At 40.8% G+C, this 123,216-nt stretch overlaps 1 protein-coding gene across 2 annotated transcripts; it reads left to right on the top strand.

Annotated features, from left to right (window-relative positions):
* The first annotated feature begins 44,802 nt into the window (after nucleotides 1–44,802).
* Nucleotides 44,803–119,808, top strand: SNAP25 (synaptosome associated protein 25). Of its 2 annotated transcripts, none has more exons than XM_072140468.1 (8): nucleotides 44,803–44,962; nucleotides 77,391–77,520; nucleotides 78,680–78,721; nucleotides 92,237–92,285; nucleotides 105,879–105,996; nucleotides 111,507–111,632; nucleotides 113,631–113,775; nucleotides 118,540–119,808. In XM_072140468.1, exons 2-8 carry the CDS (start codon nucleotides 77,449–77,451, stop codon nucleotides 118,606–118,608), a joined length of 621 nt encoding a protein of 206 aa, XP_071996569.1. In that variant the 5' UTR covers nucleotides 44,803–44,962; nucleotides 77,391–77,448; the 3' UTR covers nucleotides 118,609–119,808. The 2 variants fall into 2 exon arrangements, with proteins under 2 accessions (XP_071996569.1, XP_071996570.1); XM_072140469.1 differs by lacking the exon at nucleotides 105,879–105,996 and adding an exon at nucleotides 105,628–105,745.
* The last annotated feature ends 3,408 nt before the right edge of the window (nucleotides 119,809–123,216 follow it).

Raw genomic sequence — 123,216 nt, 5'->3', positions numbered from 1 at the left:
ACACTCCAGCTTCATAGTACATGCCGTGTACCTACAGCACTTGTTCATTGAAGCTAGGGTGTACTATTCCGGCTTCATAGTACATGCTGTGTACCTACAGGACTTGTGCAGTGAAGCCAGGGTGTACTACTCCAGCTTCATAGTACATGCTGTGTACCTACAATGCGGTCATGAACAGTAATCATACAGGGCAATTTGCAACTCTATACTACTAGTCTATGAGGACCTGTAGTGTCCCAAATCCACCTGACTGGTTCCTTTTTTAAGTTTACAACTTGTGTATACTCTTTATATATATTCTTTACACTTTCATCTTACAGTACTGTCCATGATGACAGATATGTAAACTCTTCAATTTATATCCATCAACCTGGCTTTATCATAACTAGTACTAAGCTGAATATATATATACAGGATAGGGGTAGTAGTACTAATCTGTGCCCTTATATACAGGATAGGGGAAGTAGTACTAATCTGTGCTTATGTATACAGGATAGGTGTAGTAATACTTTGATGTGGCCATATATATAGGATAGGAATAGTAGAATTACTGAGCTGTGCCCATATATACGGGGTAGAAGTAATTATTGTAGTAATGTTCTAGGCCAATATGTATAGAATAAGAATAGTACTGTGATGTATCCATATGTACATAATAGGAGTAGCAGTGCAGTAGTGTTCCCAGACGTATACAGACTAAGAGAAGTAGTACTTTGTGGTGTCCATACATACAGGATAGGAGTAATAGTACTCAAAGATGACCCAGTGAGTAGCCAGTAGTCACAGAGATGCCGCACATAGTAACCATTATCCACATAGATGCCTCGGAGTACCCAGCAGTCACAGAGATGCACCCCAGAGTGGTCAGTAGTCACTCTGAGATGGCTCCCAGAGAAGTCAGTAGTCAAAGAGATCCCTTCCTAAGTAGCCATCAGTCGCCGAGATGACTCATTGAGTAGCCAGTAGTCACAGGGATGCCCCAAAGAGTAGCCAGTAGTCACAGAGATGCTACCAGAGTAGCCAGCAGTGAAGGAGACGTGCCCCAGAGTAGTCAGCAGTCACAGAGATGCCCCACAGACCAGCCAGCATTCGCACTTATGCCTCTGAGAGTAGCCAATAGTCACAGAGATGCCCCCCCATAATAGCCAGCAGTCGCAGAGATAACTCCTAGAGTAGCCAGTAGTCACAGGGATGTTACCAGAGTAGCCAGCAGTCACAGAGATGCCCCCAGAGTAGCCAGTAGTCACAGAGATGCCCCCAGAGCAGACAGTAGTCACAGAGATGCCCCCACAGTACCCAGCCATCACATAGATCCTCCCCAGAGTAACCAGCAACCACAGGGATGTCCAGCAGAGAAGCCAGCTAAAGGGTAATGCTTAGAATTTCTTCTTCTCCTACTTCCATGCTTCACCAGTTTTTTCATACCATGAAGAAGGCTAATATTAGATCATACATTTACTGGAACATGCAATTCTGTATAAAGGGATTGGGCAGGAATTATATTGATGAATTATCTGAATCAATGTCTCATCAATGTGGTCTCAAACCTAAATTTGATACCAGTCAGCTGTTTGGCAGGGGGCAATTAACTATGTGCAATTAGGCCATGGGCTGTGTTTCCATAGCACCGACAAGCTGACCAGTGCAGGGCCCTAGATGTCTGCCTCCCACCAATCAACTATTGATCAACTATTCGAAGTACAACCATTAATAGTAATTCTTGGCAGTGGAATAAAAAGCCTCCAGTGGACCCCAGTGCAAACGTAAATTCAGAGCCCCATATACCTAAACCCTCTCTGCTGTTCCTATCTGGCACATTATACTTCAGAATATATTTAAACAAAAATACAATACAGACATACACTCATAGGGGTGCATTCATCATGCTCCATGCGCTCGATGTATGATAAAGGCCTGCACACCCGCCATGGCATATATATTAAGAGGCTTAGGCCGGCGCCACACGCCTTGTCTAACCTACATCCCTTTCCACAAACGCTACCTTGTACTTCTTTCCCCCACCATTACATTACTTTGTATCATGCCAGTGTTACCTATGATATTGATCTGAGTACCTACATACCCATATGTTTGAAAATCCCTTACAAAGGACGTCTGCACTGTACCCTCCCCCCTCCCCCCTAGACAACATGATTTAGCCTTGTCTTTAACTACATATTTTTCCACCCTAGGTCAGATCCTACTTGACAAAGGTCGTGATGACCGAAACGTCGTACTAAATATTTATGATCTGTGAAAAAATACTCTTGAAATTGCTTTATACTATGGTGATAGTATAGAATCACTGAAATAAAAATCATTAGAAAAATTCAGAATTGGTGTGTGCCATGTTCTCCGTATAAGTGCAAACGCAGACAAAGTCGCGCCCACCGGGGCGGGCCACGGCCCGATCGCAGGCGTTTCTATGGAAACGCCTGCGAACGGGAACGAGCCGCCGGTGTTTCGCGTTCCCAGGCGTTTCCCGGTCGGCGCGACTTTGCTTGCGTTTGCAAGCGCAGACAAAGCGCCACGTGTGGCGCCGGCCTTAGACCTCTTAATGTTTCCATCAGGTGACAACCGGATCATTTTAATGTGTTTGCATTTCCCTTTTACACAGTATTATACAAATTGTCATCTAAAGCTCCACCCCCTTACATTTTCCCTGATTGTCGGCATCACATCCCTCTTTTTTGCCATGTGGTCCTGACAATTTAGCTACTTTTATGTTGCATTAAAGACTTGACAAATGAATATAATTATCAGCTTATCAGCAGCACATACATGGTGAAATTTAGGGAAGAGAATTGTCAACTTTTCTTCCTGATGATTGGGTCATGTAATAGGGGCTCTAGTTATCTTAAGGTGGTCTCAGTTATCATTTATAGGCTATCCAGTGTTTTTGATGATTTACAGGTGTAAATATTAATTGGAAATAGATTTACTGTACTGACTGATGTTTATTTTGCCATTACCTGAGTAGTGAGTATTACTATTCTGTACATTATTTATATTACACAATGTATGGAGCTGTATGTATAAGAGGACTATTAAAAACTGCAAATCTGCTGTTACCCAGTGATGCATCTTATTAAACATACAATATTTATAAAGAATAAAATATAAGTGACAGGAGAGATTAGTCATGTAGTTAAAAGTGAAGACATTATCTAGGATTTACTTATGTATTGTATACATTTTTAATGTTTCAGAAATTTGGCAGTATATTTCATCCTAGGGTCAATATATACGTTTAACTATTCAATGGAGTGTGCTCCAGTCTTAGGGAAAAGATAACGGGACTCCAGTCTTCATTTCATACCATTGACAATGCTATCGGTAGCAGGTTACTCCAACTATAAATGGATTGTAAAATGTAAGAAATAAGGGCTCTATCACATTGGCATTGATGTTCAGCTTTAGTTGCGCATCCGTTCCGTTGTGTCTCAGTTTTTCTTTCGTTGTGTCTCCGGGCTGCATCCGTTTTGTCTCCGTGTCCGCAAAAACAACGGAACATGCTATGCATATCTATGGCTTTGCGGCTAGCTCGTGGCTGCCATGATGCGGACGCGTACATGGGGCCAGACTTCTACTGCCTTCCATGATCCGCATCAGTGAAATAATAGGGAATGTTTTATCATTTTTTCCACGGACAACGGATCAGTGAAAATACAAGCCAATGTGAAAACACTCATAGAAATCAAGTGTGGGAGTGTGAGATAAGGGGCTAGAGTAGCCCATGAGGCTCAATAAAAGTGGATTTTAGAAGGGACAAGCCCATGGATAATATATATATATATATATATATATATATATATATATATATATATATATGTATAAGAATAGGCACTGTCTCTGGATCTATGAGTAAGTATCCCTGGTTTATCATATTTGATTTTGATTTTGTACTTAGGGACTGTCTGCTAATATTCAACTACAGACATATAAACCTCTATTTGCTTGTAGGAAATACATTTGTCCATTTTTGTACATGGTGCCTTGTGTTATATTCAGGACTTGTCACCAGATTGACATCACCGCAGGTCCTTTATCCTTCTAACAATAACAAACTGTACACCATGTATGTGATCACAGGAGAACACAGCAGCCTCGATGGAGAGGAATAGAAGTCTATAGAGGCTTCTGTGACTTCATGTGGTCAGATACATGGATGGGGTACAGTTTGCTATTGTTAAGAGGACCTGAGATGATGTCACCCTGGTCACATGACATGAAACGCTAAATAATAAGAAGGTATAAGGCATGGGAAGGAGTAGATGGGAATGGCTGGTCCAACATGACACAGCCCCCCTGATGCCAGGTAATAAAAGCTAAAAAGGTGATTTATGTGGATGTGAGGGAAACAATTTTTAGCTAAACGAAGGGTATCTGTTAGTTAATAGGATTCTATAGGAACCTGTCACTAGCTGTATATGTGAAAATGTGGTGACAGGTTCCGTTTAAGGGCACCTTTTGTACTATGTGTCTGGTACGTTATATAGGAGATGGGATAAAGGAAGAAACGTACCGGCTATGTGATGCACCTTATCTAAACACATTTTAATTAAAATTCAGAATGAGGCTATTGACAGATAAAATATGAATTCTTAAAAAGAAATAAAGCTTGAAAGACTTGTTTGATTAATTATGTCTAGCAGAGAGGAGTGATGGGAGTTGTATGCTGCACATGGTCCTGGCTTCCCGCCAGCAATGATCTGCAAGCAAGCAAAGAACAGGACCGAACATCCCCAAAGATCTGCCTTGTTATAAATGATCACCACAGTCATAGAACAGCAGTCTCAGGGATGTTTAATAATAGTAATAAACAATAGTAATAGTTAATAAACGTATAGTACTGGAACATAACAGACATATAAGATGCCAGTGTGAACAGAGCAGAATAGTCAGGTCTCAAATTATGGGAACTATAAAAAGAACTGCTTTAAAAAAATGTTTTTGGGAGGGAATAGGAAAAAAAAGGCAGTTCCACCATTGTCCTTTTAGGATATAAATTTAACTTTTGTGTGTCTTGGGTTGATAAATTATTCATACTCCTTGAAGTTTGCTTCATTTTTAAAGGAAACCTACCTCCACGGATCTACCTATGGGGCATGGAGTAGCCAGAGCTGAGGCTACACGGCGTAGCTACTTCGCGCACCAGTAGCCTCTTTGGTCCTCCTACCAGATAGCTTCAGTGGGCAGCTACGAGGAGCTGCGCGCACTTGTTCACGAAACCGGTGTTCTGCGCATGTACAGAACGCAGGCTGGCTGCTGCACAATCTTCGCTCCGAAGCCTGAGTTACGCCGCATGTGCAGAACTCCAATTTCGCGGATGGGGATCTGAAGCTATCTGGTAGGAGGATCGAAGAGGCTACCGGGGCGTGGAGTAGCCATGCTGTGTAGCCTCAGCTCCGGCTACTCCACGCCCCAGTAGCCAGGGGCGTAACTTGAAGGGGTGCAGAGGGAGCGGTCGCAACCGGGTCCAAAGGTTTTGGGGGCCCATAAGGTGTCTGTAAGCTCTTGCGAGCAGGGCCCTTACTCGTATTGTTCCATATGACTAGGATTGTAATGTTTTATCACATGTGTATATGTCCCCTATGATTTGTAAAGCGCTAGGGAATATAATGGCACAATATAAATAAAGATTATTATTATGCATTTTATTTATATTTTATATTTAAAAATAAACGGAGTACTCACCATTCCGACACCCCAAGCAGCTCCTCTTCTATCGCCAGCTTTAGGTCCGCAACATCTCAATGGGCACGCCTCTTCTTTCTTCACGCCAGTCCGCAACAGGTCTGTGCGCATCCCGCGGCCAGCGCACAACTGTGATGTCAGTCACTGCTGGGGGTTGACGAGCTATATACTGTGGACGCTGTGACCGAATGCATTTCCCACCCTCGGCTTATACAATAGGTTTGCACTTGATTTTGCTCTGTACATCTCCCTATTATCTCTGACCCTATTCACAATGCTGCCACCACCATGCTTCACTGTGAGGATGGTGTGCTCAGTGCAATGCCTCATTTCATCCATACATAGGCAACCATTTATCACAAGTAGTGCATTCTGTACTATGTGCAGAGTGTGTCAGATTATTAGTGGTGCATGGTCCTTATTAATATGGTGTACTCTGCACTGCTCGGGAAGTGGGCACCAACTTTTTTTTTTGGTGCACCTTTAACATAGAGCATGTGATACAATTCTGTTGAGCCGCTGTAGTAAATGTGGTGCATGGTCCGAATCAGCACCACAACGCCCCTTTAGGTGCAAAATTTGGTAGCGCAATATTGGCCCAATACTGACACAAACACTTCATACATACATGTGAAAGCAGTTTGCATGTTCTTTTCAGTGCAAAATCAGACAAAAAACTGGCGCAAACACTTTAATAAATGTGGGCCTTAGAGTTTGGTATATTATTAAAATGTAGTTGCCACCTTCTTCCGTATGCTTGCTATGGCTCCTACATAGCTTTTTGAAACACTGGACTTTTGGCTCGCTTTAAAAATGCCAAATGCTTTGTGAGGAGGAGTTAAAATGATACAAAAAAAAATAGTGTGGAAAACTACAGTGCATGCAGTATAAATACATAATAGTATAGTAGCAGGACTTGTACAGGTAAAGAGCACTACAGTACAGGTAGTAAAAGTAGATAGTAACACATTGGGGCTTATTTACAATATACGATTTTGGCGCAGTACCGCCGGTTTTCACGCTTCATAAAGCGGGGGTTGGGCCGTTGGACGATCTGACCGATTCGGACTAAGAGCAGGATTTAACATTTAAATTTGTGTCGTAAGCCAAGCACTTACAAGAAGAAGGTGAATTCCAGCGGACCTGAGCGGGGAAACGACACATGCAGGATATCGGATGCAAGATCTTCTTAAATCGCTGCAGATGTGCATTCTGGCAGACCGGTAAGTAAATGTGACCCATTATATGTAGTACATGTAGAGAGTAGTAAAGTACGTGCAAAACAGGTAGAGAGCAGTACAGTACATATAGTACAGGTAGAGAGCAGTACAGTACATATAGTACAGGTAGAGAGTAGTAGAATACATTTGATAGCGCTATAAAGATATTTTATTAATACATGTTGGACAGGCACAGAGCAGTAGTACATGTAGAGTGCAGTGCTGTACATGTAGTACAGGTCAAGAGTAGTATAATACATGTACAACAGGTAGAGGGCAGTACAGTACCTGTAGTACAGGTAGAGGGCAGTACAGTATATGTAGTACAGGTAGAGAGTAGTATAGTACATGTAATATTGATAGATGACAACGCATGTAGTGCAGGTAGAGAACAGTGTAAATAATGCAGTACAAGTAGAGGGCAGTATAGTACATGTGGCACAGGTAGAGGGCAGTATAATACATGTGGCACAGGTAGAGGGCAGTATAGTACATGTTGTACAGGTAGAGAGCAGCATAATTCATGTACTACTGGTAGAAGGCAATAAAGTTCATGTGGTACAGGTAGATGACAGCATAGTACATGCAGTATAGGTAAATAGTAGTAAAATACATGTTCTATAGGTAGAGGGCAGTACAGTACATGTAGTACAGGTAGTTAGCAGTATAATACGTGTAGTACAGGTAGAGAGCAGTGTAATACATGTACAACAGGTAGAGGGCAGTACAGTACGTGTAGTAGATGTTGAGACTAGTACAGTATATGTAGTATAGATTTATGGCAGTACAGTACATGAAGTACAGGTAGAGAGCAGTGTAAAACATGTAGTTCAAGTAGAGGGCAGTATAGTACATGTAGTACAGGTAGAGACCAATATTATTCATGTACTACAGGAAGAGGGCAATAAAGTACATATGGTAAAAGTAGAGGGCAGCACAGTACGTGTAGTACAGGTAGAGACCAGTTCAGTACTTGTAGTACAGGTAGAGACCAGTACAGTACATGTAGTACAGGTAGAGACCAGTTCAGTACATGTAGTACAGGCAGAGAGCAGTACAGTACATGTAATGAAGGTAGAGGGCAGTACAGTACATGTAGAACAGGTAGAGAGCATTACAGTACATGTAGTACAGGTAGAGAGCAGTACAGTACATGTAGTACAGGTAAAGACCAGTAGAGTACATGTAGTACAGGTAGAGAGCAGTACAATACATGTAATGAAGGTAGAGGGCAGTACAGTACATGTAGTACAGGTAGAGAGCAGTACAGTACATGTAGTACAGGTAGAGACCAGAACAGTGCATGTAGTACAGGTAGAGAGCAGTACAATACATGTAATGAAGGTAGAGGACAGTACAGTACATGTAGTACAGGTAGAGTGCAGTACAGGACATCTAGTGCAGGTAGGGGGCAGTACAATACATGTAATGAAGGTAGAGGGCAGTACAGTACATGTAGTACAGGTAGAGTGCAGTACAGGACATCTAGTGCAGGTAGGGGGCAGTACAAGACGTGTAGAACAGGTAGAGAGCAGTACAGGACGTGTAGTACAGGTACAGAGCAGTACAATACTTATAGTACAGGGAGAGGGCAGTACAGTACACCTAGAACAGGTAGAGAGTAGTACAGTTCATGTAGTGAAGGTAGAGGGCAGTACAGTCCATGTAGTACAGTTATACATCAGTACAAAATGCAGTATGTAATATAAAAGCAATACATTAGGGATCAGGACAGCATAATATAGTCGTATAACTAAATATATATATTTGTGTGTCTTTCTGGCATGATACTCTATACCACGACACAGTCCATTTATCTCATCCCTAGGGCTTCAGAACACATCCCCTCATAAAACTACGTTAAATCCAGGCTGTGATATTTCCTTTTTTCATATTGATCTATTTCCAAGCTGCCATAACGTCCTTTGCTTCCATGACTGAACATCACATTATGTGAACGACCCAGTACAAAAGATTGGACTATGCCGAATAATCTTCAGGGTGGTGATGCAAGGAAGAGCAGAACTGTTCCCATGTAATGTATTCCTTCCTCTATCGCAGATAAAAGCCATTACAACCAGAAACACATTTTATTTTATCATCACTGAAATCTCATTTCCATTTTTCCACCTTTCTGGCTATTGGTCGTCTTTGTTTTTGCTCTGCTCACGCCATTATTTTCACTCAACTTTATTTGCTCAACAACAAGAGGATTTGGTTCAAAATGTGACGTTAACCGTGACCGCTGCTTCCTGACCTGACTCTGATAAACAGAATTTATGTAGAACAATGAGTCAAGTTCTTCTGGCTGAACACTGCAGCAGAGGAAAAAAATGTCCCTTACTGTGCCAAGCGAATGCTGCAATGAATCGATTCTGCCACACAGCAGTGATTTGTTAAATCCTCGGCTCTGTAGGTTACAGTTTCATTGCAGTAGAGATCAGGTCCTATTTCTAGCCTCACATCATAGGCCTTACAGTTTGCAGCAAACATTTCCTTGCTTTATGGCCGAGTGTTACGCCGCTCACTAAGGATACGACGCAAAAACCCAAATAAAAATAATATAATTGTCATGGTATATCAGTTGTACTAGAAAAGGAGAAGGCATAGTGTATTGATGTACTGTTGTGTGATTTACTGGGTCTGTTTGCTTATACTCTGCGCTGATGTAAGGAAAGAGTTAAAGAAAATTTCAAGAAAATAAGTCATTAAAGGATGTGTAATAATAAACCCTGAGTCCCTGCTGTAGAGCAGTAAAAATCATCAATACAACTGAGAACTGAAAGCAAATGCAATGAAGGGGTCATCCATTTTTCTTCCAGGGGGACTGTAATATCAATGCTCGGTTTTCCTATATCAGGCTACAAGTAAAGCAAAGCATGATGGGAGCCTTAATAAGTGGGAATGCACTAGGCATCGTTCCAAAGTCTTATACTGGATGCAATTCTTGGCCTAAGCTAACAGGAGGGAACGCTCTTATATATGCAATGTCCACCCACCAGGGACAGACCTTGGGCAGCTGGATTGCCTTGAACCTAAGTGGCTTATAGTGCCATAGAGTTGTGTCATGGGTGGCTTGGTCCAGGTGAAAAGGCCTTATCCACGCTAGGCAAGGCCAGTGAGGGGATGCATTGTTTGTGTGTAATGGACCCCTGGGCAAATGGTGAAGGGGAGGCTTGAGATGTTAGTGGCAGCAGCCAGGGATCACACGTGGAGACAGGGATGATGAACAGAAACTCAAAGTCTCTTTATTCAGCAGACAATCCAACACAGCAGTATATGGTGATGTAGAGGTTCCTTTTTGCAGGCTTTCACAAGGCAGTGGTTGGATCTGTAGTCTGGGAGAATGTCTCAGCCCTAGTCCTGGTTCCTGGGGCTGGATAGTAGCTTAGGCTGATAGGCAGCAATATGGTGCACACTGTGAAGTGTAGCATACTGAGAGACTGACTACCCCAGAGCCTTGCAATGAAGTCACTTTTATAAACTCTAGCAGGAGTTCACTCCAACGTAGTCTTGGTTTACCAACCAATGGACAATGGGTTGCAGGAAAGAATAACATAAGTAAACATTAAAACATAAACACAAAGAATATTAACCCTTCTAACACAGGCATGACACACATAATTGAGATGTGGACTAGTTTCCTTTCTATTCGCTGGAGAGAGTTTAGGATGATCATATTGGTGAAGACTCCAGCTGTTGTAATTTGTTGGACATAGAATAACAAACCCTTATCTATATTAGGTCTCACTGCTTGGTACTATATAAAGTCCCCCACATCCTCAGTAAGTAATGTGCCCCATAGCCCCAGGTATTGTCCCTACAGCCGCTTATAAGCATTGTTACCCACAGCCCCAAGAAGTGATATCCCCCAGTAAGTTATGTCTTCACAGCCCCTAGTAACGTCCTCCACGGTCTGCAAGTAATGTCCTCCACAGCCCTCTCAGTAATGTCCTCACAGTCTACCACCCATGCTATGGACTCACAGCCACCCCAATAATGTCCTCACAGCCCCTCAGCAATGTCCTCACAGCCACCGCAGTAATGTCCCCTCAGCCCCCAAAGTATTGTCCCCACAGTCCCCTATAGTTATGTCCTCACAGCCTCCCCACCCCATTAATGTCCACCACAGCTTCTTGTTCAGAATGTATAATAAAATAAACAGTCATTTTCATACTTTTTCTGCTCCCACCTTCTTACCTTCATACCACACCTCCTGCTCCCGACACTGTAGTCAGGTGCTGGTAGCAGGAGGCTATATTCCCATATTTGCACCTTGGGCAGTGGTCTTCTATTGTCATCGGCAGATGAATGGAGCTCACCACCCAATGACATGGGCGCAAAGATCGGACCATAGGACTGTTGTTTGCACCTGTTCATATGCAGAGAGCAAAACACTGAATATGCTACTGCTCTGGTAATAAGAAAAACAATACATTTTGCAATTACTCATTTGACTGTTCTTCATAGTCAGATGAGTCATTCACATGTACTGCCAAAAAGCACAGAGGCGATATGAGGCAAGAAAACCCTGAATTATTTCATAAAAGGTACATTGCTCCAGATTAACAGATTAATTCTATGTCTATTTATTCTATGCGTCTTAAAGTCATTCTTCATCCATTTATTATGTTGATCTCCTCAAGTATTCCGGTACTTCTGCTGTAATTGGCCAGGATTGGCTGAAGTGAGTCCTGTACCAAAAGTACTGGCACAATTTGGAAAGCAGCAGCTAGAGCAGCGTACAGTAGGACCAAATTCTATTGTTGCCACTGTTCCCTCAGCCCTCAAGAGGTATCTCAAAATTCCTGGAAAACACTTTGGGACTCATTTACTAAGGGGGCGATACGCCGGGTTTCCCGAATATTACCGATTTTTTCCCTGAATTGCCCCGGGTTCTTGGCGCACGCAATCGGACTGTGTCGCATCCACGCCGGCTTGCACGCAACGGAAATCGGGGGGTGTGGCCGTGGGAAAACCTGAAGGATTCAGAAAAAAACGGGGTATTAAAATAATTTGTGTCGCTTGACACGCACTTACATGCACCGAAGAGAAGAAGGTGAACTCCGGCGGACCTCGGCGCAGCAGCGACACCTGGTGGACATCGGGTGCACGACCTTAGTGAATCCCGACAGAACCCGAATCCTCATCGGAGAACACACCGCTGGATCGCGACTGGACTGGGTAAGTAAATGAGCCCCGTTGGGTCAATACGATACTGTAACAGCAAAGTCAAATTTTGTGCATTTGGAGCAACATATTTTGAGAGCCGGAAAGGATTTCGGCACATCCTGAAACAATAATGGAGAAAATCAACTGCACATTCTGATTCTTGGGGTATTCTGCTACCGTATTTCCAGTCTTCGTCGGTTGCACCGCCCCATCCAACTATAATACAATAATAAAAATAATATAACAGTAAGAAGACCTTACAGCAATGCAGAACCATTAACTGAATGTAACACTGAGACCAATCGAATAAACAGTGAGTCATCTACAATATCCAATGTTTCCAACCTGCAGGATCAGATATAATCTATAGTCCACCGGGGACTACCGGCAGCTGAGGACTGACTGCGCTTAATTATCCTTACACTACAAGTCCTTGATGAGGATGATTTCTTCCTACAATAATGACTCAATCTTCAAGGAATAAGGATTTACAACTTTTAAGGAAAGGATTTCTCATACTTCTATAAAATTGAGCCATACTGTATCTTCAGCCCCCGCAGCAGAGTTTCTCTTCATTCTGCTTAGTATTCAGCACCTCACATAGTTATTTATTACTTGGCAGGCCCGGAGTATGGGAAACACACGGGTGCAGCATTGTAATGATAGGCACTGAGGAGGTATACAAGATTGTCTGATGTCTTGTAACCGTCTCAGTATCCATACTCTTCATGCTTTTCCTATTATACAACCCGTACTGAATTAATGGATGCTGCAATTTGGTATTTTCAGGCATGTTTCTCCAAGGTGACTTCTTCTACATTTAATCTTCGATCGTGAACAATTTTTAATAAGACAACACGTCTCCACCGATACCATCAAAGGAAGGAAAGTGACAAAACCTGGGAACAAATCCAAACGTTTGTAGCATTATGATATATATAAATGACAACCATAAGAGATTCAACCCAGAGGTGGCTTCCAATCCAAATATTATATTTCATTGAAGACTCAAGACCCATTAAATAAATTCAAATTAGTGCTCCACTCCTCATTTTCCAAATTTTTAAGTGAAAAGATTCAGTAGTTTCTAAAAATTTTAACTGTGTGATCTGCATCATGTGTTTGCCCAATTTTTAAATCCACTTGAAAAATTACAGGATCTACAAACGTAGTATGGAAGCCGGAAGATTGGTCCCAAGTCTCCCTCTCAGGGGCGTAACTACAGGGGTAGCAGCCATAGCAGCTGCCACATGTCCTGCAGTGTCAGGGGGCCCCGTCATCCAACCTGACACACTAAACAATGGAGGATGTGCACCACTAGATACATATGAATATAACATATAAGTGATGTATACTTGTATATGCTGTATGTGTGAGTATATCTGTGATGTGTGTATGCTGTATGTGTACATGGTGTATGGTGTGTATGTACTGTGTGTATTTACATAAGCTGTATGTATGGCAATGTATATGTGCATATGTGATGTGTATAGGCTCTATATGTGTGCACATAAGTGTATAAATGTGTGAATATACAGTATATTCATGTATAAATGTGTGTGATTGTAACCAACATGTGTGACTATACAAATATGTATATTTTTTAAGGGGGAAGGGGGGCCCCATTCAGAAGCCTGCAATGGGGTCCTGTCTCTCCTAGTTACGACCCTGCTTTCTCTATTTCCAAAAAAGAAGGTGAGGTGTTTTCCTCCATCTTTTCACTTGGGAATCTAGAACTTAAAGGCGTTGACCAGTTTACCTAATGGTTTTTGTAATGTTTGCATTACAAATGAGGCAGGATATCTGTTAATTTACCAATATACATCTATTAATAGTTCTGCAACACTTTCTTGAGTGAAGCCTCCTGTCTTTTACCTCATTAGCCAGAGATGCCTGTCCATAAAACGGCCGCAGATGGAGGGTCATGTGATCTCTAACTAGCTATTGTTCATGGACAGTCAGAGATCACATGACCCTCCATCTGCAGCCATTTTAGGGACAGGAAAGTTTGACCTTAACCCTATACTGCATGAACTATGCTGTGACTGGTCAACTATATTTCTACAGGCTACTCTGAGACAGCTCGGCAGATGCATCATGGGAAATTTCAAATAAAAAAGTTGTAAGTCCTACAAACCCCAATAACCAGAGTTGCTGTCGCCAAGTCCTACTATTAGAATCATCCAAGCCGACTGTCACAGTTGCCCTTTGTAGTGGACCTCTTGTATCAAGTTCAAATAAGCTATTTATTGGAAATTGTGTATATAACCTTCTACATAACACAGATATAGTATCAATATCTTGTATAAAGGAATGCTGGGTGAGGGACCACAGTAATGCATCCCAGTATTGCTGCTCACTGTCTCACCAGACATTTTACACAACTATTCTACCACTTGAGTCCTAAGTTCAATCACAAAGTCCCTGAAAGAGTCTGTAATTCCCCCAGAAACATATACAAATTTAATAACACAGCTTGACTATATCTGATAAACCACAGTCTTCAGGGTGACGATGTAAGTGTACATGACTAGGAGCAGGGGTGCACTACCACTGAGCGATCTCAGAAAATAACCTTGAGCAGCGCCCCCTGCTGGATAAAGGTGTCTGCCATTATAGGGGCCACTCCTTCCACCGGTTTCATTGCATTTTTGCCACAAACCTCAATGCTATGCTATATGCTGTTATCGATATGTTATTAGGCTGAGTCCTGTCCCCAGTCCTCTTGATGTATCTGTCGGGCAGTCCTACCTGGCATAGATTTGTGCAAAAACCTGCAAGGTTTTTACAAATAATGCAGGCATGGGCAGAGCAGACACCAGCACTCGGCATACCCGGGCAATGCCAAAGCCCAGGGCTCCTAGGGGGCCCACATAAGGCTGTACATAAAGTGTGGGGGGGCTGCATATAAAATAACCATGAGGGGGCTGTTTGGGTTGATAAACTAAAGAATATTTTAGGGAACAGGAGACTGTTTTAGTTTCTGAATTTTAATGCCACCATGTAAGTTCACTGTAAAGGGGCCTACAGAGGCTCTGTCACCCAGGGGCCTACTGAAACCCGGAGCCGGCCCTGGGCACAGGACAGGAATGCCTCTTGCTGGCCCACTGTATACCCTCCCCCTCGGCGCCCATTTGACGTGGAAGTGGCGTAGGTGCAAAAATAATCTAGATTTCTTGCAGTGTGCATGAAATTGTGATTATTTCAGTGCTTCTTCACCAGAAAACTGCTGTGGAGGTACTGATAAATCCCCCTCTATAAGTCTTAAAATACTTTGTATGTTAAACACATAAACCCACTAAACTGCTTAAGAGGCTTACATAAAAATAAAAATAATTAGCCAACACCCCCCATGTTTTCACAATGGCCCCAGTTTACAGTTTTCTCTGTAATATTTGATGTTAACTCTATCACGGTGAAGCATCTCCAAACATTTTTTACACAAAAAATACGGGAACCCACAGTAATTTCTATGTTTTGGTTTATAATGACTTATTTTGACTTGGGGGAAAAACTTAATTATATTAATATGTAATATGCGGCATGCTACAGACCGCAGCTGTGAATGCACAATTACATGTTATTAAATATGAGCAATATACTGTATGAAATATTTGCCGGAACCAAATATTTACTGCGTACGGAGCTTCTTCTTTCACTTTCTGATAAATCCAGTCTGAAAATAATGAGTCACGGCTTCCTTACTCACACAGTCTGATCACTTAATAGGACAGCAATGGCACCCATATATTATTCATGAAATTATAGACTTGCGGGTGCATATACAGGGAAAGAAACGAGAAGCTTCTTCAGATCCTGCAGCACAGCGTTGTCTTCTATAGCACTTTATAGACTTACGACTTTGACAATCATCTTCCAAACGCAATTTCCAGAATTGCATAAATTGTTCTTCTAAATACAGATCAGCAGCGCCGAGTGTAGTCGTGTTGGCATCGTGTGGGTGATCTGCCTCCTCACCGTATGCTCTGTTTGATAGATACTTCTCATCTTTTAAAAGAAAATTTAGCTGTGACACAAGCTGTCTCTTCGATGCACAACATGCACAGGCGCTCACTACTAATATTATTTTATCAGATTTGAAGACTTTAGGATTCCCCCTTTCTTGAAGACAGAAAATTAAAGGGATTGTTAAACTATAGGGGGGGGGGGGTTCTATAAAATATGAAAATAACTAATACCTATTTTATTGCCTCATGGATCTCATCACTCACAGTCTATACAGAGACTGCAGTAGTATTGTCATATACATTATCTTTCAGAAGTCCGAATATGGTGACAAGATGATCACAGAAGAACTTAAAGGGACTCCAAAGAATATATGGCCACTACCTTCTGTTGTTAAAGGGGTTGGCCACTTTACCTCATGTTTTTTGTAACTTGTGTGTAAATGTAGGAGGTAAGATATTAGGTAATTTACCAATATACATCTATTAAAAGTTCTGTACTGCTTTCTCGATATGTTAAGTGAAGCCTCCTGTCTGTTACCTCATTAGCCAGACGTTCCTGACCATAAAATGGCTACAGATGGAGAGCTTTGTGGTCTATGACTATGAACAATTGCCCTTCCAGGACCTTATGATAGTATTTATGAAGATAAGACTGAGGTCCTGGCAGGGCAATTGTTCAAGGACAGATAAGATCACATGACCCTCCATCTGCGGCCATTTTATGGACAGGAATGTCTGGCCGATGAGGTAAAAGACATTCACTTTATATATCAAGAAAGCGAAGCAGAACTATTAATAGATGTACAGTCATGGCCATAAGTTTTGAGAATGATACAAATTTTAATTTGTATCAGGTTTTATAATGGCAATTTGCATATACTCCAGAATGTTATAAAGAGTGAACAGCAATTAATTGCAAAGTCAATATTTGCCTAGAAAATGAACTTTTTTCCCCAATACACATTTCAACTTCATTGCAGGCCTGCCTTAAAAGGAGCAGCTAACATGGTTTCAGTGATTGCTCCAGTAACACAGGTGTGGGTGTTAATGAGGAAAGGGCTGGAGATCAATCTGTCATGATTAAGTAAGAATCACACCACTGGACACTTTAAAAGGAGGCTGGTGCTTGCCATCATTGTTTCTCTTCTGTTAACCATGGTTATCTCTAAAGAAACATGTGCAGTCATCATTGCACTGCACAAAACTGGTCTAACAGGGAAGAGTATCGCAGCTAGAAAGATTGCACCTCAGTCACAATCTATCGCATCATCAAGGAATTCAAGAAGAGAGATTCCATTGTTGCCAAAAAGACTCAAAGGCACCCAAGGCACCAGGACCATCTCTTAAAAGTGTTTTAGCTTCGGGATCGGGCTACCAGCAGTGCAGGAATGGCAGCAGGCAGGTGTGAGTGCATCTGCACGCACTGTGAGACTGCGGAGACTCTTGGAGCAAGGCCTGGTGTCAAGGAGGGCAGCAAAGAAGCCACTTCTTTCCGAAAAAAAACATCAGGGACAGACTGATATTCTGCAAAAGATACAGGGAGTGGACTGCTGAGGACTGGGGTAAAGTCATTTTCTCTGTTGAATCCCCTTTCCGATTGTTTGGAACATCTGGAAAACAGCTTGTTATGGGAAGACAAGGTGAGCGATACCACCAGTCTTGTCTCGTGCCAACTGTAAAGCCTCCTGCAACCATTCATGTGTGGGGCGGCTTCTCAGCCAAGGGAATCGGCTCTCTCACAGTCTTGCCTAAAAACACATCCATGAATAAAGAATTGTACCAGAATGTCCTCCAAGTGCAACTTCTCCCAACCGTCCAAGATTGTGATCAACAATGCCTTTTCCAGCATGATGGAGCACCTTGCCATAAAGAAAAGGCAATAACTAAATGGCTCAGGGAACAAAACATAGAGATTTTGGGTCCATCGTCTAGAAACTCCCCAGATCTTAATCCCATTGAAAACTTGTGGTCAGTCATCAAGAGACGGTTGGACAAACAAAAACCAACAAAATGTGACAAAATGCAAACATTGATTGTGCAGGAATGGACGGCTATCAGTCAGGATTTGGTCCAGAAGTTGAGAGCTGCCAGGGAGAATTGCAGAGGTCCTGAAGAAGAAGTCAACATTGCAAATACTGACTTGCTGCAGTAACTCCTTCTAACTGTCAATAAAAGCTTTTGTTCCTCATAATATGATTGCACTTGTGTATTGGTAAATTACCTATTATCCTGCCCCCACACTTACACACAGAACAAAAAAATGAGTGGCCAACCCCTTTAACCGGTTCGCGACCGCCCGCCGTGTATTCACGGCGGCGGTCGCGTTCCGATGCATGGAGAGGGCTCACGGGCTGAGCCCTCTCCATAGCCGGTAAGTCTCTGCTGCATATTGTAGCAAAGGCTTACCGGAAACACCCGCGATCGGTGCCGGCACCGATCGCGGGTGTATTCTTGCTGATCGCCGCCGGCAAAGCTGGCCGCGGCTTCAAACTGATGGCGGCGCATGAGCGCCGCCATCTTTCCGAGGATCGCCGCTCCCCGTGACGTCATCGGGGAGCGGCGATCCATCTTCGTGAGACCCGAAGCTACTTCGGGTTAACCCATTCATTACAATGTGCTATCAGCACATTGTAATGTATGAGGAGTAAAATCCCCATATACTGCCATACTGTAGTATGGCAGTATATGGTAGGATCGATCAGACAACCTAGGGTTAAAGTAAAAAAAGTTAAAATAAAAAAACCTAAAAATTCTAATCACCCCCCTTTCCCTAGAACTGATATAAATATAAATAAACAGTAAAAATCATAAACACATTAGGTATCGCCGCGTCCAAAAATGCCCGATCTATCAAAATATAATAACGGTTTTTCACTGCGTTTAACCCCGTAACGGAAAATCGCGTCCAGAGTCAAAACTGGCACTTTTTTGCCATTTAAAAAAAAATTAAAAATTCTATAAAAAGTGATCAAAAGGTCGTACAGTCCTAAAAATAATATCATTGAAAACAACATCAAAAGACGCATAAGATGACACCACCCTCAACTCCATACAACAAAGTTTGGAAAAGTTATAAGCACAAGAAGACGGCAAAATAAAAAAAAAATTTTGTTCATGAGGTTTTAATTTTTGTAAATGTATGAAAACATTATAAAACCTATACAAATTTGGTATCCCTGTAATCGTACTGACCCAAAGAATAAATTAGATGCGTCATTTGTGGCGTGAAGTGAAAGCCGTAATATCCAAGCCCACAAGAATACGACACAAATGAGTTTTTTCACCATTTTCACTGCATTTGGAATTTTTTTCACGCTTCCCAGTACATGGCATGGAATATTCAATGCGATCACTATGAAGTGCAATTTGTTATGCAAAAAATGAGCCATCCCATAGCTTTTTACGTGTAAAAATAAAAAAGTTATAGATTTTTGAAGGTGGGGAGTGAAAAATGGAAATGAAAAAACGGGAAAGGGCCCGGTCCTTAACCGGTTAAATTAAGGTTGTCATTTCATACTAAACTAGCAGAGAAATAGCATCAGTCTTGTCCATAGTCTGGTAGTAGTGTTACACCCCATTCAGGTAAATATGTTTGGGCTTCAATATTAGAAAATGATAATTGACGGGCGAGCTGCTGTATATTGGAATAATATTAACCCTTTTTTTAGGGCCCAAAGGTCAACCATAAGGACTGCCGGCCAAAAAAGTCCGCCACCTCATTATATGTGGCTTAAAAAGTTTGCTCATGTAAAAATCTGATTAGTTTTTTTATGTGACACCAAAACAGCCACCCCTAGATCCTTATTGGAACTCCGTGCAGTGGTCGCAGTATATAAATGCAGTCATTAGATCTTAACCAGACTTGCTGAACACTTTTCAAAAGTTACTGGCAGTGGTGGTAGATATTGGTTAGGTGGACAGGTGCAGGCTATAGGCGGTGCACAAGTGCAGGAAAGCCACGCCCCGCACTGATCCACTGTGCTGCGTGACACCGCCCCCTCCAGGCCCAACCGGCGAATTGGGAGGAGAATTCAAAATTCCCAGCCTCTGTGCCGGGAATTGCAACTAAATCATGGCTTGTAAGCCCCATACATGCAGTAATCAATGTGGTTCTATAGGTCTTAAAATACTTTGTATGCTAAACGCATAAACCGACTAAACTGCTAAAGAGGCTTATAAAAATCTTTAACATAGCTATTAGTACAATTTCCCCTCATTTGTTCACAATGGCACCAGTTTACAGTTTTCTTTTGATGTTAACTCTTTCACAGTGAGGCATCTCCAAAAATTTTGCAAAAAAAAAAATAGCAATCCATAGTAATTTCTATGTTTTGGTTTATAATGACTTATTTTGACTTGGGGAAAACTTAATTATATTAATTTGTAATATGCGGCATGCTACAGACCGCAGCTGTGTTCATTACTAGAATGCACAATTACATGTTATTAAATATGAGCAATATACTGTATGAAATATTTGTCGTAACCAAATATTTACCGTACTGCGTACCAGACAGTAATTGCTGAACACTTTGTGAAAGTTACTGTCAGTGGTGGTAGAGGTTGGTTGGGTGTTAGGTGTACTAGGCACGGCGGGAGGGCGTTGCATCCAGGTAAGAGAATAATATTACATTTATTCAGTCTAAGGCCTCATACACATGAACGTATGGGGCCCATGATCTGGGTGGAATTTGTCACTGCCCCATAGAGGTCTGTGACAACCTGTCATGGTGCGGTGAGTACACAATGGGGCACATTTACTTACCTGGTCCCTTGGAGTTCCCGAAAGTGCATTGTCCGAACGGAGTGCACATCTGCCGCGATTCACTTAGATTGTGCACCCGATTGTGCAGGTGTCGCTTCCCCGCTGAGGTCCACCGGAGTTCACCATCTTCTTCCCGGTGCATGTAAGTGCATGTCTTGCGACACAATTTAAATGTTAAATCCTGGGCTTAGTCCGGATCAGTTGGATCGTCCGACGGCCCCCTGCTAAATGCGGCACAAAACGGAAATCATCGGATTATCCGACGATAGTGCGGTCCACGGACCCTTAGTAAATGAGCCCCATAGACAACTGCTCAAAATCCTGCCTATTGATAAATCTCCCCCATATCTTTGAAATAGGAAAGCCATGGAGAAAGGAACCAGGCTAGCATGTACGATTTCACAGATAGGGAGCCAGATGTATTGCGTGGTGTGCCTTTGGGGATCAGGAGAGATATTTATAAATTTTCTAAAATCATCATAGTATATGAAAATCCTAGCAAAATCCTTATAATACTAACACAAGTGTGGACGCACCCTTAACAGATGTCACACAGGTGCACGGCTTATTTCACAGTGAGTAATAAGAGCTGTGTGTTATAACGACTAGTGCACCTGTGTGACATCACACAACCACGCACAGATTTCAGTTCACAGAAAGCAAACATTGAAGCTTCCTGATCAATAACAGCAAGCAGAGATCTAGAAACTTGTGATTAATTGATACAGACAGTATTTTAGAAAATTGCAAAACTTTTTATTATACACACCCCCTTTTAATTGATCTAAGAAAGAGCGTTAGCTATTATGTAGAATTAAATAGTGGTATGCTGGTGCATCATGTCCTAGCATATGACCAAACCCCACCCTGGCACCCACCGCATCTCTCAGGAGGCTCCGTCCCCCTTGATAGGTGTCCTGCGGCGTTGTAGCAATTCCTGGGCACATAGTGCGGCTGGCTCACTTCTACCCTAGGTCCGGCCTGGCGTAGAACTGCAGAGCCTGGCACTTCCCTGTCTCCACCCAATGGCTGTAGAAGGTGGAATAGGCGCAATTCCCACCTCTGCGCCAGGAATTCCAACAAAATCACATCTTCTGGTATTCAGGTGTACCCCCACCCCCATAATATATTGTGTAGACATCATTCACATATCTTTGATTTGCAGAGGTTACACCAGTATCATAGTGTGCCAGTTTCTTAGATGTTTTCTGCTTTTGTTCTTGTGAGATACTTTGAACTTCATTTTACATTCACCTTGACTTACAGCTTACTCAAGAATCAAATAATGATCCTTCCTTGTCTTTCCTCTTATCCTCCTGACACAAAGGTCTACAGCTTATCCTGAAAGAGCGACACTTCAGTCCTCATCTAGCAAACTGGAATGTCCTTTATTGATTTGCTCTCCTGTAATTGCAGCCTCATTTATGTCTTCCTCTCAAGCCTAGCCCTTTTCTCAGTAGTGCCATAAATCCGGGGCACAGCATAACAGATGACCAACTTTCCTTTTCTTATCTATGTTTGGGGGGAGGGAGTATATTTTGAAGTCCCTTTTTGTATGTGTTTAGTGAATTCCACATGGCACCCAAAAATAATCTACTACGGTCAAAGAAAAATGTGCATTGTGGTTTAGGTGTAAAAGGAATTATTTTAGTATTGACTTTCTCTTCTATAAAAAGGAATAAAATGGCTGTAAATTGCAAGATCCGTTAAAGGAGTTATTCTACAAACACTTATTACAGGATCAGGGATAGTTTTTGCTGTAAAACAAATTGCTAGAACCCCTACTGGTCATGAGAAGACGTTTTCCCAAGTCTTGTAGGCAAATGTAGCTGCAGTGCATATGTACACTATGATAAACTATGTAAAATTTTAGGGAACAGGAGACTGTATTGGTTTCTGAATTTTTAATCCCGCCACATGAGTTCACTGCAAAGAGGCCCACTGAGGCTGTGTAGATCAGGGGCCTACTGATACCTGAAGCCAACCCTGCGTACACTCTACTTATTTCTATGGGACTGGTGAAGAAAACTAAGTGCAGGCAGTCCCTGGGCTACATACAAGATAGGGTCTGGAGGTTAGTTCTTAAGTTGAATTTGTATGTAAGTCAAAACTGTATATTTCATAATTGTAGATCCAGACAAAAAAAATGTTGGCCCTAGTGACAATTGGAGTTTAAACATTTTTGCTGTAATGGTACCAAGGATTATCAATAAAGCTTCATTACAGAAACCTTACAGCCGATCATTACAGCCTGGGAATATAGCAAAGCTTCCAGAGAGCTTCACTAAAGGTCCGAGGGGGTCTTTTTGTAACTATGGGTTGTCTGTAAGTCAGGTGTCCTTAAGTAGAGGACCGCCTGTACAATACTTTTCCAGTCCCACAGATGTCCTGGGGAAGGTGATCACACATGCAAACACTAGGTTCTCGGGGACTCATATTTTCATGACCCAGTGGTAGGACCCCTACAAAGTTGACAACTATACGTCCTTTCTTATATATTTTTAAGTTCTCAACATCATAGTATAAGAGTATAATTTTTACAAAATGTTTATGATACTATGTCCATCCTATATGTTTACAAATGTTGTCAACCAAACTGGTGGGGGAAGTGTTTATACGCTGTAACAGCCTGTGCAGGTGCGACACAAATGGGCTCTGTTTACGTCCCCCAGATTCTGGCTTATTAGCATAATTTTAAAAGTTGATTATAGAAGGATGGAGGCCATGGATAACAAATATAAACTGATTACCACACTCACAGTGCCTGGATCTATGAGTATGTGCCCCTGGTTTATCATGCCTGTTTTGATGGTAGATTTCCTTTAAGTCAAACCTGCTACCATATTGCTCCCATATGTCTTAAATGAAAAATGTTTTTTCGCACGTTCTGGAAGAAGTCCGTTGTTATTCCTCTGCTCCCAGATTAACAACATCTGCTATAAGGAGTAGCTGACAACCAAGATTTATGATACCTAAACCCTATGGTCCCCATGGGGCTTGTACTGGACTTCTTTGTTTCTCTGCTATTATTGTACCTTTGTGTTTTACCTTGCAAATCCAGTATACAAAATACACTTAAATTTCTTCTCAACCATTTACTTTTTTTACTAAACTATGGTGTTTTAACAGTTGTCTTGGCTTTTTGTGGTTTTTTTTGTTGTTTTACAGGTGATCAAGGTATGTGAAGGTGACCTCTCATGTCACTAGATGTGGTAGCCAGTTACTAACAGCCAAGGGCAGTATTGTCTTTTGGTAATGGTTTTACTGACTAATATATTGTACCTGTAATGAGGATGTATGGGATCAGAAAAACAGGATTGCGTTCAAATACAGTGCTACTATTGTGCTTTACTTTACAGATTAGCAGCCCCATACCACACGCAACCAGAGTGTGGCACTGTTTCTAGGGGAATAAAACAGCTATTTTTATTTTATCCAATCCATTTAAGAATCCTTAAAGATAACCTTTTCCAGGATTTTACACCACTAAACTACCTGCACCCTCAGGCAGGGTATGAAATGAACTTTCCAAAAGTGCCTCTTTTATGTGAAATCTCACCCATTTACCTACAAAACAGTCACCTTCAAATCTTTCCTATCCACATGAGCTTAGAAGAGTCTTTCTCACTTGAGATGAGTCACATTTAGAGGCTGTAAGAAGGACATTACTTTAGATGGCTCTATTTTATGCTCTGTAGAACCTAGAAACACGTTTTGGTGTCATTTTAAAGTAAAGCAACTCATCTTTGAGACCACCAGGCTTGTGATCTACAGAACCAGAGAATACAGGCTATTTAAGACATACACAGGAATTAGATCTTTTCCTGTAGCTCACATTGCTAACTATGTTTTAAACTGACTGTTTATCCAGTTCTTTAACACAATGAACCACATGATGTGATTGAAAAGGTTAGATTATTTTTTAATATGATACCTATGATGTAATCTTAGAGCCCAAGATAGGGGAATGATAATTGACCCTCCAACTTCAAGCTCTTATGCTGACTCATCTCAGCCAAAAAGTGACTCTATTAGCACATTGGCACCTGGTTTAGGAGGCGATAGGCAAGATCTAACCTAAATGAGGCATTACTAGAAAGGATATTTAACAAGCCATCTGATGGAGCTAGTAGTTTGGTTGGGTAAAAATTTTTGACAGTGACCCTTTAAGATTTTGGGGATATACCTCACCTCCGACAAAATGCATATCTAAAAAAATATGTAATTTCTAATATAATATATCACGAGTAATGGAGTTTATATGGCAATGTCAACGTGTTTGCAAAGAATAAGTCCTCCCGAGCGAAAGACGCTCTTTATAGTCGTCAACCACTCAGCAAGGACCTCTATTAATGTAGAAGACCCTAAAATGGCTTTTGTAAACTAAATAATCCCTTTAAGGTGCCCGTTTTTTAATATGTGTTCTAATTGGCATAAGAAACCTTAGCGCAGACCTTAAAGTTCAACAGTATTTGAGAAACACAATTATGAATGAGGCCTAAGCCCCGGGGAAGGCGTCCAGACCTGTAATTACCTGCAGCTCTTTAATAGATTAACGTACAAAAATTTGCGCATGTTCCTTATTTACCTCATTTTGCACAATTACATCTAAGGTTTGTCTATTAGCTGTGAATAGACCTGGAACAATATGAGAGGTAAAGCTTTCAAGCCCAGCCAAATGTCACTATGTAATTGTGCATTCTTCTCCTCCTTACTGAAACCTGTGGCCACCGCTGTGTGACTGTGTACAGCCGCACTCCCTCTTTATTCCCTGACAGGCAGCATTTACATCTCTTCAGTACATCCTCCTACGACCAAACATTGCTCTGCTGGAAACTGGGAACTTGACTGCTGCTTTTTTTTTCTGCCCACGACTTGCAGTCTCTGCTACTGTTGTCCTGATTAAGTGGTTTCTTACTCCTACACAATGACATGCATGTTAGGCCATGTCCCCCCACCCCCCACTTATCTCTATACTCCTTATATACTATCACATGGCAGAGGAAAAACTAGTGAAGACAATAGGGCTCATTTACTAAGGGTCGGCTGCTCACTGTTCCCCTTTTTCGGGATTATACGGCTTGAACAGGTATTTAACAGGTGTCTGCACTGGGATTTTGGCGCACACAATCGTTTTTTGGCACAGCTGCACTGGCACGACACGAATTGGGGGGCGTGGTGTCAGACGATCCGAATTATTCATACTGAGCGCGGAATTTAACTTTTAAATTGTGTCGCAAGCCCTAGCACTTACATGCACCACTTAAAAGATGCTGAACTCTGTCGGACTTTAGCGGGGAAGCGACACATGCAGGATATCGGGGGCACAATCTTAGTGAATCGTAGGACAATGCACTTTCTGTGAACTGAGGTCCTACAGAGTTCACCATTTTTTTTGTGGTGCATCTACGTGCTTGGACTTGAGACACAATTTGAAAGTTAAATCCTGCGCCCAGTCCAAATCAGTTGGATCATCCGACGGCACACCCCTCAATTTGTGTCTCATGGAAGCCAGCGCAGCCGCGCCAGAAACTTATCCCGTGCACCAAAATCCCTGCGCAGACACTTGCTAAATACCTGTGCAGGCCGAGAAAATCCCAGAAAAAGGTGAGCAGGCCGACAAAAGTGAGCAGCGCAATTCTTAGTAAATGAGCCCCATTATGTGTGGTATTGCAGGTAAAACCAATTTAGGAAAGCTACCATCAAAATCAAGCCCTGATGAACAAGGGGGACTTACTCATAGATCCAGGCTCTGTGACTGTGGTAATCTTCTTATATTTGTTATCCATGGCCTCCTTCCTTCTAGAATTAACTTTTCAAATTATGGTAATGAGTCTGAAGGGCTCTTGTGTTTTTACCAGAGCCCTTGCATAGGCTGTTACACTGTCTCACCCTCCCCCTGCGACCCTCAGCACTTCCCTGCTCCCTCTGTCTGCTGTCACACAATAGGGGGTGTGCTCCTTTCACACTGTAACAGCCTGTGCAACATGGAGGGGCTCAGGTAACGCCCCCAGAAACCTTCTGGCTCATTACTGTTATTTTAAAAGTTGACATTAGAAGGACGGAGGCCATGGATAAAAAATATAAGAAGATAACCACAGGCACTTTGCCTGGATCTAAGTGTATCTGGTTTATCATGATGGATTTTGATGTAGATTTTCTTTAAAGCATATCTAAAGATATTTTATTTGGAAATTAATAGTGCAGGCTTTTCCTTTTTACCTTTCCCGCTTTCAAAAGACCATAACTTTTTAAAATTTTCTGTGTACATAGCAGCATGCGTAATACATTGCACTTCTAATGATGGTTTGTAATATTCCATACCGTGTTCTGGGAAACTGCAAAAAATTCCAAATCCGATGAAAGCATTGTATTTACGGCTTTCATTGTGCGCTCCAAATGACACCTCCCCTTTATTCTTTGGGTCAGTATGATCAAAGAGATACTAAATATATATAGGTTTTATTATGATGTCAGAAAATGACACTAAAAGATGGAGCCGGAGCTATTTACAAAGGGGGCTGCTGGCTATATACAAGGGGGCTGCTGGCTATATACTAGGGGGCTGCTGGCTATAACCTGGGGACATGGGCCACTGGCTATATACTATGGGGCAGACACTGGCCTTATATTAGGGGGCAAGGTCTGGCTATATACTGGAGGGCTGCTGGCTATATACTGGGGGGAACGTGCTTGCTGGCTATATACTGGGGAGGCTGTGACCAATGCCTTTCCCATCCAAGGTTTATACTGGAGTCTATAGGTTTTTACAGTTTTTTTATGTTAAAATTAGGTGCCTCGGCTTTTACTTCAAATAGACTCCACCAAAAAGTTCAACTTGACCCATAAAAAACAAGCCCTAAGCAACATAAAAAAAATAGAAAAATAAAAAAGTTACAGATTTTAGACAAAAAAGTAAAAAAGTCACTTCCTAAAGGCCAAAAAACTAGCTGCGCCCTCTGTGGTTCTGCGCCCTCTGTGGTTTGATAAAGTATATGGCAAAGTTAAGTATAATCACAAGGAGTACTGATTTCTGAAATGTGAAACATTGAATGTTACCACCCCCTTGGCTAGTAAATGCTTAGAATTTCACATATAAACTTATGTTATGAACAGATAGATAGGTTACCAAAAAACAAACACCAAATAGAACAGGAGGGTCTGTACTACATGACTGTATATGTGGTCACCCGTCTCTGCGGTATACGTGAGGCCTTACATTGTGAACTAATGCAGACGTGACGCTCTACACATAATCTACTGATGCATCTTCTGTGCTTTGCAGTACTATGAGTTTTTATGTCTCAGGGACAATTGTAGTTGGTGCATATGTCAAATCGCTGACTAATTCAAGAACACTTGAGTCACCCAGGCACAAGCTGCAGGCGAGGAAGCTGGCGGGATGTAAAACAAAAGACAGCCATTGCAGCAGAGGTATCTGTTCTCTCTCCCCTTCCCCCTACAGTGAATTAATACTTGGCCCAAACCACATTTTTCATTATGGCGAAGCACTTAGAACCATTTATTTTCTTCTGCACACAGAATAGAGCCTCAGGAAGTAAAGCGGACCCTTTCACATTGCATTTATTGGCTTATTCTAAGTCAATCCAAACAGTCGTTATCCTAACAATAACAATTTGCGCAGTAACCGTATGCAAATGAGGCTGAAAGAAACATCAAAATCAATGGATTTGCATAAAGTTGAGTAGTGGTCACTACAAATTTCTTTACTTGTCTTTAGTGAGATCCTTTTAATCCAGCATTCATAAAATCCAACGTGCCAGATTACCAAAGATCCCCTTTTATAAAAATACAGCCAAAAATTAGGAAGCACAGGAAGAAAACAGGAAGCACAAACAAATTTACAGCCCAAGAAGTGGCCATTTATATTGTGAGTCATAATGCTATTAAGTTCAGCATAAAATAAATTAAATTTAACCGGTGAACTCGGTCCTTCCCTTTCATGATTTAATATACAGAGGATAGGGATGTCCTGATAAGTTTAATAAGGTATGGGGACAATAGTGTGATTCTCTGGTCACGTTTTAGTCAGTGAACACATTCAAATCTCAATTACTAGCTAACAATTGGAGACTAAGTGAGTTGGAGAGGGTTGGATATTTTGGAAGGTAAAACACTGTGGGCATGTTCTTTTGGTGATTATGTTATGTATTCTGGTACATAATGACTATTTATGTATTGATGCGGCCAGGGTCGGCTCCAGGTTACAGTAGGCCCCTGGGCGACAGAGCCTCAGTGGGCCCCTTTGCAGTAATCTCACATGGCGATATTAAAAATTCAGACACTAACAGTCTCCTATTCCCCAAACTATTCCCTAGTTTATAATCCATAACAGCCCCCTCATGATTATTTTATATAAAGCCACCCTCACCAACTATGGATTGATTAGATACAGCCCCCCTTATTCCCATGGATTCCTTATGTACAGCCTTACATGGGCCCCCCTCAGCAGCTCTGGGCCCGGCACTTGGCCAGACTTCATTCTCGTTGGACAACGCACCTCGGGGATCGCGGCAGGACCGGGTAAGTAAATGTGCCCCTATGTGTTTTTATGTTTTAGTTGGTTTTGGTACCCTGTCTTCTGTAACACTGTGTACACGGATGATAACAAGATACCATGTTTGTTACAAAATGTTATTATAATAGTTGATGTACACTTTCAATAAAGCGGGTTTAACAAAAAATTTAAATAATTTAAATTAGCTTTTTCAGTAATTTATAATAACAAATAAATGAAAAGTTTTAACATTTTTCAATATACTTTCTGCATCAATTCCTTGCCATTCTCTAGATCTCTGCTTGCGGTCATTAAACAGGAAGCATCAATGTTTACTTCCTGTGGAAAAAAAATCGGTCATGTGATGTAAAACAGGTACGCAGCTTATTAGTATCACAGTAAGTAGCCAGAGCTGTGTGCTGTAAAGAGTAGGCCCCTGTGTGACATCACATGACTAGGGACCGTTTTTTTTCCCACAGCAAGTAAACAGAGAAGCTTCCTACAGAGTGACAGCAAGCAGAGATCTAGAAACAGTGGGGAATTGACACTGAAAGTATATAGGAAAATTATCTAACTTGTCATTACACATGCAATACCACTTATTTGATGAAAGTGGACAACCCCTTCAACGGTAAAGATGAATAGGAAGATTCCTAAGAAGGGCTTGGAAATAATACAGTAAATTGATCTCCCGTAGAACATGTTTTCAATAATGACATTCTGTTGGTTTCTTTTTATCTATGCAGCTTAGGGATGACACGTAGGACTAGAAGCGGTGTATGGCTGACTGCATACACAGAATACTGTCTAGTCTCCTGGCACATGATCAGCTACAGTACACATGTCATTCATTCCAGGCCAGCAGCATCATTACCGACACAGAAGCCAGAGTATTTAGAGAAAATTGATCTAGTAAGTCAGAATTCCTGAGGGATCGCACCCGCACTCTGCATCCTCTATTCAACCTCTAAGAGAAATTCTGAGATTCTGTGATATAAGATGAACATCAGGATCAAAATGTGATTTTTTTTTTAGGTTCAGACCTAACAAAAAATATCAAAAAACCCTTTATTGTTTAGATTTGTAAGTTAGGATGAGGCATGGATGGAATTAGGGATTCATGAAATATTTATGACCAATCTTCCTGAACCCTGTTCCCTGTAGTGTAATTGGTCACCACTGTCACTCCTTTTATTGAGGATGGTAGATAAAGTGCAATAAAAAATAGCATTATAGTAAAGGAGCTACCACCCGAAAATGGTGGGATGAGAAAATGTCAAGGTTGGATGATACAATGAAGTATAGAGGAAGAACCTCAAAAACCTGACTCACAAAAAAAAATTATAACAGCGGTTTAACAGAACTGTATCAGTCTCCCAAAGATACCCATAAAATACACTATGGGGAGATTTTAAAATTCTGGCTTCATTTGCACAAAAAAGTAGCCTATATGTTATGTATCCTATTATATAATATCTATCTATCTATCTATCTATCTATCTATCTATATACATACATACACATACAGGGTTGGCTACAGGTTTGAGTAGGCCCGTGGGCGACAGAGCCTCAGTGGGCCCCTTTACAGTTAACTCACTTGGCAGCATTAAAATTTTAGAAATTAAAAAAAAGTCTCCTGTTCCCTAAAATATTCCCTGGTTTATCATACCAAACACCACCATCATGGTTATTTTATATACAGCCCCATCATGGATATTTTATATAAAGCCCCCCTCACCCCCATGGATTCTTTATCTACAGCCTTATGTGGCCACCTTGCCGAGGCATGTCCAGTGTTGGTGCCAGCCATATATATATATATATATATATATATATATATATATATATATATATATATGGGATTTTTCTAAAAGGGGCACTCTACATGTGCCCCAAATGTACCATCCAACACTGTCACACATTGTAAGACAATCCAGTGCACACTGTCCTCATCTTAAAGGAAATCTAGCATCGCATTTTGACATGAAAACCCAGCGATACTCACATGTCCATTTGAGCAACGAAATTATTGAAATGTCTTTATCTTCCTTCTTTATGTGCTCTTTGGATTAAGTTTTAAAATATGTAAATGAGACAGAAGTGCTTCAGGAGGCATCAACAGAGCCTCTCCGGGCTTTGCTGGCTAATGCACGCTCCTGCAGCACTTCTTACTCCTTCAGAGCTTCTCCAACAGCTGGTGATGTCAGACTCTGATGCCTGTAATTCTCATGCATTTGATATAGTTGGTCTACATTGTGCAGCCAGACTGAGTAGCAGGCAGATACATTGTGAGGATCTCATAGGACATGCCCAAGATTTCAAGACAAGAGGTTGATGTGGGGGAGGTATATTGTCCAATGAAGAAGGAGCCCAGTGGGGCTCTGGTGATTCTTCCAAAGTACTTTGGCCAATTCACATATTTTTTAGACTTTTTTTTTCTTAATTCCTTCCTTACCAAGGGTCTACTGTACATTGGACACAATAGCAGCCTTAGCTGCAGAAAATACCACAGAGAGGATTGACATGCTGTATATTTTAAAAGTTTTTTCTGCAGCATGTGAATGGGAACTTAGAGGGATCTTATCCACTATCCGGGGATTGTAAATAGCTGTAGGGTAGCCTAATAAGAAAGCAGTGAAGGTTTTGCATTTCTTATGTCCAGGACTGCCTGCAGGGCTCAGTGGAGATTGTCCATAGGGAAAGACTGACTGAGAAATTAAAGAAGTAAACTGGATATTTTATATTTGGGGCAGTAAAAGGCAGATAAATAACTACCGAAAAGATTGTGGCTTAGGAGGGCAACATAATATTACAGCTTATATAGACCAGAGAAAGGTAAGTTACAGAAATCAATGACCCATGTAAAAATCCTACTAAAATGTTTTTTTCATGTTCACTTTAAATCATGTAATGGATTTGTTTTTTTTTATCTTTATATAATTCTACAAAAAGTAACAAATAAGTGATCATAAGGCCTGTTATAAGCAATGAGCAGGTAAGTAGTGTGTAAATGGATCATAAATATAGTGGGTTTACTATCACCTCATACAATTTTTTCAGACTTAGGTCGAGGGTAAGTTATTTCTGGTGGGAGGCAGTGGATCTGGAATGTATGAAAGAACAAATTTAGGCCTCTTGTAGATGAGTGTGTCCTCGCCAAGCCTGGATCCTGGGCGTAGCACATGGCCAGCTAAAAAAGGGAGGGGGCGTTAGCACCCCTTGCCCCTCCTTCCTCATATGGGAGCAGGGGCGTAACTTGAGGGGGTGCAGAGGTTGCGATCGCACCCGGGCCCAAAATGTTTAGGGGGCCGTTGTGGTGTCACTTTCCCATATGAGAAGACTATTACTATAAACCATATATTATAGTCGGGGCCTGGCACAGACTTTACACTGGGGCCCATCAGCTTCTAGTCACAACACTGTAAGGGAGCCCGGCTTATGGTCACCTGGCTCTGTCCCAATGCAGTGGGTGTATAAGTCGACTGATATGCAAAACTTTCCAAAGTTGTCACGTGAAGTTGAGGCTTTGACAATGTACATGAGCCTTTTCCACGTACTTAGCAGTGGGCGCCCACTACAGGCCCTAAAGCAGGCTGTAGGAGGAGTATGATTAATGATATACATGTTGCACATAACTAACATGAATGGTACATAACACGTTAATATTTACGATATCTGTAAAAGTGAACTGGCGCACAATTAAAAGGGGTTGTCCCACAAACCAAGTTAGGCCCTTTCCACAGGATAGGGCCTAACTTGATGATTGGTGGGGTTCTCAGGGATGAGACCCCCACAAATCACAAGAGTGAGGGGTCCGATGGGGTCCTAGGTACCTCATCGGACCCCTTGTGATCTGTGTGGGTCCCATCGCTGAGACCCCCACCGATCAGAGAGTTATGCCCTATCCCTTACATAGGGCCTAACTTGGTTTGTGGGACAACCCCTTTAACCCTTTCAGGACCTGGCCCTTTTTTGTTTTTTCATTTTCATTTTTCACTCCACATGATCAAAAATCCATAACTTTTTTATTTTTCCATGTCCAGAGCTGTGTGATGGCTTGTTTTCTGCGTAATAAATTACACTTCATAGAGATGGTATTTATTATTCCATGCCGTGTACTGGGAAGCGGGAAAAAAATTCCAAATGCAGTGAAATTGGTAAAAAAACACATTTGTGCCGTTTTCTTGTGGGCTTGGATCTTACGGATTTCACTGTGCGCCCCAAATGACATGTCTACTTTATTCTTTGGGTCGGTACAGTCACGGGTATACCAAATTTGTATAGGTTTTATAATGTTATCATACATTTAAAAAAATTAAAATGTACAAAAATTTTATGGGGGATTTTGCCATCTTCTGGCGCTAATAACTTTTTTATACTTTGGTGTACTGAGCTGTGGGTGGTGTCGTTTTTTGCGGATTTTGATGACGTTTACAATGTTACCGATTTTAGGACTGTACGACCTTTGGGTGCGATTTTCCATTACGAGATTAAACGCAGTGAAAAACCGTTATCATTTTTTTATAGATCGGGCATTTTTGGACGTGGCGATACCTAATGTGTTTATGATTTTCACTGTTTATTTATATCAGTTCTAGGGAAAGGGGGGTGATTTGAGTTTTTAGGGTTTTTTATTATAATTTTTTTTTTAAATTTTTTTTTATTTTTACTATTTTTTAGACTCCCTGCTGGCACCGATCGCGGGTGTTACCGGTAAGCCTTTGCTGCAATATGCAGCAAAGACTTACCGGCTATGGAGAGGGCTCAGCACGTGAGCCCTCTCCATGCACCCGCAGCCGACCCGTGACGTGCTATTACGTCACGGGTCGTGAACGGGTTAAAAGGCCTTTACACTTCCCAATACAAACTGGAAAGAGAACTAGTGATTTGGCCGCTGCTGGACATTTTACTGAGTGGAAGCCACTTCTGGACACTTTATTGAGTGAAGGCTACATGTTAGCTCTTCTCATATGCATCTGCCAATAAAAGCATTGTACCTTATTTCAGCATTATATCTTTCCTCTGTTATTCCTCCTAGAAATGTGTGAATAAATTGATAGCTGGGTGCTGCCATTCCTCCTCTGAATAAATGCGTCAGCAATGACCGTGCAATGTGAGACAGTGACACTTGATAGGGAAGAACCTCCAATTCTTAATCAAAAAATTTAATGTACAATATAGAGTAAATATTTCCATGGAGCTGATGAAGAGATTTAGGATTACTTCTCCCTTCTTTTACATGAGTCTAGCAACTACACGGTGAGTGAAAATTCCCAGGATAGCCTTTTATTCAGTAATAAAAGGGATTATGATATATAAATACCCCAGCAAGTAGTGGGTAAAAAGCTCTACATTATAGCCTATATCCCTCATATGGCGCCATCTTGAAAGCCCCCATATTGGATCAAGAGATAATAATAGTCACAACGCTATTAATAGGCCCAAAAATAGGTATTTCTATTGGGACTGTCAGGTCCCCTTGTTGGTAAGCTGCAGCGTCCACTGGTGTCCGGATCCATCCTGGCCCGGAAAGTAGAATGAATAATATAACAGAGAAAAAAACTGAAATATAAGGTCATGCTGCTAGATTTGCATCAAGGATCGTTTTATTTCCAGACTTCAGAGATTTTCCATAGATTCTCATGCGGGTACATAATGATTGGATCCAGCTCCTTCACCTCTGTGTTCAGCACCATGGACAACACATCCAATAGCCGTTCATCACGGAGAATGTTTCTGAATGTTGTTGCAAATTTCTTTATTAAAAACTTTTAAACCACAAGGGTTATTGCCGGCCATGTTCTAAAGATAGGCCCCCTTACCCATTACTTGCTGGGGTAGCCAGCTATGTAATTTTTTTGGAAATAAAAGTGTGTGCTGGGACGTTTAACTCCCTGTTCATTCCAGTGTAAACCTTTGCCAAATAGTTTATGCGACCAAAAAAATCAATTGTTAATTATCTTGACAGCATAAACTGCATAAAGATCCTCCTCATCCTCTTAAGGTTACTCTGCAGGATTTACTAACCAAATACTTATACAGTATGGAGTCTAAAATGTAGTGAAGTAAAAATGGATAAACCCTTTTACAAGAAGTTTTGAACACGTTGGGGAAGGGGGGGGGGGGGGTCCCAGCTTTTCCAAACATTGCATGGCACAGAAGTATCCTGCCTTTTTCGGCCAGATCTGATGTATAGTGGTTAGATGGAGGCAACAACTGTGCCTCCATCTGCCACTATGGGGCACATTTACTAAGGGTCCGAACGCCGCATTTTCGTCAGGTTTTGCAATTTTTTTCCGTTTTGCCCTGAATTTCCCCAGGTTTTTGGAACACAAGATCCGATTTGCATGTGACACAAATTGGGGGGTGTGGCCTTGGACAATCCTACTAATTCGGACAAACCGCGGAATTTAAAAGGCAAATTGTGTCGCAAGATCAGCACTCACATGCACCAGGAAGAAGAAGGTGAACTCCGGCGGACCTCAGCGGGGAAGCAACACATGCAGGAAATTGGACGCACGACCTTAGTGAATCGCGGCAGACCCGAATCCTCGTTGGACAACGCATGACGGGGATCGCGACGGGATGGGTAAGTAAATGTGCCCCTCTATGTCAATGTATTTGCTCAGCGGATAGGTCGGGATATACATAAAACTTGATGTAAACTCCACCTTATACTAATTCTCCATCAGTAGGGTCCCACCACCTCCACAATAATCCCATTCATTGCAGACTCCATATACAAAGTTGAGTGAGCCAGAACATAATAGCACCATCTCCTGTGTAGAGGCTGTTCTGATGTACTGCAGCTCAGCCCTCATTAAATGGGTTGTAACAATTTTGCAAGTTATTCTCTATACATAGGATAGAGGTTCTCAAGTTGTTTGTGAAGGTCTGACTGTGGGGATCCCGACTGATCCCGAGAATGGAAGTTCAAGCAATCTGGACAATGGGGGTCCCATTTTCACTAATGGGTCAAGCAGCAGAACGAGCATGCGTCCCGCCACAAAATTCAATACTATGAAAGTGTCAGAAAGTGTAGAGCGCAGCAGTCTCCTATCTCTGCCCTCTGATAGACAGGGAAGTTGAATGCCAGAGATATCTACAACACTACCAAACTAAGACATCTTTGGCATGCTGCCCCACTTAATAATGACTATAGGATCCCCATTCTCCAGATTGCTGGGGATCCCATTCTCATGATCAGTGGAGAGTCCCATCTACATTTGGCTTTCCACGCTGTGTAGGTGCAGTCCAGAGACTGCCCTGCACATCTAGTCATTGGGGGCACCAGGTTTTGTTCTGTTCAAAAGACTGGTCAGAAATATGTCTGAGTACCTCTAGAACAAATTCAAAAGCAGACCAATACAAAAATGTGCACATTCTGATTCCCATACCTTTTTTTATACTTTGGTCTATACATCGGACTTCAGTCTAAAAACGTCACTTTTTGCGGGAGAAGATGAAGCAGTAACTCCGGCCAAGATGCGCGATCTCGGGAACGAGGCCGGAGTTACTGCGCATGCGCAGAACTCCGGCTTCTCCGACGAGGGCGCGCAGCTGCCAGGAGCTGCGCGCCGAAGATCACAGGGTAGGCGGGGGAAAGCAGCTACTGGGGCGTGGAGTAGCCGCGCCATGTAGCCTCGTGTCCGGCTACTCCACGCCCCGGTAGCCGCTTAATTAAATTAACATATTAGGGCATTAAAGTTTATGCTAGGCTAGCGGGGACGTGAGGATTAGCTCTAAAAAGGGCTATCCTCACGTCCCTTACATCCACCTACCACCCGATCTACCTTTATAGGTAGATTCGTGGTGGTAGGTTCCCTTTAAGGGCAGTGTCGGACTGGCCCACTAGAGTACCAGAGGATCCTCCGGTGGGCCCTGCTTCAATCCAATACTGAACCCCAGAGGTCCATCAGAAAACAACACAATTTGGTGGCTGCTAGAGTATATTTCCTAGGGAATCATGAAGAGTGGGTCCCCAGATTGATTGGGCCTAAGGAAACCCAGTCTGACACTGTTTAATGGTCACAAAATGGTGAAAAAGCAGAGGGTTGGACATTGGGCATTTTGAAGGGTTTTTTTTTAATGAAGTTTAACACATGGAGGTAATCCAGAAGTCCTCCAGTTTGCTGGCCTCGAAAGGGTGGAAAAAGACCCTAGGGGAGGCAATAAGGAAAAAGAATTGTTACGCCGTGAGGCAAAACACATTATTCGGTTTGATGCCATGGGGAGGCTGGGCCTTAATGATAGGAACGACCTCAGTGCCTTCCTGGGTACAGTTTGAGCATAAGAATAACATAAATAAAAGAATATCTTCTATCTTAAATATCACAATTAAAGGGTTCTAAGACGATTAGGAGCAAAAAATAGATACATAAGGTTATATAAAAGAGAACTCCAAATGAGACTTTTGCGACAAGAAGCATAAAACAAAAAAACAAAAAAATTAAAAAATTAAAAGAGATCATTGCGTTATGTAGCTCCCCATCTGTCCCATTATCAACTATTATGTGTCTTATTACTAAGATAGACCAATATATGCTCGCACAACCAAAAGGATAAATAGAGAGAGAGAGAGAGAGAAGAAAAGAATTATAATATTACATATTTGTATACTATATCTGTGCATCTGGTTTGATTGTCTCCTGGGATTGCCAATTGTCTACTGAGATCGCCTTTCCACTATTTTTCTTTATATTATTTCTTCTTTTTCACTATTTCAGGTGGTTTTCTATTTACTTAACTATGCTAGAATATATATACTATACAGGCAAAAAATTTCTCTATGTTCACTCTTTGAACATGCCCTTAATTAGTTATTGGTCCGGTCTTGCTTGACAGACCTAGCATAATCACGGCGTTCTCATTATTGCAATGGCATCCCCATGAACACTGTTTTATGTTTTCTATGTTGTTGTGTTGCCGAGCAACGTGGCGTCACCGGGGGCGTTCACCTCTTCTCGACTCCCGGAAGTGCTGTGTCACATGACCGGCACAACACCGGAAGTCGACCATAAGAGGGGCAGCTCCGGAGACGCAACCTTGTAGGCTTGAGAAAGCGCCACACAGGCGCGAAACGGCCCGTCGCTTGCCGCGGTCTGCACTATGTCCAACGTCTGAACTCTGTGTTTCTGAATAAAGGTCCTGCACGAGACTGGTGAGTGCCGCTTCTTGTCCTCTCGATTATAGTGATATCATTGGTGTATCCCATCGCTCAGCTGAGCACCATCACAGTGCATGCTTGTTTTCCGAACTGGGGAAGGACGCTGAAGGAGAGAGTTGTCCCCAAGGGGTAGTGCAGGGTACCTACCATACTGTATATATAGACTATTTCTTCTATCTCTACCCTAGCACACCCGAAGTACTGAGGGAACTATACCTTCCATAGCGCCAAGATGACAGACCCCAGCATGGATACAGGCACCACAGAGTTGACGTTTAATACGGACAGAGAAAATGCAGCCGCGTTTTTTGAACAATGCAACAAAGGAGACACTCTCCAGATGCTCAGTACTAAGGCACTAGAAAACCGTGTCATGACCTTAGCAGATAAGGAAATACGCCTTTTTTGGACAAATCATTCGCTTCGATCCTACGAAGAATGTGGGCGAGTACCCAGAGGCCTCAGAACATATAAGGACCCAGTACAATATAGAGAAGATAAAATATTTATGGAAGAATGGAAAACTTTACACCTACAACATTCCCTTAAAGTTATGAAACTTGTGTTGAAACGCAACATCGCGGAGTATGAGTCTGTAACCACAGAGCTCTGCAGAGCGAAAACTGAGCTACGTACACGTCTATCGGAAAACCAGAGCAGTATCTTCTTCAAAAAATTGGAGAAGAAGTCAACTGTGACACAAATCGAAGTTAAAGAGAAAAAAAGAGACAAATTTCTAAGAGATAAAATGGACTTTGAGTCAGGCTCGGTGTTTGAGTGGAATTACCAAAAAAGACAAGTTAATCGGAGAAAACAGAACCGGAAAAAGACCAAGACCACGGAGTTCTGGACGACAGAATCAGAATCCAGTGGGTCAGATGATGTCAATCCAACCATCAGACAACAGACATCAACAGTCCAAAATTCGGAGGTGCCCAGCACCCACAACCTGAACACACCGGCTGTCCCTTTAGACGGAGAACACGGAGGGGAGGACAGAGGAAGAAGGCGAGCAAGATCTCAAAGCCAGAAGAGAAAAAAAGTATCTTGGCGTTAGGACCCCAGAGGCACAGGACTATCCGGTATGATGACGATGACTGTCCTAATCCTTCTAACCTTCTTTCTAATGCCCCGAATTTCCCCGAAGAGACTAACACCATTAAGGTCAAAAATGCTGTCTCTACTAATGAGCCTAATATCATTAACCTGACTGATGTAGTCCTAGATAAGGATTGTACCTCCCTTCTCTCTAAAGGACTTAACTTTGCACTGGTAAATGTTTTTGACCCAATTGAATTTGAGATTGACCTATTTAAAGCTACACGAAAATTATGTTTGAAAAAATTTTTCTGTGACAAAAACATCATAGGGGATGAGAAAATAAGAGAGGGGGAAGTACCAACACAGATAAGCCCTCTGGGATTCATAGCACCCGGCCTTGAACCCCAGATAGATGAGGCGGATATACAGCTTCTACTAGAGATTAATGATGATTATAGACACCCATGCCCAGAAAACACCCCTGAACAACAAAAAACCCGCTTTAGAGGCGGCCTTGAATCGACTTTTTGCCCCCCCTTGTCTGCCGGCTCACCGATTGAGCTATTTTCCATTAGAGTAAAAGAAGATGTGAAAGCCCTTCTCTACCCTCAGGCCAAGGACAATTTAACTGGCGCTGAGAGAAGAGCTCTCTCTTGGCTTCAATCACGTCAAGACCTTGTGGTGAAGCCGGCAGACAAGGGGGGCAACGTCGTGGTCATGACCAGAAATTATTATGTGCAGGAAGCATCTAGACAACTGGGAGATACGGATACATATAGCCAGTTAAGCTCCAATCCGACTATGAAGTTCCAGACACAACTACGTTCTTTTTTTAGATGGTGTGTCGAAAATGAGATACTTTCTGAAAAAACAGCAAAAAAACTCCTCCCCACATTTCCGAAATACCCCAATTGGTATTTCTTACCTAAGGTACACAAGACACTCCTCAACCCCCCTGGGCGCCCCATCGTGGCGGGTATTGGGTCACTCACTGAACCTATTTCTCAATATCTCGATTGGCTCCTGCGACCCATTTTGGAGAGTATTCCTTCATATTTGAAGGATACGGGCGAATTTTTGAAGGCCATACGAGATATTGAATGGCAAGACACCTTTCATCTGGCCTCTATTGATGTAGAGAATTTATATACGCGTATCCCACACAAGGTGGGAGTGGAGAGTGTCCGCACAGTATTAGAGAATGCAAAAAAAGAGGAGAAATATATTAGGTTTGTCTGTGAAGGCCTACTCTTCGTGCTCACACACAATGCCTTTATATTTGATGAGAAATGGTATATTCAAAAGACCGGTACGGCCATGGGCACGCCCGTGGCCTGCACATTCGCCAACATTTTTTTGGCAGTTTTCGAGAGCAGATTCGTGTTCTCCCTTGACAACCCATTCACAAAGTATATCAAAACCTACTTGCGATTTGTAGATGATGTGTTTCTGGTCTGGGATGGCCCAGAGGATGAATTTTCACGGTTCGTAGAATATTTGAATGCTGTTAACGATATGAACATGAGATTCACTTCTGTTTTCGGGGGAAAGAGGCTAGATTTTTTAGACGTACGAGTTAACATAGAAAGGGAAACCCTCATTACCACCACCTTCAGAAAACCCACAGCTACTAACTCCCTATTACGATATGACAGCTTCCACCCAAAGCATACCCGCGACAGTTTACCTTATAGCCAGTTCTTACGAATAAAGAGACTTAACAACACCGAGACAGGCTTCAGATTGCAAGCACAGGATCTGAAGACCAGATTATTAGAACGGGGGTACCCCGCACAGGTCATTGAGACGGCCCCAAAAAAAGCCATAGACTCTCCCCAAAGACCAGAGACAGTTAGAACCCGAGAAAATTCAAAAGGGTCATGCCCAAGGAAGAGCGATAGATTCGTGTTCTCCTTTGGTTATAGCCCACACGGGGATGCTATTCGTAGGGCCATACATAAAAATTGGGATCTTCTAAAAAGTGACCCTCAATTAAATGAAGTTACCATGCAGAGACCTGTTATCTCCTTTAGAAGAAGCAAAACTATCAGGAACCATCTAGTGAGTAGCCAATTCTCTTCTCAAAAAGACACAAAAAAGACATGGCTAGAGCGCAGCACCCCTATTGGGAATTTTAGGTGTGGATCCTGCAGTTTTTGCAAATTTAACAGTCAGGCAAAATTCATTGATATGGGGGGCATCAAATGGAAAGTCAACTCTTTCATAACGTGTCGAACCACGCATGTGGTATATATCATCTGGTGTCCGTGTAGACGTTTTTATATAGGAAAAACTATCCGTAGTCTCTTTGTACGCTTTAGGGAACACCGTAGATCCATAGAGACGGGCAATGGCTGCCCCAGAATTATTGAACATATTAGGGAACACCATGGAGGTAATCCAGAAGTCCTCCAGTTTGCTGGCCTCGAAAGGGTGGAAAAAGACCCTAGGGGAGGCAATAAGGAAAAAGAATTGTTACGCCGTGAGGCAAAACACATTATTCGGTTTGATGCCATGGGGAGGCTGGGCCTTAATGATAGGAACGACCTCAGTGCCTTCCTGGGTACAGTTTGAGCATAAGAATAACATAAATAAAAGAATATCTTCTATCTTAAATATCACAATTAAAGGGTTCTAAGACGATTAGGAGCAAAAAATAGATACATAAGGTTATATAAAAGAGAACTCCAAATGAGACTTTTGCGACAAGAAGCATAAAACAAAAAAACAAAAAAATTAAAAAATTAAAAGAGATCATTGCGTTATGTAGCTCCCCATCTGTCCCATTATCAACTATTATGTGTCTTATTACTAAGATAGACCAATATATGCTCGCACAACCAAAAGGATAAATAGAGAGAGAGAGAGAGAGAAGAAAAGAATTATAATATTACATATTTGTATACTATATCTGTGCATCTGGTTTGATTGTCTCCTGGGATTGCCAATTGTCTACTGAGATCGCCTTTCCACTATTTTTCTTTATATTATTTCTTCTTTTTCACTATTTCAGGTGTATTTCTATTTACTTAACTATGCTAGAATATATATACTATACAGGCAAAAAATTTCTCTATGTTCACTCTTTGAACATGCCCTTAATTAGTTATTGGTCCGGTCTTGCTTGACAGACCTAGCATAATCACGGCGTTCTCATTATTGCAATGGCATCCCCATGAACACTGTTTTATGTTTTCTATGTTGTTGTGTTGCCGAGCAACGTGGCGTCACCGGGGGCGTTCACCTCTTCTCGACTCCCGGAAGTGCTGTGTCACATGACCGGCACAACACCGGAAGTCGACCATAAGAGGGGCAGCTCCGGAGACGCAACCTTGTAGGCTTGAGAAAGCGCCACACAGGCGCGAAACGGCCCGTCGCTTGCCGCGGTCTGCACTATGTCCAACGTCTGAACTCTGTGTTTCTGAATAAAGGTCCTGCACGAGACTGGTGAGTGCCGCTTCTTGTCCTCTCGATTATAGTAATTATTTTTATATTTTGATAGTTGAGACATTTTGGGACAGGTGAATACCCAACATTTTATGATTAGTTTATGTTTTTTTTTTTTTTTTACTTTTCATATGCCATTTAGGGGAAAGGGGGTGATTACAATTTTTACTTTTTTAAAAGCTTTAGAAAAGTTTTTTTTCACTTTTTATTTACTACTTTTTTAGATCCTCCAGAGTGTTTTAATCGTGTGGGACTGATCACAGTATATAGCTCTTTCATTACAGCTGGCCTCTGGCATACTGAGATGGGAGTGTTGCTTGACAGCCATAGGAGTCTCCCATAGGCTCCCCATCTACCATGGATCAATGACCTGTAAATAAAATGTCACAGGGGGTGCCAATCGGCAGAAATGTGGTTGCATACATGTTAAGCTACTATTTAGGTGAAATGGTTGTTTTTGATCACAGCAGCTAACAGGTTAAATACCGTGATTATCGCTAACGCCGATTGCAGCAGTTATCTGCAGGTGTCTGATGTATTATACAGTCCTGAGGACATACATGTACTATAGCCAGTCCCTAAGAGGTAAGAGACCGAAGATTATCCCATAGCTGCAGCCCATAATCTATCCATGAAGATCAATGCTGACTATGGAATGTAAATTAAGCTGTGACACTCTATACTATACTGCTTCTATTTTAATACAGTATTAAAGGGGTTGCCCCTTTTCAAACACGACTTGTTAATACATCCCTCCCCCGCCCCCAGCATCAAGCCGGTTCTGCTGCTAGGAAACCCCAGCAATCCTCTTCTCCAGCAAAGGGAATCACATTGTGATGCAGGAGTCCCTGCAGCAAAAATGATGCATTATCCATAATCAATGGGCATGCATCCATTTCTAAGGAGGGGACCTCCAGAAATGACACCTAGGGGGTCCAGGGGGGGAGTGGGTATCCTTATCTCTCTGTATATCCTAATTGGGTAGAAGGAGCCCTATTTTTATAAGTATATAAATGTCTTTACCAGCACTACATTGTAGTGTAAAGATGTAGCAGTGCTCAGTGTAGTAATGCTGTATTGTAGAGTATAGATGTAGCAGTGCTCAGTGTGTTAATGCTATATTGTGGAGTATAGATGTAGTAGTGCTCAGTGTGTTAATGCTATATTGTGGAGTATAGATGTAGCAGTGCTCAGTGTGTTAATGCTGTATTGTAGAGTATAGATGTAGCAATGCTCAGTGTGTTAATGCTATATTGTGGAGTATAGATGTAGCAGTACTCAGTGTGTTAATGCTATATTGTGGAGTATAGATGTAGCAGTACTAAGTGTGTTAATGGTATATTGTGGAGTATAGGTGCAGTGATGCAGTGCTGGTCTGCAGATGAAGCTGAAGCAGCTCTGCTGCATCCACACTATGACACTTTGTAGCACATTAACCCCATACTCCCTGATGGTGTAGTGCCAGATCAGGGATGCCCACTGCATCCTTCTATGAATGGGTTTAGCCCTATTGGGAAGCAGAAATCTACAGTAAATGAGCTGCCCGCGTAGGCTATCCTTATAAGGAGCACTCACAGGAGAGGGATATCCCTTTGGACCACCCCTCTGGTGAGAAGAAATCAGTGCTGCATTGGCCCAGTGTAAGGCATTGTAGCTGCCATCACCTGGCCGGGTCATAGTGGTAATAAAGAGCACCTAGATGTAAAACGCCCTGTATTGTAGCAGCCCAGAGCAGACGATGACTCAAGTCTCCCCCTCCAGCAGCAGCAGCCGGTCCCCTCCCTACATCCTCCTGTCTATTAAAAGCTGCTGACGTCAACTGTGACGGCCATCTTTGATAAGGGCAGAGCTCTTTTTTCCCCCCATTGAAGAAGAAGACTCGAGGAGGTCAGGAACGCTGGTTCTTGCCTCCCTACAGCTACAGCCTCTTTCTTTAAGGTTTATTCCTAGCTTGGACCTGACTACAAGGTAAGACAATGCAGCCCCCTTGGAAGGATGCATAGGATTAGCTGGATTCCCTAAAGATGCAGATAACAAATCTCTTACTGCTGGATCTGCATAGCAGTGGCAGGTGATGTTAGGGAGGTGATTGGTGCTGGGGGTCTCTCTGCAGCAGGACAGATTGATGATGGTGAAGTGCTGGGAGCTGTAGACTGGGCGGATTCAGCACCACTGCTTGCTGGACAGCTCCACTGCAGAGGAAGCAGATGACATAGCAGAGCTGAGTGTGTTATTAGCACTCATTACCTATCTATACGGTGAATATTATCATTGATACAGCACAGCCCTCCAAATAGGCATGCATAGGTGATATTACCATATACGCACCCTATGCATGGATATAGGATGGGAGGGAGGGTATTCCCGCACGTCCAGACAGTATTCTGCGTAGTTGCGTCAAATAAAAAAAAGGAAACTGACAGATTTACGTGCTGGAGCATTAGTAATTACTGCTGGTTTTGTTACCCGCTAGTAAGAAAGCAAAGGGGGAGGGGATCTGCATTACAGCTCATGTGAGGAGGGGCGCCTCCAGAGGGAGCGACGGCTGAGATGCGGATTTGTTTATAATAAAGATATGGGAAAGAGCTATGTATTCCAATATTTTGTAGGAAATCGCATCCCTGGACACTCCTTGTGGTACGCGTTAGTAAAAAACGAAGAAAAAAAGAGGGTAGAGATTAGAACCGTGCCAGGTTTTTGTTGGCTTTACGTAGTGAATGAAAGATGAGTGATCATCAATGAAAAATTAAAACAATCATTAACCTGTAGGTGCGAAGTAAAGAAGGGAGAGGGAAAAAAACAAAAAAAAACCCCAATCCTGGCTAGGGGATTTTTCTGGGATGACTAACGGAGGACCCCACCCCATCATTGCGCCTGTGGAATAAGATGGGATGTAAATGAGGCAGGGAGAGGAATGCAGAAGGAAGGAAAATGTTGGAAAATGATGGATGAATATAGATCCTATAGAACGTGACAGATCCATCTAGGGAACATGAACAGATTTATAAGACAATGAAATGGGGTCCAGGTGTGATGAATGCTATTATGTCATAATCCATGTCCTATGTAATGATAAGATAGATGCAAACATGTTATTCTGTATAAAAGCTACGATGACAAAAATACGTGATCGGTGTTGTAAGGGTTAATTCGAATCCGGCAGATTCGTATGTCGTATGGAGCGGGTACGATGAGCAAGGTATGATCAGACATAGACGTGACATGGAAAGGAGGACGTTACTGCTTATTAGAATGGAGGACACGTTAAAGGGAAGGGTTCCTCCAATGCATCATATGGTGCAACACTGCAGATGTGCCAAGTTTTAAAGTGCACGGCGCACAATGCTGGAGGATGAGGATGGGGGATATTAGAATATAGGCTTTATTGTCTTGTTGTTGAGATCAATAGGTCATCAACGCACAAGAAATTACTCCCATTGGGATACGCAATGAATTAACATTGCTCAATGTCAAGGAATATTCACCGTTTCTAGAGTATGAATATGAGTATTATGCTTACAATGTGTGTATATATGTGTTCATGTATGTGGATATATATATATATATATATATATATATATATATATATATGTATGTGCATGTGTGTGTTTATATGTGTACGTATGCATGTGTCTATACATAATGTGAATATGAATGTATATGTATTTCCCTGTGTGTGCATACATGTCTGTCTATAGATGTGTACATGTCTGTACATGTATAATATATACATTTATGTATAATATATACAGAATATATGTGTGTTCATGAATATATATATGTTATATAGATGAGTGCTATGTGTGTACATATTTGTCTATAGAAAATGTGAATATGAGTCTAAGTATCTGCAAATATTTATATATATATATATATATATATATATATATATATATATGTGTCTATGCAGGATGTAAACATGAGTGTGTGTTTCTTTATGTGTTCATGAATGTGTGTATAGATGTGTGCAAACCTGTACATGTATGAAATATATACATATTTATATACATTCTGTGTATGTAAATATATACAGTATGTAGGTCTGTTAAAGATTATGTTTATATCTGTGTGTACATATGTGTCTATACAGAACAAAATATGTGTATGTGTAAGTATGTACGTACATGTGTATGTGTGTGTGTATATATATATATATATATATATATATATATATATATATATATATATATACATAAAACCATTTATGGCTTGCATCACAGTGAAATGCATTAGTGAAATGTAATTACAATATTGTATAGTCATCTTACAGACAGAATATATTATATGAAGTCAGATGTATTTGCATAGTCAGCAGATCAATATCCCCTCAATCAAGATAGACATTTTCCTAATGTATATGTATTACTTTCGTGTAACAGTATCGGTGTCATACAAGAATAGCAGATGCAGTCATTATTGCTGATTTATGCACAGTACAAAAATGCCACATAGCAATGTCGTCCATATTTAATAGCAGAAATGAAGGTCAGGAGATGAAAATCCAGAGGTGATGAAAAGCTGCAGATGCGGACGATGGTTGATCTGTGTGTAGATACCATAATTCCTCTTTATATGAAACCTATGTATACGTACATCTAGGCACCCATAGCAAATGCTGACTCACAGGCCTGGTCTGTCACGATGTGTATCATAGTGTTACAGGGACTCATAGGACTTGTATTTCTGTAAGATGTGGACAAAATCTTTATAAAAGTGGTGAATATTGAATACATTTCACACACTCAGTAATTATACCAATAGCACACCCTACATATAGCGACCGATACTGCAGATATTGGGCCCAACTGCTCCCCAATGACTGCCGATTCTGGTATGAAGGACGCTTTCGATGATTTCCACCTGATGTCCTTATTAGACAACCCTTGCGTGGCTGTCAGCACATCTCATGGATGCCATACCAGAACCTTTTCTCTGAGTTGAGAGATATCATCTCTGATCATTGTCTATCTTGAGTAGGGAGATGTCCCGTACTATGATTTCACATTGGATGTTACTATAGACTCATATTCCTTTAAGGCTACGGGTGGTATATTTCCCTCTTTTGTTTTATCTAACATGTATTTAGCTATTTGGATCTTAGTCATTCTTATAGAGACTTTTCATAGGGGATGTTGTTTTTACCTCATGTTAAAAGAGCCCAGGCAGCCATTTTGTTGCCAAGTTCCCTGTGTGTATATAAGTTACCATAAAGCATTTGCTGACTCTGAGATGTCATGTGTTTTTGTGTTTTACCCACACACACATATACATATATATATGTCTGTCATCAAATAATTATCCCTTCAGGGAGGGCAAAGGTAGACATGCCTGTCCTGAGCTTATAGAGGGACCATAATGGTCTTATTCTTAACAAAACCTCCTTGATTCCTGCTTATTTCACACCCTTTCACATCTACATTATCACCTCTGTAAATTACATCATTATCGTCACTTATTGGTATAAAATAGTCCAAAAATAGCTTGTAACCCCCACACTTTTCTTAAAATCTTGATTTCTTTTAAAAGGTGCAGAAACGCTTTGGTGTGACTGTCACTGTTTTTAACCAAGTACTGACTTCTTTTTATTAAAATTAACAATGTACAGCCATCCTCTAGATGAAGCGGGCGGTGTACATGGGTCACAATATGGATCCCTCTGTGAAAGGAAACGTAATAAAATAAAAGATAAAAGAGATGTAATGAAAGATGTTCTTTCTAGATTGTGGGGTTAACATCGATCAATAAGTGTTTACTTATTGACGAAAGATTTTTTAACAAAGCACTTAATTATTCACATGGATGTTTAGGTCTTAACCCAAGCACACTGAGGCCTTAATTAATTGAAACAAACATGCCACATTGAAGATGAAGTGTGTGGGCAGCATGTTATATAGCAAGAAGAGATGAGTAGATTGTACATAGTGTCCTATCTACAGACAGCATGTTATAGAGCAGGAAGCGCTGATCAGATTGTACATAGTATCCTATCTGCAGATAGCATGTTTTAGAGCAGGAGGAGCTGAATTTATTGTCCACTATGTTCAATATGCTGGTAGCATGTTATAGAGCAGGAGAAGCTAAGTGGTGCCAGTATTGTGTCGTGGCTGCACTTGGTTTCTGCATCACAATACCGTGCACCTAAAGGGGTGTTCCGGTGCACATTCACACAGCCACCACACTTATTTTGGCAAGTCCGACATAATTGCGGCGCACGGCCATTAAACTGAGTGTACCTGAAAAAAACAGGTGCACTCTCCTTATGCTTGTTTTGCGCATGAATGCGCCAGATTATGGTTAGTGAGGCAAACTGCTCATAGTATAGTGTCCTATTTGCAGGCAGCAAGTTATAGAGCAGCAGGAGCTAAGCGGATTGTCTTATGTGCGGGCAGAATGTAATAGAGCAGGAAGCACTGAGCAGGTTGTACATAATGGGGGTCATTTACTAAGGGCCCGATTCACGTTTTTTCCGGCGGGTTACACAACTTTTTCTGTTTTGCGCCGATTTTCCCTGTATTGCCCCGGGATTTTGGAGCACGCGATCGGATTGTAGGGCATCGGTGCCGGCATGCACGCGACGGAAATCGGGGGGCGTGGCCGTAAAAAAGCCAGACGGATTCGGAAAAACCGCCGCATTTAAAAAAAAAAAAAAAGGGTCGCTGGACACGCACTTACCTTCACTCGGCCCAGCTTGGTGAACTCCAGTGCATTCAGCGCAGCAGCGACACCTGGTGGACGTCGGAGGAACTGCCTTAGTGAATCCCGGCAGAACCCGAATCCTCCGCAGAGAACGCGCCGCTGGATCGCGAACGGACCAGGTAAGTAAATCTGCCCCAATGTCCTATCTGCAGGCAGCATATTACAGAGCAGGAGGCACTGAGCAGGTTGTACATAGATAGTGACCTATCTGCAGGCAGTATATCACAGAGCAGGGGGAGCTGGGCAGATTTGTACATGGTTTAATTGGAGATGCAGTAGAACATGTCATATTCTTTTTAAAACATCATGCATGCACCTCTTACTGTAATTATCCTGATGTAAAGGGACACTTTTGTACTCTTCATATCACTATTGTCTTTTCCCGTATGGTATTGGTGCTCTTAGGAAGCCGCACCATCAGGACAGCTTGGGATAGCAGATCCTTGGGTTTTTGAATGTTTAATCCTGAAGCAGCAGAATATCTATACATCAACTTCTCTTTGATTCCCCCCCAACACAAGAACTCCATTAAATGAATTTCTCTCTGAGACCAGCACTATTTTCTGCTTCCTGGGATGTCTCAACAAGCAGAAAATCACTGCTCAGCCAATCACTGGCTAGTAGGTGGGGAGGATTTGGGGAGGTCATAAAACATTGGAAAGGTATCTTTAAGGGATTGCTAAAATAAGTACATTTTCCCTTATCTAATTTTTTTTAGCCCAAACTTTTCTTATTATGTTTTTGGGATATAGAATCTTATAAATATCACAATAGCAGCAATTTCTATAGATGATTTTCTGAGTCCTTTAAATTTGTTCAAATATTTGTTGATAATTAACAAGGCCCATAAAACACCACAAAAATGTGTGTATGTGCCCCTTATCATCTGTTATTCCTCTGGGTAATAACAGTCAGAGTGCATTATTGAGCAAAAAAAAATAATTTTTTTGATCTTACCAATTGGCTGCAATGAAACCAATAGTGAATAAGTTAAAGGGGTCTGAATACTTTCTGTAATCACCTTATATAATTACAGTTGACCTTAAAGGGGTATTCACATCTTGGAATTCAATTTTAATTGAATTCATCTGGCATAAACATATACTTCTGAAATTAATGATGTTATTAAAATAAATGTCCCTCTGTGAAGAGAATTTCCCATAAATTTAGTAATGTTGTCCCTTAGAAAAGAGATAGCTGTAATTGGATACGACCACCCCCCACACTCTGACAGTTGGCCACACATGCACACATGTACTATTAAGCCCTAACTGAACACCTGGATTCTGCATTCAGTACCATAGGATTACTGTAGGACATGCAGTAACTCCCAGCCATTTTATAAGGACAAACAATTTTGCACTCCAGCAGATGTGGTTGTATCCAAGGACAACAGTCTTGTTTCTAAGGTACAACAAGGCTTCATGGCTTCATTCAGGGGAAATTTTCTTCACATGGGTAAATTTTTTTAAAATAACATCCAATTGAAGAAATGTTTCTATATTGCAGGTGAATTACATTAAATGTGAATGCCAAGGTGAGAATACCCCTTTAAGTCATCCTGATACTAATATATGCTTTCATATGTAAAATAGTTAGGACACCCGCCATCAGGTCTCTGTAACTAATTCTGTCACCACTACATGTAAGAGCAGCTCACAAGGATTCTAGCCCATCCTTTATCTAGTTAATTAATACATTAATCATTCTAAAATAATATTTTCTTTATTATGTAAATGAGATTGGGCACATGGAGAGAGAGGGTGATGTCGCCCCTGTAACCACTCCCCTCTCCTCCCCCTGCTCATGTCTGTGTGTAATGTATAGTAAAGCATTGCAAGTGCTTTATCTGCTACACAAGTACCTGACGTGTCATGCAAACACGGGCTGCAGGGGCACCAGCACCAGGAAGCACATAGAGAAGCCAGCACCAGGAGTGTCACATCACTATACAGGCTGTCAGGCATGTGTATATGAGTATCTCATACACACACAGGCTGCATGGGGCAGCAGCACCAGGAAGCACATAGAGGAGCCAGCACCAGGAGTGTCACATCATTATACAGGCTGTCAGGCATGTGTAGATGAGTATCTCATACACACACAGGCTGCAGGGGGCGCCAGCACCAGGAGTGTCACATCATTATACAGGCTGTCAGTCATGTTTATGTGAGTATTTTATTCACACTCAGGCTGCAGGGGGCGCCAGCAGAAGGAAGCACATAGAGGAGCCAGCATCAGGAGTGTCACATCATTATACAGGCTGTCATTCATGTTTATAGGAGTATCTCTTACACACACAGGCTGCAGGGGGCGCCAGCATCAGGAAGCACATAAAGGAGCCAAGCACTGGGGGTACTCATGAATAAGCAGGATAGCTGAATATGATAATGGCTCATTGGGCGTACAACTTAAAGTCCTGATTGTTTAAGTTTACAAGCATGTAGAGGGACAATGTAGGGATAGGGGCAATGCTTTGTAATAGCAATTTATGAAAATATAGTTGTGGGGGTTAATTTGCCTGATAGGTTCTATGTAAAGATAAGATTGTTTTTTTACCAGTGGCTGTAGAGCTAACAAACTCCCAGCACTAACATCTCTCTGACGCTTGGTTCCGCGCAGCCTCCATACCGTTACCCCTACTTTCTGTTTGTATACAGAGGCTGGTTTGGTTTACTATAACACCAGAGAGAGGTGAACATAGGATATTTGTTATTTTTAGGACCCCTGGTGCCCATATGAAGTAAAACCTTATCCCGGACAATCCCTTAAAATAAAGATACATAGTAGAGGAGAGGATAACCTTGGGTTTTCATAGCAAACTTCACATGCAGCAGGCGGAGGTAAAGGTTAAGATTATTATGGGCTGTCATGTTTTCAGACTTGAACACTGGAAGACAGAGAAATCATGATCTCTGTCCTTCTGTCATTCACAGTAATCCCTAGTTATCCCTCACCCCGGGACCTTCTCTAACAGCTGAGACAGTCCCTTCAGCTGCCGGGCTCCATAGCAGACATTGTGCTTCCCTCCCTGATCACCAGTGCTTGGGAGAGAGACACAAGGCATAATCCACTGGGAGGACACATGTGAGGCACAGAACAAAGACAGGGGCCAGACAGGTATGAGGCACATCCCCTTGGGAGGACAGACACAGATGTGAGGCACAAGCCGAAGGAGTAGACAAGCTGAAGACATCACCCGGAAGGAGGATGTAGCTGTAAGGCTGTATTCACACTGGGCCTGTGGCCACCCCTAACCCAACACTGGTAAACATCATGCTAAAACGTAAACCACAAGGTACGAGCCTGCATAGGTGACACATAATTAGGCAATACATAGATAGATGTGTGTCCATTTGAGGCATTTATTGTCCACAGACTACCAGGTCTACCACTTGATTAATATGGTTTTGATTCCCATGTTATAACTGTTTACGCTTATATTTGCTATAACGCCCCAATCTGATATGTGTTACACTGGTTTAACGCAGAGTGTTATATATTCTGGTAATATGTTGGGGAATGAGTCAGTCTAACGTTTGAGAAATCGCATGTTCATTTTTTGTACACTAAGGCTTTAATATACATCTATTAAAAGTTCTGCAGTTCTATCCAACTCTCCTGGAACAATCGCCCTGTCAGGACCTTATAATGATATTCATGATGAATATAAGATTAAGGTCCTGGCAGGGCCATTGTTCATGGACAGATAAACTTCAATTTATGGACAGGAATGTCTGGCTGATGAGTTAAAATACAGGAGGCATTGCTTTACATATCAAGGAAGCAGAGCAGAACTTATAATGTATATTTGTAAAATAAATACAGGCGCCTACTTAAGGACACCCGACTTACAGACAACCCATAGTTACAGACAGACCCCTCTGACCTCTGGTGAAGCTCTCTGGATGTTACTATAGCCCCAGACTGCAATAATCAGCTGTAAGGTGTCTGTAATGAAGCTTTATCGATAAACCTTGGTCCCATTACAGCAAAAAATGTTTAAACTCCAATTGTCACTGGGGCCAAAAAAATTTTTTTGTCTGGATCTACAATTATTAAATATACAGTTTCGACTTACATACAAAATCAACTTAAGAACAAACCTCCGGACCCTATCTTGTACGTAACCCCGGGACTGCCTGTAATGTCCTGCCTAAAAAAATTAGGTAAAGTTGCCAACCTCTTTAAAGCATAGGCAGCAGTGTTTGGGATAGGTTGGAGGTACATATACTGACATGTTCTAGGCATAATATAAGGGGCTGCCTAAGTGATGGTGGTAGTAGTAGAAGTAGTAGATTCAAGTTGAGGGCAGGTGTAGTACTCACAGATTGACTCACCACTCTGGGAATAGTAGGGATCGCAAATATGTGAACCTTATAAGAAAGTGGGAGGTTGGATTTCAGAAAGGACGCAAAAAAAGTTGCACATGCTGACATATCAGAGAAACTATTCGCTCTTCCTACCAGCAACCGCTGAGTAAAGTTCCCTCCACATGACTGTGTTCTGCTAAGCCATACTGTAAGTACTTTGTCTCTGCAAAGACAGTTACTTTAAAAACTTTCTCTTCTTTAAAAGACTGCCAGTAACCACCAAGCAGGATGCCTATTGTAGTGGGATGTAACTGCAAAACAAGTTGCCTTTCGTACCATATTTGTAACCACAAATCCAGATGCTTAATGCAACATAGATTCTACTGATCTCCAGTAATTTGCAGCTTTATTGCACCCTTATTGGGTCTCTTGAACGTACATACCATCCACCTACCAACGATCCCCTTACAGATGGATATAATAGGTGACTGCTATGCCCGCAGAACCTTACCTTACAGTAAAATTTACGTTGGAGTGGGAGGAAGTAAAAACAGCCAAAATAAAGTATTAAATAGAAGATCTTTCTGAATATAAAATTCCAACAGCTTCCGAAGCAGTAGGATATTTTCTAGCGACAGTACAGTATTTCATATGCTGGATGAACGTAAGGGTACAATGTACTCATAACTAATGAATTATGATCACTTCTAGGGGTATGTTCGCCGCCAGGCTTCCATTTCCGTACGTCATGCTGCCTACTAATCCAATTGATATCAATCTGCTCATTTTAGAATAGTAATGTAGCTGTGGTTGCTCATAGATGCATCATAATCTGACTTCCAGAATGTCATTTAAGGTTTTTTTTTCCTGAAAATGACCCTATAATGGATTTTCATTAAATATATATTCCTACTGTGAATCACATTGATCCTCTGTACATTGCACAAACAATGCAGAACATCTGGTGTCATATTGCATCCTCTAATGGAGTCCACATACGCCGTGTCATATTTTTAGTACCTTTAAGACTCTAGTGTCTTTCCCATGGTAGGGCTGTATCTATTTTTAGATATTTTGACTTAATTACACTTTAAGCAAAAATTGCAGAGTATAGAAAAACGCACATTATGCGGAGATTTGCCGGAGGGAAATTGCTTGCAGAGTTACTGCTGTGGTAGCACCTTCGTGGTTCAGTTTTATTAGGAAGGAAACTTCAGGATTGGGAGAACGTAGTACATTTAATATTATCAGAACAGCAGGTTTTTTAAACATATTGATTTTTTGTCTGGGAGGAATATAACAGGAATAAAAGTATCTTCATAAAAGACAAAGAATATATATATATATATATATATATATATATATATATATATATATACACTCACCGGCCACTTTATTAGGTACACCATGCTAGTAATGGGTTGGACCCCCTTTTGCCTTCAGAACTGCCTCAATTCTTCGTGGCATAGATTCAACAAGGTGCTGGAAGGCATCACACAGTTGCCGCAGATTTGTCGGCTGCACATCCATGATGCGAATCTCCCGTTCCACCACATCCCAAAGATGCTCTATTGGATTGAGATCTGGTGACTGTGGAGGCCATTTGACCACAGTGACCTCATTGTCATGTTCAAGAAACCAGTCTGAGATGATTCCAGCTTTATGACATGGCGCATTATCCTGCTGAAAGTAGCCATCAGATGTTGGGTACATTGTGGTCATAAAGGGATGGACATGGTCAGCAACAATACTCAGGTAGGCTGTGGTGTTGCAACGATGCTCAATTGGTACCAAGGGGCCAAGAAAATATTCCCCACACCATGACACCACCAGCCTGAACCGTTGATACAAGGCAGGATGGATCCATGCTTTCATGTTGTTGATGCCAAATTCTGACCCTACCATCCGAATGTCGCAGCAGAAATCGAGACTCATCAGACCAGGCAACGTTTTTCCAATCTTCTACTGTCCAATTTCGATGAGCTTGTGCAAATTGTAGCCTCAGTTTCCTGTTCTTAGCTGAAAGGAGTGGCACCCGGTGTGGTCTTCTGCTGCTGTAGCCCATCTGCCTCAAAGTTTGACGTACTGTGCGTTCAGAGATGCTCTTCTGCCTACCTTGGTTGTAACGGGTGGCGATTTGAGTCACTGTTGCCTTTCTATCAGCTCGAACCAGTCTGCCCATTCTCCTCTGACCTCTGGCATCAACAAGGCATTTCCGCCCACAGAACTGCCGCTCACTGGATGTTTTTTCTTTTTCGGACCATTCTCTGTAAACCCTAGAGATGGTTGTGCGTGAAAATCCCAGTAGATCAGCAGTTTCTGAAATACTCAGACCAGCCCTTCTGGCACCAACAACCATGCCACGTTCAAAGGCACTCAAATCACCTTTCTTCCCATACTGATGCTCGGTTTGAACTGCAGGAGATTGTCTTGACCATGTCTACATGCCTAAATGCACTGAGTTGCCGCCATGTGATTGGCTGATTAGAAATTAAGTGTTAACGAGCAGTTGGACAGGTGTACCTAATAAAGTGGCCGGTGAGTGTATGTATATATATATATATATATATATGTATATATGGGGAACGGTGTTGGCTCCGTGCTCTGTGTGGTGGTCAAAATCTGTAACTGCAACAGAAGCTCCCATTCAATTCTACTGGAGTTGCTGCTGTAGAGATACAACTCGTTCCGGCTCTGTAGCCTTTGTTTAGAGAGCAACTGATTCGACTGTAGGTCCCCCTACTGATCCAAAATTCATGGCTTACCCTGAGGAGAGTCCATCAGTGTTAGTTTCCTAAGCTGCAAACTACTGTGGTTGGTCCATGAAAAACAGAACTCTATGACTATGATCAGGGGTTATAATACAGCAGACACCCACCGTGCATGAAAACAGCACACACTTAATCAGTACACTGGCCGTCCTAAAGATGTGCCGTCTCCATACAGCAGAAGTCTGCTGTACTATAACCCCCGAGGTAAGGTGTAATAGAGAATGGAAAAGTCAATGTTAAAGTTATAAAATGTTTAAAAAAATATTTAATATTTTAAGCAATTCAAATCCCTACCCGTTTTCTACCCGTTTGTTACATAATACATAATTTTGTACATAATACATAAACTGAAATGCATTAGGTATCTACAGTTTAAAATATAAAGCGTCGAAGGATAAAAATATGTATCTATGTAGCGAACAACGTAACAAAAAAATTGGATTTGCTGCTTTTTCACCTTTTCAGCACAGAAGGTTGCCCTATGGCCTAATGATATTAATGCCTTCACGCCGATGCCCTTTTTCAATTTTTGAGTTTCCACTTTTTGTCCCCCCCCCCCCCTTAAAGGGGTTTTCCTATGAATGCAAGTTAGGCCCTATCCACAGGATTGCTGATCAGTGGGGGTCTCAGTGATGAGACCCCCACAGATGATGAAAACAAGGGTGCCAATGAGGGCCCAAGTACCTCGGTCAGACCCCTTGTCTCTCCATGAGAGTAATGGAGCAGACGGCCGCGCATGATCGTTCTGCTCTATACATCACAATGGAGCTGAAGGAAAATGCAGAGCACCGCGCTCAGGTATCTGTACCCAAAAAAATCTGTATATTTCTGCTACTGTAGTGTTCGCAAATTTATAAAACCTGCTGTGAGAAAAATAATGAAATGCAAATATCATGCAAATTGCTTGTCCTGACGACTCTCCTAAAGCCTATTTATAGATTTAATTATGACAGTAAGTAATGGAAATATAGGCAGCCCAGAAGGAAATTTGGGAGATTAGTCTTTAAACAGTTTTTATATAACCAAAATGTTCAGTAAACAATCTGTGCTGATATACTTGATTATGCAGCGCTGCGGCATATGCTGACGCTATATAAGCAGCAACTACAATAATTAATATATAAGTAACTGTCAGGTCCCCACTCTCATCTAAGTTCCATTTTAGACCCAGATATGAGAACACTCATAATTTTCCTTGACCACTATTTATGTGAATAAAGAGATGACCAGATGGGAGGTCATCTCTTTATTTAAGGGGTTTTCAGGAGTTTGAATACTGATAGTTGATTATAAGGATAGGTCATCAATATGAGTTTGGGGGAGACAATGTCGGACTGGCGTTCCTTGTTCACAACAGATGAAAATGATCCTGGAGACTAACCCCTCTACCAGCAGCTGAGAACCTAGTGTGCTGTATTTTGAGTTACCTTTACTGTGCTTCTGGGGTTCAGCTTTGAATTAAAGCCCATCGGGGCATCCTCTGGTGCTCTGGTGGGACAGTCCGACACTAGCTTGGGATCTATTACCAGTATTGAATTGGGGTTCCTTGGATATACCAGATAAAATTATTCAGGGGCCCACCTTCCATTATCCCCCAGTCTTCAAATTAGGTTGTCTTCTGCTGTCTCTATAGGGTGCAGTATTAGGTTAAAGCCTGGGCCTATCGGATGATCCTCTGTGGTGGGCCAGTCCAACAATCACTATCACCTATCCACAGGGTTGGTTGAACAATTTCCATGATTCATGGGTATCTCCGTACGTGGATAGGTGTTAATCATTACTAAAGGGACAGTCCTTTAAAAGTAGTTGTGCCTCTCTAAACACTTATATCCTATCCACAGAACAAATAATATCTGATCATTTGGGGGTTCGACCTCTAGGGCATCCAACAATGAGGAGAATGGAAGTAATAGGTAATAGATGTCTATTATGGCCCAACCCCTTCAAGTTAAAGGGTTTCTCAGGAATTAGAACCAAAGGTCTGCTTCCGCCAATATATATATATTGTAGTAAAACTTAAAGGGAACCTTTCATCAGCAATTGGCCTAATAAACTGATAACAGAATATCGTCAAGCTGCGTAATACCTTCTAGGTTTGGTTTCTTTCATGGTCCAGTGTGGTGGTTTTATCCAGAAAATCAACTTTGAAGTGAAATTGATTGTATAAAGTCAAGGAGGAGGAGACTATAACACTGAAGTCAAGGTGGGGAACGCTGAACACCTCCTCCTCTGTGATTGAAATCATGCAACCGACTTAGGGAGATCTGGTTAGTGATGTTTCTGGATGCAAGAGCATCAGTTACAGAGAAGGAGACTTTGGGAGGAAGAGAGACTTGTCTTTATACAATGACTCAATGACCCCACTTAAATGTAGATTTTCTTGATGATACCACCACACTGGGTCATGAAAGTTACATGATCTGGAAGGTATTCAGCTGCTTGACAACATACTGGTAGTTTCTTATTACGTCAATTTCTGATGATCGGTTCCCTTTAAAATCTAAATACAATTTTATATACAATTATATAAGTAAATTAGAGTAATTTGTTGTTTCATCTCCCACATAATTTTGCTTGGATTGGATTTAGCTTTATTATTTGCTGAAGAAATTAACGGCCACAGTAAGCCGGGTAGTGTGAGCTTTGCTGGAGAACATTATTATTACCATAGTAGCCAAAAGTAAATCCTGCCTAAGCCCAGAGATGTCATTGCAGATCATGTGCATCGCGATCAGCAAATGTCTCGGAGGGGTGAAAAGTTTAGAGCTACATCTAATATAAGATGTGTTGTTCAGTCTCTTCATATATTTGCAAACCACAGTAAAAATAAGACATTTTATCTTCTTTGCTGCAGTAATTAGCGGTACATCGCTGCCATGCTTCATCTGACTTATAGGACTATAAGCAGAGAACTAATATCCCAATGTGCTGCTATTTTAAATTGGTCATTTTTAGTCATTTTTAGATAGTGGCCATTAATGGAAGGTTATTATGTCACATATTACCGTGTGGGTTATATAACTCCTATGATTTTCTGTTTGGTAAATCTGGAATTATCATCTGGAGAATTCCATGGATGTAGCATGACTCTTATGGATAATCCACTACCAGACAATTCCATGGTGGAACGAGGTGATGACACAAAGAACCCTTTTTATAGCTTCAGTATAATTTGTATAATGTATACCATCCATTTCTTGTAAAGAAATAAAATTTGGATGGTGAATTTATGTGAGCAAGTTCCAACATCTGAAGGGTTGACCTTCAGGTCCCCTTTGCCATGTCTTCCTATTACAGGACACCTCCTTTGCCACGCCTTCCTATTTCTCGACACCTCCTACTATTGCCATTAGGTTTGGCGCATGTTTAGTAAAGGCAATATCGTCCTTTCACTGAAACAGTACCACTGCAAGTTGGACCTTATGACCATGGCAGAAGTAGAGTGGTGAAAGGGAGCCTAGAGGGAGTGCTGTCAAGACATAGAAGAAGTGTGAGTCCTTTGCTTTTCACAGCTACAGTCCCTGCCTATTTGCCAGCCCTTGCACTAAATGGGGTCGACAACTGGGCTACGGTGCCGACCTGGGCATAGTACATAGCACAGAAAGACAAACAGACACAAGACAACAAAGCGAAGTCAGACAAACTGTGTCAAAACCAAGATGGCAGCAAAGTACAAAACCATTAGAAATCATGGTTCAGGCAAAATGTCAGAATCACAGAAAATAACAACAAAAAAACTGAGAATAACAACAAGGAGCCAGAAAGACAGTTAGTGGCAAGCACCTGTATAATAGACAGACAGGTATATATGAAGTGTCCAGACACCACCCCAAAAACTGGTTGGTGCAGTGTTTCAGCACATATGACTGTGTTCAGACACATTTCCTACTGAGAAAGGCTGCTGACCTGTCAATCAACCACCCTCTTGCAGAACATCACATCTGGGTGTAATCCTGAGCCATGAGAACTAGTTCTCACCTGGTGTGGAGGTGGCATAAAGGGGAAAGTTATTGCACTTCCTGGTGGTAAACTGCCGTACAAGCCCTGATAAATATCCCCCATAGAGGAGGAGGGGAAAAAAAACAATCTCTTCCAACCATTGTGATGAGTCTTCCATATATGTAATGGAAAGTCTCAGAATCAACATGGACTTAGTAGTAATCTTTTTCTTCTTGATCCTCGATAAGGATGTGACCATTCAGGAATCCCTGTTGTCAATGACAAAGCGGGACACTCAAGATCCCAAAATTGTGACGCTATATATTTAGAGTTTTTCCCACAATTCCAGGTTTGTTCTGACTTTTCTACTACATTTAAGTTCTCCTATCCTAAGTTATCCTTACGTCCGTGATTTTTATTTGTTCCACACAAAAAGGAAACGATAGTGAATTAGTTATTAATTATTTAGCACCTGATACCCCCTAAATACCTAGATAATAGTCTGGAGGAAATATGGAGCCTGCATATCCATGAGGTGATTTGATTATTGTAGTACTGTAGATGTATAGAACAGGTGAGGCTACAGGTGGTCCCCTACTTAAGAACACTCGACTTACATACGACCCCTAGTTACAAACTGACCTCTGGATATTGGTAATTTATTGTACTTTAGTCCTAGGCTCCAATGATCAGCTGTAACTGTTATCACAGGCGTCTATAATGAAGCTTTAGTGTTAATATTCATTCTTATGACAACCCAACATTTTTAAAAATCCAATTGTCACAGAGACCAAAAAAGTTCTGGCTGGGATTACAATGATAAAATATACAGTTCCGACTTACATACAAATTCAACTTAAGAACAAACCTACAGACCCTATCTTGTATGTAACCCAGGGACTGCCTGTATTTTCATGAACAGTGGCCTCGAAATTACTAATGCAGAGCTTAATAGAATACTTGCACATAGTCCTCCATCCCCAGTGTGACAGCTTTTAGTCTGTAGCTTAATGATAAGATTAAGGACGTGACATGGGCTCCATACATAATAAAACCAAATCTTTGAACATCTTGACATGGGCACTGAAAGGTCAATTCTTTGATCCTTATTTTATAAAAGATTGAGGTGGACATAGCTTTTGACCAGTAGGGGAGAAAGGAGCCATCTAATCATCTGATGGTGAAACTATTAGAGTCCAAGTGCCCAAAATACGACCAAAATTACACAGTGCCAACGTGAAAACTTAAGAGGTAGCTTATCACTCTCTGCTCTGACACAGCTTTAAGTCATATTGGCATCCTGAAGACACCAACACAGTAGAAAAAAGGAGGGCAAATTCAGTTATCATAGCTTCCCTCCAGGCCCCTGAACACAAAAAATATGTGGCCTTAAGTAGGGGTTCCAATGATAATCAAGCCATGTTCACACCTCCTTGCTCCTCTTGCAGTCTGAGGCAGCTCCGGATGCGTCCCGTTAAAATAGCGCTGCCTGTGCAATTCCTGGGCTGCCTGGGTCTGCAGAAAGAGGCCTTCAGTCCTGTCTGTGTGATGATGTCTGTGCTGGGGCAATGATCTGGGTGCCCACAAAGATGGTTTTGAGGGACAACTCCGGCATCCATGCTATAGGTTCGCCACCACTTATCTAGGGAATGTTGTCTATTGTTTCAATTTGAGGAAGATATTTTTTACCCTATCCTATTTTTACCAATGAGAATGATCTCCAATAAACTGTTCACTTACAAAACCATGGCATAAAACCACGTTCAATGTTTGACATTTTTGCCACATTTTTAGGTAGAAAACTGAACCTACACTTACAATATCATAATTTTTTATAAATAACAGAAGTAGAAATGACAGATGGATGAGCATATGTTCTACCTAGGTGAAGCATGGGTCTTATTTACCTTAGAAACCCCTCTGTACCCCAGTCAGCTCTACTGGTGAGGAGAGGACTCTATGGTCTCATATTACTTGTGGCCCCCAATCTTCCAAGATCTGGAAATTCATGAATTTTATGAAGTTTGGTCCATATCCATATTGTATCACTATGTAGAATTCTATTATCTTGTAGCTTTGTTTTATGCCTTACCTATATCTTTCTGTTTTCATATCGTCATTCATGGCTTTGATATGGTACTTTACACTTCTACAATAGGAGTATTCATGTCATTTATACCTTACATTACTATTTTATGTTATTGTAATATTCACTACTTCCAAATCTGTCATTGCGACGCGTATCACTCCGTTACAGTTTGGCCGTTGTTGCGATTGAATAGCACTTACAGCTGAATATAAAGGTGAGAGACATCAGATGTGCCAACTGAAAAGGCTTCTTCTCCATGTGAAGTAAGAAACCTCTATAGATCTTCACATTAAAGTGTTGATGGGGTTTACAAATAATACTGATCATGGATTACAGTTGTATGTCTGTAATAATCAACTTTTTAAATGATGCTAATGAGCCTGGAGGGCTCTGAGGGTGTTAACAAAAGCCCTTCAGCCTTCATAGGCTGTTATAATGTTTCCCTATATCCCCTGCTGCCTCAGCACATCCATTCTCCCTCTGCCTCATTAGCATAATTTAAATAGTTGATTTTAGAAGGAAGGAAGCCACGGATAACAAATATAAGAAGATTACCACAGTCACCAGGGGTGTAACTACAGCAGTAGCAGCCATAGCAGCAGCGGCGTCCGACCTGACACAGTAAAGAATGGAGGAAGTGCATTATTTACATATTAGTACGGCCATGACAGTCACGTTGCCTGGATCTATCAGTAAGTGTCCCTGGTTTATCATGCTTGGTTTTGATGCTAAATTTTCTTGTTTCTGCCAGTTTGTAAACATAGCTAAATGCCGTCCATAAGCATAAATTATTATTATATGTATTGATGGGGAATGGGCAGAACTATTATAGAGAATAGGGCATGGACAAATAACACCTTCTTTCTGTCATAGTTCACCTATTCAGTAAACGTTTTTGGATCCTATAATTAAAACTTGCAAAATGCATGGTGGTCATATAACGTTATTTCTATTTCTGTAATTTAGCAATTAAGGGCACAATTAAGATTTACCACCTTCACTGCACACATTTTATATGGAAACTGCCATATCTTCATTGAATTACTCATGTAAGTGTCCAAATAAGAACTTTGCCGACTACACTATGGGGCACATTTACTTACCCCTTCCATTGCATCCGCCGATCTGGAATTTCCGATGAGGATTTGGAGTAAATCTGCCCCTATATCTTCTAACAAGACAAATTAAATAGGTACAGCCCAGTTTTCACAACTTCACAGCGGTCTTACTTAGGGTTAGGTTTAGAGGGTACCCTCAAGGTACAGTCACAACTGGGGTCTGTATGTTCCTTCCCAATATGGGGAGACTAGTACTACTACTACTACATATACATTACAGTTAGGGGGCCTGGAAAAGATTTAGCATTTGAACTCAGCAACTTTGAAGTTACCCCTCTTCTGCATACTACCCCTTTAACCCTTTAACTCAGGCCACTACTATTGCATCCTTTGACTGTAGATAAAATGTAATACTTTGTTAGAGAAACAGTAAGGGGGGGGGGCATGTTGGTTTTGTATGGAGCGCTTTTTACATAGGGAATTGTAGGGGTTGTCCACTTTCAGCAAATAATCAAATGATACAATTATACAACTTTGTGTATAAATTCCTCATTGTTTTCTAGATCTCTGCTTGCTGTCATTCTACAGGAAGTTTCATTGTTTACTTCTTGTGGATAAAACTGCTCCATTGTCATGTGATGTCACGTAGGTATATAGCTTGTAAAATCTTACAGCTCAGGTTACTCTTTATTACAGAACGAGTCGTGCACCTGCATGACATCACATGACCTGGGACCAGATAGATTTTTTCCACAGGAAGTAAACAGTGAAGCTTCCTATTTTATGACAGCAAGCAGAGATCTAGAAAACAGTGAGGAATTGATATAGAAAAATTGTAGATCTTTTTATTACACAGGAAATATGTATTATTTGCTGAATGTGGACAACCACCTTTCAGGGGACACATAAGGGGGCCTAAACTAGTGCATAAGCGCAACTACACTTGTCATTGTATCAGTTGGATCTTGTGCTTTAGACCTTATTGGATCTCATCAACACTCCTGGTTTGGAACATCACTATGACCATCACTATTGACCATGCACCATGTCTACCAGTCAGTAAATCGAGAGCGAATGGGGGCTCTTGGGATCTCTATGTGGGATTCCCCAGCTGTAACATGCAAATAATTATAGTTGGGATTAGATATAAAGAGGGCAAGAGTCAAAGTACTGAACATGATGTGGAGTTCAAAGAAGAGAAATCTCCAGCTGGACACAGGAAGTCAGGTGGAAGATAAAAATAATCCAAAATGTATTTGGGGTTGTCCGAGTTTAAAAAAAAAAAAATATGTGGCCGGGAGCAGGCTGCCTAAAACAATAAAGCTGTACTTACCTTCCGGTGCCCTCCCGTATCCAGCGCTGCTGATGCTCTGGTGCGGGTGCCATGAAAACAAACATGGCCGCCGGAGCAGCGCTGCATGCAGCTTCCGGCCGGCCGTGGCCGGGTACGCCTATCCGTCCCTATACACAGCATTGTGTATGGGGGCCGGAAGGTTGTCGGGTCCGGCCGGAAGCTGAATGCAGCGCTGCTCCGGCGGCCATGTTTGTTTACATGGCGCCCGGACCGGAGCGACAGCAGCGCTGGATACCGGAGGGCACCGGAAGGTAAGTACAGCGTTATTGTTTTAGGCAGCCCGCTCCCGGCCACATATATTTTTTTTTCAAAACTCGGACAACCCCTTTAATTTTAAAAATGGTATGGAGCACATCCTATAGGAAGGACAAGTGAACATGATGTTCAAAAAGTATTTTTTTGCTGTCATGTTCACTTCTCCTTCTTATATGCTGTGCTCTATACCATTTTTAAAATGAACTACGGTAAATAAATTTTGGATCTACAAACCGACTTCCTATGTTCAGCTGGAGATTTCTCTTCTTTGAACTCTACTTTGTTAGCACCTGTGGCCGAGGTTGTCCGTACCGGAGTGTCCAGGGTCGGAAAAATGAGGACTGTTTGAACAAGTATGGTGAGCTGATCTTACGAAACAGTTGTGTACAGAAAATGATAGAAATTGGTAGATAGATGGTAGATAGATAGGATAGATAGAAGGATAGATGATAGATAGATAATTCCTCAAACTTGGCACATGGTTGAGGACCATTTGGCAGGCACTTGGCATTGTGGTTCACAATAAAGAATAGTAATTTGTGCTGGCACGTTGTCGTTGGCATTATGTACCTCACATTTTTTGTTTGTTTTGATTGTTCTTATTAGTCATTAGTTGTTCTTTGTTTTTTGTCATTTAATATCTTTATAATATAGGTCATTACTGTACAACAAGAAATTTGATAGTTAATGTATTGTTAACAATGGATCGTTGAAGTGTTTGCCAATATGTTTTATAGCCTTTTTCTTGCGGCTATGTAGTTTGGCTTTAAACAACCTTTTTATGTTTGATGTGACTTTTCAGCTAAAAAATAAGAATAAATATGAAAACAAAAGCAATTGTAATAATTACGATATAAAATAGATTGGCCTTGCCTTGTAATGTAATAGAGCAATTCCATTATATATACACATATATACTGGATATAAAGGATTGATGGTTGTTTATTATAAGCTTAGGTAAGTTAACAATGGTTGATTAGTATTAAAAGGCTGATCTTGATGGACTATGTATAAAAGGGGGTCAAGTAGAGGTACAACCCTTCCCCGGCTCCCTACCATAATACTTAAAATATACATGTTATTAATAAGAATAAGAAATGTCAAAGTATTATAGTATCATAATAGATAAGGTTAAATAAATATTAAGGTCCATAAAAAATAGTTTGTACGTGCATTCACTTGGGCCATGACTGACCCAGCATGCAGGAGACAATCTTGATATATGTACCTGTACTAGTACCTACAGATCAGACAACACAATAGGTGGTATTTATCATATGCTTGCACTTGTGTGCCGTCGTATGATAGCCCCGTTGCCCCCTGATCGCAGCCAGATACATCATGAGGCTTCGGCCTCTTTATGTATGTAGCGGGGGCCTGTGCAGTGTTTATTTCTATACTGTACTAGGTCCTACCTGGCATGAAAATAAGAGTAACCGGCGTGGGGACAGGAACGTCCCGCATCGGCCCACTCCAAATCCGTCAGCAACCACTCCCTTCACCAACCTTAACAAAAAAACTAGACATTACCCTGGGTCCAGGCTCTGATGTGAGAATGGACCACAAAGGTCTAGCAGAAGACAACCCTGGGCCCCTCAAATCTTTTTGTAAGGTGTGGATTTACAGAATTATTACAGAGATATAACTTGAGGGATTGTAGAGGGCCTAGCTGCACCCTCACCCAGGAACATTAAGTGACCCAAAAGAAGTCTCTTTCCCATATGAGGAACTGTAACTAATAAACTTTATTTGGGGGCCTATAGATGAGGGTTTTTGCCATAATGTCCAACAGCAAATTGCGCCTCAAGTGGACTAAATGTTTATGTGCGCAGTGGCTGCTATGATGCATTTACGGGTGACAAATATACCTCTCTCTCATTAATATCGTCTTCTCTAAAATTGTATTCTTTTTAGTGATAGCAGTTTGGTTTTTAAAGGTGGGGACGCCATTGATAAGAAACTCACCCAAGGTTAAAGTAATGTAATATGGTCCGCTCCATCATTCCGTTTAAGTGGCATCTGTTATGCCATATGGCGTGTTACTTAACTACTTAAACAAGAAGATGTGTTAACAAAGGATGAATGTTATGTACATTTGTCAGGCCATTACCCAGTACTAAAATATTAAACACTATTTATTGCAAAGGTCACGACCTATAGAGTCACTCCAGTAATTGGACAAGTTCCATTAAAAAAAAAAACTCAAAGGGGGTTGTTTACTGTAAAATATTGCTAAAATTAGGGACCACTCCTTCTCCTTCTGTGGTTCCATTTCTGTCTCCCCAAAACCACAAGAAAGTCCAGAAAACATTGTATGGAGTGGAGACCTGCCTAGTATTTTTCTATGGTGTCGGGAGAAATATATGAAATGGAACACAGTGGGGACCAGGAACTAGTGTAACAGAGCAATGAGTAGTAGAGGGCTGTAGGTCATATTTTTTACTGCCCCCCTGTAGTCCCCATGTAAAAAAAAATAATTCTAACCCCTTTCATATGTTGAAGTAACACATAAAGGTATTTGCCAGCTCCGGCTAAAAGAACATTTAAAACAGATAATGCACATTTACACAAATGTATGGCCACCCGGCCGTAGCCATAGTTCGGCGCGATGGAGAGGAGGAGACCCCTCACCTCTCCATAGTGATCCACGGATCACTCCATAGCGATCCACAGAGCACAGTGCTGTATCACGGGGAAAGATAGGAGATGTACTATCTTTTCCCTGTGTACGGAGCTGTACAGTGCCGCACGCTCCGTGCACCCAATGCTGGCTATGGGGGACTTATGTACGGCTGCAAGTTTGCGGCTGTACATACATCCCCCTATGGTCGTGTGAATGGAGATATAAGAAGAAAGCTTTACTGTTTTCCTTGGAAGCTTAGCTTGTCTCTGTCCCAGACTGAAAGACAACTGGCTGCCGCAGCTGCCTTCCCCTCTGACATGTATAATGTATCCCTCCTATTTTGTGCCTTGCCCTCACTTCCACCAGCACAAGACTATGGTGATCAGCGGGATATTAAGTCCTCCAGTCATGGCCGAGTTTCCACAACTCTGTAGAGATGAGCAAATCTATTCATTGGCTGATGGGTCTGGTTCAAATCTGACATTTTTCAGGCTCTGAATCGAATTTGAATCTTTGAAAATGTTGGCCAGCTACTGCAGTAATTCGTCCCGGAGGTTGGGGTGGGTTTTTTTATTTAAAAAAAATTTGCAAAAAATGTTTGTGAATTAGACTAGAGCAGTGATGGCTAACCTATGGCACTGGTGCCAGAGGTGGCACTCAGAGCCCTTTCTGTGGGCACTCAGGCCATCACCAGAGAGGACTCCAGGTATCTTCCTGCAGTCCCAGACAGCCCAGGACTTGCTATGCACAGAGCTATTTTAAAGTGACAGCTCTACCTGGGACTATTTTCTGCTTTATAGGTGTCCTCAGGGGCTGGTATCAATGAAAGCTGTGATAGAGAAGGGAGTATAAATCACAAATTAAATTTCTGTGTTGGCACTTTGCGATAAATAAGCAGGGCTTTGTTGTAGTTTGGGCACTCGGTCTCTAAAAGGTTCGCCATCACTGGACTAGAGCATGTTATATACCAATTTCTAGGACAGTCGGTGAATCGATTTGATTCAGACCCGAACTAAATCTTTTGAAAGATTTTACTAAGCTTCTTTGGATTGAATCTTGGATGATTTGCTCATCTCTAGTTAGAGGCTTTCTGAACATACAACAAGGGCAAATATATTTCTTGTTTACATAAGAATTGTGAAATTTGTAGGACTTTTCCTATTTTATCCTTCCTTTCTTACCCTATGGAGACACCAAACTTTGGCACATGGAGTATCCATAGCCTTGAAGTATGGAACCAAAGAGTCTTTGTGCTCCCATACAGCTTCTATGCACATCCCTCTACTATGTGTACGAGGCCCTATAGCAGTGATGACGAACCTATGGCACTGGTGCCAGAGGTGGCACTCGGAGCCCTTTCTGTGAGCACTCAGGCCATCGCCCCAATTTCACCAAACAGGACCACATCCACCAAATCTTTCTGCAGTCCCAAGCAACTTAAGAGATGCTACTCTCAGTGCTATTTTAAAGCGGCACTTTACTGACTGTTTGAAACTGCAGGAAAAGTGAGAAGGTGTTGACTGATCTGCATTGTCTTTGGAGGTCATCCTGCTGGACCCACCATTCTTCCTGGAGAGAAGCTACAATGATGGTCTGAATTTGCCCACCTTCTTTCAACTCTATTGATGGCTTTAGCAGAGCCAATACAATTGAATGATGTTGAAGAACAGGCAGCAATAAGTTACTGCTTGAAATGCCATGTTGGCACTTCGGTCTCGAAAAGGTTCACCATCACTGCCCTATAGCATAGCCTTATAATATTTGATTAAAAAATTATTACAACGTAAAATCCTCTTGATCAATGTTCAGACACTCTGGGGCAGATTTACTTACCCGGTCCATTCGCGATCCAGCGGCGCGTTCTCTGTGCTGGATTCGGGTCCGGACAGGATTTAATAAGGTAGTTCCTCCACCGCCCACCAGGTGGCGCTGCTGCGCTGAAAAGCATCTGAATTTACCGAGGCCGGGTGAGTGAAGGTAAGCGCGTCCCGAGCTACACATTTTCCGTTTTTAAATGCGGTTTTTCCGAATAAGTCGGTTTACGTTCGGCCACGCCCCCCCCATTTCCGTCGCGCGCATGCCGGCCCCAATGCGCCACAATCCGATCGCGTGCGCCAAAATCCCGGGGCAATTCAGGTACAATCGTCGCAAATCGGAAATATTCGGGTAACACGACGGGAAAACGCGAATCGGGCCCTTAGTAAATGACCCCCTCTATCTTTGTTGGGTCTTTATGGATGACCAGGAATAGATTCCAAGGAAAATAAAAGGTTTCCTACCCCTCTAACTCCCACCGCACAAAAAAGCGCACTTCAAAACCCACCTAATCATTATATTTATAATATAATATATTCAAGCATAATAATTAAGTAAAAAAAAAACAGCTTGCCTCTGTACTCCCATATCTTTTTTAGAGCCTGTAAATAAAAATTCCGGCTCTAGTGTCAATATATTCCGTGGATCCATCTGTCAAGAAATGTAAAATTAAAATCCGCCCAGGGAGAGAGATGTTGTTTGCTTCGTTCTGAATCCGAGGCCTTGAGGATGTTGTACCCCCGGCAAATGTCTGTTCCATCGAATCCTTATTTTACATCACAATAATATCATTACACTATAATTTCATATGATATTTTTATCATAAAGCATCCTTTAAGCAGTTTTTTTACGGTGGCTGCACAAAACCTTCATGATGCTTCCAATCACCACTAATTATAGATTTCCGAGACGCTGTGTTATGCCAAGCTGGTAGAATTTCTTTGTGGCTAGATAGGTGTCTGGTTTTGCTAATATGCCCAGACACTTTTCATGGAACTTTTATGGGTCACTTACTACCGTATTTACTTATAGACATGGACATATTTTCTTTTGTTTCTGAGAGCTAATTTGCATAATTATTTCCCACGGAGCATTGCCTTTACCTGTTGCTGGATAGGGCAAGGCACAGGTGCCAGGAGCACCAGAGATGTGTCCAGTGCAGCACACCAAACCCATCTCTAGGTAAGTTTTTATTACTGACAGTCGTGGATATGTTTGACATAGGGCACTTTGGAACACTAAAGCCTAAGTCCACATTTAACTTCTTGGCTTGATAGGGTCACCACAATGTCATAGGATCCCAGTTTACCAAAGAGATGGAGTTCCCAGAGCCAGGGATGCAAGTTCCAATAGATGATAGATATATACAAACATACATTTTCTATATTGATGTGATATACATATATATTTATAAGGAGAGAGAGAGAGATAATAAATTGATAAATGGATTGAAAAACATAGAAATATAGGGGCTAGATTAATTATAGATTTATCAGGGCTTATGAGCCAGTTTCTTTGGTGTACGATCCCTGATATAGGTGCAATTTCTGATGAACATTCAGGAATTGTACGTTTTCCCCCCTTACGCCGCCTTTGCGTCAAGTGGGCGTGGAGGGGTATGAAGTGGGACTACCTATAACCTCCATCAAGAACTATAGCGCAATTATCTGCCATGTAGGACTTGGTATAGAAATGTCTTAGTAGCCACTGGATTTATCAGGAGGCCAGAATCTCCTAAAAGATCCATAGCGGTCTAGTGTGTGGGGAGAACAATCATACATGGGCGGACCATTCACCAGCGTATAATATATACCGTAGTTAATAAATCAATAGATGGATAGATAATAAATCAATTAGCTTAATAGATAGATAATCCCATAAATATGAGATAGATACAGGAGTTGGATAGTAGATCGCTAGACAGATCAATGGATAGAAAGATAATAGATAGATAATAAGTTGTTAAATACATAATAAATCAATAGATTAATATATAGAAAATAGATGGCCAGATTCATATGAGAGAGATAGTAAAGCGATAGACAGACAGATGAATAGAAAGATAATACTGTATTTTTCGGACTATAAGGCGCACCGGACTATAAGGCGCACCATCAATAAATGCCTGCTAAAACATCTAGGTTCATATATAAGGCGCACCGGATTATAAGGTGCACCTGATTATAAGATGAATGACCAGCAGGTGGCAGACCTGTGCACAGTTCATGGCGGCTGTTGTCTGTAAGTATGATTCATATATAAGGAGCACTGGACTATAAGTCCGAAAAATACGGTAATAAACGGATAGATAGAGGTTTGATTTCCAAGTCTGTCCTTTGCCGGCTCCGTCACAGAAAGCTTAAGTAAAGTGAATAAATCAGGGTCACGACCCAATTTACATTTAGAAATAGGTTAATTGAGAGCAGTAATCCGCAGTCACTATCATCTCTGAGCAGTGTGAGCCCCAGCCTCTCCTCGCTTCAAAGTCTGTCAAGCAGGAAGGATTTCACAGTGTTTGCTGTAATCTACAGATCATGTGACTATCCAAGCGTAATGCTTAGAATATCATCCAAGGGGTCACGTGCAGCACGGAGTCATTTAGCGGATTGGTCACTACATACTCTGCTTCTATATTAGTGTTCGGATAAATCCTCCGCTTTCATTCCTGTTTAATCTTTGCCATGCTCTATAGTACTCCGAACTACACGGATCAAATAAATCATGAATGGCAGCTTATCCCTGTATCCACTGCGGATCTCCTGCCTCCATATATCAGAAGTACTGGGTGTGTGCTAAGGAAGTAATGTATGCAGATAAAACCTTTATACTATGGAATAAATTCCTCATTATGTATATGTGTTATACTTAATATAGACAAAAGGCAATACTTATATTGTTAATCTTTAATATAAACTGCCAGACTAATTTTTTTAATTATTCTAGCTTTAAAAAATTTCCCAAAAAATCCAAGACTAAAGCATGCTACCAATATCATGTGGATGTTGTGTGAACTATGGATTTGGCCATAATACTGGACACACAAAGGTGGATTCGGCATTTTTGGATCCACAGTGTAACCAATCCTGTGACATACCACAGCATGGGGTCACAAAGATAAGTGGAGGCCCACCTCTGTTTAGGGTGCCCTTCTTAGACATATATGTAGCTAATGGCACCATGGGTCCTGGTTCTGGTCAACTTTACACCTCGCATCGTTCTCAGTGATGGAACTGCAAGTTATGGGAAAAGTAGGACAATCAAGTAAGAGGGTCTCCATCACTGAGACTAAACCCTCTAAGGCCCCTTTCAGACGAATGTTTTAATACGGCCATGTGGTACCTATATTATCATACAGGTAACAGGCGGCCACATTCACTTGAGAATTATGACTCCGGAGCAGATAGTTTTTTCTATCCGCTAGGGCGTCATAATTTTTGATCTTATAAATTAAACAGTGTTTTTAACTACGATATTCCTTCAAGGATTTGGCTATGCACCGGACACACCTACTTCCTTTACCAATTGTGCTGACTCCGACAGCTGAGTAGGTGAGCTGAACGGACTCTGATGTTTTCTTTTCTTCTTATGATGGCTTCCAGTTTTGCAGCTTTAGGACCTTTAAACAACCCTCAAAGGTCCTGAAAGCGCTCATGTATACATGTGTATTAGAGCAAGCACACATGCATGAGCATTTCCGGTCCCTCTCTTTATTATCTGTGTAGAACAGTATGAAACTTGGTGGGTGGTTTGGGAGGCCCCAGGCTACTGCCCTAATCACCCATCGCTTTACACACTGTTGATGGGGCTCCTGTGGCTGACCTGCTCTGTATGTAGGCCCAATATATGCAATATATAGCAACATGGCGGCGATGGAGAGGTGGGAGACCCATCATGTAGAACGTGCTAATGTTCTGCCATTACGCCTTGGTGTAACCCTGAATTCAGCACAGCAGAGATGGGTCTGTGTGACCATTGCACAGCTCTGGAATGACTCTTGTTCACCTTCTTTTCTCATGTGACTCAAGCTCTTAAAGGGGTTTTCCCACAAAGGAAAGTAAGGCCCTATGCACAGGATAGGCCCTAACTTGCTGATCATTGGGAGCCTCAGTGCTGATACCCCCGCAGTTCGCCGAAAACGAGGCGTCCATCAGTCCATGTAACAAATTAAGTTTTCTTTCAAATCTTTAAACCTGCTTTAAATGTTTTCTACTTTTGTAATACATGTATGGGTTTATATAAGATCTTGTGCATAAATATAGCTATGTGGAAACTGCTAGGATTAACGTGCTAGGATAAACCTCCTTATGGACGGATAAGAATATGAATTTTTGGGTTTTTTTTTCAATCAAAAGGATAAAGTGCATAGAGAAAGGAATTGAAGTTGCCGTTTTCAATCTTGATACATTACATGTCCTTTACATAATGACATTTTGAGGCTATAATCTAATGGAGTGTGTGGGGCCCACAACTACTTGGAGAATGGGGGTCCACTGACCCCATTCCTGCGTCCGGGAAAAACGCTTGTATATTTTCATTGATCCTATAGATTTGCTGCTGGAAAGGGGTGAGCAAACCTCTGTTCTCCAGATAGGTGAAGTACTTATATCGATCATGTATTTATGACATATCCAGTGGAAATGTCATAGATATAAAACATAAGAATAGCCCTTTAATAAACCATTAAGACTATTTTATCATATTCCTGTTACAGACCTGCAAGGTGGAAAAAAACGGAAAATAAATTGTGGTTAAAAATTCATATAAAGTCATTGAGCGCTGAAGTCAAGCTCTCCTAGTTTCAGATCAAACCATCATTTGACGACCTTGTGTCCTACAGAAGAGGCAGAGGTCGTTCACAGCAGAGGGGGTGATCTGAGGTAAAGAGAGCTTGACTTCAGCAATGAGCTCTCTGCCTATGTGACTTTATACAACTCACATATCATTTCAAAGTTGATCATCTGGATGATGCCAGCATGCTGTCACATAATCTGGAAGATATTCGCTCTGCTCGATAAGACACTGTTAGAGGTTTATTTATTTTACATAAATACCAAATAAAACGTTTTAAATGTGGTTCTTATCAGCCTAGGGGCGGTACAGCTATCAGTACATGTGAGGGCTGCATTATTTATAGAGCAGGTCAGCCAACATAAACATAGTGTGCACCCATCTCTCTGGCCTCGGGGCCTGCTATTAGAGATGCATACATTGTTCAGCCATGTTTACCTATGCACAGCTGTCAGGCGCACACCTTGCTCCGCGCATTATTTCCTGCTCAAGTATTTACAGAGGATTCCATATTTGTCCTTCCCATTGTGTCTATTTAGGTAACATATAAAAGTTGGAAACAAATCTGACAATGGGAAACATCTGCCTAAATCTTTTTGTATGTCTTTAATACCCCGAAAACATACCGAGAGGTTAATATGAAATTGGTCAAAATGTGTTTGTTTCTGATACATGGAATTTGACTTCACCCTCTTTTGACTATTCCTCTGTATAGTGCTATGTATTTGTGTACCATAGGAAGTACTATTGGGGGATTAGCCACCACAAACTTACTGTACACTGTTAGTAGGATGGCCGAAATGTTTACTTTCACTAACAATATACAGAATATTATGTTAATAGACAGATTAGGTACCCTGGTACAGGGGTGAACCCAAATTCTCTGCTGCCTGAGGCGCGCTATAAAATTTCTTCCCCACTCTACCCCATACAGTACAATTTTATGAGTAGGTGAGTAGTGCTATCATGTTTTAGCCGTAGAAGTGCATTGGGCACGGCACAGTATGGTGCTGTATGCCACGCTCGGGCATAGCATACATTTGTGAGCCTGAGGCTTTAGTGGATTTGCTTTTATTTTTTGCAGATTACATGCAACACATAGAAAATACAGTTATCCATGTTTTACTTGTATCCTTAGGATTAGTGGAAATTAACCATGTGCCATCATTTTTTTTGAGAAGATAGCATATGTGGCATATGGGAGTCTTAGTCCCATAAAGGCTCCTTTCACAATGACCTGCTCGCCAGCCATAGCGCATGTGTGCTGGAGAGGAGCGGAGCTCACCCCTCCCCTCTCCAAAGGAGACTAAGGGGGGTATATCAGGACTGCTCTGGCACAAAATTGGCATAGAAGCGTGGAAATAATTGCAAATGCAAGCATATGGATAGCTCTTGCAATTATTTGCCCTTTTCCTCCTGGTGTGGAGGGGCGTCAAGGGGGGTGCTGGCAATGGCGGGATTGCGACAGCGTGGAATGGTCCTGTCACTGCACCGGGGCACTCGCTGCCGTCAGCCACACATGAAAAGTCACTGTCTGCACTTATTTCTACTCCAAGTAGGACGTAGAGCCTTGATGTATTCGGCTGTACAAGTGCCAGCGTGTGATAAATGACCCTCTAACTCTACACTGGTTTATTAACTGAGACTTTGTTATAAAGTATATATTCTATATTTCTTTTTAACAATTGCACAAAAACTCTTTGATATATGCATTTGGATATCTCAAGACCAAAGGTGGGAATCCATCTTCTTTGTGGCACCCAATTTTTGCCTGTGATTTTACATTGTGGTGAATGGCCTTAATGTACGTGGTGCATCGCAAGAAGGAAAAAGGCTGCAGAAATTGCACTCCACATTCAGGAAGGGGATTAGAAGTTGATAGACTTGCTTTTTGGTGATCTAAATGTGCGCCAAAAGTAGATTGTCCAAAAACTAGAAGTGCAGAAAAAGTGTCATAAACAAAAGCTGCACCCAAAAAAACCAAAAAATAAAATGGCATGAGGGTCAGAACACCGAAGTTTTTGTGGAGCTGACAATCTCTGTAAATTGGAATAAGTTGGAATAGACACAAAAGCATTAATAAATTCCCCACATTATATATGCTGGTGACTCAATATTTACCTGCAGCAAATTCTGTTTGTCTGCATGAGGAATAGTATTATCGTGTGTTACTATATGACTTGTTTGCACTTTTCAGCAGTTTTCCCCAAGGCCGTTTCAGAGCTGTTCGCTAGGGACCAGCTGCTATGATGTCACCCAAACTGTGCAGCCGGATATTGGTCCCTCACACGTTAGCATAAAAGTAGCCAAAGGCTGTATCGAAAGGATGATATAAGATATTATAGTGACACACTGACCTGTATTAATATAAATAAAACACTGTGGGTGAGATAGAAACCTCCCGGTTTAGCTCCAGCAGCCTGTGTTTTTCCTCTATGACTACCATATTCTCTATCCAAAATATCTGTAAACCTCTCAGTATGAATCTCAGTTTTGGAGGTAGAGAAGGAATCTGAGAAAATGAACATTGGTTTTTATTAAGTGTATTAGTTCCTTGTATTTACTTGCTATTGATTTATGCTACAGTTAATGAACATCTACTTTTCTGTGGTCTATTTGTCCACTATTCCGTCATCTCATGTTGATGGACAATGAGATGTTATTTTTTCATCAATTTTTTTTTTTTTACTTTAAGGGTCTGAGGCTGTTCCCTGTTTCCAGCCCCCCAATCCCAAAGCACACACCAGATCACAATGGCAGACGACGCTGATATGCGCAATGAGCTGGAGGAGATGCAGAGGCGTGCCGACCAGCTCGCCGATGAGGTGAGTGCACGAAAATGAGATGTTCTTCATACTTATCTGTCTTACTCAGTCTAATACTCTGATACAGATGAAGAAATATTCTAAATAAAAGAAATTATTATGGTATTAAAGTGGCAACACACGCAGAAGTTCCAATTGAATTGTGAATGCTGGGAAATCTTCATCTTAGTTGTTATGCAAATGAAAATTTAGTGCATGATGGGAATAGTCATGAGCTGTGAATTGCACATGTAACATCTCAGCTGAACTTGGCTGTACTGGAGGATTTCCCATGATTTCCTAAATTCCTTTCCAAATATTTAGTGCATAATGTTTTGCTTCTTTACTTTTGTTACTTCTATGCTCAGTTTTTTTGGAAAACCAGAAGCAGGTGTGATTCATAACGGATGAGAACCTATAAAGGATGATACAGTCTCCTCCTTTTTTTAAAATTCACCTCTGGTTTTAGCTTTAAAAACTTTTATCAAACGCCCTAAACACATGTCCTTACCGGAAAGCTGCCAAATATGGGGGGAGATTTATCAGTAGTGTCTGAGAGCAGAATTGTTCCATTAGCCCATGGCATCCAATCAGAGCTCAGCATTAATTTTTACAAACAGCTGTGCTAAAATGAAAGCTGAACTTTGATTGATTTCCATGGGCAACTAGAACAGTTCTGCTCTCTGAGACTTCTGATAAATCTTCCCCATGCATGACCTTATGTCTCTTTTTGTGCCACAGATGGACCTGTCAGTGTGATTTTGGACATTAAACCACCCATGGATCCTATATTATCTCTGTCTGGTGCCATAATAAAAAATTCTCATACTTTGCTTAGGAAAGAGTCTGATGAGACGCAATGGACCCATCCTTGTTGCTCCTTAACCCTGCTTTATTGCGTGTGTGCCAAACCTATACAGTACATGCGCAGTGAAGCTGGGGTGAACTACTACTAATTTTATTTTATGGTGGCCATGGACAGAGATGATATATAACTATTAAGGGCTTTTTGGTGGTTTATTGCCCTAAATTGCTTCTGACAGGTTCCCCTTTAATAAAGCATTAAAGAATTTCAAAATACTAAAAGAATGAACATAAGTTACATAATTGTGCAAAGCTAATAAATATAGTAAATATACAAATTTACTATACAAAAATGATTTTTCTTTTCTCTTTTCAGTCACTGGAGAGCACCCGCCGAATGCTTCAGTATGTGGAAGGGGTAAGAATCGTTTTATCTCGAATCCTGTGTCTAACTGTCCTCATTGTTTAGTGAAACTTAATAGGTCTTTTCGCTCTGGAAACAGAATGTGCCATAAATGTCAGATACATTGAGGTTCCTCTTAATGGTCTCCCCATTTGTCAAGAGAACTGAAAAAATGAAGCCTCTGAAGAGTTTACATCCAGCCAAATATTTCCCAAAGTTTTTTTTTGTCTGTAGACCCAGAAACGACACATTTAAATCAAGGTCCTCTCACGTAGGCCTGTGGTGGGGCAAAGGGTTTAAGTTGAAAGGCAAAATAGTTTAGTTTGCAAACCGGTCACCAGTTTCCAAAAATCATTTAGTTTCCAGATCAAATTCTTTAAAATTAGACACCCAAAATGAATGCAAACCTCAGATCCTGTAAAATATCCATTTGGAATCACATAAGATAGTCCGGTACTGGAGAACCTCATGGGCCCTGTGTTTTCTGCTTAGTGATTGGTAACCCATGTTGTTTAAATCAGATTGGGCAGAGAATATATTTCAGCGTGGACTGCTGACTGGTGTATTACATTTTATCTGTGTTACCTCTGCATTACCTCTTTAATGTGGATATGAAATTGTATTACCTAACAGAACAGATTAGTATTCGGCCATGTGTTGTGCTGTTCCATGGTAATCCCATTATCTTAGAAATTGTTGGACCCAAGATTGTCCTTACACATTACTACATTTTCAATAATCTCTTGAACACCAGGCATTCTAGTTTTTTAAAGGTATTTTTCCATTCCAGTAATTTCGTTTTTTACTTTTTAATGTTTAGAAAATTCATGTCACCTTAAAGGAAACCTACCACCACGGGATCTATCTATTAAGGTAGATCCGGTGGTAGGTGCATCTAATGTATGTAAAGATAGCCCTTTTTAGGGCTAATCCTTTAGTCCCCACAATCTTTTAGAAATAGCTCTTGTGTATTGAGAGCAGAAACAGGTTGAGGATTTCATCGGTGAAGGTCCTTCTTGGTATAAAATTTGGTGAGTGGTTTGGGTGGTCATAGGTCCCCTAAAAGGCTTGGGCCCCAGGCTACTGCCCAAACTGCCTATCCACTATGTAATCCACTACTTGTAGTTGTCCCTGAGCACAGGATGTCTTAGGGAAGCTGTAAGGTTTATTGTACTCATATGAGGAACCCACTTCTATGATGCAATTATGTTTTCAGTTTTCATCAATCCATGATAAGATTATTACAGAATTACTGTTTATTAAGAAAAAACTTAATAGGTATAATTAGTAAATGATCTCATTACAAAGTGTAACAAGAAAGAATAAATGAGGAGGTCCTTTGAATAGAAGTTCTTTTATGGTAGAGCCATTATCTAGAAAGTAAGAACTAGCCTTCATAAAGGGGCACGGACCATAACACGTGCAGGTTGAAAGCCGCCTAATAGCCCCTTTATGGTAGTGAATTGGTCCACATTTGTGCGTCAATTCTTGAATAGACTCTTCTGTCATACAAAATGATCAAGTAATCGGTACCACGAGGATTGTGACACTTTCATCTTTTCAGAACAGGATATAATGCGGATTTAAATAATACATTAGGGAAGGATTCAAGTCATATCATCTTAAATGTTACACTATGGAGCTAGATAAGGCCTTCCTATTCTCGCACAAGATGCCGCTGCCCTGCAGCGCTCAAGAGAAGAATTATAAAATATTGTCCAGATGGTATAGATGCCCCTCTCGGCTCCACAGAATTTTCCCTGAAGTCTCCGATGTGTGCTGGCGCTGCGGTGCGGAGGTGGGTACCTTACTCCATATTTGGTGGAGCTGTACGGCTCTTCAACCATTCTGGAACAAAATCTTTGACACCTATCATCAGGTCACCGGCAAGACGGCCACCCCTTCTCCTCAGATAGCTTTACTCTCGATTATTCCTGGTACTATCTCCTCTATTAAGAAGGGTCTCCTTCGTCACTTTTTGACTGCAGCCCGTACAGTAATCCCCAGGCATTGGAAAAGTCCACAACCTCCTACGATAGTTGAGTGGGTTCAGGAGCTCGGTTTTATCCGGAGGATGGAAGAGCTGGTGGCCAACGATTCAGTAGACCCTAATAAGACGAACACAGCTTGGGCCTCATGGGATGTATTTCTGGACTCTCAGGGATTTCATGATCTCCTCCTGTCATAGATAAAACGTGTAGTAGCTCTCCCAACCTTCAAAAACCTATCCCTTTTCTCCTCCCCTTTGTTACCCCTCCCCCCAATTTCCCTTTTCTTTATATTCATGTGAGTGTTTTTTTTTTTTTTTATGTTTATCTTTTATTAACTTGTTCATGTTATAGTTGTTACTTATCCTTCAACTCTCCTCCCCATATGAGCATATGATCTTTGTTGCGTCTGACCCTGCGTGGTCAGGTTTATCATGCCATCTCCTGTTTGTACTGATTCTTGTAACGTTTTCCCAATAAATGTTGATTATACCTAAATGTTACACTATACAAAATACACAAGCCAAAAACAAAACCTTTCAAATTGTCCGATAATTTATGCAAAATATAGCTTATAACGTACCATGTTGATTCAGAGGTAGGCAGAAAAAAACCATGTAGTAGGCAATTTCCTAATCTATCATATAGAATAAATCCCTGGCACAACAACCCATCTACAGAATCATTTTAATCCATTTTCACTTGGGAGAGGAAGGATATCCTTAGGATAGGCCATTATTAGATTATTGGTAGCAATGTGAGACCTGACATCGCTGCTGATCGCCTCCATCCATATTGTATTGGCCATATGGCTAGACTCCTGGAATCTATCCCATTTACATGGGGGCTTTGTCTACAATAAAGTCATATAGTCATTGTCCCACATTGACTAAGGCCCTTGCTCCAGTTTTCTGTCGGACTTTGACGTTCTTTCTAGTGCAAACTGCTTGCACACGTATTTAGCAAGTGTCCGTCGCCACATATGCGTCGTACGCAACCCTTTTGTGTTGCGGCTGCGCTAATCTTCATGCAACACAAATTTCTGCACTGAAAGGGGTGTTCCGATGCTCAATCGGATCGTGCGCAAGATTTATCATGCAAAGTCCTACAGATTTGTGCTGCACACCCCATGGTAAATGTGCACCACAAAAAGTTGGGGCAGTGCAGGGGACACCAGATTCATGAAGAACGTGCAACACAATTACAGAATCTGGCGCCCCCTGCACACTACACAGGCAAACTGCACATAGTACTCACTGCACTGTTATTAGTAAATGTTGGCCAGTGTCTTTTTTGGACACCTAATGACTATTGTATTGTCTACAGCTCCAGCTCATTACCCACATAGATCAGATATTTTAGTAAGTTTTTTGTACATTAAAGGGAAACTGTCAATAGGTATGACGCCCCAAAAACTCCAGCATCCCTTCATACAGCTGGCTCCTAAACTTTTCTACCTTAGTTGTGTCTGTAATTATGTCCCAGAGATTGAAGCTTTTAAAGGTGGTGCGGTCCAGTGACTTGAGTCTGCTTCAGACCCCCATCACATGCACACTAGTGAACTTCACTGTGCATGTTCTGAATAGTGGTGAAGCGAGGTGTGTTAACCTGGACTTTACCACATGCATTGTGCTTGCGCTGGGAACCGAAGTGGACTGAAGTCACCGAACCCAGCTATAGTGCCACCTATATAGTTAAGGTCAAAAGTTTTGGGATCCTAGACCCCAGTTGCATGAAGGGATGATAGTGGTTAAGTGGCCCCAAACCTACTGACAGGTTCCCTTTAAATTGCTTTTCTATTTTGGACAAGGCTCTGTTGTAATATGCTCATCTGAGAGCATTGGTGTATAAGGAAATGTGGTAGTGAGTATACAGTACACCTTGCTCGTATAACTAGTTGTCTAGTTGTCATACAACTGATAGCTTGTCTGCAGGTTAAAGGACATCTACCGCCAGGATCAGGGATTGTAAACCAAACCCACTGATGTACAGGTGTGTGCTCCATCTGGCAGGATCTGCTGTTATGCTCTGGGCTCCATAGGTATTAATAGAGCCTGGAGACCCTTGGGCTCATTTGCATAATTTTTAAAGCCTTTTTAAACACAAGGGCATAGGAAACTAAAAGAAGAGCAGATCTTGTCAGATGGAGCACACACAGGTATGACAGTGTGTTTGGTTTACAGTCTTGGATCTTGGTCGTAGATGTCCTTTAAGACGAAACCAAAATGAGTATCCTGGAAAAAGTGATTTGCAATTTGAAGAGAGAGTATTAAATTGATCTAAAACAGGGTACAATCCTATAGAAGAAATGATCCCGGCACTTCGAGGTAGATCAATTATATATTGGTTTTTAATTATCAAATTTTCAAAATGATACAAAGCATATCGCGGTAAACGCGTTTTTCGGCTCTGACCGAGCCTTCATCAGCTGATTTGCTAATGTTAATCTCAGTCCTTATAAAGAGTATCAATATCCAATGAAACAATGACTCGTCATAGACCGCGTCACTCGTCATGTGACTCCCGGGTCAGGTGATTAGTCCAGCATATGCGTCATCATTCACATGATTCAGTCATGTGATCTATCTATCGTGATGTGTTAGTCCGGTACATCTTCGTGGGCATGCCGAACAAGTGCACAACAGAACTCAAGTGGGTAAGTAAACAACAAGAATATTGTCATCTAGGACTCATAATTCAAAACATTAATTACATTTAGTCATAAAGTTCTCAATGAAATTAGAACATAAAAAGAAGGAAAAAATACATGTACATATTTCACGATGGATCAAAAAAAAAACAAATGTTAAAGTTAGTCACTCTGACAAATAATGCAGTGGCATATTGGTTAGTATTTAGATAAGGCTCTATAGGGACACAATATATTTATATGGGATTCATACCATTTCTTCTTCCTAAAATCAAGGAAGTTCAAGTGTTCTGTGTCTGGAAGAGAATAATAAAGGGTCAGACTAGAAATTGCAAATTTCATAATCCCTATTGAGACCAAATGGTTCCAAAGTTTTAAGTTCGTGTATCCAAAATGCCTCTTTCTGTAGAAGCAATTTGGTGATATCTCCGCCTCTTCTCGGAGGATTGATTTTATCAATGACCTGGTATTTCAGTTGTGGTAGTGTATGGTTACATTTTTTAAAATGTGCAGGTACTGGTAATAATAGGTTTTCTCGTCTAATGGTAGATTTATGTTGTCCAATGCGGTCGCCCACACGCTGGCGTGTCTCACCAACGTATAGGAGACCGCACGGACATTTAATGATGTAGATAACATCTTTGGAGTGGCAGGTAAAGAAGCCTTTTATTTTGTATGCTCGTCCTGAATGAGGATGAAAAAATGTGTCACTTTTATTTACGTTGCTGCATTGTTGGCAGCTTAAGCAGGGAAACGTACCATTCTTCTTTGGTGCCAACAAGGTTTGTTTAATCGACTTCTTGTCACTGCCTAAGTCCGCTCTCACTAATTTGTTTTGTAGCGTAGGGAGTTTTTTATTGCAAATTAAAGGGGGTTCTTGGAATTCTGAAATGTTATGATATGCGTCCTTAAGTAGATGCCAGTGTCTTCTAATGATGCCATCAATCTTATACATTAAGGGATGATATTGTCTTACAAATGGGAGGCGTGAAATGGTAGTGGATCTAATTCTGGTGGATAACGTTTGTTTTGACTCTTCTAATAATTTCTGTGGATATCCCCTTTGTATAAATCTTTTTTCCATCTCTTCTAACCTGATTGTTTTAAGAGTGGGGTCCGAAACTATGCGGTCTACTCGTTGGAATTGAGATCTCGGAATCGATTTTTTAACTGAAAGGGGGTGGGCACTATCAAAATGTAAAAGGCTATTACGATCTGTATCCTTTCTAAAAATATCTGAAAGTAAGGTGCCATTTTCTTGTTTAAAGATTCTGGTGTCGAGAAAGGTTATGTCATGTTGACTGTAAGTCATGGTAAACTTCAACTCCTCCCATACCGAATTTAGGTCTTCTAAGAAGTTCAAAAGGGTGTCGAGTGGCCCCTCCCATATGCAAAATATATCGTCTATGAAACGCTTCCATGTTTTGGCATGGTTTACAAATAGCAAATTTTGATAGACGTATTGATTCTCGAAATGGGCCATAAACGAATTTGCATATGGGGGGGCCACATTCGACCCCATGGCCGTACCTCGTTTCTGTAAATAAAATTCATCTTGAAACATAAAGAAGTTATTATACAGAATTAATTCCAAGCTCTCTAAAATAAACATTTTACGTTCATTGTTATAGACACTATCTTGGAGTATCCATTCAATCGCTTGAACACCTCTATCATGATTGATGGAGGTGTATAGACTTGTTACGTCAATGGTGACTAGCCAACTCTCAGGTGTAATATTGGAAATTCCTCGTATGATTTCTAGAAAGGCACCTGTGTCAAGAAGAAAAGAAGGTGTTTGTTTAGTCAAAGGGGTCAACAATTTTTCCAGTACCTTTGCCAATGGAGAAAGAAGAGAATCCATGGAAGATACTATCGGTCTCCCCGGTGGGTTCTGTAGGGATTTATGTATTTTTGGCAGTACATAAAAAATTGGAATAATTGGTGACTCCTTTTGTAAATATTTAGCAAGTTTATCATCTATAATATTTCCATGTTTATATCTAGCTATTAACTCATCAATTTTCTTCTTAATTTCTATGGTCGGATTTCTTGGTAATATTTCATATGTGTCACCATCAGAGAGTTGGCGGTTGATCTCGTTTTTGTAAGTGGATTTGTCCATAATTACAATGGAGCCGCCCTTATCTGCAGGCTTAATTATGATATTTTCTTTGTGAAGTAGATCATTAAGTGCCCGCTTCTCTGATGTGGAAAGATTTTGACTGACACGATAGGTGCCTTTCTTAATTTCAGTCGTTACCTTTTCTATATCTCTGTTGACTAGTAAAACAAAAGTTTCCACTGGGTGGTGTGATCTGGGCGGGTTATATCTGCTCTTCACAGAGAGACCCAACTCAGATAAAGTAAGAGTTTCATCAATGTCAGTCATGTCCCCAGATCGTTGGGGAGTTGGTTCCATCGAAAAATGAGTTTTCAATCTGATATTTCGAAAAAATCTTTGAAGATCTACATCTAGATTGAATGTGTCCATGGTTCCTATTGGACTAAAGGACAAGCCTTTCTGTAATACTCTGATTTCCTCTAGCGAGAGGCTTTCAGAGGAAATGTTTATTACTAAGGAGGGGGGTTGTAATTCCGTACCTGTGATCTCGTCAATACCGGATTTTCTCGAATGATGTCGCCCCGCTCTCCTCGTCCTCTTGTACGTCCTGGTGGTCGGCCCCTCCTGGAAAAAGGGCGGCCATCCTTTCTCAAGTATTGTCGATCGCTGCCGGAGCTGGATGACTCGTAGCCGCTCCTTGTAGGTCTCCATATTGGGTAAGAGGAACCTGGTGATTCCTGCCATTTATAAATTCTTTTCAATAAGTAGTCCTCGGAGTCTCGAATGAACTTTTTCTTCTTTTTTTCTTGGGTTTCCGTCTTAAAGTCTTCCAAGTATTTATTTACTGATGTTTTCAAGGTTTCAAATTCCTCTTTAGGGAGGGAATCCTCTAACTGTTGTTCAGTAGTCTTGATTTCCTCCTTTAATTTTGTTATCGATTGTTGCAAATGATCGACTGTTAATAAGATAATGTCCATAGAACACTTGTTGAGTATGCCCTCGAACTTCTTTATGTAATCCGGGTCTTCAGCAAAGAATGTAGGGCGGAGATGTACCCTCAGGCCTCTAGGAATTCTGCCTACCCGGAAGTATTCCGCCAAAGTAGTGGCGTGAAGTTCATAGGCTGTCAATCTCCTAGCTTCTCGTTCCCAATCTCTTCTTTTATATTCACTCGTCGGGACTTGTAAGAAGTCAGTTGACGCTGTCGCTTGTGAAATAATTCGCTCCGCTTCCTCATCGTTGAAGCTCAGAGTGTTGGATGACATTAAATCCGGTGCACGTACCTGAATGTAGTCAAATTGTTGTCTGGTTTGGTCGGCACTCGGAGATTCTTACCTCGTGCTCGTGGATAGGGGTAAAGGTATCCAATAGAAGAAATGATCCCGGCACTTCGAGGTAGATCAATTATATATTGGTTTTTAATTATCAAATTTTCAAAATGATACAAAGCATATCGCGGTAAACGCGTTTTTCGGCTCTGACCGAGCCTTCATCAGCTGATTTGCTAATGTTAATCTCAGTCCTTATAAAGAGTATCAATATCCAATGAAACAATGACTCGTCATAGACCGCGTCACTCGTCATGTGACTCCCGGGTCAGGTGATTAGTCCAGCATATGCGTCATCATTCACATGATTCAGTCATGTGATCTATCTATCGTGATGTGTTAGTCCGGTACATCTTCGTGGGCATGCCGAACAAGTGCACAACAGAACTCAAGTGGGTAAGTAAACAACAAGAATATTGTCATCTAGGACTCATAATTCAAAACATTAATTACATTTAGTCATAAAGTTCTCAATGAAATTAGAACATAAAAAGAAGGAAAAAATACATGTACATATTTCACGATGGATCAAAAAAAACAAATGTTAAAGTTAGTCACTCTGACAAATAATGCAGTGGCATATTGGTTAGTATTTAGATAAGGCTCTATAGGGACACAATATATTTATATGGGATTCATACCATTTCTTCTTCCTAAAATCAAGGAAGTTCAAGTATTCTGTGTCTGGAAGAGAATAATAAAGGGTCAGACTAGAAATTGCAAATTTCATAATCCCTATTGAGACCAAATGGTTCCAAAGTTTTAAGTTCGTGTATCCAAAATGCCTCTTTCTGTAGAAGCAATTTGGTGATATCTCCGCCTCTTCTCGGAGGATTGATTTTATCAATGACCTGGTATTTCAGTTGTGGTAGTGTATGGTTACATTTTTTAAAATGTGCAGGTACTGGTAATAATAGGTTTTCTCGTCTAATGGTAGATTTATGTTGTCCATATAAATATATGGTTCCCATATAAATATATTGTGTCCCTATAGAGCCTTATCTAAATACTAACCAATATGCCACTGCATTATTTGTCAGAGTGACTAACTTTAACATTTGTTTTTTTTGATCCATCGTGAAATATGTACATGTATTTTTTCCTTCTTTTTATGTTCTAATTTCATTGAGAACTTTATGACTAAATGTAATTAATGTTTTGAATTATGAGTCCTAGATGACAATATTCTTGTTGTTTACTTACCCACTTGAGTTCTGTTGTGCACTTGTTCGGCATGCCCACGAAGATGTACCGGACTAACACATCACGATAGATAGATCACATGACTGAATCATGTGAATGATGACGCATATGCTGGACTAATCACCTGACCCGGGAGTCACATGACGAGTGACGCGGTCTATGACGAGTCATTGTTTCATTGGATATTGATACTCTTTATAAGGACTGAGATTAACATTAGCAAATCAGCTGATGAAGGCTCGGTCAGAGCCGAAAAACGCGTTTACCGCGATATGCTTTGTATCATTTTGAAAATTTGATAATTAAAAACCAATATATAATTGATCTACCTCGAAGTGCCGGGATCATTTCTTCTATTGGATACCTTTACCCCTATCCACGAGCACGAGGTAAGAATCTCCGAGTGCCGACCAAACCAGACAACAATTAGGGTACAATCCTAGCCACATACTCCTCTGCAGTCTTTGATGGTGTTTACTTCTTCAAATAAATGCTGTGGTGATCTGTAGTCCTGGTAAGATTTTGACTCATTGTCAATACTTACCCTGTATGTAGTTTGTTTTATTATTAGAAAAAGTATGTATTAAAGGTTTTTAGTCATTGGATTAGATATGAGATCGGTGGAGGTTTAACATTCAGACAACTGGGTTACTGCAGACCATCTCCCATTTATTTAAGCTGCAGTTACCTGGGCCGGCCACTACACAGAGAATAGAGCTCTTCCTTCATTTGCGTTGACTCTCATTGATTCAGGCAGCCGGTGAAGGTCCAGCACTATGATAGGTCATTGATATGACTTCGCTGAATACTGTTTTTAGTTATGGTAGATCCTAACAGAGAATGAGTACTTAAAAAAGCTCAGTTTTTTTTATTAATTAAAATGACTAAATATTCTCTTGCCATCATGTATTTTTTGACACTACTAGGTTATGTTGAGTGTTCACATTAAATGCCTGTCTACAAAACTTGTCTGCATAATATCGGAGCGTCTCTAGGCAGTTGACAACTCTCCTTAGCGTCTTCTTTGACTGGAGGACGTGACATTGTGCCATAACACATCATTATGTGCGTCACTTACTTCTCCTGCGGTCGCCAGACTCTTTTATAATACATGGAAGCACAAAAAATGTCTAAAAGAAATATAGATTTAACCACTTAGTATGAAAAGTTTGGGATGCCTTCTTCTCTTTTATACTTAGTGGTCATTAAGGACAGTTTACTGATGGTAGATGTGTCCGAATAAAAAGTTTCTGACGAACATTGTGCCTCAGGACTTCTTTTATTATAAATCTATATGCTGCGGAAGTATATTTATAAAAGTTATGCAAATTAGCCTGAACGCTTTGGCTACTTATCCCAATCGCATTTTAATTTATATTATAAAGAACCTATCAAGCAACAGTGCAACCGCAACCAGACAGCATGGTGTGGCTCAATCAATCCAAATACAGAAACCTAATCCACAGTTCACACACCAGAAACACAAACAAATTAATGCCACTTATTCTGTCAACTGGGGATAGAGGGACGTCTTGGCACAGATGTTACATATATACTCCCCTGTAGCGCTAGCAGTCTTGCCCAGTCCTGCCCCCCACCCTTCTGCGTGCATAGAGCAGGAAACAGGCAGGACCACCAGCACTACAGGGGGAGTGCCCCAGGGTAATTAGCATAACTTTTATAACTCTGTATTTCCGTGATTTTGGAAAATAGAGTTATAATAAAAGAAGTTCTGATGGACAGTGTTCTTCTTATTAAGACACATCTACCATCAGTAAACTGATGGTATATTTCCTTTCCCCAACCATGGGGCCAAAAGAACTTAAAAAGAAAAACTGTATAGTTACCTCCAAAGCTCCTCTTTGCCCTGCCTGTGCGCGCACTATCGTTAGAGCTAAGTATACAGTTTTTTATTTTTAAGGGGGCTGGTCAGGGGACATTACTATGGGGGCTGTGCAGGGGACAATACTATGGGGGCTGGTCAGGGGACATTACTATGGGGGCTGTGCAGGGGACATTACTATGGGGGCTGTGCAAATGCACATTACTATGGGGGACATTACTATGGGGACTGTCCAGGGGACATTACTACGGGGGCTGTGCAGGGGACATTACTATGGGGGCTGTGCAAGGGACATTACTATGGGTGCAGGGAACACTTAGGGGGGCTACAAAGAAGGGGGTTGCAGAAAATGACACTTTATATGGGTTGGGGTATTTGCTGGACACACATGGCTCAGGTCCCTGGAAAAAATTTTTTAAGTGCAGATGGTCCTCGAATACAAGGGTTGGGGACCACTGCTTTAAAGAACATCTACCACCAGGATTGTAAACCAAAATCTCAGAACCAGCATTCTATGTAACGCTCCATTGACTTGAATGGCAGAACTGGAGATATGCAATGATACAAATACCTCGATAGGGTTGAATGATTTTGGCGTTACTTTTCACCATTGTGAAGATATTGGTAGATTCTACTATATAGATTGTTATTCAGGAAGAAGGATTGAGATTGTGATGTACAAATTGTCTTATGGATTTGTCCCCATTCAATTAAATTTCTTTAATTAATTTATTAAAACACATTGGGGAAGATTTATCAGAAGTGTCTCACTCAATATGATTCACAGACAATATTCTGGGGGTTTCTTTTTTCTGGAGGGGGGGGGGAGGCAGCAAACTTTCTTCTTTTTATAGGCTTTTCCTTTTATGAAATGTTTCTTGTAATTTTAAGATCTATATTTGCTGTGGTGGAATGAAACTATTGTTTAAGAAACTTAGAATTCATAAGACTATAGATATGAAAAATTACTATAAGGCATTGTTCACATTTCAGATTAGCATTATTGTTTCTATCCATAATGGAGCCATGTCACCTACTGGATGTGATTTTGAACCTGTGGTATTACTGTAAAGGTTGCAGTAGCCCTTCTTTGAAAACTCACAATTAGGCTTTGTGAATCTTTCATCCTTACTCTCTGCACTGAGATTTATGAAACAATCTGCCCAGTTCTGTCCTCTAAAACATCAATAACCTTTTAGTGTTAAAAGTAGCATTAGGTCAGTATACTGTCAAGTAACGGAGGTTATAGAGAAATATGCAGCTGTCAGGGTTACATAATTCTCTTTTACTATATTGTCACTACATTCAGAGAAGATGTATATGGAGATCACTTCTCCTGTGTGCAGCTGGTATACATGCAATATTAGAGAAATCTACCATACATATAGTTGCTGTATCTTTATCCATTTTACATAGAGCTGAGCCATTGGGGGACTTTTATCAGGCTTGTAGATTTTCTAGCGTACAAGCCCTGAAATAATTGCAATTCATTACAAACCTCTAGGAATAGTGATCATTTCTCCCTTCAGACCACCTCTACACCAAGTGGGAGTGAAGGAGTGGCTTACCCAGGCAATTGCTGGGGCCCAATTGTGCTGGAGGGGCCCACTCGGCACTGGAAAAAAATGTTGGTCCCTGGATCAATTGTACTAGTGTCGCTTTAAGACACTGTTACAAATGATCACCCTCTGGCTCCTGTTGTTATCTGACCCTATGCTGCAGTCATCGGGAGCACAGAATCCAAAACTCACCTTTCCCCGCTTCTCTGAAACAGCGCTCTTCGCTCTACACGTCAGCTCTAAAGTCGGTATACATGATGATGTTATCTCAGTGCCGATTCGTTCAGCGGGTGTGTGCTGAAGAAATAAGGAGGCTGTTGCCACTGCTCCAGGGGAGCAGGGCTTCGGCCTCTTGATATAACTGGTGGGGTCCTGCGCAGTGTTTGTCTCTACACCAGGCCAATTTTGCTGGCTACAGCAAGTGCACAGGCGCAGGGTGGGGAACGCCCATTCCCCGCCGGCTGTGCCCACCCCTGGCCAGCCGTCCCAACTAGCATTTCAGGGCTTACATGGCGCAGAAGCCCTGATAAATATCCCCCTATGTCCCTCATTTCTGAGGACCATGGCAAAGTTCCAGGTTGCTAGTTCTGCATAAATGGGCTATGTGAACACTGAAAGTTACTGAAGGGCATTAGGGGGACCTTGAGCTAAACTTTTTTCCTGGCACTTGTGAGTCTTTAGTTAAGCCATTCAACAAATTGGATCTTAAAAACTTTTACAGGTGTATATTTTGGGCTGTTCAGTATGTTTGTTATGGTTCTGTTCCAGTTTTGATGATTTCCTTACAACCTTTCTTCTGTCTATATATGACTTTGCCTTTTTTCTCAATCTCGGTTGTCACTGACTTTTCTTTCCGTCTCTTTTTTGCTTCTCTATCTCTTCTTGGGGAACTAGAGCAAAGATGCTGGAATCAGGACCTTGGTTATGTTGGATGAGCAAGGAGGTAAGTTACTTGAAGAAAACTCTGAGATTTAAAAAAAAAAAATTAGCATGCAATTTCCTATTATGGTAAGCAATAAAATAAAGGTGGATCCTGACTACTACGTAACCAATGCTTTCCTGTCTTCTGGTTGACTGGTGGTAGTTATGTTACTCAAAGATCTGCAGGATCTTATGTAATTTACCAATGTACATCTACAAGTGGGGAAAACGTATTTAGTCAGCCACCAATTGTGCAAGTTCTTTGACTTAAAAAGAAGAGAGAGGGAAGTAATTCACATTATAGGTAGATCTCAACTATGAGAGACAAAATGAGAAAACCAAACCAGAAAACCTCCTGCTTTTACCTCATCGGCCAGACAATCCTCCCCATAAAATACCTGCAGATGGAGGGTCATGTGATCTAATCTGTCCATAAACAATCGCCCTGCCAGGACTTTAAGATAGTATTCATGAATATATTTTAGAGTCCTGGCAGGGCGATTTTCTATGGACAGATTAGATCACATGACCCTCCATCTGCGGCCATATTATGGACAGGAATCTCTGGCTGATGAGGTAAAAGACAGGAGGCTTCACTTTACATATCAAGAAAGCAGAGCACAACTATTCATAGATGTATATTGGTAAATTACCTCATATCCTGCTCCCAAACTTACACACAGATTACACAAAAACATGAGGTAAAGTGGCCAACCCCTTTAGATGGTTGTCTTATAAAGTCATCCCTTTTGGGATGTTCCATAGGGTGATCCCCTGCTGGCTACAGCACATATAATGTGCATTTGCATTTAGTAATGCAAGTGTAATGCTAGTAAAATATGAATAATTTAGTATTTCAGCCATTAAACCATATATTTATGTACAAGACATGTTGCAGGTCCAAGGTCCTGCATTTCAAATACTCCGCTCAGTAAAGCGACTTTCCATGCCTAACCCTAGTAAACTTCTGCTACATCTTTTATCGGTCATTTTTATGACATTCTCTTAAAGTAATTGTAGACACCTGACCATAATTCTATATAAGACCCCGCGGTAGATGATGTTCAGGGGGTTAACGCTGTCACTTCAGTTTTCCACTCATCACCTATTCATTGTATTATTATTTTGCAGTAGAATAGTAGTTTGACTGGCTGCTCGTAGTGTATTAGAAATTCTGTGCCGTTACTCAAAACTAAACTAAAGCTTAACATTGGGCTTGTGTCCACACGTTCCAGTTGTTGTTCCCTTGTCCAGTGATATTATTTTGGGAAATTTCTAAGGCATATTTATACAGGCGGTCCCCTACTTAAGAACACCTGACTTACATACGACCCCTAGTTACAAACGGACCTCTGGATGTTGGTAATTTACTGTACTTTAGCCTTGGGCTACAATAAACAGCTGTAACAGTTATTAAAGGCGTCTATAATTAAGATTTATTGGTAATCCTGATTCTTATGACAAGCCAACATTTTTAAAATCCAATAGTCATAGAGACCAAAAATAATTTGACTGGGGTTACAATGATAAAGTATACAGTTTCAACTTACATAAAAATTCAACTTAAGAACAAACCTACGGAACATATCTTGTACGTAACCTGGAGACTGCTTGTACTATAACCCATAGTGATTGGTCAGGGCTCTTATGTAACTTCAGCTGGAACATGTGGATGCTCCTTAAGGGACCTACAGTATATGATTTTATATATTTAATGATCTTATCTTATATGTCTTGATTATTCTGCTTTATTCACTATTTACTATAACTAATCTTTCCAAATTTACTGCTGTTTTGGTGTTCTTTATGTAAAGGAAATACCATGTAATGTGGCCAATAGTATTATCACTGAAAACTTATATGCAATCGGCCAAGGAAACGCAACACTAGAGAATCGTGTGAACGCACCCTCATATTTCCTGTTGACTTAAAGAAACACTTCAGTCACTGCAGATTCATTGAATTATACTTTGTGCAGGGCTTGAAGGCAGGAGCAGGACTTTAGGTCGTACCACGTTCTAGAAATAAAATGAAAATGAGTCCTGCTCCTCCCTTCAGGTCCTACACCTCAATGAATTAGCTTTTACTGGAGTGTTCCTTTAAAGGGATACAGAATAGCGGATAACAAGCTGATCAGTGAGGATTCGACTGATGGGACCCCCATCGATCACAAGAAAATAGGGAGAACGCGGGACCCACTCTCATTAATTCGTGAAGCAGCACGACAAGCAAGTATCCTACCGCTCCATGAAATAAAGAGTGGTGGAAATTGCTGAGCACAGTAATCAGCTATCCCCTGCACTCCCATGCTGGAGATACCAGAGTGCGCTGTGCTCTACAATTTCTAACACTCCCAATACTATAGAATGGAGCGATATTTGCTCGTTCTTCTGCTCAACTCAATAGTCAAATGATTCTGGATTGCTGGGAGTCCAATTCTTGTGATCGATGGGGTCCCACTAGTTGGACCCTCGCTGATCATCTTGCTATCCCTCTGCTGTCAATAGGGGTTAACTTGCTAACTTGGTATAGCCCCTTTAAGGGATCCTAAAATAAGTGGAGTGAGAGACCAGCTTTTAAAAAAAAAAACACAGGTGTATTACTTTTTTGGGCGTTGTAATGCATAAAGTAAATATCTTTAGCCAAGTGGTCAGAGAAGGAGAGACATATGTATATTTTATAGGGGTGAACAGTGCCTTTATAATTCACGCATTGTCGGATTAGCTGAAAATTTTACATGGACAGATTTTTTTTACAATATTTTTGGGATATTGGGGCACATTTACTAAGAACAGTGCAGTTTGCATGTTTGTAGTGGGGAGTGTGCCAGAGTGCACCACTTTTTTTTTTTGATGCACCTTTAACATGGAGCGTGCAACACCATTCTGTCGGACTTTGCATGATAAATCTGCCGCAAGGTCCGACTGAGCACCAGAAAGCGCCCTTCAGTGGAGAAATTTGTGTCGCATGAAGACTAATGCAGCCGCAGCACAAAACGGCACAAGTCTGGCGCAGACACTTCTTAAATACACGTGCAGTTCCGTGCAAAGTCTGACAGATACTAAGGATCTTAGTAAATGTGCCCCATTGAGTGTTTTTTAACTCCATCTGTAGACTTTACCTTAGAAATGTTAACTATTAGGTGGCTTCAGTAGATTATATCCTCACATCAGTGAGACAAAATAGTGGAAACTCCATATAGGGAGTTAATCAGTGCCAAAACATTAAAGGAAATCTGCCATAAAAATCCATCGTGATAAATTAGGGACATTTACTCAGTGACTGTGGTAATCTTCTTATGTTTGTTATCCATGGCCTCTGTCCTTCTAAAATCATCTTTTAAAATGATGCTAATGAGCCAGAAGGGCTCTGGAAGGCGTTACCACAGCCCCACTGTGCTGAAGCTTCACAGACAGTTTCACTGTGTCCCCTTCCCCCTGCCCTCATCACATCCCCCTACTTTTGCTCCTGCAAAGTGTTACAGTCTGTGAAGCTACAGAGCCCTTCTGGCTTATTAGCAATTGATTTTAGATGGAGGGAGGCCATAGATGAAAAATATAAGAAGATTACCACAGTCACAGTGTCTGGATCTATGAGTAAGTGTCCCAGTTTATCATGATAGATTTAGAAGGTAGATTTCCTTTAATGAATGAGCAAGTACTATTGCTGAATTCTTGTTTGGGAACTGTTTCGGACACAGACTGGACTGTTTTGGATCCCCACGTGGGGCCTGCAGACATACCCTGGGTAGTATGTTGCAAAGTAACAAAAGGTAAAACATATAATTTATTTTGAGTGTTCTATAAGGCAGAGAGATGATTAGGACAATTATTATACACATTCATTTGAATTCTTCCGCATAACAGACAGTAATGATCCCATTCCTAATATTTTATGGCATCATCTGCATTCTCTCTTCTCCAGTAACTGTCTCCCTAATTTATAGTTTTCATTATCTTATCTTCCAAACAACACTGGCCAAAATACGAAAATGGCAAGTGAAGGGTTGTTAGGAGAAATAAATGACAGATTTCTACTCTACAATATGTTCCTTTTTTACAACGTGCCGAGTTGAATAGTGCTGGGTTCAATTAACTTATATAATCTAAAGGCTCCGTTTTTTAAGCTACAAAGAAAACTTTTTCAATTAAATAATATCATTTAAAAGCTGAGGGTTTTTTTGCTTAAAAAAGCTTGGAGAAATTGAGCAACAATAAAAGACAGTAGATCAAGAGAGGGAGAGGGAGAACAGGGCTGTGGATATGAGGAATACTACGTAAATTTAAGGGAGTATATGGAAAATTTGCAGTGTAAGAAGGACACATGCCAATTGGGTGAAACATACCGTAGGAGCAGGACCTTTCCCTAAAGGCGGAGAGTAGAGAGGAGCGGACCCAACTTTCGGATTCTGGTTTGTAGTTTGGGTTCATTCAGACATATTGCGTGGCCGAACAGACAATCCGGCAAATTGACACCCCTAGCAACTAGGCTTTGGGGGATAATCCTGGCCAATTATAGCCACGACTGGTTGCTAGGTGCATCAATCTGCCGGATTGGCTGTTCGGCGGCCAATAAAGCAATATGTCCGGGTTGCGAGACCAAACCCCCGAAGCCAATCGCGAATGTCGGGTCCGCTCTTCTCTACTAACAATAAAGTGCTCCACAATCCCTCCCTTCTGCTGTGATTGACAGCTAGAAGGTGAAATTCGGAGACCACTATGGCACGATGAACTTTATTGCGCAGAGATGAGGACACTTTAGTATTAGGGACCACACTGGGAGAAGCAAGCATCAGGATTAACCATTCACTTTCTCATGATACTGCTAAACAATCCACCAAGGTATATATTCATACAGTACATGTTTACTCAAGTATATTTCTAGATTCCCATGTCACCCATCGCTGCAAAGCCAAAACTGATGACGGACCCCCATTATTCTCCCCTTCTGCTGACTCTAAGGTCCTTGTTAGCTTTGTTTATGTATGTATCAATATCTCTTGGGACACCTTGGCAACAGCCATATGGGGCTTGGAGATTCCTTCCTTTTTCGGAAAGAAAACATGTACATGTAAACAATTACAATACATATGGAACGTACAAAGTCTCCGTTCCATATGTATTGCAGTTACGGAGATTAGGGAACACCATAAACTAACCTATGGGACTAAGGTGCTGCCCCCAAGAGTAAAAACAAAAATAGCGATATTTCAATTTTTTAGAACATTTTGTGAATTCAGTATACACCTATATATATATAAACAATAAACCTTTATTATTGGGGGTAGTCAGAGGTGACCAGTGTCTAAAGGTTGGTCTTATAAAAATGAAATACACTATTGTTTTTTTCCTAGGGCGCAAGTTATAAACCAGCAAAAATCTCTAATTTGCTGAATGGGCCTGTTGAATTATTGGATCCCTTCTGCATGTAAAAATTACACAATAGGTTCACAATGAGACCTGTTTTGAGGCAAATTTGGAAAATTATCTTCTAGTTAGTTTGTCTTAAAGGAGGGGACCAGGTCACATAATACAGGGTAGAAGCTGTGGTCCCCGTATATTTATGGGATTGTTGTAAATGTTGTTCTCTGATATTGCTCCCCTACCAAAAAAATTATATGGACACCTCTTTATGATATATTTTGCTAACACGGATAGAAGGGTTTGCTGTTTGAATTTTGAATTTATCTTTTAATGATCCTTGATCAATTCCCTCGACCCATGTCTGCAAGCTATTCAATATATTTGGAGAGAAAAACCCTGCACAAATTTACGCCAAGGTTCCATCCAAAAGCAAAGGCAATGTTATCAACTAGGACACAACATTCCACCCCTTCTTATATAGATTCACCTACACTTTGCCATAGGTAACCTTAAAGGGAACCTGTCACCAGTTCTTCATTTCTAATCTGCTTGCACCCTCAGGTAGGGTTTGAAATATCCTTTCTAAAATTCCCTCTTTTATGTTAAATCTTACCTATTCACTGTTGGAAAATTATATGCAAATGAGCTGCAGGCGAACTGTAATATGGAGATAGACAGATGATAGGTGGATTGATGATAAAAGATAAAATTGGAAGATGACAGATTTATAGATGTATAAATATAAAGTCAATTATATATAGATAGATGAAAGAAGATAGATATATAAATAAATAAATATATACAGTATATATATATGATAGAAGATCAATTTATAGATGGATAGATAATAGATAGGAGATAAATATAAAGAAGATATATGGATAAATAGACAAAAAGCTAGATGGATTTATGGTTAGACAGATGTATAGACAGGAAATAGACAAATTGTAGGAGATAGATAACTAGACATATAGATGATAGATATATAAACAGGAGATAGATAATAAGCATCTTTACCCAGGCATTTAACCAAGAGGTATTACAAGAGCAATACATCCTCTGCCTACAAAAGTCCATATAAGGGGGCCCCTTTAGGACTGGGGGCCCTGGACAAATTACCGCCTCGGAACGTCAGCCCAGATTGTTGGGTAGACCAATTTATAGGAGGTGCAAAGTATGACTGCTTCAGATTAATCATCCAGCAGCAGACACAGGGATTAATGTAGAGGATTGTCCTCTTCTCTGCACTGGTCTAAAGACAAACACATTAATACAGACGGTCCCCTACTCAAGAACACTCGACTTACAGACGACCCCTAGTTACAAACGGACCCCTGGATGTTGGTAATTCACTGTACTTTAATCCTAGGCTACAATAAACATCTATAACAGTTATCAAAGGTGTCTGCAATTAAGATTCATTGCTAATCCTGGTTCTCCTGACAATATAACATTTTTAAAATCCAATAGTCATAAAATAGTCAATAAAATTTGGTCTGGAGCTACAATTATAAAGTATACAGTTCCGACTTACATACAAATTCAGCATTCAGGATGCTTTGCTTAAGACGAACAAAAGCCAGATATGAGTGATGTGCTGAAGAGCAGCCAATCCGGGAGATTTACGCCCCTAGTAATCAGTCATGAATGTGATTGACCAGGGGTGTCCTCCTGGCTAATAACATCCATGCCTAGTTGCCAGGGGCCTAAAGCTGCCTGATTGACTGCTCTGCAGCATATCACGTAACATGTCTGGGTTAGGCGGAGCGCCCGAACACTGAACTTAAAGTGTGCCTCTGCCCATCTCTACTTATACTATATCATATAATACAGCAAGATGTTCCCTATTATTAACCATTCCAAACTTTATTAAATCTGCTTTCTTACAGTTTAGTTCCTCCAGATCCTTGAAACCAAAAAAATAATTATCCTGAACTGGCATGCACAGCCATTAGTCATTAACATCCAACAGCAATCTGAATTATTTATGTAAATAAAATCAGCAGTAACGTTAGAAAAAAAAATCTTACATCTGCTGACAAGATGCCGAACCCCAGAGCACATCATCAATAAGTTATGTAGTGTGTAACAAAGTCATACAGATAATTGTTACAAGCCCCTTAGATTACCCAGAGACGGGTAAAATATTGCAGCCTCTGAGTTTAATTGAAGGTTGATCGATACAAGTAAAAGCCCATTATGCAATTTCCTTACTAATAAATAATTCACTGTTGTAGGGAGCGAATAAAAATCACCGCTGTGGAGAGATAACTGGTACATCCTATAGGGATTTATAAATGATATACAACATATCAACATTTTATAAAACATATACAAAAATCACAATCCTACAACTATACAATTGTTGTAACTAAATATGTTTTTGTATTTTGATTTTTTTTTTTTTTTAATCTCAGTTCTCATGTCTTTGCTAAATAATTTCTGGATCTACAGGCAGTCCCCGGGTTACATACAAGATAGGGTCTGTAGGTTTGTTCTTAAGTTGAATTTGTATGTAAGTCGGAACTGTATATTTTATCATTGTAATCCCAGCCAGAACTTTTTTGGTCTTTGTGACAATTGGATTTTAAAAATGTTTTATAGTCATTAGAATCAATATTAACACTAAAGCTTCATTACAGACACCTGTGATAACTGTTACAGCTGATCATTGTAGCCTGGGGCTAAAGTACAGTAAATTACCAATATCCAGAGGTCTGTTTGTAACTAGTGGTCATATGTAAGTCGAGTGTTCTTAAGTAGGGGACCGCCTGTATTTTGAACATTTAGAGATTTTCTTTTATTATGTATCCAAAGGCTTTTATCATTTAAAGTAATTGTACAATCATGATATGAATGAATAAAAAAAATGAAATAAAATGAATAAAAAGTCAGCATTAGAAATGAGTGAATCATCCAAGAATCAACTCGAAGAAGCTTCGCAGAATTTTTCAAAAGGCATGAACCGTGATTGAAACGGTCTGAACCGATGTTGTTCTAACTGCCCCGTCCTTCCTCTAGAAGACAGATTTTTCATGAAAAGGTCCCATCTTGCTTCATTTACAACTGTTTCTCATGTACAGACGGTCCCCTACTTAAGAACACCTGACTTACAGACGATCCCTAGTTACAAACGGACCTCTGGATATTGTTAAATTACTGTACTTTATCCTTAAGCAATTAAGATGTATTATTAATCCTGGTTCTTATGACAATCCAAAATTTTTAAAATCCAATTGTCACAGAGACCAAAAAAATTCTGAGGGGTTACAATGATAAAATAAACAGTTCCGACTTACATACAAATTCAACTTAAGAGCAAACCTACAGAACCTATCTTGTATGTAACCCGGGGACTGCCTGTATCCTCATTAAGCTCAGGGATAAATGACAGAAGTATATTTAAAGATTCATAAGAAGCAAATCACAAAAATATCGGATTTGATTAGTTGCACAAAAATGGTTGTTTCATATCAGATATACGAAGCGACGTATAGAATTGCTCAGCTCTAGTCCATAATGGAGATCACTTTATCTAAATGGCTATTTGGAGTCTTCCAAGATATATTAAGAAATTAATCAGTGTAAGACCTAAAAATGACACTCTCATTAGTTTAATCCAGTGCTTTGGGCTTAACCTTTTGATATTTAATGCTCTCTAGTGCGGTAACATGAATTATTAATTGTATAATATCCAAACAACCTCAGCCTGAAAGGTGAAAGCAATAAAACATTAGCCACATATCTAGCTGCCACGGAGGTTATTTAGAAAGATGTTTGAGATGAAGCTCCATACTTTTATGTGAAGTAAATGCTTCTTACATTTATGCATCCAGGGTTTTGCAGCTGTGTTTTTCCCTTTGCCTCTACAACTAGTGCAGCTGATTCTTAATGAAAATCTACCACCAGGATGAAGGATTGTAAACCAAGCACACTGACATACTAATGTGTGCCCCCTCTAACAGGATCTGCTCTTTTTTAAGCTTCTTATGCCCTGATTTTTAAGGGAAAAAAAATAAAAAATTTTGCAGTTGAGCCTAAACTGTGTTTGGTTTACAATCCTTTATCCTGGTGGAATATTTCCTTAAGAAACAAAAAATCCATCAAACTAGATGTGGACAGACTTGGAGCAAAAAGAGCAATCTTCTCTCCTGTACCTCCACTGGAAAAAAGGGAAAAAGGATTAGGGGTAAAGTCCATCGGTTTGTTCTTAAGTTGAATTTGTATGTAAGTCAGAACTGTATATTTTATAATTGTAGCTTTTAGACAAAAATTTTTTTTGCCCCAGTAACAATTAGATTTTCAAAATTTTAGCTGTAATGGGACCAAGGATTATCAATAAAGCTTCATTACAGAGACCTTACAGCTGATCATTGCAGTCTGGGACTATAGTAAAGCATTCAGAGAGCTTCACCAGATGTCAACGTGTCCAGAGGGGGTCCGTCTCTATAAGTCGGATGTCGGAAGTCAGAAGTAGGGGACCGCCTGTACTTTAGTCCCAGGCTGCAATGATCAGCTGTAAAGTGTCTGTAATGAAGCTTTATTGATAATCCTGGGTCCCATTACAGCACAAAATTTTGAAAATCCAATGGTTATCCAAAAATATTTCTGTCTGGAGTCACTATTATAAAATATACCAGTTCCAACTAAAGTACAAACCTATGGAACCTTAATTGTACGTAACTAGAGGACTGCCTGTACTTAATTACATTTGGAGACCTATACTTACTATTTGATTGAAAGTAAAGGACTCCCCCTCTCTAATTTACTTGTTTATCCACTTATTACTATCTAATTGCCAAAAGTTTAAAACAATCAGCAAGTAACCATGGTCCCTATAACAAACATTCAATGGATCTCCAGATGGATCCATTACAGCCATTAAAAGTTTACTATGGAAGGAGGGAGTAAGTGCTTCCATCATGTGTACAGTGGGGCATCATCAGTCACAATTGGGAAAAAGTGTGGAGAGTCACAAGATGGTCTTGTGCTTCACCAAATATTCTCTCATCATAATGTATATTATACTTTATATTAATAATTTATAGTAATAGTCTCTTTGTATAAGGAAAAGACAACTTATGGGCCCATAGCTCCTTGGCCAAGGTGTATCCCCTCAAGTTTTCTAAATCCATGTTCTAAAATCTTCTTATAAGAGTGGAATTGTGTCCGGAAAGGATTGAGATACGTAAGTGTTGAGACCACAATGGCATACCCCGTAGCTTCAATCCAAATGAAGGAACTAGGAGTATGGGTAGTCTCAGCTTGGAAGATTACATCTAGAGATGAGCGGACGAGAACTTCCCATGCGGGTTTGGGTGTGCCCCACACAACTTAGACATAAGCCAACTGAAAGCCATGGCTATTTGCTAGGGATTTAATATTGGCTGTTCGGCAGCTTATCCGTCAATATATGCAGATATCACGGGACACATTTGAACCCGAAGGGGAAGTTCAGGTCCACTCATCTCTAATTACAACAAAGTCCAACTTTTGGGATCCCTTCTCTTACGATACAGCCACTAATTTTATTGTGAAATCTTCTTAAATCTGGATTTCAAAAAAGGTGTTCGATGATTCGGGTTAGCCAAAAAGTATTTTATTATTTGAAATGGGCAGCTACAGTGATATTGCTTTTTGTTATATACTTTTATCATGGAAATTCTTGAAAAAACATGATATAATTATTATTAAATGCACTTTTCTTCTTTTCTCCTAAAACACAGCTTTCGGGAGCTTCACTTATATAGTATCTGACTAACAAGGAAGTATTGACCTGTGGGCATAGGTGTGCACAAAATATACGCTGGTCCACCCTAGAAAAGCAGTGGAGTAGAACATTAATTATACACTTTTCATACCTTCAATATACACCCTACAATGGTCTCTTATATGCACACCTATGCCCCAGTGTTAACATTATGTCAAGTTTTCCTTGGAAATTCTGAAAAAACTTTGTTTATGAATAGAGCTATAACAATCTGTCATCTGACATGGCTATGAAAAGTCTACAGAATCTCTCTAAAGTGGAAATCACTAGAGCATAGTCCTCTCCACCCTCTTCCACTAAAGCTTCTGGTCCCACAACACAAGTTGAGAACTCATCTGTCCATATTTGTGCATTATCGGGTACATTTCTTACATTTCATATGGAACATACCATACTCCGTTTCTGTCTAGGTCATATCAAGTTAATGTTCGCTATGTAATTTATGCCAGCAGGATACTTGCTAAAAGAGACAGAGGAAGACACGCTGGTTATGAGAACATCTGGAGAAATAACATGGTGGTCATGGCGTGATTTTTTACCTCTGTCTCTAGTGCTAAAATGTGGTGTCGCTGCCTACATTGCCTGATCATAAATGTTGTCAAAACTTTTTAATAGCTTTCTAAAACAAACATACCATGTTGCGTGCCTAAATACATTGAGAAAAAGTTGAGCTTCACACACAAGTTGAGAATATAACAAAGTAACAAACACAGGATATGTATCACTCGCTTATACGGGAATCTACCATTAAATCCAGGCACCGTGACTGTGCTAATCTTCTTAGATTGGTCATCCAAGGCCTCCTTACTTCTAAAATCAACTTTTGAAATCATACTAATGAGCAAGAAGGGCTCTGGGGGCGTAACAGAGCCCCGCAGTACCGTATCTCAACCTCCCCCTCTGCTCTCCCAGCCTCTGAAGCTGCAGCATGGAGGGGCTCTGGCAGTTCCTCCCCAAGCCCTTCTGGGTTATTCATACAAATTTAAAAGTTGATTTTAGAAGGAAGATAACAGATATAGAAATATCACCACAGTCATGGTGCCTGGATCTATGAGTAAATGTTCCTGGTCTATAATGTTTGATTTTCATGGTAGATTCCTTTAAAACTTTGACATAAGACAAGCCCAGAACTTCTTTAAAGGTGCTATTACTACAAAAGTGTACACAAAAAAACTATATTTAGCAATGGTCAAAATAAAATTTAGAAGGTAATATATAGAAAGTCAACAATCATAAGTTTAAAAAAAATCACAAAAACATGGGAACCTAGTATGGGGATTAGGGAAAAGAACATGGATGATAAGAAGGAAGAACAAATCTTTTCACCGGTTAGAGAAGGGAAACATTTTTGATGAGGAGTCAATTTATGTTAAGATAAAAAGTCACAACAATGTAAAAATAAAAAAAATAATATAACAAAGAATTAGAATTTTGGTTTCATAAACTGCTGCTTTATTTTAGAATTTAGATGGGTTTTTTTCTTGGCCCATAACAATCATATAGTTACCACTTTGTTGCGTATATAAGTGTCAACCTCCGGACATCGTTTCCTTCGTTAGTTTCAGGAACCCAAATAATAATACCCTTGGAATTAAGACACTTACACAATCAGGGCTTAATCTATATCTCCATTGAATGTCTAAGTGTATTACCTTGCTTCTAGGCTATTCTCATTGTAGACATCCGTGTAGCTTATCACGTATTTGTGCTTCCCAAAATGTAGATCTATGTACATAATGAACTTCAGTTTCCATTTTGCTAAAGCGTTTCGCGATAATGAATTACAGTCTGTAATTGTTGCCTGACTACGCTAACGCCTTTCTTTTCTTTAGAAGCTCTTTGTTCATTGGCTTGTGTAATAGCAATGATTTGTGATAATGTAACAATTATTTGCTGACCTGGATGTTGCACAAAGTCTTTGTCAATAGAAAATGTCTTGAGCCTTCGCAAACCGTAAATCAGGTGTCCCATACCATTACATAACTGTCCAGTAGACTAAAATCTGATCTCATGTTCATTTTATTGTTCCTTTATTCCATTTTGATCCCCCCCCCAAAAAAAAAAAATTCAAAAAAATCATTAAAAGCCCCAATGATCAACATCCACTCAATGCATCCGTCTCTGTGATGCATTGAAACTCCTATACAGATCCGTTTTCATAGTCCTTTATCATGTTCTGTTTAAGACAAATAAAATTTCATTCCACACTGTCATCCCTTTGTCCTGACCAGAACAACTTGATCGTGTTGAAGAAGGCATGAACCATATCAACCAAGACATGAAGGAGGCCGAGAAAAATTTAAAAGATTTAGGGAAATGCTGTGGCCTTTTCATATGTCCTTGTAACAAGTAGGTACTGGGTACCGACTATGCTCTGTGGTGTCCAGTTTTTGTCACAGTGAATGTCTGAAGTTTTGTCTTTCTTCTTTGTCCTTTTCCATCTGCTTCATTCTGTGGGGATATAATGCTTGTATTTAATCAGAACAACTGGAACGCATCGAGGAAGGGATGGAGCAAATCAATAAGGACATGAAAGAAGCAGAAAAGAATTTGACGGACCTAGGAAAATTCTGTGGTCTATGTGTCTGTCCATGTAACAAGTAGGTTCTGCCTGCCTAAGTCTTTGAGCACCCAAAGGCGGATCATTGAGCCTTGCAAAGATCATCGCTGCTAGACACATGGGCAGGAAAAGCATGTGGCATGCAGAGAGATCAGTATCCATCTCATAGAATAGACAGTGGGAAGTAGACATATTAAAATCAGGCATTCTGCAGTGAAGATTGCACTGCATTCTCTCCTTAGTAATACATACTTCAACACTTCCGTCTAAAAAAATTGAAAGATAAAAAATTCTCTACTCCGTATAGGAATTTGACCGTAAGTCATTGCAAACAAAAATGTCCAAAAAGTAACACGTAAAAAAAGTAAATATAAAAACTGACACAATAAAAATTAAAAAAAAGTTTTTGACGGTTCAGACGGAAATGTTGAAATGTTTTCCCAGTGCATGTAGATAATTCCTAGAAGCTTGCGGGTCTTTCCTGTTAATATTCTGGATAGGCGGTGCAGTGCATCAGCTCTTATCCACTAGTGATAATGCATTAAGCATTCATTCTTTCCTTCTCCCAGATGCTGAATAGACTATGTTGTAATGCACATGTATATTTATTGAAGATTGGTGCTTAATATTTTGTTTAGAATCTAGACATAATATTAGATCGCCTAGAATTTGGAAAAAAATATTTTGTCTAGAATTTAGATATTAAAATATATTGTCTACATTTAAAAAATATTTCAGAAATGATATTTTGTCTAGAATTTGTAGGTTATCAGTATGAATTTGGTAAAAGTGACCGAGTAACATTGCCATGAATGTTTGTAAATGAGAAGCAACCCATTATAGAATTTTGGTTAAAATTCCCTGAATTTGGTCATTACTAATACAAACCATGCAATTATGTGCATTATAATGTAGCCTATTTTAGACTGGACTATGATAGAAAAAAACGGATTCAGCATGTAACAGATTTTACAATGCGTAAGTCATGTGCAGCATAGTGGGGAGTGATTATTATTGATGCAGGACTTTTACAGGGTTTTGGTTACAATCAAAGGTCTGTATTGACAGTTTAGCCAACTCTTTAACTGTATGCTAAAGGACCTGACACCTCCTAATCTGACTATGTAAATCTATCTCATAATGAGCTTATGTTATTGCTATTCTTTGAAGAATGAGCAGAATAAATACAATTTCTAAAAAAAATTGGATATGTACGTTTATTGGAGACTAGAGATGAGTGGAACCAAAGTATAGGTTCGGCATTGAGGCGTGTTCCTCCCAACCTAGACCGGACATGCAGCCATGCTCATTAAAACTAGCCATTGCTATGATTGGCTATGGGGACACTCTGGCCAACCATAGCCACGGCTAGTAGTTAGGGGCGTTAATTTACTGGATTGGCTTCCGTGTCTTGAGGAATGTGCCCAAATGCCAAACTTGAGGTCACCTCATCTCTATTGGAGATAGAAAAATATCTCTATGTGAGAATACTTTGTACTCCCTTTATTTAAATATAAGGTATTATTAGATTATTTAGATTTTTTTTGTCCCTATATATGTTTTTGTAAAATATCCCACCAGGATATTACAAAAAATTATACAGCTCCAATATGAAATAGATTTGCATTCTGCCCATGTTGTAGGTTACAGCATCCTTTTACTCATGTAGTTAAGAAAAATTTGTCACAGTCAGATAATGTTGAAACAGAATCCCAAATAATGCTGCACAATTTAACATCTGCCACTGCAGGCATGCCTAGATTTTAATGGTTCTAGCAATGGCAACCCAGTCAAAAATGGTTTTATTAGACCGTAATAAAGTCACTGGATTAAAAAGGTTTTCCACCTTCAGATAACTTTAACATTTTGGCTTGTATTAGCCTCCTGCAGCTTTTACTAAATACATTGCTTCTTCCTGTATAACAAATCATGTAATGAGGATTTTCAGTAAAGAAATAAAGATTTTCTCTATGTATGATATGATTGCGGAAAATTTCAGATGTGTGCCATGCCGCATCATAAAAACTTGAGGTAATGACCTGGATGCTTTCCCTTCAGTGAATTTCTGAACCTAATAGGATGGTTTGAGGAGTATGAATATCATATAGACAAGGCCCTAGCTCCAAATCAAATCTGTACAATGATGTAGTGGCTCCACAGGCAAGTCCACTTGCCAGTAGAACCAGTCCTAGTCTGCCAGCCTATTATTGGGGTCCAAAAGGATGGCGCACACAGAAGCCACACTTTCCTCGGCATCTGTCTTTTGTTCAATTGAGAAAGGGGTAAAACACCCCGAAATGCGTTGTGTTTTAAAGACCTTGAATAAAAAATTTTAGTATACTCACCTCTGTGTGTGCCATCCTTTTGGACCCCAACAATAGACCACTTTCACATATCCTATAGAGTTTGGCAACTCCATCCAGGAGATTATCCTCTGAAAGCAGCACCAGACAAAAATTATCACCACAAAGCCTACAATAGTGTTGTGCCTATCTGCAGCACAACCTAAAACGGTGAGCACAATCTACAGCTTTATGTCCATTTGTTACCCCCTAAGATGTCACACTATTAGCGCTTTCTCCCTGTCCTTTCTTGCCACTTTCTATACCCCTAGTCTGCCGGTGACATCTTTCTGCATTGATTATTTTAAGTCCTGTTGCGGGTTCATAACCCATAAAAACTTCTTATATTAGCAAAGTGTCTCCTCTTTAGATCACTGAAAATAAGATGTGACATTTCTTCTGTGCACCTTCTTCAGTCGTGTGGACATGTGGAGCGTTTTAACCATCCACTGGTGCAGGAGAATGCGTTCTCTTTGTATTTAAACTAAAACCAATACACGTGTCGTCTCAACTCACCTCGCATGTCTGGACCGGCAAAACGCACTGGGAATGCTCAAGGCTGAAGCAAATGTATTCAAAGGAAAGAAAATCCAACGCGGCATCCTTCGTCCTTGTGCAAACAATTTTTATTAGTGTTACAGCATATTATACCACAAGTAAAAACACAGAGTATGATCTTATGCTGTGTTATTACACATCCGGTAAGAACACAGAGTAAGTTCATACTCTGTATTCTTACCCAATGTGTAATTTGCCGTAACACCTATAAAGATTGTTTGGCCTAGGATGAAGGACGCCGCGTTGGATTTTCTTTCCCATGAGTTCTCATTGTGTTTGAGTTGGCCAAGAAGATCAAGGTCTTGATAGCAGCATTTTGGGAAGGTTTAACAGGATGACTGAAAGACAAGCTACCGACCATCAAGCTAGCCTGGATGACATGATTTCACTGGCTTCCTGTTCTGACATTTTATGGAGTCTTGTTGGCCAAGAAGATGCCACATCTGTCTACAGCTCTAGAACCTCAGTTTGCATTCCATTGGATTCTCACAGGAGCATCTAAATTTAAGGAGGAATTCCAGCACAGACACAGCAACAATTTGTGCTTCTACAGTAGAGATAAGTCATTACGCCTGGTGCCATCCTCTAAAACTGCAAAACTTTGCAAACTGTTGATGAAGACCTCTTTCCAAAGCTGACTATTTATATATCCTGTAGTATTAGTTACTTTTGTAAACAGGCCTTTCTTGGCTCTGTTTCTGCTTAAAACCCGACCTTGATCACCATTAACCACATCTCCACTGTTCTTGAAGATACCAATGTCTGCCATATTAGTAGAGTACATCTTACTAGGTCCATCCAGTAATCTACAGAAACTAAAAAACGTGAAGTGTGAAATTTGCATATGAATCATGATTCAATTCTAACACAGAACAAATCATGTAATGGGGATTTTGATGCCGTTCCAGCTGTTGGATCCTGGTCCGATAGTATCAAAACATTCTGTCCCTCAGGACTTTCAGGGATTGCTTCCTCAATTTTCAGCTTTTCAGATATTTTTAATAAATCTTTTTTACATTGATTCTGATCATGAAGTCCAATTTACTTCCCTGTTCTGGTGGTCCCTCTTAAGCTTGGTAAATGTAAAATGGGGACTTTTCTTTTGTGCCCCCTTGGAAGTCTAGAGGATAAGTGGATCATGTTAAACAGATCCTAAAGAATTGACCACTTATCATCTACACGAAGACTGGGTGCCGTAAATTCCCTGGACCGAGTTATCTTAACCACTGCACCTCAACCACTGCATCTATGCCCTCTGAGGTGCCTGCTGCTATTTCTACTCCTCCAGTACTTCCTCCAGATTTGGAAAAATACTGACATTTAAAAATTTAAGAAGAAAATTTCTGACTGTATAATGTCTCAGGGGTACATGTGCACCCCGTCTTCTTCTGAAAGAACCAGTGCACATAGTCGTGGCTCAACTTACCTGAGTTAGTTGCCGTTGAAGGGAGACCACTTTAAGAGGTTGCAGCCTTGTGGTTTCAATGCAATGAGGTCCAAGCTACTGTGATGGTGCCCTAATTGGGCCTACAGCTGTAGATTAGTTTGGTCTTCTGGTGGTTAGGTTATAAAGATTTGCCCATAAGAACAAATCGATTATTTAAAGAATCAGAATCTCTCGAAATGAGAAGGATGCCCATTGGTTGATATAGGTAACACTCATTTTTATACTTCTTATGTGTCCTATGACAAAAGAATTTTTAATAATAGAAAAAATGAAATAGAAAGCAATGTATTAAAGCTACAGGAATATTCAAATTGATAGAGTTAGAGTTAATCTAAACGAGGAAAATCTTTTAGTGTTTTTGAAAAACTTTTTTGTTTTTTTTTGTTTTCTTTTCTTTTGAGAGAATTCTCCACTTTTGACTGGTTTTGTCCATCTGACAGCTGTTACTAATGGTACATTAAAGCAATAGTGAACCACTGGAGCAGTTGTGCTTAGTGAATAGTGTTTCACCTCCTATTCATGCCACCAGCTTGTGCATGAACAAGGTGTATTGGGCATTAACGCTATAATGCTTGTTTTGTTCGCTGCTGCATTCATTTCACTTTAGCTATTTTTCCTTTATTTTATTATTCTGTTGTCTTTGTTGACAAAGGTTTGTACATCAACTCTCGATGTATGGTAACTGTTTACAAGTACCGATATATTATCTCAAAAAAAGAAGTTTTCCCGATGTAGTTGTTTTTACAAGCGCCCAAAATAAATATGTAGACACTATGCAACCTAACCATTGCATAGTATTATTACCACTCATCTATGTCAATTAGAGGGATGTCCATGTGATGTGATGTACACACTATACTTGGAAGTTTTGTTCAGTGTATTGTACGTCCACCGATACGTCCTAATTTGTGTGTTTTGTGTTCAACTATAAGATTCAATGTTTTCCTCTTTACCAGATGAAAATATGAAAAATAATTGTGTTCATACAGTCTGAATACAGTAAAATTCAGGATTTCATGCTGATCAATGTCAGCACTAGATAATTGGATTCATGATATATCGGTATAAGGTGATGCCCCTGTCAAATGCTCATCTGCCTGAGTCAGCTCAATTACGTTGTGCCATGAAAAGTGTGATTTTTTAAAAAATTTTGTTTCCTGGTCGCCATGCTTTTATAGGTCACTGACATTGTTGTTTCTGTAGGCTTAAATCAAGTAATGCTTATAAAAATGCCTGGGGCAATAACCAAGATGGAGTTGTCGCAAGTCAGCCCGCACGCGTCGTGGATGAACGTGAACAGATGGCCATTAGTGGTGGCTTTGTCCGTAGGTAAGTTTGTGTCTTAAAAATTTTGGAAGACTTGCTAAGAGGTGCTTAATTGTGAACCTACAATGATAATCCGACCCTGTCCAGACAGGATGTAATATGAAGCTGAGTGTGGCACCTTTTGGGGAGTATATTAATGTGGCTCACAGACGTAATATAATTGGTGCACATCAGTAGTGAATCAGCACCCAAAAAAAATTATTATTATTTTTGGCGCATGACAATAACAAGTGAGGTGAAAGTTCAAGATTGTCATTGTGTACGTCAAAATTGGGTCGGTAAGCCATATTAAATTCCCTTCCTTGAATCCTGTCTGCTAAGCCCGCATGCTCAGACAGAGCGCTCTGAGTGCTATCTCTGACATCCAGGCCATAGGTTCACCACCAGTGTTCTAGATCATGGCACACCAATCTGGGCCCACATTCTCACAAATACTGCCAGTAGCAGGTTCCCATCAAGTTGTATTAACTGAAATTGTTTCCTTCCCTCACATCCCCATAAAATCAACTTTATGTAATACTGCATTCCATTACAAAGGGTTTGTGTAAGGTTTGGAGAATTTTTTTTGTGAGAAACATTACCCGGGTTGTCCATCGACTGTGTCTTTAGACCTTGCACTTGATGTGGTTGTCCCTGATCTTAAGAAAATTACCGTGGGGGGCATTTATTATTTACTTTCGAATGGAAAACTGGCAGATTTTTTTTCCTTTGCTGCTCCTGTTCCTTATTTATGAAGTGTCAGCGTCACAATATTGGTGTTTTTCCGACACTCGCATCCTTTTTTTATTTGTTCGCATAATCTTGCCGCAACTTGGGAAATACAGTAGGGAGTTGTATTTCATGTTCATTTATGGGGAGTTCGGTTATACCATGTGGCCATGTGCCAATGCATTAATCCCTTGTGCCGCAAACTTACACCCCATTAAATTTATATCACGCTTCCTTCACTACAGTTGATGTATGCCTGCCACTATGCCAAGGGAATCTAACTTCAACTGAGGCCCCATGCACACGACCGTATAAAAAAGGCCGTTTATATAGCCGAATATGGCCACATGCATTCCAATGGGCAATACAGTCATCAATGTACATGGCCGTACTGTTCACCGTACCGTACCGTAAGCGTGCCGTATAAAAATATAGAGCATGTCCTATTTTCCACCATGTATCCGTTCCCTACAGCCCATAGAAGTCAATGGGAACATATAAAATACAGGTTAAATACGTGCTGCATACGGCTGTGCACTGTATGCTGCCGTATATATATGCAATATCCAGAACCAGTGGGAGGGGCATTCTGTCAGCCAGCCAATAGTCAGCCAGCCATCATTTGCCAGCCCACCGTATTGTATACAGTTACGGTACAGATACGGTGCAATACGTTGCCATAGTGTTGCAATACTTCCCGTATTTACAGCCGTATATACAGAACAGAAAAGACCATTCGGTCATGCACCTGAGGCCTAACCTGATAAATCTCATGCTATACCAGTGTCGATCTCATCCTGCGGTGATGCACTTGTCACCGCTGCAGCCATTCACTGGCCTCAGTAGTCCTGTGCTATACATCTAGGCATTACTGACTGTAGTGGCCCATGGGCATGAATGGCACATAATCTCTGACATCAACAAAACTGTGAGGAACCACCAGAGGGGCGGCACTGGAGCAGATGGGAACTAACACTTGAGTATAAGTTATTTTTTAATTTTGTTTAGAATATTTTTCTTTGTTTTAAATTTCAGAGAGCCTCTTTATTATAGGGAAGCAAATACAGTAGACTGACTTAAAAATCTATGAGTGGAGAAGAAAATAATAACCTCTGCTAAGGAACCATCTACCATGGTGTTGACTACATTGCAAAATGGACAGATATTTAAAGGAACAAAGTTTTTTTTAATGTGTTTTGTTACAGCAGTCTCCAGGAATAATGGAAAAAGATGGTAAACTCAATAATATGTTAAAATGTTATGGTATTAAGCATTTTGCTGTATTCTTTACAGAGTAACAAATGACGCCCGTGAAAATGAAATGGACGAGAACCTCGAGCAAGTCAGTGGCATTATTGGAAACCTCCGTCACATGGCTCTTGATATGGGCAATGAGATTGACACACAAAATCGCCAGATCGACAGGATCATGGAGAAGGTCAGTAGAGGGTTCTTGGAAGGGAATAAGCATGACTGGGGTTATTGGTGGTTTGGCATAGATCACTCATCAAGGGGGTGTGGACTTTGGATATTCTCTGGGTCTTTTAAAGAGTTCCCAAAAAATAAGACAATCACAGATTGTACCTATAGCAATGAGTTATAATATACGTCACTAGAGGGGTAGCTGCCATAGCATATGCCCCAGATATTAGTACAGGCAGTTCCCGGGTTACATACAAGATAGGGTCCATAGGTTTGTTCTTAAGTCAAATTTGTATGTAAGTTGAAACTCTATATTTTATAATTGTAGATCCAGACAATTTGCCCCAGTGACAATTGGAGTTTCCAATTTTTTGGCTGTAGTTGGACCAAGGATTATCAATAAAACTTTATTACAGACACCTTACAGCTGATCATTGCAGTCTGGGACTAAATAAAAGCATCCAGAGAGCTTCACCAGAGGTCACAGGGGGCAGAGGGGTCCTTCTTTAACTAGGGGTCGTCTGTAAGTCGGGTGTCCTTAAGAAGGGGACCGCCTGTAGACACTTAGCAGCAACTGTTCCGTTCCCACAGGAAAGATTAATCATCTAAAGGGCTCAAAGAGATGAGAGAACCCAAAATAAGGTGCAGCCCGCCAACTAGCGGGGTCATGTGATTAGCACTAAATGCCAGACAACCACCACTAGACCGCTATTGCTTCAAATGGAAAGTGCAGATTCCAAAAATTTGTTTGTAAAATTCTTGCAATAGTTGTTACAGGGCACATGGTCATGTTAACACCCCCCCCCCCCCCCAAAAAAAAAGCAAAAAACCCGTAAGTAGATAACAGCCACTATCTAAACACAATACGGTTTGATGACTAGGTTTATCTAGAGAGCCCCCACCCTCCCATGCCGGCTCCTTCTACACTTCACTCACCTCCGGCCCATATGGCATCTCAGAAGTGCACTGAATGTTATTCTGTCTTTTGTGAGAGATTTGACTTCTATTTGAAGTGTGAAATCAGCTGAAGCAGTGAAATGACACCAGAACCTTTTTTTTGTTTTGTTTTGGGGGGTTTTTTTCAAAGAAAAAGATATATACAATATTTTTTTAATTATTACAAATGTTATTTAAAACACCACAGCAGTTTTTCATGCAGTTTTTGGAGTCAACATTGGAACTAAATTGAAAAGGTGATTTTTGATGTGGTGTGTGGGGGACGTGTGTGTTGTGAACATTTTTCTAATATACTTCATTAAGAAATTTTGCTAAGTTTGTAAAAACTGTACTAAGTGCCCCTTAGTAAGAATGTTACTTCTACATTGCTATGGAAAATCCGTCTACCAGATTGAAGACAGATATCTCTCTCTCCTCTCCTGTTTGTTACACAGCCATGAGTGTTAACCCTTTCTGCTCTCTCCCTGGCTACTGTATGCTACCGTATGAGCATTATTTTAAAAGATCAAGTTAAAAAAGGAAGGGGTCAATCCTCCCATCTCAGAGCTGTTTAACCAAACATAGGGAGATTAGATGTAGCTCATGCAGCCTCTACAGACACACTTTACAGGTTGGAATATGCATCTCTATGGGGGGGGGGGGACTAGCTTAAGAAACATTTTTTATAGACTCAGTAGAATTTGTTAATATCATTAACAAAAAATAACACACACACATATATATATATTTACAAAAATGTTCATCACATCCCCCCCACAAAAAAATATTAAAAATAATCTCAAGTGACAGGGAAAGTGGTTGTCCAGTTTCAGTAAATAATTGATATTGTTTGTGTACCGTATTTTCCGGACTATAAGGCGCACTTAAAAGCCTTGGATTTCCTTGGAAATCCAAAGTGCGCCTTATAGTCTGGTGCGCCCTATGTATGGCACAGGGCAGCGGACCATACTTACATAGGTCCCCGCTACCGGAGACCGGAGACAGCAGATCTCCAGCGGGAACTGCAGACCACGCGGCACGAACAACTTCTGCTGCGTGGTCTGCAGTTCCCGCTGGAGATCTGCTGTCTCCGGTAGCGGGGACCTTTGTAAGTAGGGTCTTGTCTTCGGGTCGCGTCGCGTCTCTTCTCGTCGGGTCTCCGCTCCGCCCCCGGACCTCCGCCACGCCCCCGGGCCCTGCGCCTTATAGTCCGATGCACCTTATATATGGAATTATTACATATATAAGGCGCATCGGACTAATGCGCCTTATATTCCGGTGCGCCTAATGGCCCGGAAAATACGGTAAGTAAAAGTTATACAAGCTTTCAATATACTTTCTGTATCAATTCCGCGCTGTTTTCTAGATTTTTGCCTGCTGTTCTGCTATATAAAACTTCTGTGTTTCCTTCCACTTACTTCATATGACCACTGGAAGTATACAGAGAAGCTTTCTATAGAAGTACAGCAAGCAGAGATGTAGACAGAAAGTATATCAAAAAGATTGTATAACTTTTCATTACACAAATTATATCAATTATTTACTGCAAGTGGCCAACCCCTTTAAGCTTGAAAAATTTTGTGCCACTAGACAACATTTTGCGGAACCTTCTTGCAGCAAAACTAAGGCTCCTAGCTGAAACGCGTCGAAAAGTGTTTTTACCTGATGTGTAATATGCTGTAACACCAATATTATTTGCACGAGGACGAAGGACACCACGCTGGATTTTTTTCCCTTTTTTTCAGCAAAATCAACATGTATTGGTTAGCCACTCTCATTTATATCATGTGTTACATGCTCTGTTGAGATCTCCTTAACTTATCTTCTGTAATTATGCTCTGTTATAGCATCAGACAAACTTTTTTTGTCTGTGATTTCAAAGATAATCTGCGATGGAGGCTCCTAGCCATAATTTTAGTGGCCCACCAGAGTATCATTCAGTAGGCCCAAGCTCTAACATAGTAATGGACCACAGAAATGTAACATACAAGATCCATATACAAACCAATTAGGAAACTTGTAATGATCTATTCCCTAGGAGGGAATAGAAACTTCACAAGAAACTTGAGTCCAACACTACACCTAATGCTGGTGTAAATGTAGCCTAATATTCTTCATTGACCTCAAAACAGTATCAGAAGTTCTCACGATCTCTCAGCTGGAACTCCACTGGAGAAAAGTCCATCCGACGTGCACGTTTTTGTTTGGCCGCCTGACCTGGATATTGGTGGCCGAACAGCCAATCTGGCAAATGGATGCTCCAGGCAACTCTCCATGGCTATGAATGGCCAGAGAGACACAGGTCTCCATCCAGCAATATGCCCGAGTCAGGCAGCCGAACACCGAACCTGAACATCGGGTTCACTCACCTCTATACACCACCCAATTTTCAGTGACTATTTTCTTAGCTTCAAAGATTGTCATTTGATCCAGTAAAAATCAGCAGGATCTACCAAGAACCTTAGAAGGCCACATACTAATGGGTAGTTTGATCATGAAGGGTAGAGTTGGTATGATGTGATTAGTTTCTATGTCAAAGGTTGTGGTGGCATTGACCACCACCAGAAGGTGACTTACTTTATAGGAGTTTCTGGGCCTTTTAACAACTAATGACCTATGCATTGATCAGTCGGGGTGTGACACCTCCAGTGGTGTACTGTATGTAAACCCCTTATGCTAGGGACGAAGCAGGAAACAGACAGCTCTGTAGATAGTGTATGAGCCGCAAGTCATGTGTAGCTCTTAATTTGGTATACGAGACCTGGATCTGTCTGCTTGGACTCTGACCATAGTCTACAATTCAGTCGGCAATGCTGCGTACAGTTGATCGTTGGGTGGTTCCAGTTGTCACTTATGCTCTATCTATGCTATTATGTTCCTATGGACAAGAAATAGTATAATTTATATATATATATATATATTTTTTTTTTTTATTATTATTATTATTTAAGATACAGTCATTTGATTATAGTTGATATTTCTGACATCTCTTTTCCAAACAAACTTAAGGTTCCTAGTTACTTCACGGTGACCTCGTTTTAGTGGGTTGTAGGGACCCACTAAAATGAGGTCACCATGAAGTGAGGGTGGACACCATGTCACTTCACGAATTTCTAAACTTATTTGTTTTTATTCTAAACTGCCGAAACCGACTGGAAAAAACACCTTTCTTTCAGTTACTAATTCATGGAACGGACGTGATGTCATGCTCATAATAGACCTAAATTTGTCTAGAACTCTGGGGGGAGATTTATCAATGTTTCCCAGGTTCCGTCAGTTTAGTGAAGGAAAACCCTAGTCATTTTCTGCGCCAGATTTATCACTGTGTTAATGAATCTGGTGCGGGATAAGACCGTCGGTTTCCAGTTTAGACCTACTTTAAAGCACGGAACATTAAAATAGACCATGCCCCCTTTTCTGAAGACCACGCCCCCCCACACACACAGTCAGACAAGTCGGAAAATGGCTAAAAACAGGTCTCAAAAGCCTTGATAAATGTGGTGTAAGGCTTTTCGCATTTTTTTTTGGCGCAAATCCACCAGAATTGTGGCGCAAGTGCATTAATACATCCCCCCCCTCTATGTTCGGTCGTCTTGGCAAATCCCTCCAATTCCATACCAATTACATCTACAAGCTGTTACTAGCGTAAGGGCTAATGCATCACTTGGTGCCCACTGTTGCCGCAACACTGCGCCGTCCAAGACTTAGCAGCCCCCAGTCTTGTTTGAAGAATAAGCCCCCCGTGGCTCTATATAGGTTCCCATGGACAGCCAATAGGATTTAATAAGCCACTTCTTTGTTAACAAGATACTTACACCCCCTTTTCTCCTTTTGTTTCCCTCAGGCCGACTCCAACAAAGCCAGGATCGACGAGGCCAACCAACGTGCCACAAAGATGCTGGGCAGTGGCTAGAAGACACAAAGCTTTATTTTATGCTCCATACTGTCCCGCTCGACAGTACTTTCATGCTTTTATCATGGTATTTACATACTAGGTTTGCACACATGCACATATCACCCTCCCTCCTACCCTATGTAAATGTCGTCCTGTGTAGTATGTCAGCTTTCCAAAAATATACTTGTTATTATGTTTTTGTTTTTGTTTTCTAAGTATATTCCTTTCCAAAGGTTGTATATAGTGATCTACGCGGGCTCACTATAATGTTTTATTTAATTAATTTTTTTTTTCATTTTTTTTTATGATGTTTGCTGAATGACAACAGTGTAGGAATGTTTAACGTGCTGTTATCCTTACTCTATACAGTATTGTTCTCGTAAATCTGTGACATTCCACAGAGCTACTGCCTATATCCTTTTTTGGTGTCATGATACTTAAGCTGTGGGACTGTCCTGGGTTCAATGTTTGCTTCCATCTGTTATAATTTCATGATTAGAACGTGAAACTATATTACTATAATAAGCATTGCACTAACAAGTGATGTGAGTTATGCATTTATGCATGGAAATAAATAGACATTTTAGATGCCTACATACAAAGACCTATCCCGCGGCAGTAGCACATTCAATAAAAGCATGCTGAGTATTTGGACACTGTTGGGACTATGTTATACCAGCAAGTTTGCAGTAGTGCCACTTTTTCTGTCAATATATTGTTCTATTTAATCATTTTCATGCTTTTTTTTATTTCAAATGGACAGACTTGGCACACAAATCCAGCAAGGAAAATGTTGATTTTTAATGCTGGCTGATATATAAAATACATTTAAAAAATTATATATATACATATAAGGTTGTAATATAGGGTTTGGGTACTGTTTATGAGGATCCTCTTTTGGAGGAAATGACTACAGTCTAAAATGGTACAAAGATATGTAATTTTTATAAGGCTGGGTCTTGTTAGCCACTTCCCCCCCACGTGGATTTTCTTTCTCTTTAAGGTTTCGTTGCTTTCCTAGAGCTATGCACTCCAAATCGCTGAGATGTTAAGTAGATTTAAAATTTAAGACAATAATCTAAAGGAATGAACTCTAGATAAACTGTGATATCAAAATCATTGCAGCATGTACTATTAAATTCCTTCTGTCTCCTGTCAGTTTGTGACGTGATTGACATTTTGTAGCTAGTTTAAAACAATTAAAAATGATAAATCTGACCGTCTCTGTTTGTTTGCTTTTCTTGGACGCCTGTCATCACGCTACACCCACACCCTAGGATCAAAGTGTTTTCTTCCTCTGTCGTTGAAACCAACAGATTGTCAAATGTTCATCCAGATTCTAGAACGCCTTTGGGTTGTGAATAACATGAACTGACTAATGGAGTTTAAAGACCAGTGGAAAGAACCAAGAACTATAGACAAGATAATGTGGCATGTTGTGGCATCAAGTTCCTTGCCCCCGAGACATAGGGGGGAATTTACTAAGACTGATGTGCAGGCTCCGACTTCTCCGAGATTTCAGATGTAGTCTCTGCCAGTTTTATGACTATAGTAAATACGGTGCGCCAGTCTGTAGACCCAATGACTTCCACACTTTCCAACCAGATCCCCTCTTGACATACCTTGTCCACCAGTTTTCTATGTTATTTTCCCCCATAATTCGTAGGACCTCAGGTAGCGTAAGACATCTATAATAATGGTCATATATGGAACATTGGTCATATATGGAGAAAATAGAGCTCCCTGAGTCATAGAGTGAGTAGAGTGTAACTGTATGGCCCCATGCACATGACAGTGTTGGGGCGTATGTATCTATGGCCGCAAGCTTGCAGCCGTTCATACATCCCCCATAAATGGCAATGGGCGCACAGAGCGATACGGTGCAGCATACATGTGGCTTCGTACCGCTCCGTACACGTGAAAAAGATAGGACATGTCACCATGCATTGCTATGGAAAGGGGCGGGCATACGTTTGGTGGGCATGTAGCCTTCATGTAATAGGACAATGCTCCATGGTGTATCCACATTATATAGGCTACTTGCTTTCACAAAAAAACTTCCAGCAACTCACACTCTTTGCATCCATACATAAGTGCCACTCCACCGATTAGGGGGTTACTTGATTTTTTTTAATTTATCCCTTACTATTCCATATTGTCCATGTTAATTTTGGTACCCAATATGGTAATTAGTTTCTCTTCTATAAGAAGGGTGGTTCTAAGCTGGAGCAGGCAGTCTAGAACCACAACCAGAGTCAAACACACGACAAACAAGTAAAACACTATTTATTTAATCTTGTTAAAAACATGTAGGCTAGAGAAAAAAAATGGAATGTTTAGGAGTCAGGGTAGAGGCATGTATTAAAGTATATGAAGAGTTAGAGTTGCTGAAAAATCCTCTACAAAGGAGACTTACTAGAGCAGTAATGGGGGACCTTTAAGAGAGCGAGTGCCCACACTACAACAAAAACCCACTAATTTATCACAACATGCTGACACAGCAATTTATGCAAACAAGAGAAGATCCCGGCACTTTGAGGTAGCAAGGTTATTCTTTTATTATTCAAATCTTATCCAAAAATAAATGGCATCCATAAATTAATCGAATGCATTTCGGCTCTCCTGAGCCTTTTTCAACTGCTGCTTTTTGATAGCTCAGGAGAGCCGAAACATGAAATGTGTTCACATAAATGAAAACAAAAAACTATGACTTACCTGGTTACTTCTCTTCACTCCATAATCTGTGATATTTTTACTCTCCATAAAGTCATCCAGGCCTCTCTTGAACATGTACATAGAGTCCTCCATAACAACATCCTGCGGCAGAGAGTTCCATAGTCTCACTGCTCTTACAGTAAAGAACCTTTGTCTATGGTGATGGTAGAATCGCCTCTCCTCTAGGCGTAGAGGATGCCCCCTTGTCCTGGTCACAGGCCTAGGTATAAAAAGATCCTTGGAGAGATCCTTGTACTGCCCGTTCAGACATTTCTACATTTTGATGTAAATGTACATTTTTCTAAACGGAATAAACCCAAATTTAGTAATATATCATTGTATTCCAGTGCCCCCCCCACTCCCTTCATAATCTTGGTTGCTCTCCTCTGCACCCGTACCAGTTCTATGTTCTTTTTATACACTGGTGCCCAAAACTGTACACAATATTCTATGTGTGGTCTGACCAGCGATTTCTATAAGGGCAAAACTATGTCTTTATCATGAGAATCTATTCCTCTCTTGATACATCCCATTATTTTATTTGCTTTAGCAGCACCCGCCTGGCTGTGGTCAATAAAAATTAAGTTTACCACCCACCAATACCCCCAAGTTTTTTTCAGCTGCAGTTTTACCAATTAAGTTTAGAACTGTTTAGAACATAATTGCACTTTTTGTTTTTATGGCCCAAGTGCCATTTGGTTAGTGCTCCATTCAATTCCACCTCTCATGCACTTCTGTAGCTGTATTGGATGAACACCTGTTCCCCCATATTGCTGCCAGGACCCATTGTATGTAAGGATCTAAAATAGCTTGCAAGAACACTACCCAGAACCCTCCAGGAGGATTTTTGAGATATTTGGGCTCATTTACTAAGGCTCCCTTTTGTTGCACTGTGCACCATTTTCGAGCTAAAACGCCTTGTACAGGTGCACTAGGATTGTGGCGCACACAACCCTTTTTGTGGCGCAGTTGTGCTGGTTTCCATGCAACACAAATTAGGGGAGGTGCCGTTGGACAGTCCGATTGATTGGACTGAGCACTGGATTTAACTTTCAAATTGTGTTGCAAGCCCAAGCACTTAAAAGCCCTAAAAAGATGGAGAACCCTGTCGGACTGAGCAGGGAAGTGACACATTCATGACTTCGGGCGCACGATCTTAGTGAATTACGGCACGGTGCATTATATTTGGACATTGCACTTTCGGTGAACTCCAGTGACCCTGTAATTAAATGTGCGACACTGTCCTACTTGGTGCACCACCCATGAGTTGAGTGGAGCCTCTTGCCTCAGGTAGCACCACCTGCAGCAAAATAGGGGGCAGCATCAGGGGTGCAGTTATCTACTACAAAGCAGGACCTGACTCTTAAAAATAGTGGGGCAGATTTACTTACCCGGCCCATTCGCGATCCAGTGGCGCGTTCTCTCCGGTAGATTCGGGTCTTCCGGCGATTCACTAAGGTAGTTCCTCCGCCGTCCACCAGATGTCGCTGCTGCGCTGAAGTTCCCCGAGGTCCGCCGGAATGCACGAGCCTATACCTGGTAAAGGTAAGCGCGAGTCCCGCAACACTTTTTTTTTTTTTAAATGCGGCAGTTTTTCCGAATCTGTCGGGTTTTCGTTCGGCCACGCCCCCCGATTTCCGTCGCGTGCATGCCAAATATTTGGGTAACACGCCGGGAAAACGTGAATCGGGCCCTTAGTGTCTCTTCATACCTGATGGGTATGAGAAACTGCCCAACTGCAAAAAAAAAAATTAACCTGATATATTACTACTGTAGAGGGCACCAGTCTACATCTTGCTTCAGGCAGCAGATAGTTTAGGCTCACCCCCTACCCACGTTGTCCAAATTGATTTCACCTTTACTGCTTTGTTTAGGGATTAAATGGTTAGTTTTAAGACAGTGGAGGGTAGT

This window comes from Engystomops pustulosus, chromosome 3 (assembly GCF_040894005.1).
Source record: "Engystomops pustulosus chromosome 3, aEngPut4.maternal, whole genome shotgun sequence".
In the NCBI taxonomy this organism is placed as follows: Eukaryota; Metazoa; Chordata; class Amphibia; order Anura; family Leptodactylidae; genus Engystomops; species Engystomops pustulosus.
Note: the sequence above shows the minus strand (reverse complement) of the source record. Positions and strands in the feature narration are given on the sequence as shown.

Coding starts and splice junctions, on each gene's coding strand:
- SNAP25 (XM_072140468.1), top strand. CDS start 77,449: ATGGCAGACGACGCTGATATGCGCAATGAGCTGGAGGAGATGCAGAGG. Junction 77,521..78,679: donor CCGACCAGCTCGCCGATGAG/GTGAGTGCACGA, acceptor TTCTCTTTTCAG/TCACTGGAGAGCACCCGCCG. Junction 105,997..111,506: donor TGTGTCTGTCCATGTAACAA/GTAGGTTCTGCC, acceptor TTGTTTCTGTAG/GCTTAAATCAAGTAATGCTT.